This window comes from Scomber scombrus, chromosome 11 (genome assembly GCF_963691925.1).
Source record: "Scomber scombrus chromosome 11, fScoSco1.1, whole genome shotgun sequence".
NCBI lineage: Eukaryota > Metazoa > Chordata > Actinopteri > Scombriformes > Scombridae > Scomber > Scomber scombrus.
The window spans coordinates 3,535,436-3,659,923 of NC_084980.1; the positions used below are offsets into that span (position 1 = coordinate 3,535,436).

Here is a 124,488-nt window from a genome sequence, read left to right on the forward strand (position 1 = left end):
TACAACAGAAAACACAATATTGTACATGCTGATTGTTAACAGTATCTGGTAGTTTTTTTTTTTCTTTTCATTTTGTACTCTGCATTGGCTTATTATGTCAGGGGTTAAAAGGTTGATGGAAGGGGAACTAGGGGTATTGGGGGGGGGGGGACTGTGCTGCATGTCGTGTATGTATACGACTAATGATGTTACTCCCCTCCTGTAACACTTAATAAAAAGTGTATGAATAAAAACACTGCAGTCATCTGTGTGTTGTCCCAAACCTTTTATTGCTGCTCCCAGAACAGATCATTTACAGAAAACTGTGACACTTCAACTCTCCTTCACACGATCCATTATTATCATCATCATCATCATCATCATTACTCCACAATAATTTAATCACCATTTTCAGCGTCTACAGGACAGCTGCAGACTGAAGGTTATGATTGACAGACGACACAGTGAGGCAGAGGAGCGGGCGGTTTTTAGCTGACAGTGACATTTCTCCATAATACAGTGGAGCTCAGGCTGCTGTACAGTGTTTCCAGCAGATACTGTGAGTTAACAACCACCGCTTCCTTTGCCCGTGTATCACAACCTTTTACAGCATGTACATGACTTCTGATCAAAGATTAGTACTGAAAACAACAAACATCTGTTTCATCAGGCTGCTGCAATGTGCCTTTTTCTTTTCTTTTATTGCTTGTGGTTTTTGTATTCTTAAAAAGAGAATAAAGTTTGTCCTGTAGCACAGCTCCCTAAACTTGCCTGTCACAAGCAGCTTATGGCTTTCATTTAAAAAAAAAAAAGCTTTTCAGATTTTTTTTGTTTCTCCGAGTCCTTTTTAAAAAGTGTTCATTTTTAAAAATCTAGAAACTCTCTTGGTAAAGATTGTAATCTTTAATGTTAAAAAGGTTTTACAGTTCACAATGACTTACAAAGTGTTAAGAGAGAGTAGAAAAAACCCAGCTTGTGTGACAGAGGGGGAGAGAAAAAAATGACATCCTACAAAATAAAACTACTGCACATCATAGGAATCTGTTGCATCCCTAAAAAACCAGGCTAGTAGTTACAGTATGTGAGGACTAGAGACACAAAGTGGGACTGAGACATCAAATCAATTTCTTTTTTTTCAAATCAATGTTTTTCCTAATGTTCCACTCCTATCAAGAACAGTAGTGTTGTTCCAAAATTAATAACTACATCACATCTACATATTGCTTAATGTCAGTATCAAATCAGACGTGTTATTCAGGGTTTGTACCCGATTTCCCTCCACTAGCATCTCTCATGCAGTACAAGGTGATGTTAATGTTAACTTCTGCAGTGGATTGAGATGTTTAGATGTTGCTGTGGTGGTTTGGGCTTGCAGACGTCCTGCTATCACCATTCAGTGATTTTTAAAAAAACAAACAAAAAAAAAAACACACACAAGACAAAAAGCTGATGTCACAAAAAAGAGGAAACGACAAATTTCCCCCGCTGAGAAAGAAAGAAAAAAAAACAAAGAAACACACACAGCTATTAGTTTTTAGAGTAGAGAGAATGAGGCAGTGAAGTTTTGACACTGATGATAAAAAAAAGCGAGCCTCATCTCTGAGGCTGGATCACCAAAACCAGATCCCAGATCCTCCCCAAAGCCCCAGATTCATTAGGTTTGAGGTCATTTGATGATTATAGCAGTTAGGCAGGTTCTAGATTATTACCCATGTTGTCTGCCTGTGTCAAAAAAAAAAAGATGGTGCATGTTCCTCAATGAGTTTAACAGCATTAGCAAAAACAGGTGGGTTAAAGGGGGCCCACTGCTCATTTTCTGCCCCCGAGGCCTTGTAGATTGTTATTACGGCCCTGTTCGGGATTAAAACAGTCATTTTTTAAAACCGGACTTCTAGAAGAACATGACAACTGTATGTTTATTTAACCCTAAGTGAGCCAGAGACTACAGATCTCACACACACTGAAACAGAAGAGAGAGAAGTAGGATCTGGATCACACAGGGGTAAGAACAGTAAGTCTCAGTCAGCCCGCTATAAAAAGATCCATGTTATGACTGGTTTGACAGATTTTACACTGTCCTCGGTGTCCTCAGATTCATCACAGTACAGGTTTTTAAACTCAAAAAGAGTGAAAAGTTTGAAAGTTACGACTTCACTTTAAACTTATTATCTGGAAATATGAAAGAAAGAAAAAAAGATAGAAGTCTATAAAACACACACACACACGCAGATGGAGGTACAGGTAGTTTGAGAACAAAACTGCAGAGAAAAAAAAGAGGAAAAGTCAAACACAGTCGCAAAAACTACATCACGGCATCTACGGCTCACAGAAGGGATTGATTAGTAAGAGATTTGTCAATCACACACACACACACACACACACACACACACACACACACACACTTTCCAAACACACTTTCTCTCTGAATTCACGTGCTAGCATATGGCTCATCCTGGAGTCGACGCATACTGAGTGGTAAAATAAACTGGCTGGCTAAGGAGGGTTGAGGAGGGTTGAGGGGGTGTTTCATCAAATCGAAAAAATAAAATAAAATACTGAGATCAGAACTCAGAATTCAAAATTCCTGAAGTCATACTGCAAAAAATGAGGGGTAAGAAATTATTATTATTATTATTTGATTTCTGAAGAAAAAAAAGAAAGTTGAAATGTGGTTTTTTATTGCCTCCACACAGTCAGGAGAGGGATTGGGGGGGGGGGACCAGCCGGAGGGGAGGTGGAGACATTCTGCAGTGCTCAGAGAAAATAAAGATTACTTGTTTTGTGCTCCAGCTGAATGTGTGAAGCTCTGCAACCTGATGAGTTCATAAAAAGGACCTAAAAAGGAGTCCTTGAACTCAGGAGCTTTGGCCTTATTTTGCTTGGCAACACAATTATGGCTCCAGGAAGCCAACAAAAAAAAAACGACATCACTGAGAAGACTTCAAAATAAAAGTTCCGGACTGATTTTTTTTACAGCTCTTGCAGATACAGACTCGGGTAAGACATTGTTGTACAAGTTAGAGCACATAAGACTTCACATCTGGTCACAGACACACAGAACTAAACCACCCTGAACAAAAAAAAGGGGGGGAAAAATGGAAATGGGTGTTCTGCTTAAGATAAAAAAAAAAATTTAAAAAAGGAAGGAGGAGGGGAAGAAAGAGGGGTACCGTATTAGTAAACAATTCATCCATAATCCGACTCATTTACACTGAAAGGGAATCTTTAGAGGAAGGTGAAAAGAAAAAGGGAGGGGTGAGAAAGATGTGGGGGGGGAGAGAGAGAGAGAGAGAGAGAGAGAGAGAGAGAGAGGCGAATGTTGTCATGATGACTCAATCGTTTCTCTGGAGGTGGAGAGATGCATCGCTCCGAGCGCACTCAGATGGTGCTGATGCAACGTCAGTGGGGTCCCTGCTCCGTCACCACGGCGACCGTGGCAGCCTTTACGTTTCTATGGAGGAGACACAAACAGGAGGATGCTTAGACATCTCATGGGCAGAGCATCTGTGTGTGTGTGTGTGTGTGTGTGTGTGTGTGTGTGTGTGTGTGTGTGTGTGTGTGTGTGTGTGTGTGTATAAGACAGTGTATTCTGCGTGAGGGGAATGTCCTCTCAGTCAACACGTGGACATCTACTGTCCTTTCGAAAGCTTTCTAGTAACACAAAGAACAGATACTGTACTGTAGCAGCAGCCAAAGTGCAGCTGACTATCAGTTACACATTGACAGCAGATATTAGATAGTAGATATTCTCATCAACACCTGCTCTGGACTCATGTCATTACACATGTATTACATAATGTGTCTTAACTTTACATCTTTAAGCAGGATAAGCAAGCAGCAGCAGCAGCTAGTCTTCAGTTTGTGCCTCTACACAGGATGCGTTCAGGCTCCTTGCTGAGTGTAGGTCACCTGTGTTTTTACTGTAGTTGTGTGCATATACTTGGAGGAAAATTATGACTGCATTGATTAAAACTGAAGTGTAGCCATCAATCAAAAGATAGTATCAGTTCATTTTCAAGTCTATGGACTAAGATACCTTCTAGAAACATCTGTGTACTCTTACGGTTGATTAAGGGTTGCTCAGAACTGGTTCTTATGGTTCTCAAATGTGTTAATGGTTGTTCTGAACAGCCACACTTGAAGGTGAATAAAAAGGTGACTGTTATAGAGGAGAGGGGGACAGGGGGAGATGTAATATTGTTTAGATATGGGGATAATGGTGCATAGTGACGTAAATATTAGATTCATGAATGAAAGAGGAGAGCTAGAGAGAAAAGTTTGAACCCTCCCTCCTTGATTGATTGTTGATTGGCCAGCTGTGTGTGTCAGAAAGTGAAAAATTGCTGTGCAGTCATCATAATGTCTTTTAAAAAGCACACCATAATCCTCAAGCGTGGCTGTTTAGAACAACTATAAACACATTTGATTTCCGATGAGGTCAGTCGTATGAACAGATACATTTTGGAGCAGAAACTAAGCGTTAGCATGGATGTACTCCAACTCATTTACTCAGATGTTAATCATAATAAGAATGAAGTTAATTCAAAGTAAAGTTTACCTGTGGGCTCATCCTGAATCTGTTCCTCTGTCTCAACAAACTCTGCTGCAAAGACAAACACACACATGCAGGAATTAGACCAAAGATTTTAAAATGTTGAGATGTTGTCCTCGCATAGCTTTTATCCCAGCTGAATGTACAGTCATTGGTTTGGGCTTTTATATGTCGTGTGTGTGTGTGTGTGTGTGTGTGTGTGTGTGTGTGCGTACTCACCTTCTTCTACTGCCTCCTCTACCTCTTGTGCTACTTCTTCTTCTTCTGTCTCTGTGTCTGTGGGAATAAAATGGAAACCATGAACACTCTAGAAAAAAGAAATCTTTAACACATTAACACTCATACAACAATGCCACAAGTCATGATGAGCTCCAGTTCTACATACTAACACCTGGACACAAACTATGTTAATAGCGTCTTTTCACACTTCAGCATATTATCAACAGTGGGAGAAATATGAAGTATCATTTCTCTGAATGATGGTCTACAACACACTACAGAGTGAGTACTGACAGTATGTTATGTTATGTCATAAAATGAGTGTCCTGAACTTTAGTCTGTCCTGATGGTTCAGTTATCATAGTTAAGTAATGACTGGCTGATAAACATATTTTATCTACTGTCAGAGTAGTTTAGTATCAGGCAGGAGAGGAGCTTCTTATCCATTTCCTCTTTCAATATCTTGACAATACCAGAGACACCTGTTATACCTCATATCTCCTTACCTGATACTACATGTACTAATATATTAGTCTGTCAGTTATTTTCTCACAAATAATGAGACAAATAATTTAATATTATGAACAGTAAAAAATGCTCATCACAGTAGCTGTATAACCCTGGTGACATCCCAAAATGTTCAAACTGCTTTGTGCAACCAACAGTCTATAAGTTGTATAATAGTAGACTAAGAAAACCACACAACTTTAAAGTCACATTTAAGAAGCTGCAGCTTAATTGATTAACTGATGATGAAAATAGCTGCCAATTCATTTTATGTTGATCAACTAATCAGTTGTGACTCTACCTGGTAGTGTTTGCTCGTCCACTGTTTCTTCTGGAATATCCTCTGCAGCCTCCTCTGTTGCCTCTTCTGTAGGAGCAGCTTCCTCCTCCTCCTCCTCTTCCTCAGCAGGCTCGTCAGCGGGTTCGTCCGAAGGAGCAGCCTCCTCCTCTTCTGCTACCTCCTCCTCTTCTGCTACCTCCTCCACAGCCTCTTCTGAAGGTGCTGCCTGCTCTTCTTCTGCTGCCTCTTCAACAGTTTCTTCTGTAGGTGCTGCCTCCTCTTCAGCAGCGGGCTCTTCAGCAGCGGGCTCTTCAGCAGCGGGCTCTTCAGCAGCGGGTTCCTCCTCAGCGGGTTCCTCTTCAGCAGGCTCCTCATCAGCAGGCTCCTCCTCAGCGGCTGCTTCCTCCTCTTCAGCTACCTCCTCTGCAGCTTCTTCTAAGGGTGCTGCCTCTTCTTCAGCGGGCTCCTCTGCAGCAACTTCTTCCTCGACAGCTTCCTCTTCGGCGGCCTCTTCAACAGGAGCAGTCTCAGTCTCCTCTTCGGCAGGCTCCTCGACAGCCTCCTCTTCTACAGCGGGTTCCTCGACGGCTTCATCTGCAGGAGCTGCCTCCTCTTCTTCGGCGGGCTCCTCCGCGGCCTCTTCTACAGGAGCGGCCTCCTCTGTAGCTTCGGCGGCGGCCTCCTCTTCCTCCAGAGCTGCTGCTGCCGCCTCCTCCACCGCAGCCTGTAGCTCTGCTGCCAGTTCATCTACAATCTCCTCCTCCACAGCTGGCTCGGTCACTGCTTCCTCCACCTCCTCTGCAACCTCCTCAGCTGCTGCCTCCTCCTCAACTGGGACATCCTAAAATTAATCAAACCATAGAAAAAGTTAAGAAACTTTTCAATTTGCAGTTGAAACAAGGAAGTCGGAATAGATTTAATAAATGTTCAACTTTCATGGGGACAGAAGACCTCATGCACAAGCCTGTGTATCAAAACTATCAATATGGAATTATAGGTAAATAACTCTGTCCCCAACCATAATGGCAGTCTGTGTTTTTAAGTGTAGCAACCACTCTCCAATCCCACCCCCCCTTGTATTATTATGCTATTATATTATAATTATATCAGTTGTATAAAATGATCTTCAAATGACAATAATATCGTTTATCGCGATTATTTCTGAGACAATATATCATGACAAGTCTAATCAAAAGCACTTTTTTGTTATTGGGTCATAATCATTTTTAAATTATTAAGGTCAAATATAATTAGGTCAATTTGGAAGTAATGTCAAAGTCACAACTTGCCTCTTTTCTAGCCTCTTTAAGTGAACTGGCCTTTTCTAGTTCAGGCAGCTTCTTTGTTAATTAGCTACAGGTCTGATTGGCTGCCACACTGGAGGACAGTCATGTTACAGCTGAATGATTTCAGATCATTATAGAGTCTACAGAAAGACCTGAATGTACTTTATTCCTTTATGTAAGGCCTAAAAAACAGAAATCCAAAGAAGAAGTACAATTTTAAAATAACAGACCAAATATTATAGTAAGATAACAGTTAAGTATATTTTTGGGGTTAACTGCCCAAAAAGTTGAATTTTTGGGGAGCTTTTCCTTGTATCTGTGTTGAGGGTGTATGGATGGAGGGTGTCATATGTTGTACTTCATTATTTATTATATTATTTATTTTATACAGCAGGGAGGATAAGACTCCTTTCTACCACCCACATCCCTCCAAACTCCAAGATTCCAATGTTTCTGTAAAGTGTTTATGAACAGATATGCAACTATGATGTAACACACAGTAAGACAAACTACACACCTCCTCCACTGGAGCCTCCTCAAAAGGTGCCTCCTCCTCTTCTACAGCGGGAAGCTCCTCCTCCAGCACCTCGGGGTCCTCCTCAATCACCTGAAAAATTAAATACACCACCCACGTATCAGCAACAGGTTCACACTTGCAAATGTTATGCACTACTACCTTCATTTATATCTGATTGTAAGATTTCAACTTGAGAAGGGAGGATTTGGAAAGGGCGTTACGGGTGAGAGAGTTCCACTGAGGGTTTGAAAACAGTACAAACCTCTTCTGGTTCTGGTTCTGGCTCAGGCTCAGGTTCAGCCTCAGGTTCTGGTTCAGGCACCTCAGGCTCAGCTGCTACCTCAGGTTCAGGCTCTGGAGAGGAGAAGAAGAAGAGTTGTTCAGAGTCACACACAGCACACAGTGTGATAAAATGTCAGTATGTTTGTCAGGGTCCAAACTGCAGGAGGCAACTCACACCAACCCTTCAGAGAGTCCCACACACACACACAGTAGTGAAACTAGACATTTGGATGTGTCACACTGAGTTCTACACACTCATGTACCTGGTGGAGCAGCAGCTTCCTCAGCGACAGCAGCTTCAATCACATCTTCTACAGGCACTGGATCAGGCTCCACAATAGCTGAGGACAGAGAGATGATTTGAATGAAACTTTGACTATTTCACATCTATAACAGCACCTACATCAGTAACTATCTCCCAGGAAATAAAAGAACACAATAAGTTGTGGAGCTTCTGCTTTAACTTTACGAGTTTTACTTTGCTTTTAATCATTAAATGCCCTGCAGGTGTGAAGGTTTTCATTTACTGTCTGATTAAACCCTAAATTGCATGAGCTCAGAACTACATGCACCAATTAAAATGATGTAACCTGCTACAGCTGACACAAAACTGCTTTTGATTTGATATGTTGAACTTGTTAGCAAATGCTTGCTCGTTTCCACATTCAGCAACTTTATTGTTCAATTTGGAGAAGTTGGTGAATGCCTGGTGGTTTGATAATAGGGAAATATCTGGCTCTGTAGCTGATAAATGTTCCACTATGTTCACCAGCTAGTCTACAGCTAACTGTTTGGTACTGAGCAGGTAGTGTACATTGGTTCTTTACAGCTTTGTCTCTGAAAACCGCTGCGGCACAAAATAACACAGAGCGCTGACAATAAAAGCAGCAAAACCATGAGCTAAAACTCTCTGTAAAGCTGAGGGGAGCTCAAGTGACTACTCCTCACATTACACACTTGCATCTGATATATTATTCTGAAAGATATCGGTCGCAGCTGCTTTAAAGAGTCGTCTCTCTTGAGCAAATGCAACAAGACTAAATAAAGGAGATGACAGTGGAGCAGCACACATACACGCACACACTAATGAGGTCTAATTAAGTAGATTGAGTGGAATCACCTGTGTATGTGTGTGTGTGTGTGTCTGTGTTTGTCCCACTGTGTTTAGAGCAGCTGTGATGAACAATTTAACCCTAACATACTGTTCAGGGTTCAATTTGAGCCATTTTTACATTTAAGAGCTTTAAAATCATCAAATACTCATTTCCTCTAGGTGGACCTTTCCTAATGTGATCCTAAATATACAATAATGGAGATAAAACGCATCATTTTTAAAAATTTTGTGCAGCTGATACACATTTTCGTGTATGAAAATGTCCAAATTTGACTTGTTTTTATTAAAAATTTCAAAAATCAGCATTCAAACATGTTGCTGTATTCTTTATATTCTATAAAATGTTCTCATGGATCATAAAATAGTGATTTTAAATGTCTTTTTCCCCCCATAAATAAATAGAATACACTCTTCATTGACTGATGGGGAGTTTATGAATGTGAATTGGTGTAGAGACTAATTATGAGTCAGAATATGAACAGTGTGTAAAGGGTTAATGAGACTACACGTTTAAGTTTGTGTCATTATCAATGACAATTATTATGTAACAGCATATTTGTCACTTGAATTACACCTTAAATCAGTCTATTTAGTTAGCTCCGTCTCACTGTGGACGCCAGTTACCAAGCAACACCTGTGTTCCCTCTTCACTCTTTATCTAACGCTCATCTACATGTGTCTGTCACGCCAGTTGAGAGGAAGCGTGTTTGTGTGTGTGTGTGTGTGTATAATAAACATGTGTGTTACCTTCTGGTGTGGGTTCAGGAACAGCGGTCTCCACTGGGGCGGCGGCCTCTTCGCTACGGGATGTGACAACGACGACTTTCTCTTTGAGTCCTACATGAGATGATGCACATGTTGTTGGTGGGAAATATATGTATGCGTACAGTAGAGACAGGATATGGAAGTGTGTGAGCCCATATTAAGTGATTGGGGGTTTAAATATGTGTCATATATGGATGTCATATACAAAAGTAGCTGCTATTGGTGGACTGTGTGTCATGTGATGTTAAATAAGACATTGTATAACATTGGGAATTCATACACAAACAATACACAGAAAAAGGCATGGGTGTTCTTTTGCTGACTCATCAATATATTTGTGGCATATTGAGACATTTTCAAATTAAAAGTCATTCATGTGATGTGCTGGAAAGCTATTTGTGCAGAGTTTAAACTGGATGGTGATCCTCGCTATCACACGCTAATAGAAACACAAAAGGATTTGCCTTTACTTTAAATAAAAATGGGGCATCTACAAGCATTCACAAACTTTATTGACATAACAAAAACACATTCAGGAAATACACGAGACTTCCTAAATTAAGAAAAAAAACTGTTGCATCAATTCTAAAGCGAAGAGCTGTGCGGACACACTGATTTTAATCTAGTCAAATCTAATATGGAAATCATGAGCGCTAAAGTACGTCACACTTGATATTGTTGCTTTAGAAGCTCTTGCCACGCTTCTTCTAACCCCTACATATTTTCTATAACTCCTGTCCATCCTTCAACCCTCCATCCTGTAAAAACAGAGAGAAAAATAACAGCTGGCTACAACTCTTCAACCAGTGATTCCTGACTGGTTAGTCCACAGCCAATCAGTGAAGCTCATTTCCAGCACTGTGCTTTTATTGTGGAGTGATGGGCCTCCATTTATTATTATGTCACCGTGGTTACTCCAGTCTCACTTTTGCTAGTTGAAAAGCTTTGACCTAATATATTTAATTCATAGGATGGAAAATGATGTTTCTCTTTATCCTTCACCAGAAAAGCTGTCTTATTGTCTTAATGTTGTTATTAACAGGCCTGTTGAAATAAAAGATTTTTTTAATAACCTTTTTTCTAAAATAAATTGACACAGTGATAAAGTAGTTTTTTTCTGCACTGTGACTTAAGTTTAAGTCATTTATCTACACATATGGCTGGGTATCTTCATTTTTTCTTTTTTAGAACCTTTATTTAAAAGGTCAGTGTCTTCAAAAATTAAATTTGTGTTGTGTAAATGGATTGTCTGATTGAACAATAAGTAAACAAGCGACAAGTGATGTGATGTCAGTTTTCAATAGTCAGCACTTTTCAGGAAGTACTGCAGTTCAATACCTGATATTCCAAACTCTGGTTTCCTATTGGATTGATACATCTCTCTGACTTCATTTCTTTCCTCCTTTGTCGGATTTCTCAGCTTTGCCTTTCTTGCCTTTTTCCTTCCCCCTCCCCTTGTCCTCCTCCTGCGCTTTCTTTCCCTCCCCATTTTTCTCCCCCTCCTTCTTCGATTTCTTCTCCCCTTCCTTCTCGTCATCCGTTTGTTTCGCCTTTTCCTTCCTAAGCTTCTCCAGAGCTTTCTCGATCTCTTCTTTCTCTATCTTCTCCTCTTCCTCTTTCAACCTGGCGGCCACCCTCTCCTTCACTTTGGCGGTTATCTCCTTCCTCCCCAGCTCTAGCTCCTTCTCCTCCTCCTCTTTAGCCAGGAGCTGTCTGACCTCGGCCAGGGCCAGCTTGGCCAGCTTCTTGGCCTCCACGCGTTCATGGATGATGGCCAACTGCTGCTTTAAAGCCTCCCGAAGCTTCAAGCCCGCATCCTTAGTGGCAGAGGTTCCTGGGATGAATGAGCAATGACACTGTTGTGTGTTTCACAGCTCGTTACATGAGTTATTACGGGGAGGAGGCCATGCTGAAACGCACTCTGTTACTGTACAATAGCACACATCACACAGGCTCAATTCAAACCAGTTCCAGTCCAGGTCCTTATCATGCTTCTCCTCCTTTCTCCTCAAACTAGTGAGGAGACACTGAGGAGTTCAAATTCATTTAAAAGTGGTGGAAACCAGCTTAGACCTGGATTTACACCAGCTGCTCATAAATTCAAACTAAGCCTAAAGGAAGTGGAGGAGAGTTACGCATCAATAGATTAAAACCGGTTTCACCACACGGACTAGTTCTTACACAAATTAATATTTACATCTACTAACTGCCATGTTGAACAACTGCATATTAGATGAACGAATCAACTGACAAAGTCATCATTAGCTTTCTAATAGCTGACCCATTTAAAAGTCCAAGGAAGAAAAGAGTTAAAAGAGTTAGAGAGATAACACAGAGTATCGTCGGCATACAACTAAATAACGTTAGAATAAATGATCACATTACATTAGTTTAAGGGCTGGGTGATATGGGCAGAATCACATCAAGATATTTTTTACCAAAAACCTTGATATCGATATTTTGACGATATTGTAGGGATGACTATCGGTGCTTTTACAAAAAAAGAGATTTTTGGTAAATAATCATCAGTAATGTGGATATAATGAGTAAGTGGATAAAAACAGATAATAAAACAGTCTAACTTTTGGAAGTTATCACTTCCAGTTTCCATAGTTGGTGGCGTTTACAGATGTTTCCTATCAAGCAGTTCACACGTGACTCAAGTGTTAATTACTAGATAAGACATTTATGACGTTTTTAAGGCCGACCCTGATTAGTAGGTACTGAGAACTTTAAAATAGGACTGAAAACACAAACCTAGTGATGATTCACACGAGTTAGATGAATAAAAGGTACTCTGATAGCTTCTGGTCCACCGCCACTGTTTATTAAAGGGTTTCACTCATCAAGCACAACTACAGAATCAGGCCCAAAAAAATCTTCAAATTTCCACAAATCAACCCTTTAAAAATGGGTTAATAACACACTACTTCATTTATAAAAATCAGTATTTACTTTATAAAATGCATATGGAGGGTTTTAGTTTGTTTTAAACACGATGAGTTGTGTGAGTAATTGAAACCACGCCGCAGCACAGCACAGCTTCATGCAAGTAGCTGCATGGTGATACCTTTCTTATCGCCTCTGGCTGCGTCTCCAGGCTTTTCATCTGATGTTGCACACAAACAAAAAGACAGGGAGGAGTTATGATACTGGAGTGTTTAACATGTCGTAGCTGTGTGGTTATATAGCGACGTGCTAATCATTCCAACAACATCAGGTGTAATGTTTGCACAAAGTTGTCTAAATAGCTCCACGTACTGTTCGTTTCTCTTCAACAGACACCATGTGCTAATCTCAGCCCGAGGCTCAGGCAAACAAACCAGACTGGCTTTCTGTAGCAGAAACGTGCAAACTGGTTGGACAAAACTCAGCTTCAGTTATGCACATTATAACTGCACACTGCACCTGTTAGAGTCAAAGCCACAATCTGAGCCTCTAGTTTACTTGTGCCATTGTAAAGCTCGCAGACGGATAATGCTTTTGTCCTACCACACAGTGCTACCTTATGTAATGGTATACCAACATGTACTGGAGAATTAAGTGATTTCAACCGACTTTTATGACCTTTCACAAGTCATCAATCCTAGGAAACTAACTAACCATGTGTTTGATAAAAAAAAAGGAACTAACTTATGATGATCACTAACTGGATACCTACATCACACTGTACAAGCAGACTGTGCTTCATATTAACAGGCCAAAACCAGTAGTGCAGCTAGACTTAGAGACTTTCCCCCCCCCCTCTCTCTCCTCCTGAACCCAGGCACTGGGAGTTATGGTTGGAGTGGGAACACACAGGGATGATGCATGTGTGTATTATGACTCTAAATAGCTTGAGTAAAGGAATTTGTCTGTAAATGACTGCTGTATGGATTTGGTCCTCCAAGAAACTTAAGAATCTTACAAGACAATGAAACATCAACACAATATATGAGAAGTAATTCATTCACTGTGCTGGCTGACACTGAACAATTAAACAGTCATAGAGCCAACGTGTGCAGGCTTTTGAATTGAGGACACGTAATTGAATCTATGAAGCAGCTGAAAGTGAGGCAGGAGGTCCCTGATCTGTCCCAGTAACCCAGTAAAGCTCAGCAGACTCATGGTACCTCTGTGTTTGCGTCCTCTTCTCATGTACTCTATTGTGCTTCGCTACATACACATACACACACACACACACACACACACACACACACACACACACACACACACACACACACACACACACACACACACACACACACAAGGATGACCATATGATATCATATAACCATATGAGCTAAATAAAAAAAAAAAAAGCCATGTTCATTTTACACCACATGCAATTACAGGTTTGATTTTCTATTACTTCAAATGAGACACATTAAAAATACCTACACACACACACACACACAAATAACTTATTCCTCCAATTCAAAACTACTTTTAACTCAGTCAGTTGTGTGTTTGCAAGTACAGCCCGAAAATAACATTAAATTAAAAAAATCTGATCAGTGTCTAATGTTTAGAGTAGACTAACTTCTTAATAAATAAGTGCATGAGTTACTCCATTCAGAGCAGGACTAGCCTGTTTCTACATCAGGTGTCATCCTGAGCATGTGTTACAGCCTTTAGGTTGACAGAAACACGCCCTCTGTCACACCTGTAGCTGGTTTCACCTGTCTCTGCATGTAACAGCAGCTGGATGATTCAGGCGTGAAGAATCCAAAAAGCCCCCCCTCTCTTTATCACTCATAATCTTCTACTGCATTGTGCTACTCTTAACTTTGACCCTGGACTTAACAAATATGTTTTAGGTTCAACTACTGTGGGTATTTATTCTGTTTTAAGCAAAATTAGAATGGATCAGATACATGCTGCTGCTGGTGGTGAAGGTGTGCAGAGGAATGGTATAAAGACAAGAATCTGAAGGATGTGGCTCAGTATATACACTCAGTCTATAGAAAAAAAGGCAATCCTACACGCTTTCGGTGCCAGGTAAATGAATCCGAGTCCTGGTAATAACATGCAATCTGTATGTGGAGACTTCATCAGGGTAATGACATCGGATCAAGGGGATAATTGCATTTACACCTGCTATTAGAAGTCCTTTAACAATGCATTCTGTGTGCATTTACACCTGAATGGGGCCACACAGCAAGAGGTTAGAGTGGGAAGATTCATATCCAAAAGCTGCAGGCTGGTTTTTTAAAAAAATACCAAAAACCTGCAAAAAGGTAAGCAGAGGAAATCCTGCAGGAGAGTTTTCCCGGTGCTGAAGCTGGGGCCGTCACATGTCCAGGCCCTTCAGTTGAGAACGAGTTTGTTAAAAAAAAGAGAAGAAGTCGACCTGAGGCTATTGGTTATGAAGGCCGACTATGATGATCTTCTGCCCCTGACCCCCGTCATCTCTCGCTCCTCTTCTCCTCACATCTCCCTCATCCTCCTCGTCCTCCTCCTCCTCCTCAAGCGCCTCGGCGACTCTACCCGAGAAGCCGCGCTCCTCTTCCTCCTCCTCTTCCTCCGGGGGCTCCAGCGGGTTTATCAGACCGTACAGGAAAGTGAAGAAACCGTTTAACCAATCCACTTCCTCCACTTCTTCTAACCAATCCAGAACCTCGGATTCGCCCTGACCATCGCCCTCGCTGGTCAGGCCTACTCAAACAAGAGGAGGGAGGAGGAGGGAATAGGAGGAGGAGGGGTGTGGAGGCATGTGGGTGGATGGAGGGGAAGTGAGGGAGCACAACGTGTGGAAGTGAGGAAGACGGGACGGTGAGGGGGGGAAAAAACTAATAAAAAATGGCAAGAAGAAAAAAAAGGGGGAGGTGGGATCAAATGCATTAAAAGAAAAAAAGAAACATGTAATGAAAGAATGAGAAGAGGGTTAAGAGCAGAGTGGGAAAGAGAGGGAGGAAAAGAAACAAGAGGAGAAGGTAAGATAAGTTTTGAGCGTAGGTTAGGCAGTGAGGGATCTACTCAGCCTCTATTAGAAACTGCTGGAGGAGTCAGGCTGTCTACACATGATCAGCTACTTCATTTAAACATTCTAATGAGAAAGAGAGAGCGATGACCTTTGACCTTTTGGCAATGCTGAACTTCAGATTTCTTTCTTGTGCACCCCAAAAATGTAGTTGAGCTCGCTCTGCTTATCATACATAGACAGCCTTACACTCACACATGAGGAGTTAGACACAGATGAAGAGCTGGGTTTGAACTATGTTTGAAAGCAGGTTGAACAGGTTTTGTTTAAATTAATTATTAATAATTATTATTATTTAGGATTTGGTATTTTTCTATTGCTGTTTACATTCTTGTATTGTTATATTGAGTATTATGTATGTGTGTCATATAAGCTACTGGATGCCTTAACTTCCTTCGGGACAAATAAAGTATCTATCTATCTATCTATCTTTGGTGATAACGTCTTCACCAATCCATTAGCTATTGATCATGTTTTCAGACTGAAGAGTGTGTATGTGGGTGTATGAGCACCTAAAACTGCATTACAACACCTGCTTTGTGGAAAGTGTGAATGAATGTGTTTCTCTGATATTCAAAAGATATTTTAAGCTTATAATGTTAAAAAGTACATACAAAGATGGATGAAATGATCCATGAACTGAAAGAATGAATATAAAAATGTTTTGTTTTTTAAAAAAAGTAAAAAGTAATAACGTATGAATATTATGCAAAACATGCATGTGGTGACGACGGCGTATTAAGGGGAAAAAACTCAGATATCCTGACATTACTTAGTCGCAATTTATTATTTTTTTTTTTACATATATGGCCCTAATACACCGTCATCCTACTTTATTTACCAAGCCATGTCAAGTAATTTGTAATCATTATTATTATCATCATCATCATCATCATCAGGATTATTACATAATGGACAATGAATATGGGAGGATGTCCTCCTTAAGTCATATAGACTGTGGGTGGAGACAGAGGCATGCTGGGAAATGGTGGAACATGGAGAAAGCAACATGTTGTTGATGGTAAACTACTGACACATTTTGCACTGCCTGCAGCAAACTCTACGTTTCAATTTAAACCTTTTAAATGTGTTTTAATACTTATAAGAGATGTATGTTTCTTGCTAAGCATTTATAGTTCTATACAAAGCCATTAAAGACAGACAGACTTAAACACATACAGTCAGAGAAGAGGAAAAGAAGAGGACAGAGAGGGAGATGCAAAATGGATCAAATAAAGAGAATGGGAGCATGCGGTGTAACATCAGGGTTCGACTAACTATTTCCTACTGGAGCTCATTTGAGTAGATGGATGGGTTCCTTACTGAGACGTGACGGATAGAAAAGGCTGAAGGTAGGCTGGACAAAAACAACCACCTCTCTGCCATGTGAGAGTACTTCAGAACAGGAACATATGAGCAGAGATTGCTGAGTGTAAAGAGGTGTTCTTCTCATAAATGCTTCTGTTTTGAGTATTTTGAACATTGGAAAAAAAGCATGGAGTTTTTGCTGTTGATTCGCATACAGTATGAGTGTGCCATCCAAGGATTCAGACAAAAAACAAGCTTATTTAGATCCTAACGAGTCTTTATGCTAGAATGACGTGGGAAAAAAAGGCTAATGTGTGATTCTACTGCCTGACTCCCTCAGACACTACGTCAAGCATCTTATCCTGCTGTTGGAATTCAGCCATTTGCATCATCTGTATTCATACATGTCGAAACTACAGTACATTTAACTTTTCAATATGTTAAGTTATAAAACATTTAAAAAAAGAAGAGAAGCTGATTCTATATAAAACCATGCAACATGCAGCAGACTTCACACGAGGATTCAAACTGAAAACAAGTGGAAACTACAACAGTCCTTATTGAGCTGCTCACTGTCCTCAATGCTTCACTTAGTGCTACAACATAGATAGAATAGAGCATTTACATAGAAAATCAGTAGAGTCGTGTGTGTATGTGTGTGTGTGTGTGTACTCATATTTATTATTAACAACTTCACAGACCTCGGAGGTTTACTGTAGCTCTACTACACACTACACAGCACCTACCTTCTTAGCTGGAGGCCTAAGCTTCAGGGAGCTTTAGAGATCTTAGACTAATTAAAACTCTTAATACTCTTTTAATGTGGGTGTGTTGAAATAGATGTGTGTGTGTGTGTGTGTGTGTGTGTGTGTGTGTGTGTGTGTGTGTGTGTGTGGTTTATTTTCAGATTATAAACCAGTTTAGAAAAAAGAAAACACACTAAACTTTCCCCCGAGGGTCTAAAGTGATGAGTGTTTTGAGGGGACGTCAGCTTTTCTGCTGCTTGTTAATGAACTTGTTTCTATGGTAACGGTCAACTGTAGGATTATCAGTCATGCAAAAGAAACCCAAATTGCCATTCAGTGTAAAAGTCAACACAAAAAACACACAATAAAACACACGTTATCAGTGGCCTACAGTAGAGGTTAGAACTGGTTTCCAGATGTTTCTCACGCAGATTTAAACGTTTTTTGAATCTTTCTGTAAGACACTGATAACATTAGTTGGGAGTTGGAGGTAAATCCACTTGCCTAGCAGAACTTTAGCATCCTCGACATCAAAATCACCATCGCCATCTGTGTCGTATGCCACCAGTTTACCTACAGCAGTGACAGACACACACGTACACTTACTGTTTGTTCTCACAGGAAGACACATGGACATTATTGATCATTTTAGATTCACATGCATCATTCAACACAGGGGGACACTTAAAGACGACAGGCTCTTTGATGGGACACAGAGGGTGAGGTGGTCTAATATTTACTGTCAGGTTGGTAAAAGGTCAGAATGAGCTAAAGGTTTGGTGAATTCTTCTATGAGGGAATGTGAGGAGCAATAAGACTAGGTGGGGTAAAAACAGGAAATGGCAGCAGTCCATGACATGATAGAGGAAATGTGTTACCAAACACAACCTAATATGGCACTGTGGGGGATGATCGGCCTAGCAGAGGTTTTTTTAGTGCCATGTAAAAAGGGATTAAAAAAAAAAACTTTGGAGGAGCTCTACTGTGTGTTCTAGGTTTAGGATGGAAGAAGAACCCTGGATCTAATCCAGCTGTGCCAGCTGAGGAAAGGTCAGCTGTTCATTCTTCATGTTTCTGAACAGCTGAACGAGGACAACTTAAAACTCACAAGGACGATGTCATCTTTAAATCACTTCATTTAAAAATTCTGATTCTATTCTTTTCCTGTCTGGAAAATTTGAAAAGTAAAGACAGTTTAAGATAGAATTGAGTGAGTATTCTATTTGAGAACAATTACACAGAAATTCCCTCCATTTCTACATTTGTGATACACTTTAATTTGTAGAACCAGTAAATCTAAGCCTGAGGAATTGTTGGTAATATTTCACTATTATAGTAAGAATTTTTTTTCCGTTCTAGCACCTAATGTAGAGCCATGTTAGCCTGCAGCTGCTTCCAGCTAAAACCTCACTAATAACTCTGTCATTACACGTAGGTTACATTTATGCACAAAAGTCCATATTCAGCAGAAAAGACAGTGGTTCAAATGTTTTCTCCTTGTTAGGCAACTTCAATTAGTCCATAATTTGTACAATTGCACTGACTTTTCAGCCACACACCTACAGGACCAGGCACATCTGCAGAAAACTATAAAGTCTGTGTACAGCACATTTTTTATATCTCAAACCTACCTGCTCAGCCTGGTTTTTGATAAAGAATGATTTAGTCTTTTATTCTATTTGTTTTGATCTTTTAAAATGTTATTCTACTTCATTTTATAATAACAATAATAATGTATATCTATTATTATCATTAATGTTATTATTATTATACATTTTTCTTAGCAATTTTATTCATCTTTTTCTTGTTTTCTTTTTTAACCTAGTTTTTTCTTTTATTAAACTTTACTGTTTTATTTCATTCTACTTTTGATTTTCTTTTTAATTTATATTAACCTAGTTTTTTTTTTTTTTACAATTTTCAATCAACTTTTTATCTTATATTTTATTTTTCTTATTTATTTATTTTTACTTTATTTAATTTTAGATTTAAAAAAAAAAATCCTAAATCTTTGACATTTTTAAAAACATTTTATTCATATTATTGTGTATATATATATATATATATATATATGTGTATGTATATATATATATATTCTCTCGCATTCGCAATTGGTCTCATTTTTTTCTTTATTTTTCTTCCTTCTCTTCATGTTGTCCTTGTCTAAACGTGTTCTTATTATCAGCTTGTCAATCAGCTGTGAAGCACTTTGAACTACATTAACCTGTATGAAAGCTGCTATATCAATAAAGTCTGATTGATAGATAATGTATTATCTCTTTTAGATCCAGGGTTCTGAGACGAGTATAAAGGGAGTGAGGGAAACATTACGGGAGAACTACAAGACAAAACAAACTACAAATGTTATACTGGGTGTAAAGACAATGTATATGCCTTGAAATCTTTACCTTGCAAGGCCTCAGACAGGTTAATTTGTAAGCCCTTAGCTTTGTCTGCATGCAAAACACAAAACATACATATTGAATTTACGTCCAAAAAAAACACAGAATATATTTAACATGAGTCATTAGGGGTTGCAGATTAGTGACAAACAGTATCATGTGATCAGAGATAAAGAGACATGTAAAAGCTGATATGTAGAGCAGGGTTCAGCTAAGTTTGCATGCTACACACAAGTGATGTTACCTTTACAATCAAAGTGGTTGTTAGAAAGATAATCAAGTTTACCTTTACTATGTACATTAGCTCATATTCCTCTCATGTCTTTGCACTCTATTTGACTGGCTGTCATCTGAAAGCTTCTCTATTGACTGCTTTGCACTGAATTTTCCAAAGTATGCAGTTTAAAGAAAGAGGGGAACACAGAATGGAAAAAGCGAAAGGATGACTGAGGAGTGAAGCATAAACGTGATGTCAGGCAGGTTTGATCTGACATTAGTAATCTGTAATGGTTAGACTGGTTCTTAATCATGGTTGAAGTTCGCGTCATCGTTGATGGAAGGCGTGTGTGTTTTAGTGCAGATGGGGAATAGGCACCATGAAGGAAAAAAAAGCAAGTCATATCAGTTGCTACCACACCTTTCTGGCAAGGTGCATGCAGAGGAAGGCTGCAGGAAGGATGACACATTGAGCTTTAAATCAAACAGATGTGTGTGTATGTGTGTGTGCAGTGTACTCACCGAGGACTCCCTGATAGTCGACCAGGTCGAAGTAGACCACGGCTACAGACGTCCAGACACCCAGCAGGGCCAGGACGATGAACCAGGTGAAGAAGCTGCCGCTGCCGCCGGAGCCGGAGTCTGACTTCTTCCCATTCTTATTGGCTGATTGGGTTTTAGTGCCGTCTGCAACACAAGAGACAGAAACATTAATTCATCATCTGAAGGATCTGACAGGTTTTTTTTAACTTTCAAAGCATTCCTTCACATCAGGTCATGCTGTACGTTCAGGAGAAATCACTTATTCTCTGTGCTGCGTTAACATGGATCTCTGTGTAACATCTGTCTGAATGCATGTGAACGCAGCATCACACACTTATAAACCACTGTATATTGCACAACCACATATACTGAAGTATGTGGTTAGATTTTGAGGAAGCTGGCAGATTTGATCCCCATTGAATAATTATTTATACATCTGCCAATCAGATGTGTTCAGACAGGAAGTCAAAACTACGTGCCTCAAAAAGCTTCATACCATCATCAATCAGACTGTACAACACCACAGCTCCCTGTACCTCCCACTACCACTAATAAGACTGAGGCTGTCCTTACTGTTTAATCCCAGGAACATTACACACTTGTATATAGTATCAGGAATTTATGTATATTGTAGATTTATATAATTGCAGAGTTATTATCTTTATATTATTATTTTGTATATATCTTTTTGCTGATCTCATCATGTATTTTTCTTGTATGAGACTGTGTGTGTATTGTTGTATATGATCTGTGTGGACCCCAGAAAAGTAGTAATTATTAACATGTGTAAGAGTTAATGAGGATCCTAATAAAGTCAACTAAACTGTTGCCGAATATATTTATAATGACATGTTAAACATGTGTGATCATGAATTCTCAAGTATGTAGTATCAAGTTCTACCTGGAGGCAGCTAAACCATGTCCGTCAGGTTAGACCGGAGATGTATAGCTCATGCTATTATGAGTGAACACACACACACACACAAAGTCAAACATGCTAAATCATTAGTAAGTATCACCCAAATCCATCTAGATTATATGAGCTTCCATATCTTCCTCCACTAAACCTGGCCAAACAAAACAACACACTCTGATCTGACTGGATTTAATTTGGACCGTTTACATTTTGGCACACACACACACACACACACACACGCCCTAACTTCACTCCAACAACAAGACAAACTGTCTGGATACAAACTTTACACGAATATTAAGATGTATAATTGAAAACGGATAGAAAAGGGAGTCATGTGTCATCGTCTACAAACACAGTGATGGTTCACAGCTGGCAGTGTGAGAGCAGCGGAGGAGGTGATGGATGGAAACGAGAAGAATAAACCACATTGGCAAGAGCAATGTGAGAGGCTATTCCGGGGAGTGCCGATCCCACAATGCACGGCGGGAGAAAATAGTGGCAGATAGAAAATGAACAGGTGTTGGAAGTCCGCTGTGTGGGGCGAGGTCAAACTCTCACACACATACGTACACATGTACACAAAGTAACACACATATTTAAAGAGCACAGTTCAACATACTAATATTAACTGTAGATTTGTACCTTCCAAACTCTGGTTCCAGTGAGATGCTCATGCTTACTAGTTTAACTTTATCTTCAAATCTCTAATATTCTGGGGAATTCTTTTGTCGGTCATCTTATTCATCAATCAGCTGATAACACCAGTATCACTGCTCAGACTGGAAGCATGGCATGTGTCATTAAGCCCATTATAGATTCATATAAAAAGTAGAAGACGGTGAGGATACTCTGAACAGCTGGAAGTAATCTACAGCTGGAATTCTTCACATTTACACTACTGGAAGAACCTGGCTCACCTAAATGTCATCAAACTACAGAAACAGCTGATTTCAGTATTGTAAGGTGATCATTTAACAAACATTTATACTCTGACGCAACAATCACACAAATAACAAGACTGATAAAACTTAATACACAAACATTAAGTTGACATTTTGGCTGTAAAACCAAAAAACCTGAATAAACCACCTGCTGAACTTTTTGCTGAAGTCAGCTCTGAATCCTACAGCTACAGGCCCACACAGTGACCTCCACACCGCCTCGTCCTTCTCAGCCCTTGAAACGGACACTTTCCTCACCCTGCATTTCCCCGGCTATCACCGTGGGGACCGCCGTGACGACTGAAGGGGTGGCGGACTCCACCAGAGTTGCTGGTTCACCCATCCTGGCTCACTGACTAACCAAACGGCAGGTCGACTGTCCGCTGAGACAACATGCAGTCCTGACCACTAGTTTAAAAAAAAAAAAAAAAACAGCTCTGCCTGTCTCTCTCTCTCTCTCTTTGTCCCTCCCTCTACTTCTACTGATTGTCTGCCTTCCTCTTTGCTCATCTGTCAGTCATCCTTGCTCTCTATGTGTCTCTTTTCTCCCTCCTCCTCTTTGAGCCTGATATGGCTCTGGAGGTCAAAATGAGAGTTATTTATAGTGCTGTTAGAGCAGCTGGCCCTGACACACTCAGAGGAGGAAGAGCACAGCCAGTCAACATCACTGCCAGGCTGAGCTGACTGGCCACCACCAGCTTTAAAAGCCGCCCCCTCCTCCTCCTGTCTGATCTGGAAGATTTTCAACTGATAATTCAACATATTTAATATGTGTTTTTCATTTGCCAACTGAAGCTAAAAAATGGTTTTATAACCTCCGTTCTGATGTGCTGTTCTGGAAGCCTGGGTTGAATTCTGCCACGGGGGGGGGGGGGGCACATTAGCATTAGCAGGGGGGAGGATATGTTAAACCTGATTCAGTAAAAAAATGAAGACAAACACACAGTCCAAAGGAATCTGAGTAATGCAGGGTGTTCCTTTAGATGCTGACTAATGACAAATATAATAAACTTTATATAAAGATTTAGCTCTTCTGCCACAGGAAGTGATGCATTTTTTTTTTTTTATATCTAACAGTAACCATGGCCTAATATTGCTGAAACACTTAGTTTATTACATAATTTAGTCCATCAGTAGGAATCTAATGGCAACACTTTTGATAATTGATTATTCATCAGTGTGAGCAATTTACTCCATCATGTCTGACAGCAATAAAAACAACTGGAATGCTGTCCAATCATGTCCCTTTCATTAACATAATTACTATCAGATTTTATGCATGAAATTGAGCCTTTAAACAACACAAACCTTTTAAAAACCAGCTTCACAGCTCCTCTGTCAGTAATTTACGGTTGTTTCTTTGGCCCGGGGCACTCTCAGCCCCACCAAGCTTTACTCATTATAATAGAAGAGGAGGAGGGGGCTCGGGGTTTGGGTTTGTTTTTCGGATCCATGGCTAATACTCAAGCAGAAAACAACACATCCACAAAAAGGCATCAACCCATAAAGAAAAGTAAATCACACTGATTCTCACGGCTGTTTTCTACATCTGACATGCTGAGTCAGCTATTCTTAAACCTCATACATGTCCTCACTGCATTGGCAGCATTAGGGAATATGATTGATTGAATATAATAGAAACTCTGCCTCATTTCAGCTTGATACACAAGATAGACAAATATAACTGTACATGATGATCTGACTCTCATATCTCTATGTTATATATGCTATAGCAGGGTTATTCTGGCTTTAAGATAAACCACAGGGCTGAAATTGTGACTAAAGTCAATACCTGTGTGGTTACATGCCTGACACGCCCAGAATTTCAGGTTCAAACATTCAGATCATTGTTCTATTAATTAGAAAGAGTGAAAAGACAAGAGACAGATCAGATTAAACAAAAAAAACTGGACTCAAGTCAGGAAATAGCACAAAAAACCACCACAAAACCATATAATGTGATGTATAACTGCTTGTTTTTAAAAGACTAAAAAAAGACTAACTACATCTTTACAGCTCAGAATACACCTACAAAACCTTATATTAAACACTCTCAACCACAAACTAACATCCACACACACACACACACACACCCAAAAGTGTTGTTGCTGAAACTTAAAACCATGCAATAACGTACCGCTCGCTTCTCCTGTACGTTCCATGCTTGTATGACCACAGCAGCCAATTCACACACAGGCATGCACACTAAACACACGCACGCACACACAGTAGGTCTTCTTTTCCAAACAAATGGAAAACTTTCTCTGCTCAGTCTCTTCTGTGACGCTCGGTACACATTGTTCAGTCTGAGCAGCTCCTCTCAAGTCTTATGTAAGGACTGCTGAGCTGCACCGCCTTCAAAACCTTACCTACTGCTACTCCCTCAGGCTTTTAAATGTGTGTGTGTGTGCAAACAAAAGCGGGTTTTGGATACCTTTAGAGGACATTCCACTCTCACTTTTGACAGTGCTGACCTCTGACCTAAAAGTTAAAAAAACTGCCTCACTCTGCTCACTTTCTTCAACATACGTTCAAGATTCAAAACATCTAAAGGGCCGTGATGATGAAACCCTGTGTGTACACGTCTCCTGGCAGCGAGCAGGTACAGCTCAGCAAAACTTTATTATTATCCATCCACCTATCAGCCCGACTACTTCCACTCCTTTACTGACTGTGGAACTGGCTGGTTCAGTGTCAGTGGGTACGGTGCTGCTTTGGGTGATGGGTGCATTCCAGTGATGGAGGCTGTGACATGGCCTCGGGCAGGAAACGAATCCCTTGCCGGGCTTTGTTCTGAGCAATCCCCCCAGAAAGCTGCTAGTATTAGCTGGAGCTGTTGTTTGTTGAGCTAGCGTCGAGCTAATTGCGTTATATCACAGGCTGACTGCAAACATGTCATTAAATACGGAGCTGTAGTTTCAGCTTGTTTCCAACTACAGTTTAACTTCTTCACAAACTTTGACAGACTACTAGAAAATAAAGATACACTGATCTAATACTGAATCAAATCATTGGATTGAGTGTTGGTGACAATGGGGATGATTTATTATCTAGAGTGGAAGACACACCCTCCAGAGTTGCTGCTGTTTAAGCATTGTGAGGCACAAGGCTTACACAGAACAAAATGTACACTAGGTCGTAACACCAACACCACCTGGTTTTGATTGAGTAAAAATCAGCTGTACTGAGAAGCCTGTGTAGTCTCAATAAGACCAGCTATATTAATACCTCTGCTAATTTAATCTAATGCAACATAGAATTTAAATGCCCTGACTATCTATAGAGGCCTTTCTAGGGCTTCTCAGTGATTAGTTTGTCCATTCAGGGCTACTGTAGAAACATGGTGATGCAACATGGAAGTGGACCTGCTCACTATGTAGATATAAAGACAATTCTTATTTTCAAATGATTATATACTAGTTAAAAACATACTTATGAATATTATATTCAATTTTTGTCAAGTCCACACTGGTATCAGATTGGTGCATCCCTAACAGAAAACACTGCCTTCTGATTTGCTGGTATCTAATATCAATCAAACACAGCTCCAATCAGCATTTTACCATTCTACAATAATCACTATAGACTATAAATAAAGCACAGAAACGATGATAATGCTTAACACCATGTTAAAAACATGCAATTAAACTTATGATAAATAAATGTTAGATTATGTGATAATAGCATGTTTCTAATTATGATGATGCATTACTTTTCATTATCATGTGTAACTCATTTATTTCAGTATCTGCATGTGCATGGTGGTCCCCAATATCCTGACCTGTTATAAAAAGGTAACCCATCCAAGAGGAGTCCCTTATAACTGTGGAGACTTGCAAAACTTATTTAATATATGGAGCTATTACTTTAGGTCTGGTTTGATTTAGGAGCACACGATGCAGCACCACCAGGCCAAAACACACACACACACACTATCATGCAAAGTTGCACGGTGATGTTCCTGTCTGACAGGCTTTAGTATGGGCAGAGAGAACACGTTCTGAGAATGCAAAGCACACTACACAGCATCACACATTAGTCCCAGAGGGACAGAGCAGGCTGTTACCCTTTCAGCTCTGCATACTTCAGCAACTCTTAACTCATCGACCGCAGAGGGGACGACGAGGAGGCCTGAGGGATTTAAATGATACATAATGTAGAAAAATATGAACACATGACTGGAAAAAAAAGATGGTGAAATAAGATTTTAGTTAAGCACAAATACATGAACAGAAATGCTCAGACAAACCCTTCTTATGTCTCATCGAAAGATCCGATTCAATCAACCACATACATGAGTCAGCACATCCACTTTCACACTGAAAGCATCAAAACATACAATTCGCTGTTTACTCTCTCCTTTCAAGCTTGACCGCCAGAGCCAAAAAAAAAAAAAATCAATATTAGATAAGCCGCCAGTGATGTTTAATAATGTGACTTAACTCAAATAAACACAGACAAAGTGCACAGGACTTTCTCTTCCCATTAAAATAGAACCAGTTCATCCACAGCTGCTTGAGAAAAATCTCACTTTCATATTTAAGTTGCGTTGAGGGTGACATAATTGGTTCCTGCAGTTAAATGGACACGTTTCCCTGTGAGTGTTACATCATGGAGATAAGGGGCCACATTTGGCAGGATTCCCACGTGAATGTTTAACATTCAGTCACCATCCCCTCTGCAACCTGCGAAGCTGCATTGTCTGTGAGCTACTGTACTTATGGCCTACTTGGCTGCATTTCAACTGCCAATCATAAAATTCAGCATCTGAACAAACACTATGATTAAAACACTATAATTACAGTCTTTGAAAAAATACAACAGTAGATAATTGAAGACATTTATCAGTTAGATTCTCATGTGGTTTATAGGGCTGGGTATCGTTTAAAAAACTATGATACCAGTACAAATCCGAGTGCACTTAACCCTTATACACCGTTCATATTCTGACCCTTCACAGCATCCCCTCCTAACTGACCTCTGTACCACATTTCAGCACAACAAATCATTCCTGAATACGTCATAAGTAACAGATAAATGTGTGATCAGGCTATAGTGAAGCTTTCAGAGACCAGAGAGAGTTTATTTTTAAAGTTGAATGCTTTTTTGTGAATGGTGAATACACCTTTTACAGCCACACTATGTAATGGTGCTAAGTTAAATACAACAGGAGAACATAATGATATCAATGAATTGTATTAAATTAGAAGAATGCAACCGTATTTGTTGAAGTTTAGAATAAATATGGGTCAAAAATGTTTCCATGTTTGTATACTTTGGGTCATTTAGGAAAAGTTGCCAAATTTCAGATTAAAAGAAAAAAAGTATTTAAGGGGGTTTTCCTGCTCTAAAAATGTAGAAATGGGTCAAATGTAACCCTGAACTGTATGTAAGGGTTCAAGTGACACTGATATCAATTGAGTACTTCTTTAGATACGCATCATGTGAATAGAAGCATTACATTGTATGAAATGCCACCACTCTTCCACATGTAAATGATTTGATTTTTAAACAAGTGCATTTGGAAAGTCTTCAAATTATTAATATTTATTAAATACAAAATGCTCAAAATCAGCATATGTCACACACACTTAGGCTATTAATCCATGTGTGGGTGCAAAAAGGTTGATTGCAGGTATCATTTGACGGGAGATGTTTCGATACTACTTGGTATTGATTTATTTCGGTTGATACCTTAAAAAAGGTATTTAGTACCAATCCCCAGCCCTAGTGGTTTATTATGTCGTATAATACATACATTATACTGTGTCTAAATGTAGATGCATTAATCTCATCCTGTGCTTGAAAATGAGTATTTGTTCATTCTAACAGCAGTCTTCTGTCACATATGAGTGAGTATTGTTTCATGGTGCTCAGCAGCAGCAGCAGCAGCAGCACACTGTGAAACAACTGTTGCACATACATTCATGCATAGGCACAGAGGTGGGCGGGGTTAAGTAGACCCGAAAAAACTGAACATTTTGTTCTCGGGACTTTTTTCTAAACGTCACACACCTTTGAACTGCAAAAACACAGGACGTGATGAACCCCCTGCAGATCAAGCTGTGATCACTAACATGGAAGAAAATAAACTTTAAAAAAGCTGCATTATATATTTATAGTGTTTTGCCTTCAGCTTCTCATTCATTCGTCTGGAAAGTAGTTGCTGCGTCTCAGCATCAACACAAGCAGCGAAAATAGATAGAAAACCACAGAAATACATGTTACTGTCATTTATGGTTTTATTTAGTAATTTTGGACTCATGCGCTTTGTTGTGGTATCCGGAATGCATCATTCTGTAATAGGAAGTCCTGTGCAGTCAGTTAAGTACAGAGTGTACTCAAGTATGGACTACTACAACCTCGTCCTATAGTAAGGGTATCAACATACACAACACGAACTCCTACTCGTCTACCCAAAGCCACGTGTCAGTTTGCGGGTGAAAGTCATCACTGGGCTGACCCATCCCTTCTATAGCACGGGTACAGATAATACGTAAAGTCGACGTACGTTTAAAAGTCTACGCAGTACTTTTCTCCCGCAATTAACCTGACAAGTTATTACGTTTTTAAACGCGGGAGTTTCATTGATTTGAGATTTGAGTTACGTCGCATACTGGGTGCGCGCCATGTAGCTATACATTCAAATATGGCGCTAGGCAGCCCCTACAACAAAGCTCATATGGATATATAATATGTGTTGTGCGGGGTCCCTGCACCCGAGGAGACCCCCGAGAGCCACGTACAACCCCACCCCCCTCTCATATTGACACGTGAGCATTTCCAAAAGTGACTGGATGGAATTGGGGGCGGGGTGCCCTGGGCCCTGCCTGTGCCCCGGGGTACACCGCACACTAAACTAGTAATACCAGCCGCAACTATGCGTCTCAAAAAACCTAAACGCTGACGACGACTAGGCCTACATTAAGCCACACAGAGAGTACAGACTGTGCAAGAAGCTAGAAACACACACACACACACACACACACACAAGAGCGAGTGCACCATTGTAATCCTACTGGAGCTGGAGTCGCCACGACTCAACCAGCCTGGACACCGTAGATACCGCTGCTACTGTTCATATAACGATGACGTACTCGTTTAAAACATAAGCTAACGTGTTAAATACAATAAAACATTAGTACGCATTTAGCTAATGTCGAATTATATAGTTGTGGCGACGCTGGAATTCCTGTGTGTAAAAGGACAACAGTAATGTACAGTGTTGTCGTGTTAAAGCAGTAATAGGAGCACGGTTGTGCTTCACTTTTCAGTGTTTACACACTCCTTAAATCTAGTTTAAGCACATTTATCGTTTATCCAACACGTCGACACCATTATAGCCAGCTAGCTAAGAACCATGGCCCTGAATGAAACAACAGCCTGACAGCAGATTAGCTGGCTGACGGTGAAAGCTAAATGCTCACACGCATCATCCCCACCACTGCAGTCCATGATAGAAAGGAGAGAGAGAGAAGCAGCAACTCACCTTTAGATTTTTGCACTTTGGAGCTTTTCTTTGAAGCCATGACGAGTCTGTGGCAGCTGTGCTGAGTGAGCTCTGACTGGAGAAGAGAGAAGCGGCCAGAGGCTGAATTTCTAGCAGCAAAGAGAAATCAAAACCTGTCCTGCTGCCTCATAAAACTCAACACCATAGAAACCCCGTCCCCAGTCAAACTTACAGCTGCGTGAACCAATGAGAGAATTGCTGTTAAAGAAAGGGGCGGGGTTGTGGAATTTATAGACCAATAGGATTTGAGAGGCGTTGAGCTTATTCAACCGTGTGGATAGTCTTATCTTTACCCCGCCCCCTCCGGTCCTCTTGAACGTGGCAAGATGGAAGGTCTGTTTTTCCCATCCACACATTTAACATTTAAATATCAAATATATCAACACAGAAACGTGTCACAACAACAACAACATACAGATTTGTAGCTGAGAGTACAGTCAAAATAATCAAAAACAGCAATGTTGAGAGGGGTTTGAATCATTTGTGGTTTGAATTCGGCTGTAGATATTTTAATGAGAATTATTATACATTCATGATAACTTTGCTTATGCTTTATATTGACTGATGTAGAAGGAGAAGTAAAAGTTTGTAACAACTACATAAGGCCAGTCAGAATTCACTTAGAATATATATTTTTTATTTTTAAACATAATATTTCAGTATAAAGTTAGTATTATTATATGTTGTGCACATGGCAGGATCTACCATATGGGCAATCTAGGCCCTTGAGCAGAAAGGGGCCTTCAATGATAGAAGAAAGAAAATATGTGGACATTCTTTTTTGTGTTTGTTTGTTTTTTTGGGGGGGAAGGGGGCTCTACAGAAATATGACCCAAGGCTGACCCATTCTCTTGATGTTGATAATTATGGTCGCTTTCAGAAACCTAGTATGTCCGAACATATGGAGTTACAATGTTTCCACCCGACAGCAGCGTTATCCAATCAGAATAAAATAAAAGTTGTTTGGGGGACATGAGCTTCAGTGCCCAGGGGCCCCTGGGGCTACTAAAGCAGCCTTGCTTGTGCATGCTTTTTAATAATCTATTTCACTGTGTTTTATTATATACTATGTTGCTGCAGAATGTATACTAATAACATTTTTTATTTTACTATTTTACTTCATTTAATTCTATTGTGTCTTAAATTCCCCTCTGGATTAATACATCATTTTTAACGCTTCTTATATACAGTATTTTGTGGTGTCCATGGTATTTCTGACTGCATTATTGAAAGTCAAGGATTATAAATATACATGGTATTACCATGAGTCAACTTTAATAAGACAAAGTAGAGATCTCAACTGTTTTAACAAGTAAAAAGATGAGTCTTTATTGACTTTTTGGTCAGCTTCTTTTGGTCACGTGACATGTTTGCCTTAACTTAATCACCCTAAGCTGATACAAAAACCCAAACATTCGTAACATTGTTCATTTCCCCAAATGTTTTACTAACTGTCTGTAATGATGGTGTATCCTTCATGTTTTGGTCCATTATTTCTTAAGGTTAACACCAAGCTATCTGCAACACAATAGGTATTTATATATTTGAGGTAACTTAGAGAACTTTTAATCATCTTTCACTCAAACAGAAAATGTACACCACATGCTGACCCTCAATCAACATTTTGTCTTCGTTCAGGCCCTGTTGACCACTTTTACAACATTCATTGACGAAGCAGTTGCTTTAAATTGTATTGAACGTGTTCGGGGTTTAAGTCTCTTCAAATCTCTGCCCACATCCACCCTTTCACAGCTCTTGCCCTCGCTGCCCTGCTATCCACACACACACACACACCCAACACCTCCTGCAGAGCACTGACTATTTGGCTATCTCACAGGCATATCTCCCATTTGGTCAGCACACAGACATCACAGCCCCCGGGCTTGTACGTGTGTGAATGTGTGTGTGTGTGTGTGTGGGTGGGTGGGTGTGTTGTTCTAACATACTGTATGTATGGTTGAGTGATCGAGGAGACACAAAGAGCTTTGAATTGACCTAATCACTGTGTGTAGTGGTGAGTCTGGATGCGAGCGGTGATCTAATCAAATGAATGGAATGTCATTTGCATGATAGGTGTGTGTTTGTGGGAGGGGGGGGGGGGGGGGGGGGGGGGGTGATGTATTTGGTGTCACATGCTTTAAATGGTACGTTTCAGCCACAAGAAAATTGTAATATTAAAAAGTCCTGTGGGTTTTGTCCTAGTTTGATTTGGACGTCTTACAAATGCCATGATTATAGCAACACTGCCTTAAAAACAACTGTATACTCACTGATAAAAGAATGTGGCCATATGCTGCCCAGACCACTGCTGAATGTGGTGTGGGTGATCCAATCTCAATGTGTTCTCAATGCGTCTTGGGTGCTTTCACAACTGTATTTAGAGCTGTCCAATCCACTTGTGATTAGGTCACCCAGGAGGCATTTTAATGCCAGATGTGACCAGGGCCTATTTTTGCAATAGCCAATATGTTTTAGAAGGAATTTAATGCCATCATAGGAAACATTCTTTGGCTAAATTCTTTTTCAGTGCATTATGTTTTTATACCACAGTGAACAGTTGTTGGAAAAGAGACATTGTGGAAGCTCTGGTGACCTAACAACAAATACCATGCTCTCATGCTTTAATTCAGAGCTGATTTGTTCATTATTTTAGGGCTGCTGATTATTTTCATTATTGATTATTCTGCCAATTATTGTTTCCATTAATCAAATAATAGAGTGGTCAATAAAACATCTGAAAATGCTGAAATATGCACATCATGACTTCTCAAAGGCCAAGGTGATGTATTCAAACTTGTTATGTCTGGCAAACGCTCCAAACCCCAAAGATATCTAATGTACAGTGATGTAAAACTGAACAAACAGCCAATCCTCACATCAGAGATGCTGGAACTAGACAGTGTTTGGCATTGTTTCTTCATTTATTTTCTGTCAAACTTCAAATTGATCATTTCAGCTCATCATTGTTTAACAGTGACTATGGTCTTCCACTAATTGTTAACCAAGTATTTTAGTTACCTAACCTTAACATGAATGGATTATCAACCTGGTTTAAAGGTCAACTGAAACAGCAGTTTTAAGGGAACCCACTGTGTTAAATCCACAGCTGTAGCTGCCTACAGGTCTCTGGTCCATGTTCATGATTCATTATTTTTCGCGCATTCTGAGAACTTCATTTCTTTGACATTTACTCATTTTATCGTGCTGATTGAGTTCTTAATAAGTCAATCAGTAATTCAATGGACATTATTCATTCATTCCTTTTTTCAAAGGGTTCTAACCCCTAATGGAATGTCTTTACATTTCATTTGTTCAATCAGTGGTCTCCAATACTGTATCTTCATGTTATTTCAGATGCCAGCCAGATTAACGAGCCTCCCTCTGGAGAGGTAGACCTCCTGGGTCTTGTAGTTCCTTCAAAGCTGCATAGATACTTTGAGAATAATCAAAGAAATGAATGAGATTGACGCCCTGGATGAGCCCCCTAATTGACATAGCAATTTAACACTTGAATTAGACTTCAATGAGGAAAGAGACAACTCTTGATATAGTGTATATAGTATGGCACACTCACATTCAGTACAGACATACAAGCTTACTAGGACCAATCTCAAGGAGTTGTTGTCACTACTCTATACACAAACACGGACTTGTCAGGATCTGTTTCAGAATAAACAGAAGGTCTTTGTTTTAACTCAAGCCTATTAATCAAACCTAGATCTAAAATGTATTATAATTCATTTGAAAGTCTTGTTGTTTCTTTCTTGTTGTCTTTCACACCCAACCTGGAAAACTTTCTGTCCGACTGTATTTGTTATAGTTTATCATCCTCCCCTTACTCTGAATTCTCGGAGAATCTCTAAATTAAAGATTAGAACCTGTAGATTAGAGCAAACATAGTGAACATTTGAAATGATTAAGTGTTCACTCACACTGGATGAATGTTGCTTAGTCTGTGAAGATAGTCCTAAAACCTACAGGTAGGTCCTCTGTAATGCAAAAGCCACCAATTACTCATCATTATTACAGAAGAATAAAAACAGCCAGAGGTTTCTTTTCAGCACTTTGGTCACGCTAATAAAGAGTTCATTTTTAACTATTACAGGCAAAATTCATCACCACCTGCCCTCAACAGGCACCAATTTATTCCCAAATACAGCTGTAAAATCTGACATATATTAAGACTGCTTTCTCTGATGGACCTTCCTGAACTCAACCTCCTAAATGATTATCTTCATCTAAACCATCAACCTGTCTTAGCCTGTCTCTAATGATATAGCTACTCTAGAAGGCATTGCCTCCAGCACCATCATAAGGAGTCGGGGTGCTATCTCTGATCAAGATATGTCATGTAACACCAACATAAAGCAAATTCCAAGGACTGCTTTTTAACGCCGACATAGTATTGCAAAAATCAGGCACATCCTGTCTCAAAAAGATGCCTTAGCAAATCCTTATCATAAAGCTGCCCTTAGAAGCTTCTAAAGACTCTCTCCATCTGTACACATTTATTTACCATTAATGCATGTTATTAAATCGATTACTTCCCCAGAGTTGTTGTGCTTTCTCATCTTATAGGTTTCTTTGAGTCATGGTCTTGGACTGCCTGGTTATGGAGCTTCCAGGGGTCATGGTTGTGGAACCCATGCTGCCATGGCCCTGCTTGAAGCCAGTGCCTATTATTATTAATATTATTAGTCATATTTCTATTATGTTGTTGTTGTTGTTGTTGTTGTTATAATTGTATCTCTCTCTTTCAACTCAACCAGTCAAAGAAGATGTTTGCACACCTACTTGAGGTTTCTTCCCATTATAGGGGACTTTTTCTTGCCACTGTCACCATGTGCTTGCTCATAGGGGAATGTTGGGTCTCTGTAAATAGAGATACAGTCTAGACCCGCTCTATGTGAAAGGTGCCCTGAGGTAACTTCTGTTATGATTTGACTATATAAATAAAACCGACTTCGCTTTACTTTCACTCAGGAACATACTGTTCAGACACACTAACGATGACGATTTCTATGACTATCACTTAACATTTTTCACAAGTTCAAACAAGCATTTTTACAATAATTTCACTCACGGAGGGGGTCCACAACACATTTTTGCCCCTTGGCCACCTAGTGGATTAATCTGGCCCTGCACCTTTACCATACTTTAACCATACTGTACTCACCATGGACATAATCTCTCTCTAACCTTAACCTATTGTGTTTATTAACCTAAATATGACCTTGCTTTAGTTTCTACCTGATACTGTAGTAAAAAACGAAGAAAACCTGATGAACCGCAGATGCATTTAATGTTTGAACATTTTGTTCTACTGATAAGAGATTGAATTCGGGTAGCATTATATTCTCCCTAAAACATATTTTCCAAAGCAAATCAAAGTCTTGAATAATAGAATAAATTGATTATAAAAGAGAATTGGGTTATAGACACACCTTAGTATAGTACATGTGACGTGGTTATACAGCTGGTTTCTATTCACACTTTGAATTGTAACTTTGTCACGGTGGAGTGCATCTCAGCGTCCCTGGGAGTGTTTGTTTTGGTAGGTTAGGCCGCTGGGGGATGGGGGAGTGTTAGCAGGGGTTTAATGGGGGTGGGGGTAATAGGCGGAGACTCCCAAGGCAAAGAGGTCTTTTATGAGGGGCCAGACACATTGACAAGGTCATATGAACAGTGGTTTGAAACCTTAAGAAACCTCGACATTGTTGGCTCCTCATTGCTGTCCATTGAAAACCACTTATTTCCAATTTTTTATACTAAATATTCCTTTACAGGTTGGAGAAAATACTACTTCTGAAATTAAAAAGATTAAATCACAAATACAATTAAATAACCCATTGGATTATCTGACAAGGGATATTCATAAAGATGAAAACAGGGATGCTTTTCTAAGCTTGGAAGGTTTTGAAGGTACAAGGTTTTCATATACTGCAATGGTGGCTTGGTGAGGAATAGGGGAGTGGGTGTGGTGTCTGCAGGGCAAAGGGCAACAGCAGAGTGGGAGTTTTCCACAGTGAAAAGGAAGAATATTGCACAAAGGGAAAACTCAACCCTCCTTGAAAAGTTGAGACAGAGGCTGGACAAGTTCAGTCGTCAGAGTACTCAAGAAATTTAGGAGTTTAAGAGTTAAAATTCAGAGTGTCAGAAGCTGAGATATTCTGACTTTTAGTCTTAGGTAGGGTCAAGCTCCAAAAACTGTAAACTCCACACCTTCCATTTATAACACAGGCTTTCTGTTACATATCCCTCATAGCATCATCACGGTTATTGTCTCAGAAGTGTGACGCTTTAGAAAGCTTACAGTGAGGAATATAAACACCATTTCTCACTTTAATTGTACTCACGCCTTCCAAAAGACATGATAAATTTGATTATATTCTTCAAATTTTTCATAAGAGAGTATCTCAACCACAAGATCAAATGAAGTCTCTAAAGCATCTTATTTACTGTATATTTATTTCATTTCTGATGTGTTTTTCATGCAGTTTGGTTGTATTTATTGGATTTTTTTGGAATATTATTATGATATGAAAATTATTATGAATTTCAAGCTGTGATGTCTGATTTTTGTATACGTAGGTGTGTGTAAAATTGGTGGAATACCCTTTTAGGCAATTAGAAATAATAGGGATAGGGATACCCCCAGAGGCTTAATTAGCACAAATAGTCTCCCCTGTCTGAATCACATCAGTGTGTTTACATGCACTTAAGTAACCAGGTTACACAGAGAAACTACATTTATAGGATAAGGATCAAATGGACAGTACATACAGTAACTTTATGTCTTTATCTTTGCTTAAACAGGATATACATGAACATTTCTGGTTCCTGCTCTGGGCTTCCCTGCAGACACTGGATACTTGAATACAAGGAAGTATTGAAGGGAAGCACAGGAGATGATGCAAATATAACAATGGTGGTAGTCACTACAGTAGTACAGCATGCCTGCCAGCCATGCTCTGGATCCAGTAGACTTATAAAGCATGTTTTATAAGCACATGCAGTCTAAAAATCAATTACTTTTATACTGGGTCTGTTTCTCATACCTAATGCACATGAAGAGGCATTACATATTTTCGTATTCAACTAAAAACATAAATCATTTACTTCAACGTGTTATTAATGCCTGTCTAATGCCTTTCGTTTGGTAAGGTCTCAACCAATTGTTGCTTCCAACTAGCAGCTCCTGTTATTGACAATAGAACACTAAGATAAAGATTTCACTTGTCAACCATGTCTGAAATGTTAGGAACAGACATCTCATGTTAGTAAAGTAAATAAAGAAGTAAGATTCAGTTTGAGACAAAATAATGAAATAACTCAATTGGAGAATTACATTTGGTAGTAATGTGTGTCTGTGTGGTCTGTGTTGAGTTTTTATTACTGTTACAAGCCTCTCGCACTCTGTCACGTAGCTCTCTTGCGCCATCTGCTGACAGAGCACATAAAACAGCCCCTCTTTCAGGATGGCCTGATTTCTCTGACCCACTTTATACATGCATACACAATATTTGCGCTAATACACAAAGCACCAGGACTGGTGTTACTGTTGCCTGTGGATGTTTTCAGGCCATCAGACCATCAGTTAACAGAACTTTGCTATTTAGACAGTGACAAATCACTCTGGATCAGTGTAGCAGGATGGATCTCTACAAGATGATACAACAAGACATTGCCCCCAACTATTTTGTGGCAGATCTGCTTCATCATATCAGCTGTTTTCAATGTTTTATTTGAACCTGTGCAGTACAAGTAGCCATGGCAAATAGAGACATGCTTTTGTTTGGAAACTATTCATGATAACAGAAACACTGGTCCAAATATGTTTTTCATACATCCATATGACACTAGTGTGTTCTTATTTGTAGGAATACACAGGAGTCAACAGTAGATCTGCTTAATCAACTGATTTATTAAAGACTAATAAGCTGTGGTACCTTTTGTGTCTCCAGGGGGAGCTGTGCGGTCTGATGAACTGCCTCGAGTGATGTCACTTGACCCAGCATCAGCTGGTACTGAGGACTTCCTACAAGTTTGAAAAGGAAAATAATCTGAGGGTGTAAAGTTAGAAAGAAGTGAGGTTAGCAGACTTCTGCAGCTCCTCATCTAGCTCTGGGATACATTAGCTGCTACTGGCACAGCATACCCCAATCTCCCAACTAACTGTTGGCTGTTGAGTTGCATTGTGGGTAATGTAGGCGTCAGGTAGGAAGAAGAATGTTGATATCACTGCATCACTAAGAATGTTGATATCAGTGCAATACTAAATCAGTGTACTACTTTAAAAACTAGTCATACTCAGTCTTTGAGCAGGTGTTTCAGATACTGTCATGTATTCACTGAGTTGACTGATGGTGACTGAATGCATGTGCAGACCTTTAATGGGCAAAATGATCCCCTTAACAGGATCCTCCTACAACAGAGAATGTAACCATGCAACAACATATTATATGATATCTTATTTGAAAAACCTTTTTTTTAGTTTGTGTCTGATTTTATTTTTGAAAGAGAGAGATACATTTGAATTTCAATACTGTACTGTAAGTGAATGCTGTGTATCTCCAGCCACGGTGTAAAGATGATCCATTTCATTATTGTGAACCCTTTCAATTAACATCTAAAACTTTTCCAATTAACAGTCATACTAATGCTTATCAGGTCTGTGCACGAATACATTCAAGTCAAATATGCCTTTAAGATGTGATAGTGACCTGCTGTAAATCTTACACATGAAGGTAAAGGAAGTATTGTGTGTGTGTGTGTGTGTGTGTGTGTGTGTGTGTGTGTGTGTGTGTGTGTGTGTGTTTGTGTGTGTTTGTGTGTGTGTGTGTGTGTGTGTGTGTGTGTGTGTGTGTGTGTGTGTGTGTCACTGCTGTAGGTTTTTAAGAGGAAGGGTGTAGAAAAAAAACAGGAAACTATTGATTAACCTTCAGATTACATCAAGTAATGTTGACCACAGAGTATTGACAAATCAAATCTAAGTCTAATTTCCACAAAACATGTTGTGAAAAAAAAAAAAGAAGTCCAGCAAGCTTTCTAACCGCTTCTTACAATGTGTAATGATTAACTGTTATCCTCTGGGTGTGCGCTTGCTCACCACACGCAACACTGTTCAAACACACAAAAGTAGCATTTCACCTATTTCAGGGAGTTGTGTGTACATGGTAAGTGGCGTAATGCCAACCAAAAGCTGTTGCAGTATCTACTTAGTGGGAAGTTAGTGGTTGAAGCTGACGGGAGACACATCAGTTTTTTTCTGACATGTACTAACAGGTTCCTCAGCAGGGTTGGAAAGTGTGTAAAAAAAAAAACAAAATAGAGACTTTCTGCTCAATAGCTGACATCCTTATTTCTCAGCAGTTATCAGTGAAGCTCATATTAGACAGACAACAACAGTCTAATCCTCTGTTGTCTATTTCAGCAGGGTTTAGACAGAGCCCAGTTAACAATCTACAATCTGTAAAAAACTGAATGTCCAACAAAGAGGACGGGCACAGACACAGGGTGTCATGACCACTATCAACACACTTCTGAATACACAGTCCTTCACGAATCCTGTGCAAAGCAAGAACATGCTCAGCCTCTGATTTAAGATCTGTGATCATGAATTAAAGGAATGAACAGCAAAGAAAAGCAAAAGCTTGCACATTCATGTCATTCACAAACATCACAAACTGAGCCCAGAGAAGCAGATAAATAGGCTGATCGACATGTTTACTGAGCTGCTAAGTCTGATCAAAGGTCTGTACAGTGACAGTGCACAGACTGAGCAACAGGGGACAGGAGGGAGGACAGTGAGACAGATAGAAAACAACATGTCAGGGTCATGAGAGGAAAGTTTGAAGTTTTTTTAAAAGTAGTATTAAGTTGCATTATTTTCTTCATACTAACACTTAATGAAATCTATAATGATGATAATCTATAATGATGTTTTATACATTAGATACACAATATTTGACAAACTGATCATATGTTTTGTATGTAAAATCTTCACCTAAAAAAGTAATTTGTAACTAAAGCTGTCAAATAAACATAATGGAATATATAGTACAATATCTCCCTCTGAAATGTAGTGGAGTGGAAGTAAAAGAAGAATAAAATGGGAATACTAAGGTACAACACATATTGTAGTTACCTTCCACCACTGCTTACAACCATGTCTTTCTATGGTCTCTTAAACTTGCATCACTTTTTGTTTACAGGATTGTGACGAGTTCATTCATGCCTGTGAACATGGATAAATCTCTTTAAGTAAGAAAGCTGACTCATTCATTAGTCAGTATCCTCCGTGCACTTTAGGTGCTTCAATTGAAAAACACAAGAGAATGAATGAGAGCCTGCACACACGTGTTCCTAGACACCATTTATTTAAAACATTATATTCATTGACTCATTAATGTGCACAAATCTTACCCGTCTACTTTAGAAGACACACAGGAATATTTGCTTCCAGTCAAGCCAATATAGACTTTAAAGTGTTATTAAAAACACAAATAATCTAATGTATAAATACATGTTTTTTTCTTATTATGGACCTATTCTCTTTGGAGACACTAGGTTTCACAGGAATTATTAAAAACAATTATAAACTCAATGTGTATAGCAAATTCACATTTTTATGGAAATCTCAGATACATACATGGTCCAAACATAGTCAAAGGTGCAACGAATCACAAAAACACACCATTTCATTTCATAAATGATATAATAACTTAAAGGTAAACCTTCATTAAAAAAAAAAAAAAAAAAAGAAGAAGGATGAAGGATGAAGACCAAAGATCCAAAGGTGAAATATGAACACATCGAAGACGGGATGGATTGGTTGGACTGGCTGATAAGATAAAAGTCTGGATGGAGTGATGAGTTGGAGGGAAGGAAGGGTTCATACTCATCTGCAGCGCTTGCTGTTTGGGATCCAAGTTCTTTCACAAAGCAGCAAACTGTCATGGAGACTGTTACCAGGGTTTCACAGGTTTCCACACTCCTCAAACTGGAGGTTGGTGTTCAGACCAGTGTGTGCTGTCCTAAACAAGCATATGCTACATAAATCTTCTCCCATCACAGAGGTCCACGGGAGAATTAGCTGTTAGTTATTAGCTTCTAACTATAGAACAACTGTTGAGAACTCTGAAAAACACTTGCAGTGATGTGAAATTCACTCAGTAAAATCCAGCAACATTCATGTTAAAGTGAAAGACCGAAAATATTACGTAGGTTTGTTTCCAAGCGGAGACGACACAGTGAACTGTCCTGTCTTTAAGACAACTCCTAAATACTTGAGTGGCTATAACAGTCACAGTTAACCTGAGCAGCCAGCTAGCAGATAGCCTATTGGCAAAAAAAACCCCAAAATAAAACATAGATTAAAAATGTATAAAACTTTTAAGAATGATTTCAACATTGTGGCAATTCCAATGAAGAGATGTAGCCTATATCACTTTCTTCTTCAAGTACAGAACTGGAGTTAGAACGTGGTTAGCCTAGCTTAACATTAAAGCTAGAGGGAAACAATGAGTTAGGCTTTATCCAAAGCAAAAAACACTCACCAACACCTATATATGTTTCCTTATTTACGTAATATATCTTGTTTGTTTAAGCTGTAAATGAACAAAAATGTAAAAGTCAGAATTTCGTGACGAATAAGAGCACTTCTGCTTAGCACTTCTGAGCAGCGTATCGCAACTTATGCTAAATTATAATAATAATGTTACTGTTATAAAAACAAGATGCAACAAGTTAATTAGTGAACTTTAGGGATATAATACTTTTTCTAGCCTACAGAGTCATGAACCTAGCGTTGCGTCTTCATCCTTCATGCTAAGCTAGGCTAACCTCAGCCTGAATCCAGCTCTGCACTTAAAGTTACGAGAGATTTATATCAGTGTTCTCACCTCACTTGGTAAGAAAGCAAACAAGTGTATTTTCCATCAGGGGATGCAACTTGTTTGGGTGGATTTTTATTAGTAATGTAACCAGGAGGACAGTTATCAATGTAACTAACAGGCAAACATCATGTAAACTCAAAGTCAATCTGATGGTTCAATGCTGAAGGTTTAAAAAGCAGCACAGACAGTAACAATGTCTTTCCAGCTCTACTGAAGCTGCCAACAACTTCCACAGTTAGTACTCAAGAGTTAAGGACCTCAAAAATGGCCGCCGGACAGTGCACTAGGTTGTTTTGATCCAAATTCTCAATCATCATCCCTGTGAGAGCGCTGTTCAGTCTCATTTTCTTCTGAGATCAAGTCCTCAGAGGCGGTAGCGATGTCACCCGTTGGGTGGGCGGCAATCTGGTGCAGGAGCTTCTCCGATTGAAGAAGGTTATTGGTCCAGTCTTGACATGCCTCCTCTATTTCAGAACCCTCCCCTCCATATTCTGGAGGCAAGACGGGCGGTGAGAAGAAGTCGCTTAAAGTATCCTGAAAATCAGAACCATGCATGTGGATCTGCAGCGGAGAGAGAGGGGGAACTTGATTTTAAAAGACCGATTAGAGGATGTAAAAGAGAGTTTACCGTAATTACTGTATGAGATAAACTGTGCTCACCCTCTGTTTAATCTTTTCTGGCAGGAAGGGACGAATCATGGAAAAGACCGGCCGGAAGAACATTGGCACATTGACCAGATGGATTCCTCTAACTTTCAGTGGAAAAGAGTCCTGATGAACAAACACACACAAACACACACACACACATAGGGGTAAATACACATTCAGCAAACTGATATTGTGTTAATCAGGTCTATGAAATAATATGGAACAGCTGCACAACATCAGATTCCCTCCTTTTAAGACAGACAGATAAAAAGACTTTGAAAAATAATTAGGATCTCATATAGATGGTTTAGCCTGCAAACTGTTTATGATGATGCCACAAATCCTGCTCCTAGCTACACGCTTAAACTCAGATTAAAGTCCAGCACAGAGCAAAGAGAAACTTCCCCATTCAGCAGATGAATGTAAAGACAAAAACTCTGCACATACGGGACTTTAAGTAAAAAAGAAAAAAGGGTTATACTATGAAGCAAGAGCTGGTAACCACGGGCAATCGGTGTTACATGATGAATGTTTCAAAATGTATGTGCAGCAATATATTTACATTGCTAAAGTGTGGGAGAATGAACTGATTACATACATATTCTTGATTATATATACAGAAAGTCTAACTGAAATCACATTTAGTTGTCCATTTATTGAGGAAGAAAAAATATCTTAGAAGAAAATAACATAATTGAACTTTTTTGTCACAGCTGGCTAGATGTGCGTGTCAGTGTCTGTTTGATTGACAGCTGCTGGCAGGCTGCCATAATGCCAGTTTTATACCATACAGACAAAGTTAAACTGCTGTAGTTACATGTTATACAGTAGACAGTATGACAGTTTATTGGTAGCAGTTGTACTGACTGAGGAGCAATGACCACAGAAGCATCTAACAGGACTAAAGTGACACTTTCAGCTACGTTTACATACATTTAAATCATTGTCAGATGCTATTCACTCTTTGTTTGATAAGAAAAGAAGTTCACATCTTTATCAAATTGATACATGTGACTTGTTCCCTTATGACAGGTAGATTCTCTGAGTTTCACCTTGAAATCACAATATTTGTCCATTATAGCAAGAGAACATATACTGTCAGCTTGGCTGGACTATCACTGCCAGATACTAGTCTCACTTGTGTTCAATAAGAAAAGATGACACTATCTACGCTACACATAATTTCTATCAAATGACTTGTTTCCCCACAGCAGGTAGATTCTCTGAGTTTCGGCCTTAATGATATGAATCATATGCTATAGCCTCCACAGTCCCAGCACACCTGAACACCTATAGAGTGATACACTCTCCACCACCATTGTCAAGCATTGTACTAGCTACAGTATGTTCCTTACATGCAATTGGGAAAGATACAATAACACTCAAACCTCCTGCTTGTGTTGTAACATGCTGGTTTTTTTTGATAGAGCCTGTTATAAAGTGTTGGGTGTCATCTGCATAGCGATAGAATATGTTACTATGGATGAAGACCCATATAAAGCATAGCACCATATCACATTATGGGTTAAGTGTCCAGCTTTACAGCACACAGAACGAGTTGTATTTACAGTAAATTCAACTTGATCAGAAGTATTCTTTTTGGCCTACCGAGAGGACAGAAGATATCTTTTTGGCGAGGGAAGGGTTAAACTGCAAGGCGTGGCCTAAACTCCACCCCTGAAGGTCAAATACGACCTTCACACCCCGCCTCTGCGTCTCAGTCTCCATGGCGATGATCTCTGACGTCATGAGGCTGACTCTGAACACCTGGATGGCTGTCCAGTCTTTTGGGATCCACTCACCTGCAGACGCACAGACACATAGACAACTACAATCAGTCTTTAAACCTGCATGAAGTGATGTTAATTCTGCAATCTCTAATGCTGAAATACAAATGATGTACAAACATTTTCTTAAAGCTACCCTTACCTTTGTTACATTTTTACAATTTTTTTTGTTTAGTTTAAAATGCTATTAATAAGGTAATGGCACTCTAAAATGTTAGAGAGATCCACCAGGCATAGAAACTAATCATTATTCCATTCTCAAAATATTCTGTGAAAACTCTGACCAATCATATCATTGGTGCCCCCCCCCCCCCCCCACTGGAAAAAAAAGCATAATTATCTGCTGTGTCTATTAGATTCGCAAACACATACAAACACACACACAATAAGTATTATTCTCTGTGAATAGCGCCTCCTCGGTGAAGTGGACACTTTAAGAATTGCAGATAATGTGACGCTATGGGGCCAATATAGACTTCCCATACACATGAACTACAATAGTAACAGCAGTAAAACCACAACTACATACACATATGTATACTGACCAATCCTGTAGACGAGCACCCTGCTGCCCGTGTGATCCCGCAGTGGGAGGACGGCATGGTACGATGTGTTGAGGAGGCCGAGCACTGAGGAAGGAGACAGACAGGTGCTGATCTCAGGACTGTCCCTCCGCCACCGCTGGTAGTTCAATAAGAGCTGTAAAGTATGTTGTTGTTAGTTTAGATATTATGGGTTTCAGTACTTTGGTTTTGGTAAAAATTGAACTTAAACTTGATACATTTTTAAGCCTTTTTTGTAATTTGTAGTTCAGTTGGTGGCATGTTGTTTGTGTGTTACCCTTCTTTGTTTCCAAATGGTCTGATCAGCCATTACGTACTAGATATTTCCATTGGGTTTAGTTTGTGAGGTCAGTTTGGTCTGTTTAGTCATTGTTAAACCATTGCATAGCCTGAGTCAACTTCTGTTTGACTTCTCTTATGAGCCCAGAACTTTTGTTACACATCTTCTTCTTTGTGCAAATAAGTCCTCCCTTTTTTAAAAACTACCTGTGACTCTTCATGCCTGCCAGCAGGATCCTTTACAGTCTATTAAAGATGATATTTACTATACTCTTCCCGGAGTTGACACAGAACAAAGAGCTTTATGATCTTAAATCTACTCTGTAATAGGTGCCAAACCCTCAGAGTAAATACTTGTGCGGCAGATGAGATCAAACAGGAAATAAAAATTAGGGATGTGTGATAATATCAGCACGCCACCAACAATCTTTTTGGTTCATAACAACAGTTGAAAACCAGCGTATGAGGTGCATTACCTCCACCTTCTGCTCCAGAGTCTGGACCAGAGATTAAATCCTACCCATTAATCCACTAAGCAGGTTCATTAAAGTCTTAATGCTGAGCTCCTGAACTCCAGTCTTCATAAATTCCTCCTTCATATACTGTTGTTCTTGATCATACTTAATACAATTTATGACTGCATGTGTAATATTCTCCTCAACCAGATGGAACAACATATGCACATATATCATTATCGGCATTGGCAATCAGTCTTAATGAGTTGGGAAGATATTGACATATCAGCGCATCACTAATAACAATACAAGCTGGGCTGTAAGGTTGTAATAAACACTGTATTTAAGTGACTGTGTGTCAGTGTATCAGTGGTTCAGACTGCTGAGCTTAGTCCCACTTGGCAGAACTCCAGCTGCTTTCAAATGAAAATAAGCAAGTCAGCCTTCCTGCTCTGAGCTCTAACGGCCCACATGATACATGCGGTCAGTCATTTCATGCTCTTATAAAAAAAAACAACAGATTGAACATGCTCAAACTGAAAAACCACACTGATTTTACAGGCGATTTTCAATCAAACTATAGGAATAAATACAGTAAAAATACTCTGAAGTCTGGTGAAGACGCTGTACTTCTATTTAGAAATATAAACTGGCTTATTAAGAGGATTTAATGTTTTAGTTTAAACTCTAATGAACTATTAATGGCTGTCAGTGTGAGGTGTGAGCTTCTACATGACTGAACACAGCTATGTGTTTCATGCAGACATGCCAGCTGGAGTGAAAGAAGAGGAGAGTTCAAGGAGACTGTATTCAGTATGTGAGGACAGTTTATATTAGTTCAATTTGTGTATCATTGTTTGTTATCTGTTTGCTAATAAACCAGAACTAAGTAGAAAAATATAAGTATTATAAAATATAATACAAGTATTTTCATTGATCTGCCTTCAGACTGTTTAATGTGCTTAAGTAATGACTTTGATGCACTTCTTCTGCCACTTTTTTTGCACATTGAGTATTTTATTATCATTTGTTACATTTTTATTTGATTTATTAGTACAATTTTTTAGGTATTCTAGTCATTATTTTAGTTTTTTTAATTTAGTTTTTTTATATTATGTGTGGCTGTCTTGACTGTGGATGTAGCTGCAAGTCATTTCCTGAGAAGGATCAATGAAGTATCGTATACTGATTGTTTTTGTAGAGCAGTAAGTTGATTGTTCGCTCTACAAAATGTAAGAAATGAATGGAAAATCTTAGATACAGCTAATTAAAGGGTCATTTCACCCGTATGAAGAATATCCTGCTCATGCCCAGTGGTCTCTAGCAATGCAGATCATTCTGGTTTCATCTGCTGGGATTTTAAAACTATCTGTATGACATTTCTGCCTCCATCTCAATAAAATGGAAGTGATAAGAATTAATTTACACTGCTCAAAACATTGAATAATCTCCTTTGAAAACCTCAACAGTGGTGTGTCTTTCTAAAATCACTGCACACTGTCAGTAGTCTTCATAGGGACTGGATCTTTGTTAGAAAGTAGGTCTAATCTTGCGATTTTGCAGAATTAACCCTTTAAAGGAGTAATCACTGATAAGAATTCATGGAAGTTAGCAGGTAGGTTTCTCAATCAAGTACAAGCAACTGTCTCAACTTTAAAAGCTGTGTACAATATCAGCCTTAACAGTGATATATCCCTCTATTTATTACATGCAGCTTTAACAACAAGGAAGAAATCAAACAACAGTGGGTTTTTTTTTTTTTTTTTTACAGTTTAAGATTATATTATAAGGCTTAAAAGGATTTTTTTTAACTTTGATTTTGTTCACAATAGATATTGAGTACTACTGATTTTAGAGTTGAGGATCATTTAAAATCATCAGTCAGAGGTCATTTGATGGCTCTTGGATAAGCTTGGCCTTATCAACCTGTAAACTATAAACAAAATGTATATAAATCCCTTCAATTAAAATTAATGGATTTTAATTTCATTTTATTAGATGCTGTTGTTACTAATCTGTTGTATCCAGGAGAATATTTTTTTTTATACCTAATTGAATATTACTCCCTGTGAATAGCGCCCCCCGCAGTAAAGTGGACACTGACAGAACTGCAGGTCTTGTGACACTCTTGGGCCCATATACTGTAGACTTCCCATACACATTAACTACAATAGTAACAGCAATAAAACAACCAATACTATTTTGTGAGCATCACAAACACAGATAAGAAGTATTGAAAGATCTGTGTCAGTATGTCAGTGTACCATAACTGTCATTAATTCATGTTCTAGCTGAAGCTGGAAAACCACTCAGAACACTTAAGACCTGAAGATATTTTCAGCACACACTCTCATGCATCCGTCATCACTAATAAACAGACTTTGGCGTTTACAATGAGTGTCCCTTTAAAAGCAATTTGAGTAGAATTTGCAAATGCATTATACATTTAGATGAACTTAACAGAGCAGTTCCTTTCTGGGTAGTTATGAAAAAAAATACAGATAAACCCTTTCAAACACCTGGAGAACACACTGATTTCAAGTATTGAGGAGTCAATGTGTACACAAATGTGTACTATTATTGTAGAGACATGTTAAACTGTTTGCTATTCTCAACACATTTTGCCTTGAGGCATATCTAGATGAGTTATTTATTAAACATTCAAACTCAGTCAACCTTTAGAGGACAGGATGACATACTTTCAGTTGTGTCTTAAAACCACAGTCAGGTGCATAAATGAACAATGGACAATAAAACCTGTTTTTTTTTCTTGAATTATTTCCTCCTTTTCATTCTGACCATAAGAAGATCCATATTACAGTGTTTTAGTACCAAAGTCCCTCTTTTTGTTCCACCGCAGCTCAACAGGGAAACACTAAGAGGGAATTTGATGCTAAAAAGACAGTAAATGTGTCAGATATCACTTGATATGACTAACTCACACTGATGAAGCTGAATAGAAGCTTCACATGTACTTTTAAATGACTGTGTGGACACACTGTGGATTTTGTCCTCCATCACTTTAAATTAAAAGTACATTATGAAGGAGATCTTTTAATAGTCAGTATGAACAGGAGGAATGATTACAGAGAGGAAAAACACATTCACTGTTGATATGGACACTTGACTGTTACTTTAAGACACACTTGAAAAATGGTGAACTTGTCCTTTAATGTTTTGACGGTTTATGTTGAAACAGAATGAAAAAGACTATGACAGCAGCTCACTTTCAGCTGTCAGTGAAATCAGAGACAGTGATCAGAAATCCTCCAGGAAGCTAGAACGCATAAAAGAAAAGGATTTATGGTAAACGCCGTCTCTTTCCGCCAATAATCAAAACTTTCCACAAACTTCTATAAAGTCTTCGTTAAGCTCCTGTTGAATCCTGAAACTAACTATGAGCTCCTGTACTGTAACAGTTAGTTCGAGGTTAGTTTTTTTTCGCTGGAAGGATTGTGGTGTACCTTCAGAGAGAGCTCCACGTCGAAGTCTCTGGCCCGCAGAAACTTGATGAGAAAGCCGTCGGAGAAAGTGTTGACAGCAGACAGCTCGCTGGCCTGCAGGGCTCTCCGCCTCAGGCTGCTCACATGCGGCTCCAGCAGCTCCGAGTCGTCCGGTAGATCATTGAGCTGAGGCCCGTTCATGGCGCACTCAGGTCGGCTTACATTTCACTGCAAGCGGGCTGCCGGAGAGGAGGAAGATGTACACTCCCAATAGTGGGAGGTAGTGTGTGTGTGTGTGTGTGTGTGTGTGTGTGTGTGTGTGTGTGTGTGTGTGTGTGTGTGTGTGTGTGTGTGTGTGTGTGTGTGTGTGTGACAGATAGGGGGAGAGAGAGAGACGTCCTTATGCGCCAAATGAACACAGCTATAGTTGGAGTTACAGTGTTTTGCTGTATGTATTTCAGATCCTTTAAAAAGTACAAATAAAACAATATAAAAAATATCCCATTACATGTAAAAGTCCTGCATGAAAAGTCCTACTGCAGTAAAAGTACTGCAGTATTATGAGTGATGTAGTATGCAGTATTACAGTAAAAGTACTTCAGTATTATGAGTGATGTAGTATGCAGTATTACAGTAAAAGTACTACAGTATTATGAGTGATGTAGTATGCAGTATTACAGTAAAAGTACTGCAGTATTATGAGTGATGTAGTATGTAGTATTACAGTAAAAGTACTGCAGTATTATGAGTGATGTAGTATGCAGTATTACAGTAAAAGTAGAGGTTTGGTCCTCTGACTGATATATTATTATTATGACATCATTAGATTATTAATAGTGAAGCATCAGTGTTAGAGCAGCATGTTACTGTTGTAGCTGCTGGAGGTGGAGCTAGTTTACTTTACTTTATATACAGTTAGCTAGTTTAGTCAAGTGGTTCCCAACCTAGGGGTGGGGCCCCTCTAAAGGGTCAGCAGACAAATGTGAGGGGTGGTGAGATGATTAATGGGAGAGGAAAGAAGAAAAAACTAAGTTGTGATACACAAATGTGTTTTCAGTTTTTGGACCTTTTCTCTAATCTTTGATTTTGCTGAAATATTGGATCATTTGAACATTTACTGAAATTAAACCATGTGAGAAGTTTAGAGGTAAAAATCACTATTTGGTGGAGCTGTTAACAACTCATAGACATCTGAAATGTGAGCCTAACTACACACTGCTTTTTGTAAGAAACCACTGGTTTCATCTTTAACAATGTGTTGTATTTTAAAAGCTTGTTATATTATCCATCGTGTCAAATCTTCATCTGAAAAGTAACTAAAGCTAATAAATGTAATGGAGTAGAAAGTACAATATTTCCCTCTGAAATGTAGTGGAGTGGAAGTATAAAGTAGCATCACATAGAAATACTAAAGTAAAGTACCTCAAAATTGTACTTAAGTATATACATCTTTTTAGTTCATAGATACAATTGGTCTATACCAGTGGTCTCCAACCCTGCTCCTGGAGAGCTACTGCCCTGCATGTTTTAGGTATCTCCTCACTCTAACACACCTGATTCTAATAATCAACTCGTTATCAAGCCCTTTGACGAGCCTCAGCTGCTTGATAACGAGTTAGAGTGAGGAGATACCTAAAACATGCAGGGCAGTAGCTCTCCAGGAGCAGGGTTGGAGACCACTGGTCTATACTGTATCAAAGAAATAGAACTGAATCAATTTGAATTGCAGTTATGGCAAAACATTTAAATGATTGTTATTTAAAATTGTGTAGTAATTACTTCATAAAATATATTCATCAACTGTAATACTGTAACAATCTTTTCTGAAATATAAACTCTTTGTTCAGAAGCCAGAAAATCAGAGCCGTTGATAGATTCTTTTATTTATTATTTTTATCAACGGCTCTGCAGAAAATGCTCCAACATCTCCCCCTGCTGGTCGTCAGCAGCTACTGCAGACACTCAGCTGCATCTATATTTAACATAGCGTCTCTGTTTACACCTCGAAAATATTCATAAATCAGCCTTACATACTGTCTTTATAGGTCAAATATATATTTTGATGCATATAAAGGTATATGTAATGGTATAACATATGATACAAATGAATGTAATAATTATATAGCCTATGAATGCATGTATATCAAACACTGAAACATTATACTGCATTGTAATAAATCCTGCCATTGAGAAACTTACCATGTATGTTGACAGTGTGTCTGAGAGGTAAGTGTGTTGTTGCAGTATGAGTATTATAAAATGGGTGTTGCCTTGGTTACCTGTGTGTAGATAGAATCTTGAGGATAAAGTACTTTTGCATTCAGACGACTCTATTCTGTCCATATTTTGAACATGTGGTTGATTTAACGTAGATTATGGTATTTAATAATTACTGTCCATATAAAGTCTAAAAAGCCCCCACAGTGTAATGCAAGTTCATGTTTTAAAAAAGCTTAACACACAATGACCATGTCATTTACATCATGCTGTTAAACTGCTTCATTTCATTGTAGCTCCACTGGGAGCAATTTTTAAGGATCATGTCTATTGGCTTTTGCATTAGTAAACATAAAAAAATGCAAATCTTTTAGTGCTGTTGTTATGATGGAGAGTTAAAGGGTCAGTTCACCTGCATTTGAAAAAAAAGAGACTATTCTAACATCAACATGCTCGCACTGACAATGAAAATGTACTGATATTTAGCCAGGTATAGTATTTACTATGTTCAATTGGCACAAAACTCAAAGTATAGCTGAGCCTGATGGGAATGGCTTGTTTTACAGGTTTTTAGTCAGAAATAGAAGTATTTGAACAACTAACATTCTGACCTGATGGTGGTACTAGTGACCATGAATGGGTGTATGTTTAATCACAATCCAAGTCTTTTTTTTTTAATACATTTGACTCAAAAGAACATGCCAACATCAGAAAGTTAAGGGATCACCAAAGTTAAAAGGATTCTTCATCTGGGCACCATGAATGCCTGTACCAAGTGTTTTACCAATCCATCCTGTATATGTAAAGCCATTTCATAGTCAATTGAAAATGTTGACCTGCTGGTGGCGCTAAAGGAAAAGACAGAGGATCACCAAAAGTCAGGATTCAGGATTAATGATTAGGATTCATCATCTGAGGACCCTGAACCCTACTAAATCCAATCCAATAGTAGCTATATATTTACAAGCCATGCTGCCTCTGAGATTTCTGCCCCTACAATACAAATGGAGGTACATGGAACTTCACATGTGGCATTGTCATAGAGCAAACAAAGGCTTTCTACAGTATTTACTACTTTATCAGCAGACCACACCCTACTTAAGTGTTGACATACAATAAAACAGTGCATGAATGTTATAGATTCATTACCTTATTGTCTGAGAGGCTTGGAGACTATCTTGAAAACACTGAATATCTATCAATACCTGCACAAGAATGGTCAAATTTAATCCTAATAGCTTTATGTTTTACTTGAAAAGAGAGTCCTGACATGGTCGGTCCAAGTATGTAGTTAACACACACACACATATAAACAGATCAAGAGAAGAAATAATACTCCAGTCACACATACCTTTTGAGCTTTAGCTGTTTTTACTGAAAAACTGTAACAGGGGTTGGTGAACCAGGCACCTCTGTAGCATCACGCTGCTACTTTACATACAACACCCACAGCACAGTCACTGATTATACAATGCTTCTAATCAATATATTAATCAATATATATAATGTATTGTATAATCGACAGCTCTGGGTCACACCACATTAGGATCAGAACATGGATCAAAACGCTCCCCTCACTCTTGTTTTTAATCATTAAAACTTACTGGTTCTGGTATAAGGACGCCTGAGGATTTTGATCCAGGTCAAGGTTTTGTTTGTTTCTTACAACCTACTCAAGATTACACACCCAGAAACCTTTGGGCCAGTGGGAATGAAATGTTTGAGATCATCAAGTATTCACTATTCAATAAGACCAAACTTCTTTCAGGAAAAGCAACAACTTTACGGTGTGAAATGGAATCAACAGCATGGCTGAGTCTAAAATATCTCCATCCTGCAGGCCCAGAGGTTCGGTCAGTACTGACGGACGATGACGACTTGACAACTTGTGGTCAACGGGTCAGGGCAGGCATCAACAAACAACTAAATCATTTTAAAGATCAGACTTGTGAAATGCACGACCCTTCACTTGAAGAAGAAAAAAAAAAAAAGACTTTGAGAGGGTTTGCAACATAAAGGACGACTGGGACGCCCTGGACCTGCAGAGTGGACAGCGTTGCCATGGGAAACTGAGCTGGCAGCCGAAGGACGCAGTTCATGTGAGTTTAGCTTCTTCAGCAACAACAACCCTGTTTTTCCTATTTATGCTCACAGATCTGAGGACAGAAAACCTTGAAGCTGCCGGTTGTGTTGCTTCCTCGGCAAAGTAGAAGGAGACGATACTCAGATACTTCAGAGCTGTTTAACATTATGACTTTGTATCCAATCAAACGTCTCAATCCTGATATGAGAGCTGCTTCACAACCGAGTTAAACATCTTCATTATAACTCTACAGACATTGTGTAACTTTATTGTGAAGCAACACCATAACATCTAGGTCAGAACTGATTGGCAGACTGTGTTAGACATTACAAGAGACCTTCAGGTTAGTCCAGCAGATTCCACCTCTCTAGAGAAGGGCTGGGTATTGTGTAACATTTTTGCAATATAAGTGCAGATATGATTCCCATGATTCAGATGGACCAAAAACAAGCTTCTTAAAACCTTCCTTTGAGGAATAATACAGATACACTTTTTTCATTTAACGTAAAATGTTAAATACCTTCTGAACACCAACGGTCACAGTCTAAAAACTGGCAAAAAAAATGCTGATTTACATTTTTTATTTAAAAGTAAACATTCAATGTCAGCTTTTGGTCGTCTCTGAAATGGACACATTTTGATACCCAGCCCTTCCCTCTACTGGTGGATTTCATTTGACAGCTGGAGAAAGAAAAGAAGTTAAGAGGTTTGGGGGGGAGGGGGGGGTTCACTTGTCTGTTACACACTCAACAATCATCACTTCAAAGCAGTGTTGCGTTCATGTGTAATGGGATCGCTAGGCATCACTTGGAATATAGAAAACTGTAGAAACTGAAAAGGTACAACTCACAAATGTCCTGATGACCCTAAAAACATCTATCAAGAGCTTCGTCAGCCTGCCTGCAGCTGAAATGTCAAAAGTTCAGTATCATAAAAAAAGTTGGATATGGAACATGGTTAGGCTTGGTTGTGGTATTGAAGGAATATATTGAGTTTATAGGGATGTTACACCAAGGCTGGTTCTATTTGGCATTGTACTGATGATAAAAAAAAAAAGTCAAAAACAAACTGAAAATTGACCTGACTTCCTCAGTGATTAGGATTGTTGCTGCAAACCTTTTTTTTTTTTTTTTTATCTGTCCTGCATTTTGGTACACTTTGCAGAGTTAGAGCAGATCTCTGGATGTACTGCTGTGAGGAATGCGTACATTGTAAAATGATGGCTGTCAGGAAAAAACTAAAAGATGTGAGAGGAAGCTTATATGCTGCCTGTAAATTAACAGGCAAAGGTGCAAATATGCTCACAATTTCCTGAGTTTAAATGGGCTCTCGTAATTTCTCACACCTGTCCAACCGTCACTATGCTGTTTAAATACACAGGACCGTATGGCACCGTGAAGTGTCGACCCACTACAACTTATGGAACATGAAAATAGAAAAAGGCAAAATGTGTGAAATCATCTTCCCAAATTCGATAAGACTCGTTTTTTGTATTTGGTTGCGTGTTCTCACTTAGACATTTTTGTCTTAATGCTGCCTAATTGGTGAAGATGTTTTCTTTATTTGCTTGTGTTTTGTCTTTTTGCATCTGTTCTCTTAAGTTGCAGTATGTTGAGCGCTCAGGGCCACCACAGGAATGGCTTCAAAATACACAAATTTCTTGTCACAACATGAAAACCTGAGGAATTACACAAAGAAAAAGTCAGATTCTCGAACGAATGCACGACACGAAAGAGGCAGGAAACTTAACTATTCTCTTTGGATGGAATGATTGTGTATTCTCTGTATGGAAATATTCGGAAATTAGAAAAAAAGTGAACCCAGCATATCTTATTTCAAAGCTTGTGTAGGAATGTTTTCTGATTCTAAGATATACTGTATACATGAATAAGTAAGAAAGGTTAAGAGGTCAACCATAGAACTCTGACTGCCATGTTTAAATCTGTGGACAACACCTGCAGCCTGCACAGATGATCTGGGTAGGACTGCACTATCTTCTAACCATGTGTTAGTTACTTGCACACTGGTGGAAATTGTACATAAACCATGTATCCACCACGATTGTTTCCTGGGGTCTGTGAAAATCTGCTGGCCGGCACACTGTCATCTAAAAAACTGGACATCGCAGTCCCCAAGCAAATATCTACCACTGTTTTATTAGTTTTGGTCACAGGTTTAAAAGTTTGCATCGCAGGCTGTATGAGCTTTCAGATCTATCATACAGGTAGACCATGCATATTATACTGTATATTGCTTAGTGGAATGATATATTCAATATTACTGATGACCTAATATGGTCAACGTCATTGTGAATGTAATATATTTTTTTATTTCTCTGCTGCTAACAAAAAGCAAAATCCCAATAAAAGTAAGAATAAGAACAACAGATGATTTTTGAATGGCAGCACACACTGGTAGATGGTAGCAGGGATGATGGGTTAGCTCTGATCCACTGAATGGTGTTGAGGTTTAGACAATAGCATCATTTTTTTATTTCAACTGATTTGACAAAAGGGAAACTCAACGGAAATTAAGAATCACATCTTCACACAGCTCAGGAAGATACTTGACACAACTCTAAAGTTGTTCAATTGGTAACTTTAAGAAAGATTTGTTCTTTAAACTTCCCGATGTAACTTACTACTCTGACAACAATCAATACTAGCTAGATTGCTGACAGTGTGTTAGACAGTGCAGACCAAAAATAAAGCTGACTCATAACAATTCTATGAATCAAAACAGTGTTTAGGAAACCCTGATGTCATAAATCACATGACTCAGTCCTTAAGTGAATGTTCTACATTTTGGCGAGCTTCAGAACAGCTCACTAAAAGGATGATTTTCATTGTATGACATTTGGTTTGCCTGTCTGAATTCTCTATAAAGTATAATGAATGAATGGATGCAGTATACAGTATATCAAAAATCAAGTTTGGCATTAAAGTGCACATAATCCTCAAGTGTTTCTTACTGCTCACTGATGAGCTTCCTGAATGACTTTGGGACAACTATTTAAAAAAACCTCATTCAGATTATTGCAGAGTAGGTTGCATTAAATGGCTAATATAAATTATATAGTAAAAGCAGTGACTAGAAAGAATTAAAACAGAACCAGCTGCAACCAGAATTAAAACAGAACAGTGAAAAGAGCCAGCTACTCTGATTGTCATTCTGACACTTAAGATCACAACACAAGGTGATGTTAGACCACCGCACTGCGCAAGAGTGTCCCACTTTGGGCTTTCAACTAAAGCAATGAAATGATCATCTTTAGTGCTCTGTTAGAAACATTTACAAAACCCATTTTCTCCAGTGTAATTACAACTACCTGTCTTTACCAAAATATATGGATATGATTCCAATGATTCTATGACGCAGACTGACAGCGTTACGTTTCTGAAATTAATTAGCCAATATGCAGACGATGTGATGGTGATTGCGTGTTACCTGTAACATTAGAAAAAGGAATTAATTGAGACAAGACTGAAACAAATGATCACTAAGCCTTGTATGCCGTCTGACTAACATCCAGCCTCAAAAATGTTTTGATTGGTTAAATTACATGCTGAATATACAAATACATCAAAATGACTTCATTTCTTTTGACCAACTGTAAAAGCTGGTGTGAAAACTGAACGTGTATCTCATGAATGTAAGATTCACTCTCACATGGATCCAGAAACACCAAACCACTCAAAGAGTGTGTGACAGACAAGTGATTGTACCCCAGTTTCACACACAATAATTAGTTTCATTAACCAACAATGTTCAATCCAAAAGTCTTAGGTTTTTCAATCAAGATTTCAAAAAAGACAACCTTGGGACTTATCTTCATCCTTATCTGACGTTTCCAAAAACTGAGGCCTAAATGAGCTGACCGGTTATATCTTGGGTGTCTTTCCCCCACTCATACATACATAAATAAATTGGCATACATTCAGCAAAACCATTTCGTGAAGGAGGATATTTTTTCCACATGGGTTGACTGGAGTTACCAAAGGGTTATTCAGATGATCTTCATCTTTTTCTGGAAACAAAAAGTTAAATTCCTTCTCAGCTCTGCGGCTCAACAGTTATTCCAGCTGATGTTCTTTACAGTCCGAACTCAGCACTTTGCTTTTTTTTTCTTTGCTTTTTTTTTTTTAATGGAGTATTTCATATTTTCTGAATAATTATTTTGCACACTGCCTCCTATTTTGGTCCATGTCATATTTACATCCGCGTTTACAAATAATGGCTAGTCTATGTGTGTGTTCTCTTCCCAGGGTCTCAAAAAGAATAACGGTAGACTGGAGGCCACTCTGTTGCACGTCCATGAACAAGAAAACATGTTAAATCACTATTTGCATGTGTCTGTGTGTGTATGAACACACAATAGGCATTCTGTTCCGATTCACTCTTCCTACAAAGTGCGTGTTTCTGTGTGTGTGTGTGTGTGTGTGTGTGTGTGTGTGTGTGTGTGTGTGTGTGTGTGTGTGTGTGTTTCTAAAGCATGTAAGGTGCAAGTAGGCAGCTTTGTGATGATTTGACGGGGCAAGCTGAAGAGCAAGGGAGTCAAGCCAGCAACTGATTGGCCTTACCAAATGTTAGTCGACATAGTCTGTTGGCCTGCATAAATGCCAAGGTCCGTCTAGTTGGTCAGAGAAAAGGTCACAAGGCCTAAAAGATCGCCGGTGAGGAGGAGGACGAGGACTCTTTTCAACCCTTTTTAGTCTCTTATTGGAAAAAAGGGGCTGCAGGTTCATTCAGAGGTCCAAATTACAGGCTGACTTGAGACCGCTTGAGGTGCGGATGGTACGTCATTTATTGAAGGCCTTTCTCTAAGCGAGTGTAAGTGGAGGCTAATAGCTAAAGGCTGCGAGAAAACCTTTTTGGTCCTCAACGGGAGTAGGCTTGAAGATGTCGGTCTCTCCCTGTGTGGGAGGTTCTGTGGCACCGAGAGGGAGCAGGGATACTTCCTGTCAGGGTGATCGGCTTGCATTCCATTTAGCTGAGTTGTTCATGCTAGGCTGAGACTTTGAGGAAAGCCCAAGCAATGGCTGAGAAGTGGGTGTAGTTAAAGAGTCCACCTCTGGGTGGCTGCAAATGACAGGAAGATTAGTTACTCACCCACCGCTTAGGTAGGTTAAGTGATAAGCCCACCCCTAGTTATTATTGAAGGTAGGAGCAGGTTATGTGTTGGATGGCCTTATTGCTGGGTTTTTTTTGTTCAAGAGGTGAAAGTTCCTCTCTTGACATAAGTTCTGAACCCATGCAATGGCTCATGCGTTGAGAAAGGATTACGTAGGCATGAAAGTTTACAACTCTTTCTTGGTTTTGAGAGTTCAACGCCCAACTCGCTGGGTAATTCCTCGGTTAGGAGGTGGAGTTTCCTCCTTTGAATAGATTCTGGACCCAGGCGAGTGGCGTGGCCTGATGTCAGGAGTCATCATCAGTGTCGTCTATCAGAACTTTGGTGTCACGGGTCTTGGACCTGGGAAGGGAAAGGGAGAATGTGTTTAGAGTATGTAGTTTTACAGCACAGGTTAGATTGATGATGCTCAGTAATGAACGTCCACCTCATCATGTGTTTTGTAACTACACTCATATTGCAAGAGTTAAAGCTTACAAAAAACCCCTAAGAAAAGGTACTGTGCTTTGGATGCGGCAAAGCAACACAAAGAACAACAATACAATGCTATATGATGAAGGATCTTAGATTCTTCACTGCTCCTTCATATGTTAACATGTTAAGACTCACTGTGAAGCGAGTCGTGGTCTACGTAGACTCATGCTGTAGCTCCTCTTCCAGCTCTTCTTGCCCTGCCGGTTCCTGACTCCGTCCTCCTGGTCCATCATCTGCTCCAGCAGGGTCTGGTCGTCGGCATTGAGCGGAGCCACGCTGATGTCTCTGACGGCCCTGAACTCACCACAGTTATTCAGGTGCTCATTCTCCAGTCGGAAGAAGTTCCACACAAAACGCCTGGGAGGGAGAAACACTTCACTGTCAATGGCCAATTTTACTGACATGCTGTGATTCAAACATTTTTATGCTTTAAGTTCAACGTCCTCATGTCAGCCAATCACCATCACATAATCTATCAAAAGTCACCAATATTTTCTTCCAAGTCAGGGGGAATGTAGGTGATGACTGATTAGATAACAGGTTCCACAAAGATAACAAGTTAGTAGAATTGAGAAAAATCTTACATCATCAGTTTAAATATGATATGTTCAATAATAATTGCATATACCTAAAGACCTCCAATGGGGCCAGTACAGTCGACAGTATGTCCGAGATGCTGTGGTAATTGGGTAAATTGAGTGCGCCGAGGGAGACGGTTAAAGTCCACGAAAAGCGCAACAGTACATCCTCCACTATGGCACTGTAGTAATAAGCCTGGAGAAAACAGGAAAGACACAACGGCTGTCAACACGTCATCACAGGAATTATATCCTCAGGAACTCATACTGAAAGGGTCAAACTAGTATTTACTGCTATCAGTCAACACACGGAGGTTCCAAATACCTTATGTGGGTAGACTATCTCCTCTCGCAGGAAGGTATTCTCTCCTGCATTGCGGTCAAACAGGCCCCAGTCCATCTTCAGATCCCAGATCAGCGTGTAGCACGAGCTGACCACTAAACAGCTGATGTACAAGTAGAAGAAGATCTGGGCATCAGCGGGGGAATGGTCTGAAGAGGAAGCAGAGAGAGAGAGAGAGGGGAGTGATGTTAGACAGCTGGTACAACATCAGATTTATGCCACATAACTGTAAAGTCTTTGTTACATGTCATGTCACTCTCTCTTCCCTTATTTTCCTGTCTCTGTATCTACTACCAAATGTCAATTGAAGGCAAAAACAGGTCCAAAAACATACCTTAAAAAAGAAGTGAAGAAGAAATGCTGTTCAACTATTAATTCAAAGCTTTCACTTCCTGACGTTTCTTATTAAAAACAGGGTGAAATAACGGTTTCAATCCATTTTCTAGACTTCATTTGTGTTTTATAAAATTTAAATTTCATGATAATAATGTGAATTTCAGCCAAAAACGAGACGATATGAGGTCTACCGTAGATTGAAATCCATCAGGGTTATACTATTATTATTATTACACTATTATACTAATATAATATTAGTGTTAACGGAATGAAGACATATGAATTTATTGCATATATGTGTTAAAAATTTGGTTAAGAGAGTGAAGAGGTTGCTGATGAAAAGTGAGATTTAATAATCCTACCATTAAACGGGTTAAGCTGAAATACTGTAGTTTGTAAGGAATATTGTATTATTATAATTTTATATTTTGGTTGCCATGTAAATCCTGTATCTATGGACGTTTACATTGTTGTTGTTAATATTTTCTTCATTATTAAGAAGAAATATATGATATTCTGTAAATCCTACTTTAAAAAATGACACCACTATGATGGCAATATAGCAGACAACATAAGTGGAATAAAGCATTGTATTCTAGATGCTATTCTATGCAACATTTGTAATTTACACTTAAAACCTGCTGAAAGAGTGGGGTTACACATTTTAAGGTGCTGGAAGGCTCTCTATGTTAAATCCTTTGTGTGAGACAGTAGCGTAACACCCAATGAAAGACTGAAAGTAGAGCGACTGCAATTATTTGTTTGTTTTGTTGTGATTGTGAGTCTAGTTGTGCACATTTACACAACAGATAAACATGCAGGAAAAAGAGAAAAAGAGGCAAATTAAAAGTGTATGGAGCAAAATTAGAGAACAGGAAAGTCTCTTACTCAAATATATTTATTCAGAAAGTTTATAAGCCTGGTTCTCTGTGTGCTCGCAATTTGAGAATTTATGGCAATTGTGGAATAAGAGTGTCAGTTAATAAACACTTTGTATTTAAGCTTATTGTGGCTTTCATAATGTCTTTTCAGATGATCTACTGTATATCAAAATGAAGGTGTAACTATGTACCTTTATGTGTGCTGTAGAGGGCAGCAAAGGTGACAACAAAGAAGGAAGTGGAGTATTTCCCAGCATTAACCAGGTGAGGAAAGGCCCGTTTGGTGTCACGGTAACGGCGCAGACACTGGACGAATCGGAACCAAGCAGGAAGACACTTGATGACGGCGCGGACGCCGTAGGAGTAGGTGTTACACACGTCTTTACCTGAGCAGAGATAACACTTTATAGTCATCAAAGTGTTCACAACTTGGAAGAAATACACAGTTTCACACACAGTGGCTGTTTTCAGCTGTATTTCTTTCCTACAAGTCTCACCTTCAACCTTGATGAGTCCATTGTTTTGTCTCCAGTCCAGTTCAAAACTGTAGAAACAGATCATGTACTCCAGATCCATCAGAACCACCACCAGAGAGTTCAACTGGTCCGCCAGCCAGAAGTCTGCGAAGCCCACGCGGTGAAACGGAGCCGTCACCACTCGAAACTGTGGAAGAGGAGACAGATTCTCATGAGATTCTCTTCAGATTGATAATCTAACATACACTTACACAAAAGTTAAAAAAAAAAATTACCAGGAGTTTGAGCAGCCAGAAGCGTGACTTGTAGTAGCAGGTCTTGAAGGGGTTGATGAGGAAGAGGAGGAAGAAGCCGTAGAGAGCCAGAGGGTTGGCCTGCATCGGCACCATGATGCTTTCGCTGAACAGGCAGGACAACAGGCTGACGCACCACAGCACGCCCAGCAGACCTGCAATCTGAACACACACAAATACACACACACACACAGAGACCACATCAGTCACATAAGCTGAGGGGAAACACACACATAAATATCCAGCTTTGACTTTCATGTGGGTGCTCGTACCTCAAACAGATGTTGGTGGGATAGGTTGTTCCTGGGGTTGAGTTCAAATATGAGTACGTGGTTGACTCCTGCCTGCCTCCAGCCGTACGTGTTGATGCCTGGAAGATAGAAACAAAGAACAGGCGGGTCGGTCAGAGGACACACTGAGGGGTTTTTATACCTTTATTTGAAGAGGATGCCCTTCAGATTTATATGGTTGAGGCCTCCTTTGAGTGTGTGTGTGTGTGTGTGTGTGTGTATGTATAAATATTACATTGGGTAACTGGAAGTGTAATATATATAATGTTAATGTTCTGTAATAGATGATGGAGAATGATTATGTTTGTTTTCCTGCGTTGCAAAGCTTCCTCTTCTAAAAGTGAATGACCGGATGAAGTGCACTCCCAAAATAGCAACTGAGCATGTGTGTGTGCGTGTGCATGCATACCTAACAGGAAGAGGAATTCTATTAACAGGAAGCCTCCTCTGTAGATTCTGACCATGGGCCAAATATCAGTATTTTGTTTCAACACAGCTCCTATTGAGAGGGAGACACAGAGAGAGAGAGAGAGAGAGAGAGAGAGAGAGAGAGTTTGGTAGATGGAAAGAGACACAGTACTTAAAAGAGACAAAAAGTGTAACAACATAGTTCATGTTTTTAGGATTCATAGGAAAGATGTTTTTAAATATTAACTGGAAAATGGATCAAATTAGAAATCATTTGAAAATATATGTTTATTGTTGGAAACTTCATTTTCCGTGCTTACAAATACATACATACAAAGATCTTCCAATGACTTTACAATTATGTATCATTTCCTTTCCAAGGAATTATAGGAAACAATGGGAATCATAAAAGTAAAGTGTCACTCATTCCCAAGAGCCAGTGATTTATTTTCTTCTTCCTGAAACGTCTGTTCTGTGTTGTGCTTATTATAGAGGTATATTTTGGTCTGGACACACAGACAATCAAAATCCAGGAACTGAAAACTGAGTCACTTGATGATTATAAAGTTTCACAGCAGTTCGAGTGTGTGTGTGTGTGTGTGTGTGTTACCTGTAATGATCACAGTGACAATTAAGACGAGGAACACTCCACAGTAAAGCCCGACTCTGAAGGTGGTCCAAGCAGGAGCCGGCTGCAAGAAAGAAACAACACTGTTAAGACCTCAGAGCAGGACAACATGAATTTCAAATACCAGCAACATACAGACTGTAAAATCATTCATTCTTTATTATTCAGAAATGATAACAGTTTTACTTCAATGATCATACTTTTTGATAATAAATAACACTTTTAATTGGGTATATGGAACTACAATAATGGCCATCAAAGTGAGTTAATATCTATAAGACCATATTTGTATTAATTAGATTCTATTTTAATTGGTTCATTCTCTAATGCATTTTTTGTGGTATGAAGGTTTATGTATTTTTGGTATATATATATATATTTTTTTCTCCATTTTAATAGAAACAAAAAGTGAAATGACACACACACACACACACACACACACACACACACACACACACACACACACACACACACACACACACACACACACACACACACACACACACACACACACACACACACACACACACACACACACACACACACACACACACACACACACACACACACACACAGAGACAGAGACACACACACGATGAAGGCAGAGTGTGTAAAGATAGATAAAGATAATATAATAATAATAGATAAATGAGACTCTTCTTCTGTTTGTATGAAGGATTCTTCTTCTTCTTCCTTTGTGTAAACAGCTGTGGTGTTACACAGCAGGCACAGCAACGGTAACCTCATTAGTGATTTATAATCAATAATAGGATGGGTCAGGTAACTCACACACTATGACAATACAAGCTGTTAATAGGGACTGTGTTGCTGCTGACCAGACTGTTCTGACCTATAACAACCTCTGCTTTCACACTAATTCAATGAACGGCTGTTTTCCTGTTTTCTTTTCTTGCACTTATTTTTATTTCATGTACAAACCAGAAAAGACAATATGACTCTTTCATTCTGTGACTTTAAACTGAAAATCAAATAACACTTTCTTCTTCATATTGCAATTTTACTTTGTCTAAAACAAAACAGAGTATTGTAAAGCACTTTGACTTGATTCAGTGTTTGGAAATAAACCTGCTTGTCTTACCTTTCTATTTCAATTAAGGATTAGGATTAGGAAAAAGGGTTTCATTTTGTATAATACAAGAAAAAACAAGGAAAGAGGAGATCAGAGGTTTCTGTTTAGGACTTGTCAACAATCCATCGTGCCATAACGCTAATTTAACAGTGATTACGTGTAAAGATTCAATTTATACTGCATCTAAACACTGAGACAAATACTCAAAGATCATGGCTGTCTGCAGTTAAATCAGCCACTTGGTTACTCTGAAGATAATACAGAGAGAGTAAACTGAGTTGGATGAAAGTTGGATTTTGTGCTGTGAAGGTGGCAGCAGAGGATAGGGAGTTTATTATAAGTATCTATCAGTAAATGTGTGTGTGTGTGTGTGTGTGTGTGTGTGTGTCTGACCTGTGCTGCTCCCAGAGGAGGTACCCTCAGCCTTTTCATGGCCCTCTGCCTGTCACCTCCTTCCAACTCTGTTGTGACCAGCGCCTGAAAGAGAAGAGACAAGATGTTTTCTTTATTGTGGACCATGTAAAACCTTCTTCAGCAGTACTGTTCTTAAATAAAGTGCCAACGCTGTGCCATTTATAAAGCAACGTGTGTGTGTGTGTGTGTGTGTGTGTGTGTGTGTGTGTGTGTGTGTGTGTGTGTGTGTGTGTGTGTACCTCAGTCTCAGAAATGAGCTGTGTGATTTTCTTGCATGTGTAAAAAGGAGCCACTTCGACGTGGGCCACCCTCCAGTCGGCCCCCCTCGACGTCTCCAAAATCTTATCATGCTTCTTCAGGATCTTTCTGAAACCTGTGAAGTTCAGGTTCTACAGAGAGAGAGAGAGAGAGAGAAAGAGAAAAAGAGAAAGAGAGAGCGAGAGAGAGGGAGGATTAATGAAGGATGAAAGAAACAAAGCTGTCAAACACAGCTGATGATGATGTGAAAAGGCTTCTCCACATGTGGTACATCTGTGTTGAATAAAGTAGATTGGATGCAGGCTGAACAAGCATCATCACTCTGCTCTAGCTCTACTGACACATACAAATAATCACATCCAGTTACAAAACATTCATTATCATCATTATTATTATCATCATCATCATTTATTATTTCTTACTGCATCTGTTTATTTAGTTCTGTCTGTGTGTGTGTGTGTGTGTGTGTGTGTGTGTGTGTGTGTGTGTGTGTGTGTGTGTGTGTGTGTGTGTGTGTGTGTGTGTGCGCAAGTGTGTGGAAAAAAAGTGACAGTGGATGAAAGGAAAAGGTTAGCAGTGATTGGTCAGTCTGGCAGTAAATGTGCAGCACAGGCTACAGTGTGTCAGTTAATGGGTTAGCTTAACCTGACCAGACTCCCTTAAGGTGGACTAACCTTTAAGGTGGACCACCTTTTCTCATTTTAGTGTAAGTTTCAGAGAACTGAGAAATGTGTGGCTGCTGAGTCCCCCCCCCCCCCCCCCCCATAAAAAGCACTGAATGTTGTTGATGGGACATTATGAGCGTGAATGTCAGATCATGTATTGATAGTACCAAAAGAACAAAATACAATATGATTTGATCACTCTGGTTGATTTGTGATGATCGTAGCTGTTCTGTATCAGTTGGCAAGGCATCAGTACATTTAAGTGGCCTAGTTCCGATTGATATCGTGGTTGTGATCATAGTGAATCTACTACGTAATGTTCAATTCTGCATTGGCGTCATAACACTTGAGGTTTACACACAGGCATGTAGGTGTAAAATCATCAACTGGGTTATTTTACTGGAGAAAAAGCCAGTTATAAAGTTATAAAAAGCGTCTGTTTCTATGATTTTTATTCTGGATTGACATCATTTACATCTTCGTAGGTTCTGCTGATTATTACAGTGTGTGTGTGTGTGTGTGTTGTGGTTTGACAGTGTTATGAGTTAGAGATTAAGGAGTGCAAAATTTGATGCAAATCTGTTAGGTACAAAGAGTTAATATACACGGTGTGTTTAATCATTCAGCTCTGCAGAAGTCACACTTCTGCTGATATGACGGCTCATGGAATTAAAATGTTAAAATGCTCTTGTCTTCTTTGCCTTTCTTTGTTTTTATACTCGTTCATCCTACAAAGATTTAAGGATCTCAGTGGGGAGACTGAGAACAAGAAGATGAGAAAATCTGTAACAGTGTTCTGTTGAGATTAGGTTTGTGTGTGTGTGTGTGTGTGTGTGTGTGTGAATATGCACCTGATAGTTCTGCAGCAGTATGAGGCTGAGGTAGAACTCGGAGAAGGCCAGCTGCAGGTCTTTTATGTTTCTGTGTTTGCATCTCTCCTGCTGTGACAGGGCGAACACCGTCTTCCTCCTCCTCAGGCCCCGCCCGTTCGCCATGCTCTCCCTCTGGGCGTCCAACGATGACTGCAGCTCGTTCTGCAGCGTGGCGAATCGACGCTGAGCCTCAGCCAGCTTTTCTGCAAGGAGGGGGGGGGGGGGGGGGGGGGGGGGGGGGGGGGGAAGAGAGGAGGAGGACGATTTTCACAGATAGAAAGCTACAGCACAACAACACGCACAAACAGCCCAGCTATGTGTAAATAAGTGCTTTATAGTACAGTGGCAATGTTTCCACAAGAATCAGACTATGTGTGGTGGTAGCTGGGTGTGTGTTTTAAATTTGTATGATTTAAGCATCTCATTATTAAAAATGCTGCAGTAAAAGAAAATAAGTAGAGTCTTTGCGTGCTTATGGTCAACACAACTGTGCCTCTCAAGTGGAGATGGTGTGATGTACTGATGGATAAAAGCTCAGACAGAGAGGGGGGGGGGGGGAGTGTGCACCTGTGTCTGCGCCTGTTGGGAGTATATCAGAGAGAGAGGGAGGGAGAGAGAGAGAGCGGGCTGCACAGCTCCAAAAATAGAAAATCAATCTGTGGCAGCCAAAGTTTTATTGGCACGCGTCTCCACAAATAAATTAATGTATGGGAAACCCTTGTAGTGTGTGCGTGTGTGTGTGTGTGTGTGTGTGTAGAGTGAAGTGGTATTAGGGGCTCAGGCTATTTGGAAGATCGGTGGTTCAATTCCCCACCTCTGCATGTCAATGTGTCCTTGGGCAAGAGACTTATAACCCCAAGTTGCTCCCATTGGCTGCACCAATGGTCTGTGAATATGTGAGTGAATGGGTGAACGTGACGTGTAGAGTAAAGTAAAGTCTAGAAAAACGCTATAAATACAGTCCTTTTACCATTTATCATAGTCATTACCTGAGTAGAAGGTGTTGATCTTGGCCAGTTCTTTTTCACACGTCTGGAAGAACTTCTCTTCAAACTTGGCGTAGTACCTCTTGACTGTATCCTCATCTGTGACTGTGACAAGAGACAGAATTTCTATTAGGGAATGTTCCAGAACAGAGTGAGGACTACGTGTCTCACAGCACTGATTAAACCACCTTAAAAAAGGACATGATGGTAAGTGAACATAAGGGCAGAAAGGATGGAAAAGAGAGCGAGGACAGAAGAGGCAGACAGTCTACTGTCCTGCTCTGACCAGCAGGTGGAGCAGTGAGACAGCAGCACAGCATTTATTTCAGCTCTTTTCAACACTTCTGGAGTTTTCTGTGCACACTGATTTTTTAACCCTCATACTACAACTGGAATTTGATATTTATGGAATAGTTTGGACATGCCTGCGGTAGAGATTTGACAGCTGAAATGTCATTTAGTTGCTTACACTTTCAAATCAAATCCAATTTTCTCCAATTATCCTCATTTAAAGGCAGCGAGTTTACAAGATAGAAAATGGCTCACTGTAAAATGCAAACTCTGAAAAGACTAAACCTGAAATACAAAAGCTTTAATGGAACACTGAGACCGTATTTGATATAAAGATCAACTAAAAATGAATTCATAAACTGACCAAAGTGCACTCTCTCCTTGCCATGCTTGTCAATCATCTGTGTTTATTACAACTTTAGTTAGCTGTCAAATTTCAACTCTATCATCACGTGAACTGATCGAGCATGTCTAAGAACATCTGTACAGCTGCTAATTCATGAATTATCCAGTCAGCCAATAGAGGAGGAGGATAAAGGAGAAGTTAAAAGTGAAATTATGCTTTGCTGTCGGCTTCCTGATTCACTTTTTAAAAGATGAGAGAAAAAGAGAGATAGAGCGCGAATGAGTGAGAGAGAGGTGAATGAGAAATAAAACATCATTTTCCGATTGATTCTCAGTGGTTACGTTCTAAATCACAAATAAACAATAATCAAACTCTCAGCTGATGATTTACTGTGGAGACAGAGCGCTCGGTTTCTGTTTCATTTTCCTCCTCTCTAATTCTCCTTTTCATTTCATTCATTACAGTCCAGCTCCGTGTCTGTAGTGGGACAGGTGGCTCATGGAAGCAGACAGGAAGAGCGAGTTCTATTCTATCTCTCTCTCTCTCTCTCTCCTATCTTAACAAGTACATCTCTGCAGACCTCTCAGTGTTGTCTCACTTCTTGACAAAATAGTTTATTATCATGGTCGTCCAAACTGGCTGAAATCCTGTCATTATAAATTCTGTTCTATTGTCCCGATGTATTAAATACTCTAGGTGGCTGTGGCTCAGGAGGTACAATGGGTCGTCCACTAATCGGAAGATCGGTGGTTTGATTCCCAGCTCCTCCAGGCCACATGTGGTCCTTGGGCAAGATACTGAACCTTGAACTGCTCCCGATGACTCTTCAGATCCAATAAGAACCTAATTTTATATTTGGCATACTTGATCCATATCCATAACTAAAGGAAAACAACACAATCTAAAAGGGAACATCATTGTATGTTTTAAGTATACAATGACATAATCACCAAATTTATAGAAAAAAAACACCCAAACAAACAAAAAAAAGCAGAGTCATTGTCATTATGTTTTTGCTGGGTCGGCGAAAATATGGCCAGACTTGTTGGAACTGAAAGGCTACATCAGCTAACTACTCTTTACAACTGTGGTGAGCACAAAAGCATCTTGGGATTGGCAACAACAGCAAGAGACCGCAACTCCAGCATGAATCCATGTAGACCCAACCTGTCTTGTGTCAACAGTCCAGCCCACTGCTTCTTGGTGTTTTAATGGTGCTGGAATTGCTTTCTTGGCACGCTTTGAGCTCCTTTAATACTGATCAATCATGGTTTGAATGCCACAGCTTGTCTTGAGTATTGTTGCTGACCGTGTGCATCCCTTTATGGGCACGATTTACGGTCTTGTAAATGGCTGTTTCCAGCCTGATGATGCACCGTGACACAAAGCAAAAGTAATCTCAAACTGGTTTTATGAGCATGACAATGAGTTTCAGTGCTCTTCGGTGGCCTCCACAGTCATCACGCCTGAATCCTGCTGAACACTTTTGGGATTAAAAGAAAGCTAAAAGCTGACCTCTTCACTTTAGCCTTTAACTCAGTTTTGTCACTTTGTTGTCATCTTCACACTGATGCAATAAAACGTTGTATTTCACTTGATTTTATACATTATATTTATTCTGTTTTAGCTATTATTTCTTTTGTTATTCACCACCTTATATTACATGTAGGGATGTGTTTGAAATGCCTATATGTCGTATTATAACTTGTATGTGGGCATATATTTGAGAAAACACTTTTACAGTTTTATATGTAAGGCTGTACAATAAAGAGCTGTAAATGGGACATTGTGTGTGTTATTACCGCTATTAGTGTAAAGATTTACAGATTATGGTCCAGACTTGGCTGTGTGATGATGGTACAGTCATTATATTTAAAGGAGGTCTGGACTAAAACAACATGAGGAATCACAAAGTAACACTAAAGTACTCTAACTAGTTTCTAAGAAAGTAATGCTGTAATGTAACACGTTACTTATAAATCACAGTAACTTTGTAATGTAATTAGTTACTTTTAAAAGTAATGTTCCCCAACACTGGTCAGCAGCACAAAATTCCTTGGTGTTCACATCACCGACCATCTGTCCTAGTCCCTGAACATCACACACTTGGTCAAGAAAGCACAGCAGAGGATGCACTTCCTCATCACCATCTATCCTATAAGCTGCATCTCTTCCTGGTTTGGAAGTCGCGGCACAGCCGACAGAATGTCTGTTGTGAGGGGGGGGTGAGAAGGTCATGGGGGTCTCACTCCCTGCCACTGGGGACATTTACACAGACAGATGTACTCCTCCCGCCCCTCTCATGGACTGTTCGATCTCCTGTCGTCTGGAAGGAGTTATCGATCCGTCAAATCAAGAACAACCAGAATGTGCTTTTTTCCCCACAAGCCCTAAGACTCTTAAATGCGTCATACTGCACTTTTGCACCTATAAACAACAGCTATCTTTTAAATGATTTCTATTGTCATTTATTATTATGTTATCAAGTACTTGATTGCACTTTATTTTAATATCGCCACTGGGCTTCTTTTTTTTTAACTGCTGCTGCTTTATTGTCTTTTTAATTGTTCTTATGTGTGTCTTAGCTATGTTTAGTTCATTATTCTATTTCTTTTGCACTCTGGTCCTGAGAGACGCAATTTCATTCCACTAGATATGGTTGGAATGAAGTAACTTCTTTATCATTATTATTATTATTATTATTATTATTATTATTATTATTATGTGGCAGAACTGGAGATTCATAGCATGAAATGCAATGATGTGATGCTATCATGTTAACATGAACCAGAATCTAAAAAGTACTTGAATCCATCTTGAATCCATGCCACGAATAACTGAGGCTGTTTTGAGAGTGAATACTGGGAGGCCTGCCCAGTATCGGTATGGTATTTCTCATAAAGTGCTGGCTGAGTGTGTGTAACACTCTGCAGTGTTATCTCTGATATGTCTATAAATCAAGGACCAGTTCTTAAATCTGGTTTGAAAAAATGTTTTTTTAAATGCATCACGCAATTATGAAAGCTAGGAAAGCACAGCCACGGTCCTGTTCTGTACCCTGAAGAGAGACAGCGGCTCAGTGTCTAAAACTGGAAATTATTAGTATTTTTAGTAGCGGTCAATATGTCCAAACAAGCTATGTCAAGGCATCATCTTGGCCTTTATTTTCTTGATTAGTAGATTCATCTTTTGGTCTAGAAAATATAAGAAAATTACAACCAATACACTATCTAAAAAATGTACCATCATAATACTCCCATGCTCAGATGTACTCTTTCAATGTACATATGCCAGTACTGTTTGAAGATATGCTTCAAAAAGTTGGAATTTATCCTTTAAACGAATAATAAATCATCAAATAGCTAAAGATTAATTTGAGTTAGTCTATTAATGGACTTAATGACTAATCTAGCAGTGTCACAATCAGACAGGAATGCTGCCTTTGTTAAAGCTTGTGCAGCTGTAGATTTACATGATAAAAAGTATAGAAGGAAATAACACACATACACACACTTGAGGTGAGCTTGTGGGTGTTAACACAGTTTCAGATAAACATCCATTTACTGGAAATCTCTGTTTTTAAACTCAGAGACAAATTTTAAGTTTTCCATTGACGTTTTTAGAAAACTGTCATTACATGTGATGTGAGAGCAGCTGGCTTGTTCTGTGTAATTGATATCAATGTTATGTTTACTTGTATCCCAAACAGCACAGTAATAGAACAGTATGGTTTTCCCTCCTGTTCCTCCCGTTGAGTCATTTTGTTTTATAGTTTCACCAGAGCGGCGTCCTGTAATTTTCATCTTTTTTTTTTGTTTTTTTTTTGTTTGATCTCGACTCTTTAGGGTCTCACGATGGTTGGAATTCCGGTCGACTCAAATTGAACGACGGACACATGAGATACTGGTGTGTGCCCGACCGCTAACGTGCACCCGTTGTCACGTCAACAGCAACCAAACGACAGACGGCGCAGGTGGTTTTGAGTCAGGCTGTGCAGACTCGGATGATTCACTGTCTTTCAGACTGGCTGCTTTTAGACAAGACACCAAATTAACTAAATTGTGAGTGTCCCAACCACTCCCTCCCTCCTTCCCTCTCCCTCCCTCCTTCTCTCACCAGTGTACAAACACACAAACAGCCACCACAGTCAGACTACAGTAAAGCTCCTTATCCCTTTTTGGCCTTATTCTGCTTTTTTTCCTCCCTTGTCTCTCTGCTCATGTCATTTTGATTATTATCATTATTATGATTATGACATGTCTCTCTCTCAGTAATAGGCTATACTTTTCCATCTGACAATTGATGTTTTTCACTCTATTTTGCAGTAACACCCTGCTTTACTCTCACACTGTTACAAAAACGTCCTACAGAGTGGTAGAGGTGTGCCATCACTTCAGCTGTAGGTAGACAAGGAGAGAACATTACAGGTTATTTAAAGCTCAGTTTGGCTAAGAAGCGTAGCACTCACTCTCCAATCCCCCACCCCCACCCCCCTTGCATTATTATGCTATTATATTATCATTATATCAGTGGTATAAAATGATCTTCAAATGACAATAATATCGTTTATCGCGATTATTTCTGAGACAATATATCGTCCAATAAAAGTAGTCATCATGACAGGCCTACTAAATGCTAATGTCAGCATGCTCACAATGATGATGTTCAGCAGGTACAATGTTTACAATGTTTACCATGTTTGGTTTGGCGTGGTAGCGGGTTAGCATTTGCTAATTTGCACTAAATACAAAATACAACTGAGACTGACTGATGGGAATGTGATAATATAGCAAATCTCAAGTAGGATGTAATGGAATTTCAACCACATGATGGTTAAAAGCGCCGAAGTCAGTTAGATTCATCCTGTGGGAAACACCAGTGTCTGTATAAAATTTCAGAGCAATCGATCTAAGGAGTTGTCAAGATATTTCAGTCAGCTGCTAACATGGCAAAAGACTTTTTCAAAGCTTTGAACACAAACTACAAACAGATTTCTGTTCACCTTCCTTACGTTGAAGTGGAGATGGAACTTTCACAACCTGGACAAAAAACTATCTTTGAGGTAAGACTCAATAAGACCAATAACCATTTAAATATGGTCAAGTAGGAATTTTGATAATTGATTAATTGATAGTCATTTTAACGTAAAACCTCCAAACATTCTATGGTGGCAGTTACTCCAATGTGAGGGTTTGCTACTTTTCTGTTTTATATAGTGTTACAATGAATGTCTTGTTCTTGTTCTTGGACAGAAGAAAATATATTGAGACGTAATCTTAGAATGTGGGAAATTTTACATGGATATTTTATACAGAAAAATTAGAAGATTTATCAGTGATGGAAATAATTGGTAGTTGGCATTTTAATGATTCCAACTGACATTTTATTCACCTTTTAGAGTAGATAGCATTTAGACTGACACAGTGATGCAAGTTAGTGCCAACAGCTGATTAAACAGCCTTCAATTACAAGATAATGGAAAGTCAGGGTTCAATCATTATCTCTGTCATTAAGTTTCCCTCTAATTGACACTGTTACAGGATCATTTATACACTTTGTGTCAACAGAGTGTAAGGAACAGTGTTTTTCACCAGGTGGTTCTTTCCAAACGGTGTCTCAGTCAATTACACATATTACAGCTGATCCTGTAAAACTATGTGTCAGGCCATATTTTCAGTTAACAGTTAATGACACTAGAAGACTGCAAACACCGCTGACATTACATGCTGGTTTCATTTGAAAGTCTTTCAATGGGTATTTGTGGTTAACCAATCTTCCATTGTACTCACTGATGGTTTACATAACTATCAATCAGAGCAGCTAATACAGTCAGTCACATGAAGAAAGTGAGACACAGACTGAGAGAGAGATAGAGCATGAATGATAGATGGTTTCCATGTGAAGCTACAATATATAACATTTCTACAATCTGCTCAAGGGCCATAAGTTTCTTTTGTTTCTCAAAAAGTAACAAAAATACATCTAATTTAACTCTATTATTCCTCCTTCAAGTCATTTACACACATTCAAAACTAAAAATACAAATATAACGGTGTTAGAAAGTTTCAATACACATGGATTAATGTCTTGAGGGCTAACCCTGAGAAGGTTTTGGCTGCAATATTAAATCTCATTCTAACATAATCATGTTGTGATTTACAAACTGTACATTGAGTGTTTGCCAGCAACCAGCAGGAAGCTCAAAAGCAGACCTCATGAGGAAAGCAAGTGTCTACTGTATGTATCATTAATCATTTTCCAGATGTTATTATTGTCCGCTGTGCGTCTGAGTGGAAGTAAAGACACAGAAAAGAAAGAAGAAACTGAAGTGTGTGTGTCATCTACATGTTCTCATGGAGATGACGAAGGGTCAGGTGCATTTATTCATCAGTCAGAAGATGAGAATGGAAAATGTGACTAAAGGCTGCTGTATATAATACAGACCTTATAAAGGGATGATGTTTGACACATGGGCCAATGAACCATACCACATATAAGTGCAGTCAATCATTAGAAGATAGACTACATGGATAAAACACAACATAATAATGCACTATTACACTGTTTGTAAAAGCTCCTTTTTTGGAACCACAGGAACAAAATCGCAGGAACTAAAGTTTGAACTTAAAGTCTCTGTTGTGCAATCCTGTCTGAGGAAGCAGGTAGACGATACATATCAAACCCACGACCAAGTAAAAAACTACTACTGACTACTGCATTTAAAAAGTAGGATTAACACATCAGACAGATTTGTCCTGTTGTTCTTTTACTGTTGAATGACTTTGATGCATGAATGAAAAAGAGACATTCAGAGGAGTCTCCATCGCAAATGGGTATTTATATCTGCTTTCAACATATCCTTCATGAAACTATCAGAAAATAAAGTTTTATCTCAGCTCGCTCGTGTTCTTATGTTTTTTTCTAAAATGAGTCTGGAAGCTGATGACAAAACCGAACTTTGCTATTAATGTAACAAACAATGAGAAATGTCCTCCTGTCGTCCTAATATTAATACTTGTTTTAAATGAAGTGGTACACAGGTTAAAGCAGCTGTGGTGTCCATGTTAGACCAGTCACAATGGTTAGCCCTACAAACCCCACCTCCAAAGTCAGCCCTGGCCCCCAAACAGGGACCTTTTGGGAGGTAAATAAGATGAGAACTCTCTTTTTCAAAAGTAGAATGACGCTGAGAGACTGCTGAATCTGACAAGCTACCTGATCCCCATCCATTTTTGAACATTGGCAGACATGGCTGATCCCTGAGAAAAGCAAACAGGGACCTTTAAGTTGTCCCTTTCTGAAAGTTAAACACTGGGTGATGCAATCCAACACCACTGTTGACAAGGAGCTTTCAACCACTTGAAAACTTCCTGAACTGAAGTGCTTCTTGGTTTTTAAAAGTGCTGCACTGCCACCTCGATTTACAACAACTGTTCAAACTAGAAGATTGTACCTCAGCATGATGTAACTCTCCTAATCCAACACAAACACACAGTAAGTAATGGAGGATTGTAATTTACCTGTGAAGTCTCTTCTGTAACATGTATAATTTAATGAAAACAACATGAGGAAAGATTCTTCCAATATGATCAACGTCATAAAGATACTATGAATAGAATTTAATAAATAGGGCTTACACTAGTTTGAATGCTGTACATGAACAATAAGATCATGTGAGAAAAACAATTTGATCCAAGTGGCTGCCCTGCAAGACAGTCAGTCAGTACAGGGTGTACCATTACTAAATATGTGACAGTCACTCAGTGAAAAGAAAGAATACAGTTACATAAGCCTGAAAAAATGGAACATTTAAGGAATACTATGTATGTTTGTGAGCAGAATACTTTGTGTGTAAACAGAATACTGTCTTTATGAGCAGAATACTGTGTGTATATGAGCAGAATACTGTGTGTGTAAACAGAATACTGTCTTTATGAGCAGAATACTGTGTGTATATGAGCAGAATACTGTGTGTGTAAACAGAATACTGTCTTTATGAGCAGAATACTATGTGTATATGAGCAGAATACTGTGTATATGAGCAGAATACTATGTGTATATGAGCAGAATACTATGTGTTTATGAGCAGAATACTGTGTGTTTATGAGCAGAATACTGTGTGTTTATGAGCAGAATACTGTGTGTTTATGAGCAGAATACTGTGTGTTTATGAGCAGAATACTATGTGTTTATGAGCAGAATACTGTGTGTTTATGAGCAGAATACTGTGTGTATATGAGCAGAATACTGTGTGTTTATGAGCAGATTACTGTGTGTATATGAGCAGAATACTGTGTGTATATGAGCAGAATACTGTGTGTTTATGAGCAGAATACTGTGTGTTTATGAGCAGAATAATATGTGTATATGAGCAGAATACTGTGTGTTTATGAGCAGAATACTGTGTGTTTATGAGCAGAATACTGTGTGTATATGAGCAGAATACTGTGTGTTTATGAGCAGAATACTGTGTGTTTATGAGCAGAATACTGTGTGTATATGAGCAGAATACTGTGTGTATATGAGCAGAATACTGTGTGTTTATGAGCAGATTACTGTGTGTATATGAGCAGAATACTGTGTGTATATGAGCAGAATACTGTGTGTTTATGAGCAGAATACTGTGTGTTTATGAGCAGAATAATATGTGTATATGAGCAGAATACTGTGTGTTTATGAGCAGAATACTGTGTGTTTATGAGCAGAATACTGTGTGTATATGAGCAGAATACTGTGTGTATATGAGCAGAATACTGTGTGTATATGAGCAGAATACTGTGTGTATATGAGCAGAATACTGTGTGTTTATGAGCAGAATACTGTGTGTATATGAGCAGAATACTATGTGTTTATGAGCATCTTGGTTTTAATACAGACTGCAAAGGGTGCATCTCCAGAGAGGACACCTCTGTAATTTAAGAACTAAAGGATATATTGGTGTTTTTTCTAAGTCTGCCTTAATACAATACATACATACATGCCAATATGTGCATGGAAATAGGTCTTGGTTGCTGTAACAGTTCCTACTTTCCACACTGATCCTGAAGGTATTCTGTAAGAGATGAGGGACAACATCCACAGACCTCGTTCTGTGTAAAAATGCATTACAGTTCAAGTTCAAAAAGACAAAAATCAATATTTCATGTGTTATCAGGTGCTGAGGGAGGAGACTGTTGTCCTCGAGGTAGTGTACAGTCTAAAGGCCTTGACAAGAACCAGAACCTATCCTTTAAGATGCCTTCCACAAACCACAACAGGAGCTTTGTTACATCTCTCCCTCGTTTCCTTTCATCTCTCTACTGTTTATAATAAAGGCATGAAAAAAAATACAACCCACACCTCAGAATGTAAGACCCAATACTAACCCATCGCATTATATTCCACACGCAATCAGCTATAATGCAGAAACGGCCATTATGACGATTAGAATGATTAGACACTAATGGGTTTTGGAACTGAAATATTGAGGAGAAGATTACAACCCAAATTTAGCAGCTCTGCTTGATGGTTGGTATCATTTCTCTATTTGCTAAATGGTTTTAAAAGTGCTCCATTGATTTAACATTGCTCTGCTATAATATGCAATATGTTGAACTCTCCATGGGCAACTAAAAATTAAAAAAATATTGCAATCAACACAGCAGAACCAGATGTATCATTTTCTTTTTTCCCCATCTATTTTTCTTCCGTGATAAAACCAGGCACTAGCATTACCCACAATTCAATTCTGGAGCCACAAAAAAGCTTTATAGGACTCTTTCCACATATGGATAATTGTTGATAAAAATGTACACAAGCAGCTTGCTCAGTGTCCTCACAGTCTGACAGCTCAGTAGTGTTACAGAGAGTATTCTGTACATCACAGCCTACGAAGAACACCTGGAGCAGCAGTAGATTCATTTATCTACATATTTAGCGACTCTTTATTTGGTAGAGAGGGTGCAAAGCTTCACGTTTCTGGGAGTCCACATTTCTGCAGACCTCACGTGGTCTGTTAACATTGATCACCAGGTGAAGAAGACCCAGCAGAGACTTGACTTTATCAGGAAGTTCAATCAGTCACACTTACCTCACCAACCGTTGGTAAACTTTTATTGTGCAACCATCGAGAGCCTGCTGACCTACTGCTGCACAGTGTGGTAGGGCAGCTGACCTGAACTGAGCAGGAGGGATCTGAGGCGGGTGGTGAGGTCTCAGTGTGTGATTGGGACTATACTACCATCCTTACGGGACACTTACACCGGCACTTTATTTTACTGAAGAGTTGCTAAACAAACAAATAAAGGTCTATCTATCTAGTTAAAGATGTACTGTGTGTTAGTGGTGCAACAGTTCTGCAGGCTGTAAACCAGATTCTCAATCAGACTCCATGTTTACAGCCAAATCAAATGTTTTTTCCTCACTTTTACTTCTGAGACCATTGTCTGCATTTCACAAGCAGAGACATTTTACATTTTTACCATCATGTTTCTCTTTGCAGTGGGTGACAGCTTTCTGCACTGCTGCACCACTCCCACACAGCTTCCTATGTAGACAAATGTGGTGGTGGTAGTTTGGTAATTACTAATAGCGGACACACACACACACACACCTGTCTGTTAAGAATTATTCTGATTCACTGTACAAATAATAGGGGAGAACGGAACTGGCAGGTTAAGAACATATCTACACACATATTAGTGAATGAGGCTCATTGTAATGACAGGACACTGCCTGCTGACCAGTCTTTATTCCATTTAGTTTCTTTCTGTGTGTGTGTATGTGTGTGTTAAGTGGGTCAGAGACTTTAAAGGACTCTCATGAAATCTAACAGCACACACATCCCAACACACGCCATCAGATCGATAGTCAGCTGGCAGACTTACAAATGAAGTCAATCACTGCTCTGTAAAAGTCTGTAACACTTCCATGTCTTTACATGTGTAGTTGGTTTGCAGACTGCATTGTGTTACCTTGTTTCGTGGCTGATCGTGATGTATTTCAAGTTTGTTTTCTATTTTGTCAAAATAAGATGAAAGGGACGACACAACGGGAGAGTAAAACATTATGCCACTTCATGAACTTTAAGAGTGTGCAGTGCAGTGGCACAAACAGGCCTGTCATTATATGATGAAAAATAATTCCTCTGATAACTGGTTGAAAGACATTAAGACTCTTTGAGGCTTTACATTTTGGCCACACTGCGGTTGCCGTTAGTGTTTTTTTTTTCTTTTTCTACAAAGACACATAATTAAGCAATAACACAGGATGAGTTGAAAGAAAAAATCATTGGATCCAGTTAAAGCCAGCCCGTTAAATACCTGGATTCATTAACTCTAACTTACTGAACTTTTTCATCTCTCTTCACTCTTTTTTATTGTTTATTAGATAGAAGGCTTCTAATTTGTATCTGAATGTCGCTGTCTGCAGTTAAAATAAGAAGCAGCACAGCAGATTAAATCAGCTGTTCCTAATTAACGGAAATTCGGTAACAGCTGAAACAAAAACTTTGGCAGCCAGAAATTCACTTAGTTTCTTTAAATAGAGTTAGAATTGATAAGGGATTCAAAAGGATTTAGATTTGATAAGTGGATTCAGTATTGGATTTGAATTTAATAAAAAAAAAGATGTTAAACCCCATCCCTTGTTGCTATGGTAACCGGGTAACCTGTAGTTTTATACATGTTAGGGACAGATTTAGAATAATATTTAATTGGAATCAAAGGACTTCACTTCACACAGGAGACAAAGACAAAAAAATGTTCATATTACTATAACTATATTACTATAACTTTTGACACCACCAGGGAGGCGTCTGATTGGTCCCTAATATATTCTGCAGCATGACAACAAGCCCAAACATAGAGGCAGCATCATAAAGAACTCCAGGAGTCCTGCAGCAGATGGTTTGGACCCCACAGAGTCCTGATCTCAACATCATGGAGTCAGTCTGGGATTAACATGAAGAGAACAGAAGAAAAACTTCTTGATGGAGGAACAAGCGACCTGCAGAGTAGCTGAAACACTGTGAGCAGGTGTACCGACGAGACCTGCTGCTGTTTTAAACACTAAGTATCCTCACTTTACTTTTGGGGCCAAAAACTTTAGTTGCTTCTGACATACCAAGAAAACTAAACATCCAATATAGCTGCATTTAATGTAGTATAAGCTGAGGGACTGAAAAGACTGAACATGCTAAGTCTCTTGTGCATGTTTGGTTCACACACATATAAGGTTCCTGATCATTTGATTGGCCAGTGTAACTTCCATCAGTCTCTCCAAGCAGCTTGCATTAGGTGCTCTGAGACATGAGTAGTAGTAGTAGTATTTATTGGCATTATATTGTCATTATATTGAGGGTCAGACAACAATATAATGAAATATAGATAGCATTCCCTGAGCCTTAAACAAACAGACAATTAAAAACAATTTAAGACATAAATAAAACACTGATAATCTATAAGGGCAATAAAGTGCAATGTGCAATATAAAAAGATGCAAAACCATCTATTGATGCACATGACCCTGCGTGCGTGCGTACGTGTGTGTGTGTGTGTGTACGTGTATATCAGCACTACCTTCAATAGATGGGGCCTGGTCCTGAGCAGCATACAGCATCTCTTTGAAAGCCTGCAGACACAAAGAGAGAAAAATCATTAATACATCATTCAATCTATTACATTAAAAAAAACACATCTCCACAAGGTTAAAAAGGCCAGAGTTATTTTATGTACCATCAATATTAGACATATTATACAATATGTCAAATGCCCACATATATATACACACACACACACCCTTATAGATCCACTGTCCAGCTCAAATGAGTCAAAGTTAAAGTGAGGACAGAGCTGGTTGTAGCAACACATTTTTTATGATTAACCATAATTAATCAAATTTCCAATAATGCTTAAATTCTATTAAAATACACAGTAATACAGTGTTTAACTTCAACTGCCAAAGCGCTTGTTAACTCCAGAGTTGACATAGTGTATCAAGGTATAGTTATATTATGAATGGACACTTTAAAGGGCTTCACAGAGAGACAACTAGAACACAGATGAAAGAACTTGAGAGGAGGAGGTGAATGAAAGAAGTGGTGAGCAGCAGTGGTGGTGTCTCGTACGCTGGCGGTTAAACAGGTTGGAGGACTGAGGACACAGAACCTGAACCTGAACCTGAACCTGAACCTGAACCTGTGTTAACCAGTCAAACAGCTTCCTCCTCTTTAAATAGTATCAAACACAAATCCAAAGTCTCAAGCTGTGATTCAGTGTCTGTTATAATGTAACCACAACACAGTCCACTCACACTGCAGATGCTAGTGTTGGGTGGTGTGAAGAGCGTGAGATGATATAAATTTGCCATCCATCTGAGGTTTTTGCTGTAGTGTTTATACCAGCGAAGCCAGGCCTGTATTATCTCTGGGTTAGTCAGACTGCTTCAGACAGTACTGATGACTGTTGGAAGAGCTAGAAACAAACTTATATAGCACGATATTTGACTAACTACTAATTACATTGACTGTGTGTGATAGACGACTTAATCCGCATACTATAAACACACACAGACGACAGAAAAGTTCATCACTATCTAAAGGCCACGCCTGTCATATGGCTGTGTGTCACATTCTGCCATCTGTCTTACTAAAAATGAAGGAAGAAAAGATTTACTTGTTTTTTATTGTGTTTTATTTGACAAATAGATGGAGGATTTCACTGTGGAAACCATTTTTAAATTTTTAAATGCGAAACAGCATTTTCAGATTTAGCCGACTTAAGATCTGTTCATATTACATTTTCATCAAGTTTCTCATTCCCTTCTATTGAATCCTGCAACAACAGACAAATTCAAGCATGCATTTCTTATTCTGGTGTGATCTGCAAACAGTCAGAGTTCAGACTCTAACGCTAATATTGTAATCATGACCATTATTAGTATATTATCACACTAATAGACTACAAAATGTGGCTTTGCTCTCATGCACTGTTTACAGTTTGTCATTGGTTGTAATGGATCTCCAAACTTTGGAATCATATCATGGTTTGGAGTTAATGATCAGATCGGGGGGAAAAACACACAAGCAAACAAAAAAAGACTAATATAACTTTGCTTTCCATTTATTCTGTAAAACATTTCAAGCAAAGAACTTTTGCTCATGATCTTCAATGAAAACAACATTCAAAATGTCCAAAGTTTAAATACATTCTTAAAATTAATCAAATATTTAATACTCAAAATTAAAGTGAAATATGAGGCATGACACCTTGTTCCTTTAAACATGGCAGTGTATGAAAAACTAGCCTGTGATCACATCATCAAAACTGTCTGTCTATCACTAGTAGCTACAGCTGTTTGTTTACTATAACTCCAGAGGGACACTCAATTGTGACACAATCTGCAGTTCCCATGCGTGCTGAACCGTGAGCGGCTATATGTAAAGATCACAGACCAACTATGTTCCGTTACATCATCATAGTTATTTATTGATCATTATTAGAAACGCGATGTCGCTTCCTTTTTCAGTGCCGAATGTGAGGACACTGTGCTGAATGGTAATGTAATATGACCTTGGATGTATCATAAGAGCTGGATAGGGCGCCTGCGCTCAGCCTATCAGACGTCTGTAAAACTGTTGACAGGACACTTCAAACAGCAGACAAGGTCAATTATGACTCTTTCTATTATGAATATTTAATCCTTGAAGGTTTTAGAGTTGTAAAATTTTCCTCGAGCCAAGAAAAGTTATTTAAAAATCGATGACGTCATCACAATGTAAAGTCTGTGGGCCGAGTATGAACTGTAAGCAGGGCCAGCGGGGGAAACACCACTGCACATATTCAGTGGGCTGTATAACATGGGAGTAAACCCAGAAGCTAGATACTCTGTTTTGCTGTATGCACCAGCCGAGCAATTCTTATAAGACTGAATGGGCACCATCTTTGGTCTGGTATCCAGCTCTTATTATACATCCATGCATGTGATGATATCTTAAGTGTATGTAAACTGCAAAGATTACTTTCCTTATTTGACTTGTTATTGGCTGAATGCATCCAATTATCTTAAATGAATACTTTACAACCTGCTGATGACTGTGACCACACAGTCCAGACAACTGCCAATTTAATTCTAGTCAATAATATCACTGACATGTGTTGACTCCACATTGGTGCATTTCAGTCGTTCTGCCTCTCGTGCTTTCTTCCTACATCCTGTAATATTGCAGTGCTGCAGTCAGCTAGCCACCCTCCAGCTCCCCGTTAGTAAATCTGCAGTGTAAGCTGCAGCTTGTCTTCGCTGTGGAGAGGGCAAGTTGACGCCATTCATTGAGTCCCGGTAAATGCTAGTGGGACAGCAGGGACAGTCACCCTCTTTCATCTGCTCTCTCGTTCAAGGGGGGGTTAGACAGTAGAGCGGTCAGTCAGTCAGTCAATGTTTCAGAATGCCAGCGGAGCACAAGACTACAATGCCCTCACTGTGTGCCAGCCTGCGCGCCAAACAGAGCGGGACACGCTGGCTTCTGCAGCAAACAGAAGAGCGAGTCAAGGTCATGTTGTAGCCCCCCCCCCCAGCTCAGCGAGCCCCGCCTCAGCGAGCCCCGCTACTCACCGTTTCACCAGCACAGCTACGACGACGTAAACAACTACAAACAACACAGATCAACAAATGTACGAAGAAAAATCAATAAATAATAAGGCGGTGAGCTGATTCCCATCACCCAGTGTCTGTTATGCCTGATTTGTATACAGTTGAGTATGTATTCATTCCTTAAACACCAAAAATGACAATCCAGCTCAAAATTATTAAATATTTATGTGATGAACAAGTTAATAATCAAGACTACAAAAAGAGTTTACCAGGGTAAAATGAGCCATGCAGGCATTCAGAGATAGAATATGGACGTGTAATAACAGCCAATTATTGTGTTTTCATTGACTGCCTGTAAAAACAGAGCTAGAATCTTGAGGTAAGACTTCAGGATCAATACAAAACTGTTTGACACTGTAACCTGAGAGATGGATGACTCAGCAGGTAGAGGAGTTAGAGAAAAGGAGTTTTCAAATATTGTGAGAAATAAACTCTATACTGCTGTGAGCCTCATTTATCTGCTAACATTCCCATCAGCTCCACTGGCCTCGCTGTATTTTGCTTCACCACCAAGAAAAACAGCTTCTTTACACACACACACACACACACACACACACACACACACACACACACACACACACACACACACACACACACACACACACACACACACACACACACACACACACACACACACACACACACACACACACACACACACACACACACACACACACACACACACACACACGTACTAACAGAGTAGAAACTAAATCCCAAGGCAGGCTTCCTGTTTCTTCCTAATACCGCTTTTCCACAAGGGACCCACGGTTCAACCCCTGTTTCCCAACATGCTCTGTGGGAATTAAACAACCTGTCACACTGGGAATTAGATAGATGTGTTATCATACACATAATAATAGTGCATTGCTTCCACAGAATATTGAGAATATCATTCTTCATCTTTTAATGTCACAATTTCAATAGAGAGAAACGGTCTGAAATCGCAGACGAATGGACTCAGTAGTCTACGAGTTAAAGGACAAGTTCACCATTTTTCAACCGTGTCTAAAAACATCAGTCAGGTTTTCCTCTTGTTCATACGGACTATTAAAAGATCTCCTTCAAATGTGCTTTTAGTAGGGCGGCGCCAAATTTACTGGTTTGTTTTCATGACAAGTCAGCAGCTGTAAGTCTGTTTTTATGATAGCTGTTGAGCACACGTTCTACTTTTTTTTGTTTTTCATTCCTCCACCAGAGGTAATTACCTAAATGATTTCACCTATTTTGAAATAAAAAAAAGGAACAAAAATACAGTCATTTTATAATCATTTATAACAATCAGCTACAATAATGAAAAACAAAATCATTCGTTTTATTATTGTAAGAGTGAAATTGTGTTGCGTAAACATAATTGAGCAAACATAAGTTTAATATAGTCTTATTTAATTGTTATCTATCATCTTGTTTACTCATATTTAGCAGTTAGAATAATTTTAAGTAGATATTCTGGTATCAGGTATTCCAGCTAGTGGGTACTGTTCAGGCAGCTGGTAGCTACATTGGGCAGACCAAACAGGGAAGACAGGAAGACAAAAGAAAGTAATAGCAGGATGTGCAGGGAGAGAGAGACAGGTGTGATGGCTTGAATTCTACTTTCTTTCACACATAAATGTCTCTGTTTTTCACTGTTGTGTGATATCTTAGCAGCAGCAGATTGACAACTGACTGAGTTAAGTGGTGTAAATATGATATCAAATAAAATATACAATTCTGAAAATCTTTTAGTATTGATGTCACTTGTGTCAATGTCAGTTGTCGCTCTGTTGCTGCTTACATGTGCCACGGGAGTGTCACTAAATACACAGTTGATGCCACAGTACTGTCACTAGAATCCACTAAATACACAGTAATGCCACAGTAGTGCCACTAAATGCCACAGGAGTGGCAGTAGGCACCACAGGAGTGTCACTAGTTGCCACAGTAGTGCCACTAGATACACAGTAGATGCCACAGTACTGTCACTAGATACCACAGGAGTATCACTAGATGCCACAGTAGTGCCACTAAATGTCACAGTAGTATCACTAGATGCCACAGTAGTGCCACTAAATGTCACAGTAGTGCCACTACATACCACAGGAGTATCACTAAATGCCACAGTATTGCCAGTAGACACCACAGTGGTGCCAGTGGATGCCACAGTACTATCACTAGATACCACAGGATTGTCACTAGATGCCACAGTAGTGTCACTAGATGCCACAGTAGTGTCACTAGATGCCACAGGATTGTCACTAGATGCCACAGGAGTGTCACTACATGCCACAGGAGTGCCACTAGATGCCACAGGAGTGCCACTAGATGCCACAGGAGTGCCACTAGATGCCACAGTAGTGCCACTAAATACACAGTAGATGCCACAGATATGACAGTAGATGCCACAGGAGTGTCACTAGATGCCACAGTAGTGCCACTAAATACACAGTAGATGCCACAGTACTGTCACTAGATACCACAGTAGTGCCACTAGATGCCACAGGAGTGTCACTAGATGCCACAGTAGTGCCACTAAATACACAGTAGATGCCACAGAAATTACAGTAGATGCCACAGGAGTGTCACTAGATGCCACAGGAGTGCCACTAAATACACAGTAGTGCCACAGTACTATCACAATACCACAGGAGTGTCACTAGATGCCACAGCAGTGCCAATAAATGGCACAAGAGTGCCACTAGATAGACTTCTAGCCATAGGTAATTTGCAGTCCTTGTCCCTGGTTAGGCTTTTCAATTAAACAAACTGAGGGCTGGGATGTTGAGTAGCTGATGTCCCGTACAGCAAACAGTGCTGTGAAACAAGGAGTGCTGGAGATGGTCTGTGGGTGGCGCTCCTTTGTTTCAGATCTCAAACACTCCTACAGTTTTGCAACACTGTTCAGACACGCATAGAAAAACATATGGGGCACGTGTCTACACTGTATAGGGATAAACATCCGAGAAACCGTACCAGATGTTTTATTACATGACTATTTTGGCACCAACATTTGTGGCAGGTGAATGTTTGTACTCGTCAAATAGAAAATCTATCCATATTTGGCGCTTGGTGGGTGTTAATTTTGGACTCTAGTTACCATACAAATAATAAAAAACCTGACTGGCTGTATCTGGCTTTGTGTTGTATCAGCCCAAATTTCTAAACAACAACACATCCAGAAATAACAGGGTTCCTTTAAATATGATGCTAATGTATGGTAACAGAGTGCTTTGTTTGCCAATCTCATGTCATGCTATCATCAGCAGCAAAAACACATACACACACACATATTGCAAAACAACACTTTCCCACACTTCTCCCTAGGCCCATAGGATGTGTGTGCATACGTGTATGTATGTGTGTGTGTGTGTTCAGCAGGCTGGCTCAGCATGTGCTCAGGCGCAAGTTTCCAAAACAAAACGCACGCAGCTCAACAGGAAGGTTAGGGTTAGGGTAAGGAAGGAGGGCAGCTCTGCTTATCCTCGCAGATTACCCTACTTCTCTCCTTTTCCCCTTCACTCTCTCCTTCCTTGCCCTCACACACACACGCACACACACACACACCCTCTCTGCTTCTTGCTGGGCATTTTCTCTTCTCTCACACACACACACACACACACACCTCGACCTTGATCCAGACACATAACTTGTGGCTTTCACCACTGGCAGACTGTTGCGCCACAACAGCTGACTGCATATCTGTGTGTGTGTGTGTGTGTGTGTGTGTCTTTGCCATTCTGTTCTTGCTTTACTTTAACATCTTTCTAATGTTTCCCTCCTATTCCCTCACTTTTTCATTCATTTTCCAGTCTTCTTTTCCCTCCTTTTTGCTTATATTTACATTTTATTAGAAAACTACCCCCTAACCGTGTCTCTCTCTCTCTCTCTGCCCACTCTCTCTTTCTTTCAGTATCTTGCCTTTTCTCCTAATCTCTTTTATACAACCCTCTCTCTCTCTCTCAGCCCCTCTCCCTTTTCCCTAACCCCCCCTACCCACGATGAGACAAACACTTTATATCTTGACACCAAACTGTCAGGAGGATTATATGAGTCATAACTGGATTAAGCTTCCGTTTGTGTCCCGTGAAAACCTCGCATCTCTGTTTTCGTTGATTTTAGTGGCTCACGCAGCTCATATGGAGAGTGCCGTGTTGTGAAGGTGCTGCAAAAGAAGTGTGAAGCCAGCTGTGTTTCTAAATGTCAAGCCTACGAGAGAGGGAGGGAGAGTCTGATATGACGATTAAAAAGGGGAAAAAAAGCCCCAAAACTCCTTACAAAAGGGTTTTTTTGGGGAGATTTTGTTTGTTACAGGAAAGTGATGTCATGCTTTCTGACGCACAAGTGACGCAAACTAAAAGCTAAAGCAGCAGCATTAACGTCTGACTGAGCAACTCTTCTAACTATGCTTACGAGTGAAAAACATTACTTAAGATAAAGACCAGTTTTAATCTTTTGTTTAGTTTATGACAATTTACCTCAACCACACACTGCCCTATTCCTTAAAGGATTTACCCTCTTATAACATTACCTTTCACATATATTTCCTCAGAAGAATGAAGACAGATGGGGACATTCTGGGATTTGATGCTCTAGTTGATGACTCGAAACAATTCCAGGATAATGTAGGGCGCTATCGTGCTCCCGCAGTGTGAGAGTGAAAATGATTAGTAGCATTGATATCATCGATTGTGTGATTTTTTTGCAGCAGCACTCATAATAGAGGGAACGTTGCAATTATGGAATTAAATTAAATGTGTTTTTTTATGTAATGCTGCAGTGCAAGTGTGTCAGAGTTTAGTGATGATGGGTTTTAACAATGTGCTGAGCTTGAATCTGAGCCCTGCTGGTTTTCTCAGTGTCGGTGTGAGGTTTTTATCTTCTATGCACAGTCCCCCCCCCCACCACCACCACCACCACCAAACACATACATGTTAGCTGCTAAGAATTCTCCTGCTTAGACGGGCCTCACAAGTCAAATGGGTCAAATACTGAGCATAGCTTTTCATGTGCCACCAAGATTTTTGAGAGCTTGGTTCTGGGTGGGTGAATCAGCTTTTTAGAAATCAGTATTTCAGGCCTGTAACAGTGTTATTAAATTGATTAATGAGTTCAGTGAAGTCAGGAATTGGTTGAATATGCATTTGCAGGCCCTTTACATCAAATACATGTGTCACAGTAGGAAGATCGCAGGTTTAAATGATAAAACTAATGATGTCACACTGTCGTGACTTAGAGCAGGCATGGGCAAACTATTCCATAAAGGGCCATGTGTTTGCAGGTTTTTGTTCCAGCCAATCAAGAGCACACATGATTCAACCGTCAACTGTCTGAAGACTGAGATCAGTTGATTCAATGAGTCAAGCCTGGTGTGCTCCTGCTTGGTTGGAATGAAAACCTGCAGCCACATGGCCCTTTATGGAATAGTTTGGACATCCCTGACTTACTGGAACAGTTGAATAGAACCAAACCATTGCTACTGTTATTAGTAACACCTGAGCTTTTCCAAGTCAAAATATCTGCTGTGGAAAAAGATTTATTTTTGTAAGCAAACGATCACAACCGAGCAGCAACTACTGATTATTTTCATTGTCAATTTATCTACCAAATATTTTGCCAACTGACTTATTAATCATTTGTTCTGTTAATCATCACAAAACAGTGATTAATGAATAACAACCAAAAGATTTTCAGGTGTCTATAACGCAAGACAAAGAAAAGCAGTAAATCCTAACAAGTGAAAAGGTGCATCTAAGGAACTTTTGGTATTTTTTGCTTGAAAAAATAATTTAAACAACTTGTGATTCATCAAAATAGATACTTTCATTAACTTTTACATTCATTAACATTGAGCTCAATCATCAACTAAACTAAACTTCAGCCTAAAGTGAAGTAAAAGGTAAACCTCTTTGCGTCCTCGTGATTAAAACTCTAGTTTACATTTGAAGCAACTGTTTAAAAAGAGGGTGTTGTGACATTTTGACGTATTTACATTATCACTATGTACAGCAGCAACACACATGTTGAAGTGAATGTGATGCTGCTGCAGACTCTGCTTTGGAGGAGTGAGTTTCAAAAATGGAATCTCGATACAGAGATTAGGGAGTGAAAAAATTCTGATCTCAAAATATATTGTTCATATGTGGAATAGATATATAAACAATATTCCCTCAAATGTGGTCAAACATTACAGTTCAATAATAAACGTTGTATAAAATTACATTAATGCACTAACATAGTAAATTTCACTGGGAAGTTAATAACTATAAGTAACCTGAATTAAGAAAAATGACTGGTAGTGTATATATCAGTGTAAATCAGACAACATACACACCGATACCAATATATCTGTCATAGGGCATTATTGGCTGATATCGGCTGACTGATATATCGGTCAGGCTCTAATTTAGAGCACCGAATGGAAACATTCTCAGTGGCTTGTTGCACACTTTAAAGCCACATGTACATAAATATTCACCAGGAGCTGCTGAAGGGCAAAGTGATGAAACAAGTGACTGCAGTAAAAGACGACACAGCAAACACAGTGAAATATCAGGGCTGCACTATATGTTGTTTCAGCACTGATCCTATGATGTGCAGCTTCTGATGTGCTCTCATGAAGGAGTGCACTTCTATCAGTCTATCAAACAACCAGAGCAGGCCTCACTACTCACCTACCACAACCTGAAAATGAGCTCTGTCTGTTCTGCTTGTTTAATAAACTGATCAAGTGCACATCTTTACCAGATCACATAGCAAACTGATGGCTGTTCATGCAGTCTGTGCATCACCTGCCTGTAAACAAGCACGTAATGCGGCTACTGTCCCAGATGAAGTCACCTGGATGCCAGAAGCAGGCATTCAGTTACGCAAGGCAGCTTTTGAGTCTCTGTATTCCTGTTATCAACCGCATCTCATCCTGCTGCTGGTTAAAAGTTTAAGAGTTACTGTCACATGGCTGGTGTGGTGAATAGATGCTACAACTATGTAAGACCAAAGCCAAGTTCCTGCGTCTTGCGTTCCACTTGCTGGATAGGGCGCTGCCTCTCAAGTCTATCAGCCTATTTTTCCCAGTGGTCACTTGCAGTATTGCATTAAGCAATGAAGTAATAATTTTCCCCATACACCACCAACAGGACACCTCGAACTGCAAACAAGGTCAATTATGACTCTTTTTATTATGAATTTTTCATCCATGGAGGTTTTATGTTTTTACTAGTTCCTCAAGCCAAGAAAAGTGATTTTAAAATCTGTGACATCATCACAATGTAAAGTCTGTGGGCTGAGTGGGAACTCATGGTGGGGGCCAGCAGGAAAAACACTACTGTTTATATTCAGTTGGCCGCATAACACAGAAGTAAACCCAGACACTAGAAAAAAAATATTTTGACCTCCGCGCCAGCCGAGCAATTCTTATAGGACTGAATGGATGCCATTTTTGGTCTGGTATCAGGCTCTTATAACACATCCATGGGGATAGTCCTGAAGTTAGCAAGCCTGTTGTGATGGAGCATAACTGAGCTACATCTGTTGCCCACTGAAACCTAACCAGGATCCCTTAAAGATGATATATCACTGAAAATAAACCAGATATCACAATGTCAGCTCCAGTATTATGTCTTATCCAGTATTATGTAACACTAGTACTTGCATGGTTTCATTAAGCCTTGACTCACAGGATGGGAGACAGCGATGGGAATTCTAAAGAGACCTATGCATGTGATCTATGCACGTGTGTGTCAGTTTGCATAAAAAGTCAGTATGTGTAAGTCTGTGATCCCTCTAATACCAGTCAGGTGGTCAGTCCTTGTCTTTCACATCCCTCTGACCTTTTTACCTGTTTCTTCCCGTCCTTCTCTCTCTTTCACAATCTCACACTGATAAGATTTTTTTCTCAATATCAGTCTGCGTACAGTACAGTACAAGTCTAGAAAGAGGCTTTTGTTGTTTGTAGGAAGATTTTGACAGTAAAACCTTTAACAAATGTCAGATTCTTTGCTCTTTTAATCCCTCTCTTCTGTCTCCCAATGTCCTTGTATGGACATTTTCTTGAATCTAATTCTAGGTAAGTCATATCACCCTGTCTACACTGACCTCTTTGTGTCTGCCTACATCTCTCCATCTATATTTCCCTCTTTTTGCTCTCTGTAAGCCCCCTCCTCCTTCCCCTCCTTCTCTACTATGCTCTATCCTTTGTTTTTTTCCATCCTAATCAGATAATAAGACCAGCAGAATCAGCAGCTGTCTTCCATGACCATATTCTGCTGAATGCAGCACTACCAACAAGCGACCGTTGGACTACAACACACAAACACACAGATAAAGACAGGGCCTCTTCTTCTGGAGTCTAGATTTTAAGACAGGCAACATCGGAACATGCTGATAATGACTGAGGCCTCTTCCATTCTAAGGAGGGCTACACATAAACAACTGGTGGGTGTGTTCTGTGGCCCTGACTATCGAACTATACACACAACATACAATCGTCATGTCTTTAAGTAGGTAAATATGACATAAATGTGTTGATCAGTCACTCGTGAACATGGATGAAAGAAAAAAGCCATTGGCCAGACATGAACTCTGCAGTTTATTCATATCAGCAGTCTGGACAGATTATTCATCAGCAGCTCTTACACACACTGATGTATTTCCCTCCAGCCTACGTTGCTATTTGTTTACTCATCATGTGTTGAACTGAAATGTCAAAGCTCATACTGTAAACCCCGTGTTCATGGAGCGTACTCTATTTTAGCACTAGAGTGGGATATCATTTGAAATGTTCTCATCTTATCCTCATGGAAAATAATACTTTGATATCTACAGTTCATATATTTATTCATTGGATAAACGTCTCAAATGTATTGGATTCATACGTGAGCAACTGTCATTATTTAAATCTATTTGATCGTAGAGCAAGTAAGCAGGACTGAGTTGAACCACACATTTTAATGACAGCTTTCAGTACTTCAGTTTTCAGCTATAATCAAAAGGACTGAGGTTTGAAACACTGCACTGTTTACTACAGATCTTTAATACTCTATCAGCCCTTTGAAGGCAGCTTCTTAGCAGTAGAAGCTGCTTTCACACATGAACGCAACCCTGAAATTAGTTGGACATCAGTCAGACCGGACGTTAAACAGACTGTACTCTGCCAGCTACTAAGTACAAAGTCTACGTATTGTGCGACTGAGCGAGTGGCCGTGATGATGACATTTTTATCATGTGACAGGTGCTGGATAAACGCGGCAGGCCACGCTGATCGGACAATCACAAATTGAAAGCATCTGAGAAGTAGAGATGAGCATGTGGCCATTTTTTCAGCGGTTGTTCAGAATGAATAACTATATATTCACTGCCTCTGCATCACTGCTAATGCTGCACCATCTTACCCTCACTCATGATTAAGACCCCGAGATACTTGAACTCCTTTGCTTGGGAAAGAAACTCTCTCCCAACCCTGAGGGGACAATCCACCTTTGACAACATGGCCTCAGATTTTTGGAAGTGCTGACTCTCATCCCGACTGCTTCACATTCAGCTGCAAACCGTCCCAGTGCCCGATGGAGGTCATGATGTGTTGAGGCCAACAGAAGTACATCAGCCGCAAAAAAAGCAGAGAAGCAATCTGAGGTCCCTTTCACCTTGACTAAGCCTGTCACAACTACTTTTATTGGACGATATATTGTCTCAGAAATAATCGCGATAAACAATATTATTGTCATCTGAACATCTTTATACCACTGATATAATGATAATATAATAGCATAATAATGCAAGGGGATGGGGGGTGGGATTGGAGGGTGGGAGCTACATTCTTCTACAGTCTCCACTCAGGACGTACACAGTGAGGAATGGAGGACACTACTTGTTTATCCAATGTGACATGAATATTCTCTTAGCTGCTAATGTGAAGTGTGACAATACTGAGGTCAAAAAAATGATCAAAGTCATATCCGCGTCTCATACGATAAGTCCATATATAGACATGATGATGTTGATAATTATGTTATTGTACGATAAGTCGATGATTGTTCGGTTATAATATAACTGTAAATAAATGTATACTCTTTAAATGATTGCACACAACTAAACAATGACTGACTAAATAAGCATCACGTTTTAATTAAAGGTGTCAGTGTTGTTTTAAAAGGTCCTTCCCTAAATGTCTGCTGACTTCAACAGTGACTGAGGATTGTTGATCCACCCTTATTTTTCTGTGTGCTTCTTTATTCATCAGTGAAACTAGCTGCCATCAGCAAACTCACTTCCCATGAAGCAAGGCTGCCGTGGTTCGGAGTTTCCACACAGAGCTCCGAAGCAGTGTGATGTTGACTGAGAAGAAAAACAAGGAGCAAACACCTTCAGGCTAATGACATATGGAAATTACATCACAAACAAGGTGCTGCTACCCGCTGTATATATATGCTCCTACACCCAATATACAGTACATTTACTGGAAGTGACACTTTAACTGAAAATTAAAGGGTGTTTTTGTTGAGTTTGTCAATTAAAATCAGTGTCACATTAGAAACCACAGTGGAGAGCAATGACAGCAGCTGTTAAAAAGAAAAGGAAAAAAAAAAAAAAGGTATAAATAGAAGTTGAGAAACTCGTGAAAAGCTTCTGGCTAACAATATAAAAAAACAACAGTGTAGAGTAGTAGGGAAGTATTTTGTTGTGGTTGATTTATTGTTCAGATAACACTTTAAAGAGGATATGTTCTGCATATTTCTATATTTATGTTTAGATTCTGGGTCTCTACTGGAATATCAATGAGTTACTGTTTAAAAGTGCTTTACACAGCCCCTCAGTTCAGCCTCTGTCTGAAACAGGCCGTTTAAGCTGCTGTCTCTTTAAGGCCCCTGCTCTGTACTAATTGGTCAACGTCCACAAACTATGAAACAAACACTAGTGGTAGGATTTCACTGCTTTTTCCGTCTTTACTCGAAATGTCGACTTGTCAAATGCGTCTGAAATCTGATCCGAAATATGAGTGGACAACGTGGACGACATATGGAAAAACCTTAGCAACCACCTTAGCAACCAAGGCTACGGAACGGACAGCCATTTATGAGCTTGTGTGACAAGTCGACTACTGTTTGTCGGCAAGGTAATAAAAAAAGATCTTAGGAATGACTGGAAGCTGAATGGTTACTGCGCATGCCACATGACCACAACGCCCCTTATTTGAGTCCAGCCAGGGAGCTTTGTTACATGTAATGAACATCTCTCTGTCCACTTCTTTACTTCAACCACTCACTATGAAATAAAGGCAAAAATGCCAAAAAGAAAGAAAAAAAAAATCACTCTTTGACCATGTTTAGCAAATATATCCAACATCCTTACAGTCTATAAATAACAGAAAACTTCAACAAGCATAACGTGGCCTCTTTAAACAGGGTTGGATATTAGGCACTAAAACATTAGAAATAAAGAGTATGGAAGACTGTCAAGCACTGAAGATTTGCACTTCCCATAAGACTTGTTAGACTTAATAACTTGTTCTAGCATTACAAATCACAATTTATTTTTATTCAACATGTATTTTATTAAGGATTTGTGTTAAGAGCCCATTAAACACATGCATTTGAGAATTCAGGCTTATGTGGTTCAATTTAAGTAGTCAGATTAAGTTAAGTCAGATATCAAAGTGTTATTTATCAGTACGGTAATCACATTGGTGCGTGTACAAAACTTAATGTACCGAGAATGTAACGACGGAGCGAAACATTTTTTTATTGTAACAAAGACAGTTGAAAAACCTGGTGGCCTGGAGCTTTTTAAAAGGTCCAAGGACACGTGATCTGCCACGTCCTGAGTTCAAATCTGGCCGAGGACCTTTGTTGCATGTCATTGTCCATCTCTCCACCCATTTCCTGTCACGTCTCAACTGTGGTCTATTCAAGGCATTAACTGTCCCAAAAAAGAACTTAATATATACACGTATTCTACAGAAATAGATAAATGTGAGTATTTTAATGAATCAATCCTCAGGACTAATCTGATTTTAAATGATCTCACTTCAACTAACCAAACTGTCATTCAAGATGTTATAGTTACATCTCAGGACTGACACATCTCACTACGCACCTTGTTTTAAAGAGCAAAAAACAAACTTGTTTGTCACAAGTAGATACTGTGAGATGTCTTATCTCACTGTGGCAGTTCTGGGTTGTTGTAGATGTCTCATCTCTGCAGGAAACACACACGAGCAGTGTTGCTGCTATCAGTTATAGCATAGCACTGTAATGCATTTAAGTGAACAGTTACAATGGCACCCACCACTCCACTTGCTCTATCCTCTTTTTTTTCAAAACACTTAGCTTCTCTCATTTTGTGTTTGGTCAATCCTTCTCAACTTCTCTACAAGTCCTGCCCTTCCTGAGACAACATGTGACACCTGAACATCAACTTTACTTTAAATATCCCAGAGTGCTGCAGCCGTGTAGTCATCTAGCAGGTTTGTTTCAGACAGTTATTGAGTCCGTTGAGTCATCCAGATGACCACCGGCCATTTATATTCTCACAGTTCCTTGTCTGGCAGTCACGCTAGAAATCTGTCAGGTTAAATAAAGCATTTTCCATCAGATATTTTTATTGGGAAATGCAGCCGGTCAGTCGCTCGGTCAACAAAGTCTGAGTCTGTTTCATTGTCTGGACAGAATGTGGATATCACATTTTTTTGTAGATAAAACTCCAAGAAAAGAAACGTTGCACATACTGTGGCTATGTAATGAAACATGGCCCGGGTCAGCATTAAAAACAACAAGCTGAGGGTCTTTGGTTTACACCTCTGTTTATCTAACCGCCCCTCTAAGTGTCTGACCCCACCACAGCTGTCAGGAGAAAACATGACATGTGTGAAACGGCTCTGGTCAGCGTGGATCCGTAAACCTCACAGGACTAAAAAACTAACCGGGGCCGGGGCCAGATTTACAGCTGGGTAGAACAACAAGCTTACATCTGGTCTGCATCCAAACCAGGCAAGAGCAGGAAAAAACAGACTCTGTGTGAAAGTGCTGCTGGAATAAAGAGACGCTAAAAAAAAAGTACACAAGAACAGGTTGAAAAAGTATGTCTTCATAGCACTGATCCATGCTTGTCCAGGAAGGAATCACAGTCTGAGTAGTTTATCTACTGCTGAGACAATTAATCACTTGATCAGTTAGTTAATCAATCCATAATGATTCTGAGAATTGATTACATCTGCTACTAACAAATAGTTCCATTAATGATCTAAAAATACTCTGCTTGGAACAATAATGTGTTTTTGATGAGTCCCCCCCCCCCGAATAAAATAGAATAATTACCACCTTAAAATCCTTAAAATGACCTCTATTACTTCTCCCTTGTTAATAATGTATTAATCTATGAATATGCAAATATGTTTATTTAACAAAAGGTTTAACTTCTGTGTACAAGATGTCTCTGACTTCACTGTGAAGTCCATCCTCAGCTCACACAACTCCACAGGCTGCCTTTAATGTTACAATTAGAGCTGCAATGATTAAATCCATTAGTTGGCAACTATTAATTTAATGGCAAACTATTGTGATAATCAATTCTTTTTGAGGTAAGGTAAAAGTCTCTGAAAACTCTGATTTCAGCTTCTCAGATGTGAATATTTCCTGGTTTCTTTCATCTTCTATGACAGAAAACTGACTATCTTTGTGTGGTGGAAAAACAAGGCACCTTGGGCCAATTTTCCAGACGGGGATTAAAACTAGTCCAAGACTAGACTTGTTACTCACTGGATGTTTTCAAATAATCCTGTCTTTAGTGTAGGACTACTCTTAATCTCTGTTGGAGAAACCAACCCTTGAAGATGTCATTTTGGGCTTTTAGGAAACAATGATGAACCTTTTATGTACAAAACAATTAATCTAATGATTACATTTAATTGCAAAAATAATTGACAGATCAATCAATAATTAAAATAACCATTAGTTACAGCCCCAATTTCACAGAGATGTTAATTAGAGATCTATTAACAACATAAATGCAATATACATACATATATATATTTTCACTTTAAATATGTGCAATAATAATATCAACTCAGGTATATTATCACTCAACAGCAATTATTACTATATTACATAATGTTACGATTATTTTATTTTTTTACTACTAATGACTTTATTGCTTTTGTACTTATTTTGCTTTATTCTTTTTTTATTGATGCTCTTCTATTTTACTGTCCACTTTGCTGCTGCAATAATGGCAATGTCTCTCTTCGTGGAAATAATATAGGAATATCTTATCTTATAAAGTAAAGATCTTTGTAGTTGAAGAAGGACCTAACATCTGTGCAGTTGTGGTGAAATTCCAAATTGGGGAAAAAATACTTCACAACAAACACAAATCGGGGAAAATCTGTCTCTAACTGGTCCGGTTGTTTCCGAGAGTCGCCCTTTAGTTAGGATAGAACAAGAGATTGTCCGTGTCTCAGGAGGACATCACACAGACTTATGCATTAGTGAGCTGGCAGAGTAAAGTCTGTTTAATGTCCAGTCTGATTGATAAAGACATTTGCTTTCACACGTTCGGCTCCTCCTGGTAACGTCCAGAACATTTCAGGGTTCTTCAGGCTTCTAAAAAACACTTCAACCTGAGCATTAACCATGTACCTGCATTCTCTTACCTGCTTGATTACCTTGAAACTGTAACAAACACCAAAGTCATTCCAAATACACAAAGATGGTATTGGTCATTGGTTTGGTTTGGTAATTTCAGAACCCATACTGGTTGCTGTTTGGATGTGTGCTGAGCCAAGCTGAGCTGGGGGCTGATATAACACTGAACAGGGCCCGCTGAAGCCTCTAAACAGTCGGCATTTCTAACAGCAGGAAAAAGACCTTTTGGCTCGAAGCTTCATGTGACTGCGCTGCGAAAGGAACACAGAACTAAAACAATGTGTCAGGAGCTCAGAGGAGATGACTGATAGCTTCTGACTTGAGGCTAATAAGCTTTTGGTTCACTGTGACAGAGAGAAAAAGAAGAAGAAAAAACAGATACATCTATGAATGAAGCGATAAATAGGAGGCAAGTCATTTAAATTCAGTACCACGTCTTCTTAATGTCATAACATTTCAGGATTTGGAGGGATGACGACGAACTGAGCGACACTGTGTTGCTGTGCTGATGACTTATGAGAATACTGCAACTACCGTCACCAAACAATGCAGATAATGCTGCTGCCAGGTACAGAGAGAGAGGCAGAGAGAGAGAGAGAGAGAGAGAGAGAGAGAGAGAGAGAGAGAGAGAGAGAGAGAGAGAGAGAGAGAGAGAGAGAGAGAGAGAGAGAGAGAGCCTGGAAGCAAGAAATATAATAGCTGCATTCCTGCAACAGCACAGAAACACTGTAGCACCTTGTGTGAGACCTCTCAGTGAAACTCTAGAGCTTATTTATATACATACATATTGATATGTTACTTTAGAGCCTTTAGAGTACTAATGTTTTCTAAATTACAAGATCCATGCTTGACAGTCCTAAATGGTTCATGAAGCTCAGAGGAAAATTCATCTCTTATCAAGTCTCATCGTGAAAAAAGAATAATTTTGGTTGTTGTCTAGTTATGGCTTTCTCTCTTTGTCTCTCTCTCTGCAAGCCAGTGTATGTACTCAACTAAAGATTGTTTAAGGAAGAAAATGAAGGGTTGGATATACTCTGAAAGTGGTTGTATTTATACATTTATACTGCTCTGGTGGTCAGATTTTGGGCTGCAAAAAGAGGATCTACATCAGGCAAGTCCAAACTATTCCATAAAGGGCCATGCGCTTGTAGGTTTTTGTTTGGATCAAGAACACACAATTCGACCAATCAGCTGTCTGAAGACTGAGATCAGTTGATTCAATTAGTCAAACCTGGTGTGCTCCTGCTTGGTTGGAATGAAAATCTGCAGCCACATGAACCTTTATGGAACAGTTTGGACATTCCTGGTGTACATCAGCAGATGACGAATTGTAGCTGTGTGGCAGTGGGAATTATCATTTTTACCTAATGCTTTGTGATTATGTAGTTCAACAGCACCAACGGACTGGTGAGATTTCAACCTATAACAAAACAAAAGTCCAAATTGTACCCTGGAGTATTTAGAGTGAGTAGCTCCTGAAGGATTCATCTGTAGGGCTGGGTATCGGTACTCGATACTTTTAAGGTATCGAGTCGACCAAAATAAATTGATACCAATTAGTATGGAAACGTCTCCCCTGTCAAAACGATACCTGAAATCGAACCTTTTTGCACTCAAAGCTAGAAAATATGACTATTTGTATGGACTTGCTCACAGCCAATCAACGCAAGCGTTCTTTGATCAATAAATATTAAGAATTTGAAGACATTCAAAATGCAATGGTGTAAAAATCAAATCATTTAGATGTGGAAGAGTGGTGACATTTAATGCTTTTATTCACATGACTGGTATCAAATGAAGTACTTACAGTATCACTTTAAGGGTACTTGGATTGGTACTGGTAAACTATCTTTTTAAATGATACCCAGCACTAGTGTGGAAGTGGGAGCTATAATTTTAACACGTGATAATGCAGTTCAACAAGACTAAACAGACTGGTGAGATTTCAGCTTATAGCACAACAAAAGTCCAAACTGTCACCTGTAGTATTTAGAATAAGTAGCTCCTGAAGCATTAATAGTGTGCAAAGTAAGTAAGTAGGCTACTGCTGTTGTATCAAAGAATCAGATACATATTCAGTCATGTCACATTCTGGTTGTGCAGCATTACAGGTTGGGAACATTAATTAGGTTGCCGATGAAACCTGTATTTTTTGTCTTCTAGCCAACAATATCTAAGCTTTTACAAGGTTGTTTTGGTAATATCACCTCCCTGTGCCAGAAGACAACAACAGCAACAGAGCTTCAGCATTAGTCAAACTACTGTCAACTGATTGCTAATTGATTTCTGGTAATGTAATTTGTCCTGCAAGCAGACTAAATTGAGTTCCAGCTGTGAAGGTCACATCACCTCTAAATGTGGCTTAGATAAGACTGTCATTACCTCATAGTGCAGTTACATATATTGCTATTCCTGTTTTCCAAACCTGAGTATCCTGGGAGTTTTCCTGGGAATTTTAAGTATTTGAATTGCATGATTGAAACAGCATTCATGGTTCAAAGGTTGCAGGTTCGAGCTATCAGCGCCAACCCAATCCTACCTTAACCTCAACCAGCTAACTGTAACCATAACATAATTCCAACCGCAGATGTGGTGCTATGAGAGACACAATGTGTGTCACAGGAGGGGGGGGGGGGGCACACTTCGACATAACACCGGTATATTTTGAGGCAGGGGTGATTTTATACCCCTAAATTTGATCTCAGCACCCCTAAAGATAAATAAATTATAATTGTTTGTTTTTTTTCTAAAAATGATTTTATACAACTTTAATTATTTTGTGAGCCTGTCTGTCAGAGATGGGACAAACACTTATGCCACAGGTTCAAATGGTTTTATTTTAACAGCTTTAATGTAAATTGGATAGTTGTGTCATTAATATTGTCTTTCCCTCAGGGTTCCTGAACTATCTTAGAGTCCTCTCTGTAGAAATCTGTGATTGTTTATTCTGAACCATTATTATTATTATTATTATTATACACTATAGTAGACCACTCAAATTTGTATAATATTTCTTGTTGTAATTTCTGTTATCCAGTGAAATGAGTAACTTAGCAGGGGGTTGGAACACTTGCAGGTCATTGTATGTCATATTCTCATTAGGAGCTGAGCCCCCCTAAAGGTCTGATCCTAGAATCGCCCCTGTTTTGAGGACAGACAGAGGGGGTTAAAACAGGCGCAAAAAGATTAACTAGCTCAATAAGTGATGACTCAGCTGAATGCCTTTTGTCTCCAAAACACATTCCAAGCAGCTTGTGAGGGGACACACACACACACACACACACACACACACACACACACACACACACACACAGAGAGAGGGGGGGGCTCCTCTGGCTGGTGTAGACAGCAGCTCGTTGCGGCTTGATGTTGAAACCTGCAGAGCAACAAAACCAACCTAGCTTGCCCAGTTATGCTAGCTAACACTGCTGTACTGTTTGATTTAATGAAGCATTGAAGCGGTTCCCCTTTTCCTGTTTTAACGTGACGACGACAGTTAGAGAGAGGGGGGGCGGGTGGGGGGGGGGGGGGAGACAAGGAAGCCATCTCCATCCATGTCCAAATGGTTATAAGCAGAAATAAGCGGTGGATAGAGAGAGAGCGAGAGAGAGAGAGAGAGAGAGAGAGAGAGAGAGAGAGAGAGAGGTGTAGCTTCTACCGTCAGCTAGCTACGGGCTAGCAGAGAGCAGGTACATGTAAAAAGCTGGCTTACCTCATATTGAATGTACTGCTTTCTCCACTCCGGAGTGATGTGAGCCGATAGATGCTCTGTGAATTTCATGTTGGCTATTTTCCTCCGCTTGCTGTACTGTGAAGCTGGACCTCAAGTGGAGCAGCTGGAGGTTTAGCTGCCTCTCAAACGCTACCCACAAACTCTCATCCGAAGATTACGACCAAAGACACAAAGATGCCCCTTTTTTTTTGTCTTCACGTTACCGGCACATATTTCTGCCGTTTTTAGACACACTCGACGATGTGATATAGGAGGCACATCTTAGCTAAAAGGAAGATACGTCAATGAGGTGTTAACTGTAGCGCCGGTGTCGCCAAATAGCGAAGGTTTAGTGGTAAACAGGCAGAGAGAGCTGTCGCTAGCTGCTTCTTGCTATCTTTCCCCTCCTCTCTCTCTCTCTCTCTCTCTCCCTCTCTCTCTCTCTCTGCCGTCCACTGCCTGCCGCTACCTCTTTGCTGCCTTCAAGTGCCGTGGGAAGTATTAGAACCAATCAATCCAGGCAATGGGCGGCATCGTCACACAGTGTTGCTCAACCAACCAGCTCAGCTAAACTGCCGCTTTTTAAACATAATGGTGGGGCATTAAAGCTGTCTGTCATAGAAGAGGGTGGGGTAACTCAAGAGCTGCTGTTATTTGAAGGCTTATGTGAAAACAACGCTAGTTTTACTCATGTATGACTTATGTTATTCAGCAACACCTAGTGTTTTTTTTTATGATTCACCCTGCTTTGCTAGATTTTGTTTGTGCTTTAACAAAGTGGCTGATGTATCTTTAGACAAAGAAAAGCCATGAAAATGAAATCTAAATGAATCTAGATTCAGACAATCATCTCGTTCTGGGTGGAAAATATATATATATTTTTTTTTAACTGCTGCTGCTGCCTCACAGTCAAATCATTCTACAAATATCTCTATCCAATAACATTTTTGGCTGTGTGAATGATAATAATTGGCACTTCTATACTTCTATACCTTCAATGCACCTGTGCCTATGATGAACTTCAGAACACTGTTGGGTCCGTCCAAAATCTTTTTAAATATTTAAAATAACCATTTGACTCAGTTTTCTCTCATATGTACGTTTCAGAGAACAATCCACTTCCATTCATGTTAAATTGATCAAAGCACATTTTAAAACAACAATTGACTTATGTGTCTATGCATTCCGATGACACTTGAATGTCACATACGTGACGTCGCCGGCCACCTTTGGGAAAAGATGACGTAGATGTACTGTTGCTCGTGTTTGTGAGGGGACAAATTCAAGTGGAAGGTTTCCATCACATATCCTCTGTGTTTTAATGCTTGACTAGGTGAGAATGCGGCCAGGAGACAGAAGCAGACACATATGAAGAAATGTAGGTTACACTAACACTACACTGATTTCTACTGCCTATTTTTAGAAATACAGGAAATGACTGTGAGATTAGATGAATGGGTTCAAAGCAAAGAAAAAGCATGCTCACAATAAAGGAAGTTGGTGGAAATTCCAATTAAAACAGTTTTATAGCCTATTCAACTTTGTTTTCATATGACCGTAACCTTTTGAGTCACCAGTGGTGAAAACTAAGCCCATTTCCTCCAGTACTGTACATAACTATAATTTTGAGGTACTTGTTCTTATTTGACAGCTAAGGTTACTTTTCAGATGAAAATTTGACACAATGGATAATATAACAAGCTTTTAAAATACAACACATTGTTAAAGATGAAACCAGTGGTTTCTTACAAAAAGCATTGTGTAGTCAGGTTCACATTTCAGATGTCTATGAGTTGTTAACAGCTCCACCAAATAGTGATTTTTACCTCTAAACTTTTCTATTTTTTGGGAACAGATTTATTTATCATAACTTTTTAAGTGTTTTCTTCTTTCCTCTCCCATTAATCATCTCACCACCCCTCACATTTATCTGCTGACCCTTTGGAGGGGCCCCATCCCTAGGTTGGGAACCACTGGACTAAACTAGCTAACTGTATATAAAGTAGAGTAAACTAGCTCCACCTCCAGCAGCTACAACAGTAACATGCTGCTCTAACACTGATGCTTCACTATTAATAATCTAATGATGTCATATATAATAATATATCAGTCAGAGGACCAAACCACTACTTTTACTGTAATACTGCATACTACATCATTCATAATACTGCAGTACTTTTACTGTAATACTGCATACTACATCAATCATAATACTGTAGTACTTTTACTGTAATACTGCATACTACATCGCTCATAATACTGCAGTACTTTTACTGTAATACTGCATACTACATCACTCATAATACTGCACTACTTTACTGTAATACTGCATACTACATCAATCATAATACTGTAGTACTTTTACTGTAATACTGCATACTACATCGCTCATAATACTGCAGTACTTTTACTGTCATACTGCATACTACATCACTCATAATACTGCAGTACTTTTACTGTCATACTGCATACTACATCACTCATAATACTGCAGTACTTTTACTGTAATACTGCATACTACATCACTCATAATACTGCAGTACTTTTACTGTAATACTGCATACTACATCACTCATAATACTGCAGTACCTTTACTGTAATACTGCATACTACATCACTCATAATACTGCACTACTTTTATTGTAGTAGGACTTTTTCTTGTAATGGAGTATTTTTGGTATTGGTACTTTTACTTAAGTAAAGGATTTGAGTACTTCTTCCACCACTGGCTTTTGCTGTCCATATACAAACATGTTTGTTCCAGATTTCCCTGGTATATTATTAACCAACATTGTACTTATCTTAGAAAACTTCAGCAAGATTTGAACATTTCTAACATTAAATGTTATGCACACTGCCACAAAAGAACAACAGGGTTTTTGTCTCAGGTCCTTAATTAAATCACCCTTTATAAAGTTATGAATGGTTTATCTTCTATCTTTACATTAGAGAGAAAGTAAAATGCAGCCAGGGTTTTGATCATGGAATACAAAACTATCATTATAACAGACATTTGATGTCTTTACACAGAAAGAAAAAAATAATAATAATCTTGAAAAATTATGTTATTAAAGAACTTTCTTAAAAATTGCAGAACACTTCAACATGTTCATACAGCATTTTTCAGGGCTGCATTTTTTTTACTCTCAGGCAGAGAGATTTAATGTTATAACCCACTGAGCATGTCCATTTATGTAAATAATGTGGATGCTGCTTGAGCTTTTTAAACCATGTAAGTCTTATCATGAAATATCTATGGCAAACTCAGAGTAATGGAGAAGCCAGCTGTTAAAATCAGATTAAAAGCGCCCTCTGCTGTTTGATTACCGAATTGCATCTCACCAGGTGTCTGGTCTTTTTATTGAGTCACTTTTTTCTGTTTATATTTCCTCAGTTATTTATATTGCATCAACAAACATGATATATAATATTAAAAGTTAAAGTTACCTAACCCTAACCCTAAAAAAAAAACACTTTTCAACAAATATGTGTTCAAAGTTTAAAGCTCCTTTGAGGTCAGTTATTGTGAGCCGTTTGTGCCACCTAGAGGTCAACTAACAAGCACCTACATACCCATACATACATACATACATACATACATACATACATACATACAGCACATCTATACACTATGTCAATGTGTTCAGGCGTAATGTGGCTCTCAAGACCAGTGTATACAGTTTGAGCTGAATGGGATTTAAGTCTTTAAGGCAATATTCATAGACTGTTAGTTTACAATACTCTAACTGTATATAAAGTAGTGTAAACTAGCTCCACCTCCAGCAGCTACAACAGTAACATGCTGCTCTAACACTGATGCTTCACTATTAATAATCTAATGATGTCATATATAATAATATATCAGTCAGAGGACCAAACCACTACTTTTACTGTAATACTGCATACTACATCACTCATAATACTACAGTACTTTTACTGTAATACTGCATACTACATCACTTATAATACTGCAGTACTTTTACTGTAATACTGCATACTACATCACTCATAATACTGCAGTACTTTTACTGTAATACTGCATACTACATCACTCATAATACTGCACTACTTTTACTGTAATACTGCATACTACATCACTCATAATACTGCAGTACTTTTACTGTAATACTGCATACTACATCGCTCATAATACTGCAGTACTTTTACTGTAATACTGCATACTACATCACTCATAATACTGCACTACTTTTACTGTAATACTGCATACTACATCACTCATAATACTGCAGTACTTTTACTGTAATACTGCATACTACATCGCTCATAATACTGCAGTACTTTTACTGTAATACTGCATACTACATCACTCATAATACTGCAGTACTTTTACTGTAATACTGCATACTACATCACTCATAATACTGCAGTACTTTTACTGTAATACTGCATACCACATCACTCATAATACTGCACTACTTTTACTGTAATACTGCATACTACATCACTCATAATACTGCAGTACTTTTACTGTAATACTGCATACTACATCGCTTATAATACTGCAGTACTTTTACTGTAATACTGCATACTACATCGCTCATAATACTGCAGTACTTTATTTCTTGTACGGTATAAAATGCACAAAACCTGATTAAACTGCTTTTTTTCTGACATATTCAGATATCTCAGCAAGCTCTTCAGGACCACTTATATTATATTATATATTATTATATTATAAAACAGTATTTCAAAAATCTGAATAATTTTACTCACGATGAAACCGAATGACACGCCCTCATAACACTGGACAAGAACGGGTTCAAAAAGTAAAAAAATACGTATATTTAACTGTTAAAGTATACAATCCAATTCAAAATAGCTCCATGTGTGCCTTTCATTGAACTGATTTGGTTGTGCCCAGTCCTAACATACATTCATGCACTCTCAAAATATAGTGAATTCCCTCAGTGCTGCAGAATGAATAATGTCTCTAGAGACCCAAGAGACAAGTTATTACTGATATGACCCCTTTATTAGATTAAGAAAATCTGCATGTGTTTGATTATTAAAATGTGAATTGAGTCAAATGAGAAACATCCATTGATTTAAATGGGCCAGTGAATGACTTGTCTGTTTGTTTGTTTGTTGTTGTTGTTGTTTGTTTTTTGTCAAGGATTTCTTCATTTACAGTTCTTATGACTATGGCAGTTCCCTTCAGCATCATGCATTCACAGAATAACTTGAGACTGTGGTTTCAGTGAGTAAAGTTGTTACACAGTCTCATCTATGACTGAATATGTTGCAGCTGTTCTGCAGTCTACTCTGCCGTCTCCTCATCCTGTTCAGACATCACTCCTCTGGTTTCAGACTGTGGGATTCTTCTGCTACCTGCTCTGCTGGGTAATGCGCCTGAGGATAACCACTGTTACCTGGCAACCGCAACCATGTGCCATTTGTTTTTGATTGGTGCCTCAAACCCATTTGCATTATTTGATTCTGTTTGTATATAACAGACACTGATGATTGGACTTGGTGTTAGGAAACTCATTTTTAATAATGAATCATTCCTCTTGAGTGACTTTAAATGAATACCTAGAGATACATTTACAAGTTTTCTACATAAACTTATTCCACATTTAACCACAAATGTAAACACATCATATTTATCAGGAGAATTTGAATTTCCATCTCCAGGTGCTCTTGGTTAATTATTGACTAACTTAATGGTAAATGTGATAAATGGCTTTAAACATTGTAAACTCACTAATAACAGGGTTCTTGAAGAGGAAATCACATTCCACACTTATATAAAATATTCCATCCTGGCTACAGCTGTCTCATCATTTTGTTATATAATATGCAATTCAATATGTTTCCTGGCTGATTGTGAAGGATTAAAATGACATTTGCAACTCATAGACACGCAACTTAAAATACATTTGAGCATATAACCCGATCAATTGAGAGGAAAAAAAAAGTCATGTTGGATTGCATAATCTGCATGTGTGTGTGTGTGTGTGTGTGTGCGTGTGTGTGTGTGTGTGTGTGTTAGTGTGCATTAAAACACAACATCTTGTAAGAGAAGCACAGCGTTTATGAAGCGGGTGGTGAGCGTGACAGACATGACTTACAGCCTGTGGAAACATCCAGATAGCCAGCAGGACTAAATGTAGAGCAATCATTAGTGAGGATTAACAGCCAGCAGGGTCAGATTAGGGCGGCTCGCCTTTATAACAAGGGTGTTTAGATCTAAACAAGCTGCTGTCTGCATCCTGAAACACATACACACTTTAGTTCAACGGACACTAAAATAAGAGGAATGATTTCACTCCAAAAAGTCAAGTCACACTGCTTCATTAAGATGTAAATGATTAAAAGCCCTTATTATAGAAGCTATAGAGTGAACGCCTCCTCTACATACTCTTACATACTGCTCATATTCTGACTCGTAAGTAGTCTCTACACAAGTTAACGTTCATAAATTCACCATCAGTTATTAATAAATGTTTGATTCATCCTTAATGAAGCTGTCGGAGTGTAGAATAGTGTATTGTGCACACACACACACACACACACACAAAAATGATGCATTGTATTTCCATATTATTTTCACATTAGGGTCCAGCTAAAAGAAATGTGTATATGGTGTTTGGGAAACTGTCATTTGTAAAATTGGGTCAGATTTGACCCTGAACAGTATGTAAGGGTTCATTAAGAGAATTACTCTCTTCTTCTTCTTCTGTTTTGTTCTTGCTTTACAAAAAAAACATTAATTTACTCTTTTTTTAATTGTTGTATTTTTTTATTAGTATAAGCGTCTTTACTACTTTAATCTGTGTCATAATGTTTCTTCTTACAGTGTTTTCTTTATTATTAACTGTGTTATTGCATACATTCATATTTTTTGCTATAATCTGTCATTCATACTTATTTTTTTCAATACTTGTTTATTGATTTTTTTAATTGAAAAAAACACAACATATAACATTCCCCCATAACAATCTCAGCAATAAGGAAAAATTGAAAAAAAAAGAAAAAGAAAGAGAGTTAAGAGTGTATTCACATAATTTAGAAGTAAGTATTCCCAAAACACTCCTAAATAACCATATAAGTACTAATATATACACAATAAATACACATATGTACACCCATACCTACACATACACATTTATGTATATATATATATATATATATATAAAATATACATATACATGCAAATTTACATATATTGATTTTCTTCATTATTAGTTGTGAAAGTGTTTATTCATACTTATTTTCTATGTTTATTTATTGTGTACAGGTGTAATGAGGCAGCTGGGTGTCATTGTAAAAATGTTCATGTTATTGATGAAAGCATTTGTTTATTATTTGTTTATCACTTCTAAAAAATGGAAGGAACTCAGGTACCTCCTATAATAAAGACCATCATCAGCACTAGTTTAGCATGTTTATTTCAGGATATAGTTCTATTCAGGAATCCCAGAGACACTGAAACTGTTGTATTTGACAGACAGAGTCATGAGCCTTGAGGTTTAGAATTACCACAAGTAGCAAAACTATCAGTTGTATCACCATCCTTATAAATGAAACAGCCAGCTGAAATACAAATGATATGTCATGTGATATTCCACTGTTCAAACCATACGCTGCCCTCAATAACAGCCCACAGTGTCTTCATAATGCCAGAGTGCCAATTAAGACCCGACTAATGTTAACGATTGCTACTCAGACACCACAACTGTGATTATTTATTCATCAGTGGATCAAGATCCGCAAAAGCATTATTGATTGATCTGTGATTTATTATTTAATATATTTATTTGTCTTGCTTATTTAGTTGTGGTTCTTCCTCATTTGCTACATTCCAGCACGATGCAATGCAGTTTTTTAAACATAGGAAATCTTACACAGATCAATATCACTTTACATAGTTGGAAATAAAGTGAATGTGTAACTGCAGTAAAAGAAAGAAAAACAGCCTTATGAATTGATTCTGATTGACTTTATTCATCAGTTGGAGTAAATATTAAGAAACATGTACAGTATATAGTATGTTAAATACATGACACCTCTTTAGATTTAACATTTTCACAAGATGTAAATATGTCAACTCGTCAACTTTCTGTTTAGTCATTTCATTTCTATAGGAAGTATAATGCAGATTATATCATGATTGAGAAGTTAAAATATGCTTCTGTACATAAACTGATTTACCTTTTATGCTTTTACTTCATTATATTTCTACAGAAAATGTGGTGTGGAGGGAAATCTTCATCTACTGAGCTCTGACAGTCAGTTATCCAGATAGATAAACTGGCAGGTGGACACATTAAATGAGGAAGATTTAGTGCCATCAAAAACCTCCACAGGACTCTAATGAACACATGAAGTAATCAGGATTTGGACACATGCTCCTTGTTGGACATCTGTGACATCCACTACTGAGATGATCAACTGGAATAATCCCAGCTTCCCTGAAAGCTGAATTTCTAACAGTTTGGGATTTTGTTGCAGGAAGGGAAGAGTTACTGAAAAGCACTGAACAACAGTGACTCTGCACATACAGTAAAATGTGCCTCCAATGAGAACTACGTCTGTGTAAAGGACTGTAAGATAGATCCTGTAGGTGTTGAGTAGCTTTTAAGCCAGACTTGGCTGAGCTCTTTCTCTTTCAGGGTTACAAGGAGTATAATTACCTTCACATATAGGTAGAAGTGCTTCATACAGTGTGTGTACATATAGTATTAACAGAAAAAAGAGGTCAAGGCTGATCTCATCATGGTGGAATCCGGTGTTCTTTATGTAATCTCCTCCATCAACCTCTGACTCCAGTGACTTCCATTTACTGAATGTAAAATAAATGCATTGTTGTGACCTTTGATGCAAAGTCAAGAGTTTGGGAACATCTATTTAAATCTTTACGGTACCATAAGATCTTTACCTTTAAAAAAAACACCAAAGGCAAACCTTGACTTATGATCAGGACTGTATAGCTGCTATTGTCATCTGCATGTTTTTGTGAAATGTGGGGACCGGAAATGCTGTTTATGTCTAATCATATTACGGTAGACAGAATTTACTTTTTAAGGTAGATATGAGATGTTACGTTTTAAATGACCATTTCTATAATCATTGGTAATGTAGAGAAAAGCTCAAAGAAAACAGGTCATAGACCACCATGCAGAAACTCAACATTTTTAAATATATACAGTATATATATATACACACACACACACACACACACACACACACACACACACACATATGAAAAATAAAGCCAAATTAATGGGAAATTACATACAGTATTTTTTAATCCCTATGAACTCCCATGGGAGTTACTTGCATCTCTTTTTTTTAACCTCTGCCCTACTTGAATCTCATTTTTATAATCATGTTCCCTTCATAGCGAAAGAGATCAAAAATGAACAATAATCCTCTTTTCTGAACAATAACCTGAAAATTGTTTTCCTTTGTTTTCCGAGCACAGATGAGTAAAGTACAGTCACTTTTTACATGTGATAAAAAAAATGTGGCACATACATGTATAATAAACACACAGAACATGTAACTGTATCTATACAGCTGCTCACAGTACATTCCCCCATCCAGATTCCGACAGTGGTGGAGCAGTGAGGCTTCTCTCTTGGCATTCACCGCGTGCCTTAATTGACTGATTTTAAATCAAGGTCCACTGTGAACACTGAGAGAGGAAGTCGAGAATCAACAGAAAAGAGAGAAAGAGAGGAAGAATAACCTTGAGGGAAGAAGTGCTGAGACTATACATCATCTATACATCTACCTCTCTCTTTATCTCTGTCATCTGAATTGTGTGAAGCATCAATTTTCCATTTTTTTTTTGTCTTCCAAGCACGATCCCAGCTGCCAGCATCATCTATGAAACACACTCCCAAATGATGAACAACATATTTTTAAAGATTCTAAAAAATGAACCCCTTTCCCCCCTCTGCCTTAAACACACTCCTTGGCTGACAACATTTAAAGGTCACACACATTCCAGCTGATCATCTCCTATTTTTGCTCCGAATTTCACAGCCGCGATCAGCTGTTCACACCTGCCCGTCTTAGTGGAGTGCGTTCAGAAGTCCGAAATCACGCGTAAAACACAGAGAAAACGTTCAGTCTTTCTTTTCTCGTGACATGTCAAGGACACATCAAGCAGGCAGCCATTACAGAGTGGAGCCCGGGCTGCATGGGGATCTAAATGAGGCTAAGACTAGATTTGATGAGGAGGAGGAGGAGGAGGTGGAGGAAGAGGGGGAGGGTAAAGGGGGGGGGGGGGGGGGTGAGCTTATCAGAATGTAAACAGATGGAAACGGGAGCATCTGAATTTGTTTTTAAAGCGTGGTGATCATTATGAGTTTTACGCACCAAATTGTGGAGAAAAAAAGGGCGTTTTTTTTCATTAGAATCCAAATCTTCTCTTCTGGTGCCAAATGATGCCACTCTGATTTCCTAAATAGCATCTAGAGAATACTGAACTATTCACAATGATGATATGAATGAATAAAATGAATGTCTATATAAAGGAGGAAAATGATGATAGAATATAAGCATCTTACACGCACCGCAGTCACTACTATAAACAGACACTGATTCCTAGGACAGTGTCCCTGCTGGAATATTGTAGAGATCATAATTAAAATATAAACTATAAGGTCAAATCATGCTGAATATGATTAAAATACAATATGACCCTCTTGGAATGTTATATAAGAGTAATTTTCATCAGGCTTTACACCCCTCCCGACAGTAAATGGAGCAGATTATTACAGTATGTAGGCCGGCCCATGCAGCATTAGCCTATATATACACTAACAAGGCCTAACATTCTGCTAAACAATAAATTCATATAGAATTCAAATAAAACATTCAGATTAAGAGAAATAGTGCTAGAAAATATAAGTTAATATATCTGGATACATGAGGATATATGGGTTGGATGCAGCCCGCATCATCATCCTCATTTTACGCACAAAGGCAGCCTCTTCTTAACGCGCATCGATGGGAAATAACAGGAATGAATTGAATAAATATGAAAAGCGTCGATGTCTGCAGTGAAACACGGAGCTGCTCCTCTTCTTGTCGCATTATCTCCTCCAGGATTCATCCCGGCGCCTCCACATCCTCCCCTTCTCCTCTCCTCTCCTCTTTTCTCCAAATCCTTTCATGAAGGACAAAAAAAAAAAATGTTAATGTTAAAAAAAAAAAAAAATCAATCTGATTCTCTTCCCCTGAGTCGTGGTCTCCTCTTCAGCCTCCTCTTCCCACTCTTACCCCCAAGATGGTGAAAACTGATCTCGGTTAATTGGTTTAATATTCGAGACGAGGTTTGTTAAATGGAATCAAAGAGTTTGGATTCATCCTCCCGGACAGTGCGGACGGGCGGGCGGGCGCTCGGTTACGCGCAAGGAGAAGGTTTCAAGCGGGCTGGGGCGGTCTGACGTCACCATGCAGACAGATGCTCTCTCTCTCTCTCTCTCTCTCTCTCTCTCTCTCTCTCTCTCTCTCTCTCTCTCCTTCCACCACACACACACACACACACACACACACATACATACACACACACACACACACACACACACACACACACACACACACCCCTCCCCCCTCTTTGCCCTTGAGACCGGGATAGGCCTGTACAGCTGATGCTGCCGTTTGGATCCGTCACTTTGCTCCGTTTCTCCATTATTCAGCAGTCCCATTTTAAAAGCACAGGGCTCCACGCAGCAGCAGCAGCAGCAGCAGCATTCATCATGTGCTGGAAGGGAAAAAATGATTGTGTACACTACTAGACGATATAATAAACAATAATCCCATTTTACATTTAAAACAACTGACATATGATGGTGTGTTTCTGTCTACAATATTGTATCATTTCAACGGGCGTATTTGAAATGCACATGCAGAGTATGACAGTGATCAGGATGATTGTAGCAAGCATTCAGCACAGTAAGGTCCTGTTTTGTGGAATTTGTGGATATGACCAATCAGGGAGCAGCTCACATTCTGTTAAATACATGATACAGAGTGGGGTTTGGTGGCTGCTTTTGTTATTTATTGGAGTGAATATCTGGACTAAATTAGATTATTTTAGACTGGGATATATAGAATGAAAGCATAATAATGATCCCTGTGATCACCTGAACTGCCACAGAGCAGAGAGAATGAAGTTTATGACTTTTGTTAGTAATGCACAGAACTAACAGGTCAAATCTGTAGGGTTTTATTAGGAAATGTCAATCAGTACAAGTAATACAATAAAACATGTTCCAGCTTCCATCTATAAATATATTCAGTATATTTCCATGTGTACTCATGATTAATGTTCTTAAAGTGTGCTTTTCATGACATAGGCTACTAATAATTTACTCAATTTACTAATGATATATTGTATAATTAGTTCAATTAAAAGTATACTGAAATACACTGTAGATTTTAATATTTTGAAACGCCATTAAATTGTTGCTATTAAGTACATGAAGTGTCAAGTACATTTCTTTGTACTGATGCTGGTCTTTTAAAAAAATGGATTTTGTGTGAATTTAAAGCATTCCTTTTAGGATAACTACCAATACACATCTAATATACAATTTATATTAAACATATTTATAACATAGACAATATATATACAATATATAAGTATAACCCATATAAATAATAAAATACACATACATTGTGCATATATTTAAACTGGCTAAAACATACTAATTGTACACTACTATGTCTTATTTTGTAATGTACATAGGAAGGATACATTAATGTACAACTGACTTCGTATTCTTTATTAGTATACTTATTTCAAGTACATTGAATGACTACTAGAGTAATAATACACTTTAAAATAGAACAGTTAAACCATTTTAATGTATTTTTCAGGCAATGAAGATTTGCACAAAAAACTATAAATATGAACTTCATACATATATTATTGATATTTAAATCTTAAAACATATTGTTGATAAAGTCAAGTATTAAAACGGTTTAGCACATTTGACTGTGCATTTATAACATTCATAGTATACTTGATTTTTCTGGTGTTGATTTTTGAGCATCGGTGTTTATAATTGACAAAACTCCATCTCAGGTTTCTGTTTGATATGTACTCTCATTAGCATTTATTATATGTAGTTGTATCATGACTTTAGCACTCTTAAAGGTACAGTGTGTAAGATTTATTGGTATCAAGCATTGACATTGCAGACTGTCACCAACTGAATACCACCTCCTCATACCCTTCCAAGCGAAAAGGAGAACCTAGAGCGGCCACGAAACTAGTGAAAAACATGAAACATCCTCTCTAAGGTCAGTCTACTGTAGAAACATGGCGGTGTAATCTGGCAGCCTCCATGGAAGAGGACCCTCTCCCTATGTAAATATAAAGGGCTCATTCTAAGCATTAATATACTTATTTTCAGGTCATTAAACACGTGTTAATCCATTCTGCTAGATGCCACTAAATTCTACACACTGCACCTTTAATATTTACACTTGTTCTATTAATCTGCAGTATTATAAACTGTCGTGTTGAAGGAGAATTTTACTATCCGTCTGTGATTGCCATGTGTAATTAATGAGACATAAATAAGGAGCAGGGGAAAGTATAACTGAACAAACTGTGACATGACAGCGTGACATGGCAGCACCTTCCCAGTGGCAGCGTGTGACGAGGCCATAATTACTTCCACACTTGCCACTTTCTTTTCTCTACGCTGTCACTCCACCGCTGCCCCTCCACACTTGAAGGAGTTTTGCCAGATTTTCTGAATGAAACCGATTTCCTGCGAAGACATTTCAACAGGAAGTGCTTTGGGAATCGATCTATTCAAAGACTCTCTGAGGGTGGAAGCGGTCTTTCAGAGATCATGATGCTTCATAAAATAAAATGAGCTGCTGGGCAGGGCTGGGAGTCCATCCAGGACTAAAAGGTTGGAGTGGTTTCTTTGATTGAAGACTGTGTCACAGTAATAGACCTATAATTTAAACACATGCTTCTTTTCATCTCAACAAACACAATCAGGTAGATGGTTTTAACTTTCTGGTCAAACTTGTTCTGACGTCATTCTGTCTAAATAGAATCAATAACAAGTTGTGTTTTGGCAGCGTGGACGGAGAGGAGCAGATTGGAAAGTTCAATGACGCCTCGATGTGCCATCGCTCGCTGAGAGTTACATCACCAAACACATTCAGCTAATGAGGGCTGGAGCAACAATTTCGACTGCAAGCTGCGGTCTTTTCTCTCTCTTTCCCGCTCTCATTAACGACAGCAGACTCTTTGAACAGGTCAGGTTGAAGGACAGAACTACAGTCAGAAGCCATAAGAACGAAAGAGGTTTAACTTGCTGTAAAACCTTCAAATTAAATGACAAATTCAATGATTTTTTGTTTTTTGGCTGGACATCATTGTGAAACAAACATTGTAGATTGGGTTCAATCTTACTTACTTACTTCTATAAGGTCATGAGGCCTTTGTCGTCACGGTTACAATAATAATCATGTGGTTAAAGATAAGGGACTATCAAGGGTATGAATTTAGAGAACAATGTTGACTTGAAACAGGCAACAAATAGTTATCTACTGTGTTCAAATCAATGCTCAGCCTCCCTGCATAGACGTTGTCACCCTACTGTATAACAACATCACCTGATTTCTTACTTTATTCCTGTCATAATCACTAGGGCCACTAGAGGGCTTCTGTCACTTCATCGTAAGTCTATGTGATTTTGGGGCCTTTCTTCAAGTGTAAGTGATATTTAAATGTAATACGGGAAAGCAAAGCTTCAGCAGTCTAAATTAGATGAATCAGGTCGGGAGCAAAATTACACCTTTGTGCTGCTTGACAGTTTCTCTGCTGAGCTGTGGTGTAAGGATATTAACACAAAGAGGTCAATTTGGTCTTAGAAGCTTTACTAAAAAAAACGTTGGATGATTCCCACTTGATTTGTTGGAGTCAGACTGCTGAAGTTTTAGCATATTAAATACAGATTAAATACAATGTGGAGTACATTTTTGAAGGCTGTGGATTTTGCCAATACTGAGACTGAAAGCACTAAAGGGATGGCAGTTAATATCTAGTGTGAGTTACAGCTAGCAAAAGACAACTTGTAAAAAATGTGAATCTATCCTTTAACTTGACCTATTCAAATAAATCTCTAATAGATCAATAGAGTAATCAGTTTCATCAGCATGATTAGTTTATCTGATAATTGCATGTTAATGAAAAACAGAGAGAATCCTTTCTGGATGGAACAGGGAGGAGAGGGTGAGGATGATGAGACAAGATGGAGAAAGGTGTGTTTGGTGACAATATGAAACCTATCCTTTAAAAGTCACTTTACTCAGGAGTCAGGGAGATTCTTGGTAGTAAAGATACATGCAAGACTGAGGACCACGAGTCAGATAGAGCATCAACTACCAGTGGTTCATCAGATTCATGCAGGTAATAGGAGAACACATGATCTGACTCCTGGGGCTATGTTGAAGCAAAGTTAAGAAGACAAATTTCTATCACCTCTAACTTTCTGTGATATTTCATTCTAAATGTTACAATAGCTCTTCATGTGAACAGGTGTTTGTAAGCAGAGCAAGAGTTACCATTTACAGGATACTATTCCTGTATAGGTAGGTGATAACAGAAGGCAGGAGAGGACAGAACAGAGGTTTAACCATAGATTCAGCATAGTAACCAGGCTGTCTTTCCCTACTGGTGATGCCTGTGATCCGCAGTTATGTGATTACCAAAGCAACGGAGGATGAAGGATAAGTGACTATTGTTTAGACATTTCAGTGAGAGATCTTTACAAAAAAATGGCGTAAAACAATAATTGTGGACACACATTATTTTCACAATTCAACAGCAATCGCAGAACTCGCCAGCACTCTGTCAGGGAGTCAGGCGACGTACCAAATTGTGAACTTATCGAGCACCAGAAGTAGACAGGTACAGAACACATCTTCAGGCCATACAGTTATTTTTTTCCTGCCAGTGTTCAACTATACAAATACCTAACGTACTTCTGTAAACCCATATTTTTAAATCAGAAATGCAACCATAAAACATTAAAATCATACCTTCAGTGTGTCTGAACTACAAACCAAACTGAACACAGGCTATAATTTGACAGAACTGAATTCAGAGATCATTTACTGTAACAATGCCAAAGGAAAAATGACACTACTACATACTAATATGTAAACAGTCCTGGATTCACTGGCAGCTACAGCTGATGTAATAATATGAATGTACATTAGGGGGCAGTGTGTGATTAAAGGAATGACAAACCATGACAAGCATAAACCTTCATATGATCATTATACTGTATTTATGTCCTCTAATTATGAGAGTAGTTTTATCAGAAGAATAGCCGTCTGTGCTGTATCAGTTTACTTAGTTACTTTTCAAAAGGAGAAAAAGGTGAAAATGGTGAAAATAGAACAGTTTTTTTCAACATTTTTTCCATTATTTATTATATTTTGTTTATATTATATAGTCTCTATAATGAAGTTTGTGTCTCTGTTCAAAAGGTTTTATTTGTTGCTATTGTTTCATTATTTCATGTTAATGGTGCAGGTGTCCTCAACTGTGACCCTGCTCATTCGCTTCCATCTGCTAATCTGATGTCTAATTGGCTAAATGGAGCAGCTGAAGCTAAGACCAGGAATAGGACTACATCCCATACACATAGATCTGTTGGAGTGTGTGTGTGTGTGTGTGTGTGTGTGTGTGTGTGCGTGAGTGCGCGTGTGTGTGTACAACATTACTGAGATAAAGGAAATATTATGTTACAGGATGGGTTTATCTATACAGGCAAAGAGACATATCATATCATATTATACTCACTTTTTGCTTCAGTTTGATAGAGTGTGAGTGTGTGTATGTGTGATAAAATTGCATTAAGACAATTGAAATAGCTTTATAAGTGTTATTTCATGTCTCAACAAGTAGTTTGCTGTGTAAGTCAACTTGAAACAGTAGGAATATTACAGCTTATTGAAAAACGCAGCACTAAGGTGAGAAATAGTTTCACATCAGCCACAATTAAATAAATGAGACTGCATCTGAAGATAGGAACTCTCTAATTGTCTGTAGGCACTGTGCTCTGCCTCAGCAGGTTACAGTACAGTGTTAGTTTTAAAAAGCAACATTTCAACCTCAAAGGTAAAGCAGACTGTATAATATACTCTCACAGTAGCCAGTGACTATATCATAGTGACTATCAAGTCCCAGCATCACCACCAATGGGATAGTGTCAGAGTGTCACTCAATCTGTACAGTAAGAGTATCGGTGATGCTACAAATAGGTGACTTTTGATCAATAAGCAACCAAAAACATGGTCTATATATTCACCATCTGAAGCACTTGTACAACAGTGTGACGTAAGCGCAGATTTAGTTGGCTCATGTGAAATTCACAGCTCAGCCAGGCAATCGGGGAGCTCAGACGTTTGGCACACAGGGCTCTTGGCTCTGCACCCTTGGGTGACAGGAGCAAACTGGCATTCCTCAGAACAGGGGAGTCAATCTGCAAAAGTCTTACCTCCATATATTAGAATATGATGGAGGTGTAGGGGTGCTGTTGCATTCAAAGAACATACAGTCACACTGGAAGACACTGTGGAAATATGATTATACATACGGGATTCTTTTTATAGAAGTATCAAAATGTATTATGTAAATGTACATTAGAGGAAATCAGGGATTACAGTTATAAACACTACAGGTACTGTTTTATCCATCAATGGGTCTGTCCCTACCAAGCTTAAGCAACGAGCCAATCTGTGTGTGTGTGTGTGTGTGTGTGTGTGTGTGTGTGTGTGTGTGTGTGTGTGTGTGTGTGTGTGTGTGTGTGTGTGTGTGTGTGTGTGTGTGTGTGTGTGTGTGTACAGCCTCTGACCGAGCATGTGCAGAGCAGGCAGATTAGCGCTCTCTCTGGCTCTCTGCGCGGCTTGGTGCGTGTCCTCATCTCTCGCTTGAATATTCCGGGAAACGTTTTAATTTAGACATCGAATCATTTGTGGGAAGGGGGGAACTATTCGGTTTAATCTGAACAGCTCGGTTTTTTTGGTTGGGAGAGAGGAGTTGAATGAGTAGCGTTTTATTGGCACTATAGAGGACTTTTACGCGTGTGTTGATGGTGGACGTGGATACAGAGACGCAACAATTTCCCAGGTGAAGAAGTTCGTGTGAGTTTATTTAGAGTTGGACGCTTTTAACTCCTCCAGGTGGGATAGAAATACTGGATCTTATCATGATATTTTATTCAGGAATCGTAATGTTGTGGACGCATCTCAAGAGGCATCCTAACAGATAATCCAGAGAGAAAAACAAACCCTCTTCAGTTCGATACAGACTGGAACTTCATATTGAAAGTCATCAAAAACAGAGACTCCTACAGGACTCACGTTGATAAGTCCAATGGCAGATGAACATGAACAGTCCTGTGCGTCAGAATTTATCAAAGGTAAGTTACACGTTCATTTATGGAATTTAATAATCAGTGGAAGAAGTATTCAGGTTCTTTATTTAAGTAAAAGTATCAAACAGCAATGTAAAAATACTTCATTAGAGGTAAAAAACCCTGTATGACAACTACAGTAAAAGTACTGCAGTATTATGAGCGATGTAGTATGCAGTATTACAGTAAAAGTACTGCAGTATTATGAGCGATGTAGTATGCAGTATTACAGTAAAAGTACTGCAGTATTATGAGTGATTTAGTATGCAGTATTACAATAAAAGTACTGCAGTATTATGAGCGATGTAGTATGCAGTATTACAGTAAAAGTACTGCAGTATTATGAGCGATGTAGTATGCAGTATTACAGTAAAAGTACTGCAGTATTATGAGCGATGTAGTATGCAGTATTACAGTAAAAGTACTGCAGTATTATGAGCGATGTAGTATGTAGTATTACAGTAAAAGTACTGCAGTATTATGAGCGATGTAGTATGCAGTATTACAGTAAAAGTACTGCAGTATTATGAGCGATGTAGTATGCAGTATTACAGTAAAAGTACTGCAGTATTATGAGTGATGTAGTATGCAGTATTACAGTAAAAGTACTGCAGTATTTTGAGCGATGTAGTATGCAGTATTACAGTAAAAGTACTGCAGTGTTATGAGTGATGTAGTATGCAGTATTACAGTAAAAGTACTGCAGTATTATGAGTGATGTAGTATGCAGTATTACAGTAAAAGTACTGCAGTATTATGAGTGATGTAGTTGCAGTATTACAGTAAAAGTACTGCAGTATTATGAGTGATGTAGTATGCAGTATTACAGTAAAAGTACTGCAGTATTATGAGCGATGTAGTATGCAGTATTACAATAAAAGTACTGCAGTATTATAGTGATGTAGTATGCAGTATTACAGTAAAAGTAGTGGTTTGGTCCTCTGACTGATATATTATTATTATGACATCATTAGATTATTAATAGTGAAGCATCAGTGTTAGAGCAGCATGTTACTGTTGGAGGTGGAGCTAATTAACAATACAGATAGCTTGTTTATTCCAAAGGGTCAGCAGATAAATGTGAGGGGTGGTGAGATGATTAATGGGAGAAGAAAGAAGAAAAACTAAGTTATGATAAATAAATCTGTTCCCAACAATAGAAAAATTTAGAGGTAAAAATCACTATTTGGTGGAGCTGTTAACAACTCATAGACATCTGAAATGTGAGCCTGACTACACAATGCATTTTGTAAGAAACCACTGGTTTCATCTTTAACAATGTGTTGTATTTTAAAAGCTTGTTATATTATCCATTGTGTCAAATCTTCATCTGAAAAGCACAACATGTAATAAGAACCCAAGTTATTTACAAGTATTGGTGCACTTTCTGAGAAATAATAATGTTTGATACAGATATAAGCCATTACTAAGAACAAGTTCAGCATTGCCAGGTTGTGATTTTATACACTATTTTCAGGTTTCTCACTTTCAAAGAGCCATCATATCCTCACTTATAAGTGTTAATAAGTCATCAGTCAGACAGTATATAAAAATAGTTAGATTATCTCCAACTCAACCAAACCATGTATAATAGTATGACTCTCACAGAGGCTATTTTCTTGAATTATAAGTATCTTTACCTTTTAATTTTGTAATAATACTTCAATATTTTTTACTGAAATAGCATTCATTACAGGACTTCAACCTGTAATGGAGTATTTTAATTTTGCAGTATTGCTACTACAGTTTTGAGATTATTTATTACGTTATGTAATTGAGTATTACGTTTTGAAGTAAGTCAATGAAAAAGGTTTTGAGTAGTGCAGGATTAAGTTTGAAGTATTAAACAGGTTGAGTAACAGGCGTGAGTGTGGGCTTTAAAGTTAGAAGCTTTGAGCTCCTGTTTACAGCACACTGAACTTCAATGAGACTAAGAAAAGCTGTTGTAGAATTGTATCATTTAGATGTGCGATCATTTGTAAATGTATGTTTGACATGTGAGTGCAGTTAGAGGTTTCATTATCCAAAGCATTCTGGGTTCATGTGTCCCTGACATCAACCCAAAACTGTCTGTTTACAGCTCCTCCAGCTGAACTCACAGCACCCATCAATAATGCAATGTTATCTGTCTGCTTGTCCCTCTTTGCGTGTGTGTGTGTGTGTGTGTGTGTGTCTCCCACAGATCGGCTGTACTTTGCCACTCTACGTGTCAAACCGAAGAATACGGCCCACACGCACTACTTCAGCACGGATGATGAGTTCATATACGAGAGGTACGTGCCTGTGATCAGCAGCTGGTCGTTGCCACAGATGTTCTTATCCACATCTGGTGACAGAACAGTGTTCCAAAAACACTCAGACATCAGTAAACTTATATAAATTCTTGATCAGCAGATATCAACAAGTACTTTAAGCCAAGTTCTCTGATGAAGTCTTCTCACTAAATGTTTGTTTGACAATGTGTCCAATAGTTAAATGCACAAACATTAATGTTAGTCTAACTAGTTCTTTATGCTTTTGTTAGAAATAAACCATGTTTTATATTTACTGTATCTTGCATGTTGTGAATTGATTTCATATGTTTACATTACAATGTGTAGCAGTTGCTTCTATCCTCAACATTTACGTTACTGCTCAGTAGTCATGATATGATAATATAATAATTGATATAATAAGTGAAGCTAGAGGTTTAACACCAATCAAATCACCCCAGTGATTTATATTATCCATTATTTTTTCAATTAATGAATTAGTTGTTTGGTACATAAAATGTTAAAAAAAAAAATGGTGAAAAATGTAGATTCCTGACATCTTCAAATGTCTTGTTTTGTCCTGACCAACAGTCCACAATCCAAAGATGACAAAAACACAGAAAATATACATATTTGAGAAACTGGAATCAGAGAATTTGGAGATTTTCTTCCTGAAATAAATAAAAGGACTCAAAATGATTAATCAGTGTTGGGTTGTTGGTTATTACTCTGACAGTTGGCAACTAATTGATGAATTAAGTAATTGTTTCAGCTCTGAACAAAAGATACATTTACAGTGACTAAAATTCATTGTGTGTAACCTGGAGGTGTAACAAACCTGATTCATTTCCTTCTTCATAAAACATTTGCAAAGATGATTTTTAAAGTATTTTAAATCCTGTATCGTTTACTAGCTTCCGATCTTCTTCACTGCACTCTGTGGTGTATTACAGCCACCTGTAGATCAGTGGAATAGTGTGAAGCCATTGGCAGGAATGTGTATCGTATCACCTGTGGTCACACCTGCTGTCATGTGAGCCTGCGAGGGGTTACACACACACATAATAATACTGCTTCATACTCTACTAGAGTACTTCAACTTGACTCAGCTCACTGCAAAAAGGATATTTTGAGTGTTGAGGGGTCAGTTGCCCTAATTATAGAGGAACTATTAGTGTTGACATGCAGATTAGCTTTGGTTTTATTTGATGAAGTACTGAGACACTGGCCTCTGAAACTTCTGCTGCTACTCCAAAGCATTGGAAGTTAAAGGATTATTTTGATTATGCTCTTCAAAATGTTGAAATATGACTTATTCACTGTGTCTTTCACACTACTCTGGATAATCCACATGTGCCACTGTTAACAGTTTCCATGGGGACTTCTTCAATACAAAGTAACTGAAATGAAAACCATACATACTGATGGTCCATGGTTTATCCATAGTTGCTGTTGAGACTGTCAAATATTCAGTAATCTCTGATTTGATATCTCAAAACCTGGACGAATAAATAATAAACATCCATTAACTGACCACTAAAATTCAGTTTTAGTTAGTAGAACATTAGGAACCCAGCAGACATGAACATTCTTTATCATAGAGGATAGATATTGGAGAGTAGCACATGCAACATATCAGAGCAGATTGTGTATGAAGAGGTAGGTCTTTAG

The 124,488-nt window shown here is 38.9% G+C and overlaps 3 protein-coding genes across 8 annotated transcripts; all 3 read right to left on the minus strand.

Moving 5' to 3' along the window:
* Positions 1-867: 867 nt before the first annotated feature.
* asph (aspartate beta-hydroxylase) lies at positions 868-30,170 on the minus strand. 6 transcript variants are annotated; one of them, XM_062429752.1, is made up of 12 exons: positions 30,028-30,170; positions 20,658-20,822; positions 19,926-19,970; positions 18,022-18,090; positions 9,484-9,573; positions 7,886-7,963; positions 7,603-7,694; positions 7,341-7,430; positions 5,559-6,378; positions 4,751-4,807; positions 4,538-4,582; positions 868-3,430 (listed from the first exon to the last, which is right to left on the minus strand). In XM_062429752.1, the coding sequence occupies exons 1-12, from the start codon at positions 30,065-30,067 to the stop codon at positions 3,423-3,425; spliced, it is 1,599 nt and encodes a 532-aa protein (XP_062285736.1). In that variant the 5' UTR covers positions 30,068-30,170; the 3' UTR covers positions 868-3,422. The 6 variants fall into 6 exon arrangements, with proteins under 6 accessions (XP_062285736.1, XP_062285739.1, XP_062285737.1 ...); XM_062429755.1 differs by having other exon boundaries at positions 7,410-7,430; positions 7,594-7,694; XM_062429753.1 differs by having other exon boundaries at positions 5,559-6,360; positions 7,594-7,694.
* Positions 30,171-40,410: 10,240 nt separating this feature from the next.
* Positions 40,411-49,388, minus strand: ttpa (tocopherol (alpha) transfer protein). The gene is made up of 5 exons (XM_062428416.1): positions 49,142-49,388; positions 44,926-45,079; positions 44,202-44,395; positions 42,606-42,716; positions 40,411-42,506 (listed from the first exon to the last, which is right to left on the minus strand). The coding sequence occupies exons 1-5, from the start codon at positions 49,319-49,321 to the stop codon at positions 42,252-42,254; spliced, it is 894 nt and encodes a 297-aa protein (XP_062284400.1). The 5' UTR covers positions 49,322-49,388; the 3' UTR covers positions 40,411-42,251.
* Positions 49,389-57,537: 8,149 nt separating this feature from the next.
* Positions 57,538-102,529, minus strand: LOC133990204 (xenotropic and polytropic retrovirus receptor 1 homolog). Its single transcript, XM_062428418.1, has 16 exons — positions 102,132-102,529; positions 80,738-80,789; positions 67,547-67,648; positions 66,537-66,760; positions 65,002-65,151; positions 64,742-64,825; positions 63,241-63,322; positions 62,632-62,721; positions 62,205-62,302; positions 61,915-62,094; positions 61,661-61,826; positions 61,355-61,549; positions 59,929-60,095; positions 59,654-59,799; positions 59,161-59,382; positions 57,538-58,893 (listed from the first exon to the last, which is right to left on the minus strand). The coding sequence occupies exons 1-16, from the start codon at positions 102,198-102,200 to the stop codon at positions 58,839-58,841; spliced, it is 2,082 nt and encodes a 693-aa protein (XP_062284402.1). The 5' UTR covers positions 102,201-102,529; the 3' UTR covers positions 57,538-58,838.
* Between the last annotated feature and the right edge of the window lie 21,959 nt (positions 102,530-124,488).

What these genes read in the sequence shown, in the direction of transcription:
- asph (XM_062429750.1), bottom strand. Translation starts at nt 30,067, where the DNA reads ATGGCTTCAAAGAAAAGCTCCAAAGTGCAAAAATCTAAAG. An exon ending in CGACTATCAGGGAGTCCTCG is followed by an intron (nt 19,971 to 20,657) that starts GTGAGTACACTG and finishes TTTTGCATGCAG; the next exon opens with ACAAAGCTAAGGGCTTACAA. An exon ending in TCCTGAACCCACACCAGAAG is followed by an intron (nt 7,964 to 9,483) that starts GTAACACACATG and finishes CTCTGTCCTCAG; the next exon opens with CTATTGTGGAGCCTGATCCA.
- ttpa (XM_062428416.1), bottom strand. Translation starts at nt 49,321, where the DNA reads ATGAACGGGCCTCAGCTCAATGATCTACCGGACGACTCGGAGCTGCTG. An exon ending in AGATATCTTCTGTCCTCTCG is followed by an intron (nt 42,717 to 44,201) that starts GTAGGCCAAAAA and finishes TTTGTTCATCAG; the next exon opens with GACTCTTTTCCACTGAAAGT. An exon ending in CAGAAAAGATTAAACAGAGG is followed by an intron (nt 42,507 to 42,605) that starts GTGAGCACAGTT and finishes TCTCCGCTGCAG; the next exon opens with ATCCACATGCATGGTTCTGA.
- LOC133990204 (XM_062428418.1), bottom strand. Translation starts at nt 102,200, where the DNA reads ATGAAATTCACAGAGCATCTATCGGCTCACATCACTCCGGAGTGGAGA. An exon ending in AGCAGTACATTCAATATGAG is followed by an intron (nt 80,790 to 102,131) that starts GTAAGCCAGCTT and finishes TTGTGTCTGCAG; the next exon opens with GCTTTCAAAGAGATGCTGTA. An exon ending in TCTGGCTGCTCAAACTCCTG is followed by an intron (nt 61,827 to 61,914) that starts GTAATTTTTTTT and finishes CCTCTTCCACAG; the next exon opens with TTTCGAGTGGTGACGGCTCC.